General features: G+C 39.0%; 3 protein-coding genes across 4 annotated transcripts in view; all 3 read left to right on the forward strand.

The window, feature by feature from the left end:
* The window catches only part of LOC127626539 (glucagon-like peptide 2 receptor), a 19,205-nt gene extending 180 nt beyond the window's left edge, over nt 1–19,025 (forward strand). The window contains exons 1-13 of one of the 2 annotated variants that reach the window (XM_052102413.1): nt 1–117; nt 6,896–6,992; nt 7,078–7,182; nt 7,522–7,643; nt 7,721–7,827; nt 8,458–8,614; nt 8,803–8,962; nt 9,113–9,173; nt 10,690–10,756; nt 11,891–11,979; nt 12,076–12,214; nt 12,299–12,340; nt 18,009–19,025. The exon at nt 1–117 is cut by the window's left edge and continues 180 nt beyond it. In XM_052102413.1, the coding sequence (XP_051958373.1) occupies nt 25–117; nt 6,896–6,992; nt 7,078–7,182; nt 7,522–7,643; nt 7,721–7,827; nt 8,458–8,614; nt 8,803–8,962; nt 9,113–9,173; nt 10,690–10,756; nt 11,891–11,979; nt 12,076–12,214; nt 12,299–12,340; nt 18,009–18,344 (1,575 nt within the window). In that variant the 5' untranslated portion in view covers nt 1–24 and the 3' untranslated portion in view covers nt 18,345–19,025. The remainder of the gene's footprint in view (nt 118–6,895; nt 6,993–7,077; nt 7,183–7,521; nt 7,644–7,720; nt 7,828–8,457; nt 8,615–8,802; nt 8,963–9,112; nt 9,174–10,689; nt 10,757–11,890; nt 11,980–12,075; nt 12,215–12,298; nt 12,341–18,008) is intronic. The other variant, XM_052102414.1, reaches the window with a different exon arrangement.
* Nucleotides 19,026–29,257: 10,232 nt separating this feature from the next.
* Nucleotides 29,258–34,672, forward strand: pts (6-pyruvoyltetrahydropterin synthase). The gene is made up of 6 exons (XM_052102420.1): nt 29,258–29,451; nt 32,251–32,330; nt 32,437–32,459; nt 32,595–32,651; nt 32,974–33,044; nt 33,170–34,672. The coding sequence occupies exons 1-6, from the start codon at nt 29,369–29,371 to the stop codon at nt 33,291–33,293; spliced, it is 438 nt and encodes a 145-aa protein (XP_051958380.1). The 5' UTR covers nt 29,258–29,368; the 3' UTR covers nt 33,294–34,672.
* A 15,174-nt stretch (nt 34,673–49,846) lies between these two features.
* Nucleotides 49,847–121,624, forward strand: LOC127626658 (myosin-16-like). The gene is made up of 24 exons (XM_052102638.1): nt 49,847–49,975; nt 58,970–59,134; nt 79,337–79,564; nt 80,832–80,936; nt 83,240–83,326; nt 83,783–83,928; nt 86,886–86,976; nt 93,706–93,762; nt 101,914–102,000; nt 104,838–105,083; nt 105,583–105,700; nt 105,930–106,057; nt 108,010–108,206; nt 108,388–108,520; nt 111,138–111,354; nt 111,864–112,000; nt 115,471–115,574; nt 117,410–117,602; nt 118,026–118,229; nt 118,568–118,693; nt 119,631–119,801; nt 119,896–120,096; nt 120,372–120,518; nt 121,461–121,624. Exons 1-24 carry the CDS (start codon nt 49,847–49,849, stop codon nt 121,611–121,613), a joined length of 3,570 nt encoding a protein of 1,189 aa, XP_051958598.1. The 3' UTR covers nt 121,614–121,624.
* The last annotated feature ends 272 nt before the right edge of the window (nt 121,625–121,896 follow it).

Raw genomic sequence — 121,896 nt, forward strand, 5'->3', positions numbered from 1 at the left:
TCACAGGCAGGTGAACACTGAGCCATGTTCACAGTGCTTGCACCCTGGACAGGGAGAAGGCTTGCGGACAGGGGCATTCTGCATTGTGGGATTTTTGTGGTAGTCTACACAACACAGGTAAGAGTGAATGACTTTTGCACATACAGTAGAACTCAAGGCAGTCTGAATTGTACTTACAAAAAATTCAGTTCAAATGTTGATATGTCCAATAGCTATTTTATTTTTTACTTTATACATACAATTTAGCTGTTGAGCAAAACATAGTTAGTTTATGAATTAAGTAACTTAATAAAGATTTAAACAACATAATAAAATAAGATGAGTTTTTAAAGTCTTCATAGAAGAAATACATCGCTAGGAAAACAAAAAAATATGTGATTCTATTTGGAACATCTGTTTTAAAAACAAGCATATGGGTGTTTCTTCAACTTCGGACACTTTCATGTCCCAGGGGTTGATTTTTATTTAAATAAAAAATTCAGTTACATGGTCACTTTAAAACTGACCAGGAAATATTTTACCATGCCTCTATCATTTATATTTTGGTATTTATATTTTACATTTTCAAATGCCTTTTATGTATAGATTTGACTGTTTTAAACAAGTACCAAGCATAGACTTTTAATAGTAATCTTCAATTATTAAATGTTATATTATTATCTCATTACATGTTTAAAACTATGATAATCTAAACAAAGAGTGAAATAAACATAAACCACTTTAAGTTTTATTGTATGAAAATTATTTCTATCAATATTGTCCCAAATATTTTTTTTGAAAAGTTAGTATGCTTGTTAATTAAGTCAACAAAAGTGTCAGTAAAGAGTATGCTTGAGATGAAATATGAGACAAGTTATGTTTGTAGAAAAAGTATTTTTTTATTTTATTTTTTTATTCAGGGTCCACAAAATGTTAGCTATGAAATTAGCCTTAGCAAGACAAAAGAGTCTGTATAAAAGATGTACATTTTTGGTAATGCTTTAGATTACAGCCCGCAATTTACAGTGTAAGTTCACCGAATTTACTGCGTACCTTTATTGTATTATTAGTGTAACTACACAGTACGTACTTGTAGTATAAGAAAACAATATGCAAAGTTTGGGAAATAAAGGGGTAACAACCTGGAAAATTACAAATAATTATATATTAAAGTATTTTATAACTATGGGGTAACTATTCTAATATTATGTGGTATATGACCTTATACTATGCTAAACAACAATCTAACATTGAAAGCAATTAAGCAAGAACATACACAGCATACCTTTTTATAATAATAATGTACCTACACATAAAGGCTACTGTAGGTATTTTTTTTAACTATGGGGTACATACTCTATTATTACAGGATACATGAGTTACCTGTAACTACATGTAACGAGGGGGTAACAAGCACCTCTTCAATTTACAGCCCACACATGTTGCACTTACCCTAAAACTACATGAAAAAAGGGGGCAACAAGTTGGACTTACACTGTAACAAGACATAATCATGGTATATTTACACAGTAACCAAATAATTTATTTTGCAACATCAGAATTTAGTGGACAGTATTCATAATGTAAGTAGCCTACATTGAAAATTCGAAATAAAATCATAGCAGAAACTCATTAACTCATTTCCCTAGATTTTATTTTTCAGTAATCTCCATCATGTATCCTGTAATAATAGAACATGTACCTCATGGTTAAAAAAAAAAATAGATAGATAGATAGATAGATAGATAGATAGATAGATAGATAGATAGATAGATAGATAGATAGATAGATAGATAGATAGATAGATAAAGATATATAATAATATAATACCTATTTATTATTACAAAAAGGTACGAAGTGTATGTTCTTGCTAAATTGCTCGCAAACATAAGATTGTTGTTTAGCATAGTAGGTCATACATACCACGTAATATTAGAATAGTTACTCTTTAGTTATAAAATACTTACACTATACATTTTTTTGTAATTTTCCTTTATTCCCCAAATGATGCATATTGTTCCCTTATACCGACTAAGTAAATTATAGGTACACTATTATTACAAAAAGGTATGCTGTAAATTCTGTGTACTTACGCTGTAAATTGCAGGCTGCAATCTAAAGCATTACCACATTTTTTATATTTATATCATAAGTATTTATTTATGTCATTTCCACCCCATAATTCTTTTAAACATAATACAGAATTTGAGATTTATTTACTGTCAAATATCTCTGTCCATGTTAGGTTGTAAAACCTTGCGAATGTGTTTTGAGAAGAATGCAAAACATGTCTCGTAAGACACACCATTCGTCCATGCCCATGAGGAGGCCATGCCTCTAGCTGAGTGTGCTTTAACACTAATTGGGCAAATCTTACCCTGCAACTCATAAGCCAGGGCAATTGCATCAACGATCCAGTGAGAAAGTTTTTGCTTGGAGATGGACATTCCTTTCATGCATCCTCCACAGCACACAAAGAACTAATCAGACAGTATTAACTGCAGTGTGCGCTCAACATTTGTACGTAGCACCCGCACAGGGCATAACAAATGCTAGGATTGCTCCTCATACCAATTAAATGGAGGAGGGAAGAAGTCTTTAAGGTGAACCACCTGCGCTCTGAAGGGGGTGGATAGAATCTTAGGCACATAGCCTTTTCTGGGTTTGACAGTGGCTTTTAAAAGTCCGGGAACAAAATCTAGACATTAATTAACGATTGATAGTGCATGTAAATCACCGACCCGTTTTACAGAGGACAGAGACTTAATAGAGAGCACGCGAAAGGGAGGGGGGCCCTGCGAGCACTTTTAGGACCAAAGTTAGGTCCCAAGTCCGGACTGTAGCTGGCTGAGGTGTATTTAACTGTCTTTCTCCTTTAAGGAACTTTAGGATTAAATCATGTATGCTTATTGTGGTGCCGGCTTCAGGTGTGTGATATACACATATAGTCGCCCCATAAGCTTTGAGCATTGATGGAGTGAGTCCTGCGTTTAATTGCTCTTGAAGAAATATGAGAATTTCAGGTATGGGGCAGTTCACTGTGTCTTTACCATGTGAAAGACACCAATCACACATTCCATTTTAGCATGTAGAGGCATCTTGTGGACAGTGCTCTGGCCTGAAAATTTAAGTTCATAACTGAATGCATCAGGGCCACACATGCAGGTTCCACAGCTTGGACAAAGGATACTAGATTGTGCCTTGCGCATGAGAGAGGAGATCCCTCCTCAGCAGTATTTCAATTGGAAAACCATCCAAAATCTCTGTCATTTCCAGAAACCATGACTGATTAGGCCATTTTGGCAAAACCAATAGAATCGCTTCCTTATCCTCTTTGAATTTGCATATGACAGACTGAAGGAGGCAGACTGGGGGAAATGCATATTTCCAAAGGCCATTTGTGGGCCATTGTGTCAGCTCTCAGTGGGGTTTGGGACTTCGAGTACCAGAGGGGAAACATCGAGTGATTTCCACTTTGCCGAATATTTCCCAAATCCTTAGGACAGTCTGAGGATGAAGTCTCCATTCACCCAGTATCACATAGGGCTTTTAACCGGGCGCTGGCTCGAAAACGGCTGTGATGTATTAATATGTATTATGTTGGCATAAAGTGTCTCATAGATTGAGTGTTGCTGTGTTCCGATGAAACGTTCCACAAATGTATCCACAGAGCTGCTGAAGAGGCCACACGAGATCAAGCTCTTCAAAGGCCCTTGAAAGGACGCAAAGTATCTCCTTTTTAGTGGTGCAAGCACGCTCCTCGCCCTCACTGGAGGAAGGGGTGGCAGCGTCATTCACTGACCACTCGCCTGATGCAGCGAGAGACATGACCCAGCGTCAGAACCGTCAAATGAGACGAGGCCGTGCACTCCTGCAGAGGGCCGCAGCTCATCACGCTCATGATGTTTTGGCGAAGATACTTTACATGGAGATTGAGGGGCTTGGGGGCATGTGCCGGCACGAGGTCCACCTCGCGGTCCTGCTGTGCCTCCTTGTGTGATCCCTCAGGTGTCACAGAAGGGAGGCTGAATCGTCCCTCAGAACGAGGTCAATTCGCGATCGAAGTGTCTTGAGACTTATGCCCTCGCAGAGAGGGCAGTCTGTCTCCTCGAGAGCTGACTGTGGATGGACAAGGTCTTCAAAGTGATTGCAGCTCTCATGCTGATCTGACGGTGGGATGTGCCTCTCGCACAAGGAACACTTACGGAACGACATCTTTAAAAAGATATGAACATGTAAGTGACTCTTTTATATATATATATATATATATATATATATATATATATATATATATATATATATCGGCCTGTTCACCAGCGAAGTGTCATGCGGCAAGGTGGAGTGATGTTTGCCAGAGCACTGCAGGGGAGCAGAGAGTCTTCTTGTTGCCGTGAAGATCCCATTCGATGACTCGTGTAGTCGGCGGCGTATTAGTAGAGGGCTTCTAGATGAGAGATGAATTGTTGTCTTGAAGGAAGAAAATTCTGAGGAATGGTGTTTAAGCGCCTGCTTTCATAGCGGACAGCTTAGCGCCTAAAAGGGCGGGGCTCAAACACCATAGCCAATATTAGAATATTGCCATTATTGTAGAAGGGTTTCAACTAGATCATTTAGAAGGACACTCCCACATGTAATATCAGAACGCAATGTCAAGTGTATTGAGTTGTAAGAGAACTGGTTTCTATTTGTTTTACAAATAAAAACAAAATATAGCTTTAACACATTTAGAAACACAGTAAATACAGTAAATGCTAATAAAAAAAACTCTTATTATAGATTATTTCGTATAAATATTTCCATCAATTACCATAGTTACTGTAGTGTTTTTATCGTAAAACCATGGTACATATTCTAAGAGTGTTTTTATACTTCATGTTGTATGGAATTTAAATATGCATTTAAATAGCACAGAAGCATCAATATCAAGCACATTATAAAGAGTGTATCTGCTGTTAACTTTGATAAATATTGTATTTGTGATGTTCCTATACACTTAACAATCCTGTACTAAACTGACAGAAACATTGAAAAGCTGCTGTTTTAAAAAGGAGGAATTTAAATATGTATTTGTTCATTGTAGCAGAAATAAAAATGTGTTTATAGCACCCCAGATCCAGAAGTGGATAGTAACAAAATAAATTTACTTGAGTACTGTTCTTAAGTAAAGTACAGATACTCAAAAAGTGTACTTGAGTATAATTTTTTCTGGAAACTTTTGACTTTAACTTCACTACATTTGAAAGACAAATATCGTACTTTTCACTCCACTACATTTCTATCAAGTCCTCGAGTAGAAAGTTGTTACTATGTAGCAGCTTCTCTAAAACGTGATTGTTTTTTTGCAGGTGACAGACAACCTATCAATTATCACTCTTGTAGGGTCACGTGCAATGATTTACCAGCATTTTTGGAACACTGATCAGTTGTCAAAATGGAAGACGGCGTTCCTCGGCGCAGTGCATGCACCCATGGCCATACTTCTCATATATGTTTCAGTTTTCTGAAAATGTTCAAGATTAATTTAGTTTGAAATGTTTTCTTGGCCTAAAACAAACCATATCACAACCTTAAAAAACTCGCCGTCCAACCTGCGGAAGCATATCTGTGCTTTAGAGCTAAAGTTTCAGTATGAAGTATGGTCGGTCAAATTATTTGTTATGGATTTTCCCACCAAGTTGCCATAACCTTGTGGATACACCGCTAGGTAAGGTTCGACAATGATGTTAGTTAGCATGCAAAAGTGTGAATTCAAATGTAAATGAGCTTAAAAGTTAAATAAGTTAATATCTTTTAACTTTTATAGTTTTTTGTTGTTGTTGTTACCTTGCATAATTACTATAGTTATGTATAGATTAAATCATAAAAAGATTGCGATCTCGATTGAAACACCCACACAAGCTCTTTCCTAAATGATAACGATTTGCCGTTTATTAAACCTTTGACAAAAAACATACCGGAACATTTAAATCTGCGTTGGTGCTGCCGCTGAGCCAGAGAAAGCAGTTATCATTTATAGGTATGAAACAGCTTCACAAACAGTCTTTTCTAGTCTTGGACTTACAGCCAATGGGTGTGGTCATGTCTGTATCTACAGCAATTTCACTGTCCGCTTGATTAATGTATACACATAGATGTGTGCACACTGCCAGAGCTGTGTGAGAACTCTACCATGCTGCTTTATTGGGAGTGTTAAATAAAAAAATGAAGATGATTATGATTCTTTTTTTTCAATTCAGGTGTTTTATTTCTATAGGTTTTGTAACATCCTAAAAGCTCTTTATTCCACAGATACTACAACCTAGTCAGTGTATTCAGTAGGTTGCATCAGAGGCATAAGGTATTGTAAGTATTACATAAAACAATGCAACAATAATAAAACAATGCATTGACATGAAAAATGTAATTCATTTTTGACACAAAAGTACTTTTAAAACCAAGTACTTCTGTACTTTTACTAAAGTAAAAATCTGTCTTTACAACTTTCACTTGTAATGAAGTAATATTTGACCAGTAGTATCTGTACTTTCACTCAAGTAATGGAGTTGTGTTCTTTGTCCACCTCTGCCCAGATCATTTGCACACATGGCTCTTAAATATTATAATTATGTAATGATAAAACTATTTAAATTTGAGTCAAACTAAAAACGTAATGTTTTGTATACATTTTGGTATAGCTTGGTAAGTTGTTGCTTAAAAGGTAGGATAATATGTTTAAAAGTACTACATAAAGTAGATTCTGTCCCTTGGCCAACTCTCTCATAAATACTGCCATCTTGTGTTCAAAACATTTTCTTTATAAATGTTCTACAGTTAATAATTTCATAAAGTGAAATTCTGTCAGTTGGTTTCAAGTTTACAGCACATAATCCATACATAATCAGCATGCAAATGCCATGTTTTTATCGTGTTTGTAAAGGTCATGAGCTCCGTGCTAGACGAGTTGATCTACAAACGTGCTGAATATCAAGAGAATTGCACCCAAATTCTGAAATCAGCTATCCCTACTGGAACTGGTGAGTAAAATATAAAGTTTATTCAATAAATAAGCTTAACGTCACTAAGTCACTATATTTATTCCTTGAACAAATCACTCCATAGGAATATTCTGCAATGGATCATTTGATGTTTTTGCCTGTTGGCCACATTCATCTCCTGGAATAGTATCTGTACCTTGTCCATCCTATTTACCATGGATCAGAGAAGGTCAATTATTTTCTTCTGTTTTATCCACATTTTTTCCTCTTAAAGATGTACTGAGTTGTATAATGATATTGAAAGTTTGTATTTTTAAACATTTATTGTGGTGAGTTACCATTGTTACGATGGTCCTGTGAATGCAGAGAATCATAAACGTTCCTTTCATAAGCCAAAATAAGCCATGTGACCTGATAATAATCATTGACATTAATATTGATTCTTGGTCATACAAATAATTACCAGTTCTATGTCAACAAATACATTTCCAGATGAAATTCCAAGACATTTTAAACATTGTTGTTTAATAAGACTCACCAAATTTTTTTAGTGGTCTTGTCATTCCAGGTAATTCTGGACATGTGTACAAGGAATGCACAATGAATGGGACCTGGAAAACTGAGGAGAACTCCAACAGTGAATGGAGAAATCAGTCTGAGTGTGAACACCCTCATTTTTTCAAGTCTGAGGTGAATACTGTTGCCTCACATTAAACTATGGCCACCATCATAGTAATATTTTTTACAGTGGAATTCTGCATACACAGGAAGACGAAGTATTCCGGCAGTCTGTGTTGAGGGTCCTGTCCATAGTAGGATATTCACTGTCTTTTTCTTCCCTTTCCTTGGCTGTCCTGATAATGAGTCTTTTGAGGTGAGTGGAGTCCTGCAGGGTCATGGTTAGTTCACCCAAAAATTGTAATTATGTCTTTCGAACCTGTATGTATTTCTTTCTGGAACATAAGAGGTGATATATGGCAGAATGTTAGCCTCAGTCACAATTCACTTTCATTTTACGGAAAAAAGAGCAGTGACAACATTCTTTAAAATTATCCTTGCATTCCATGGATGAAAGAAAGTCTTATGGGTTTGGGATGGCATGAGGTTGAGTAAATACTGGGTGAACTATCCCTTTAAGAATGTATCTACAAGACTACTTGAAAAACTATGCACTATACTATCAGTCATGTTGATGACAAGCCGTTGAAGGACTTGGAATGTTGTCATTCTCTGAATAATCACTTCTATATGCCATGTTTATTTGACATTTAACCAATGTTCTCTATTACAGTTAATGTACTTACATAATTGAATTCATCTTCATGTGTACATTTCCAAACCGACTCCAGAGCACCTTCTCACTGTTTTCACTGATCAAATACAGTAGATTCATTTCTATAGGGTCATTTATTTTTGTCCCAGCCCAGAGCTGGCTCGAAATACCTAATTTGCTCATTTTACTTCTCAAACCAAACAATGAATTATTTTTTACCTGTTGTTCCAGGAAGCTTCACTGTATGAGGAATTATATCCACATGAACCTCTTTGTATCATTCATATTTAGAGCAACGGCAGTAATAACCAAAGAGATCATATTACAGATTATGTATTCTAACCTGCCCAGTGATGAAAATGGATGGAACAGCTACACAAACTCTGTGGTACAGAATCATTCATTTATCTTTACATTTATTTTTGTGGAATTATATCAAGGAATCACATCTCTGCATGTATAATTACTCTAATTCCATGTTGTCTTATTCAGAAGCTACTTTTATTGTGCATCAAAAAAGAAAAAGAAATGAAAAGAAAAAAATACATGTGTAATATATATTTGATAACCTTCCAGATTTCTGTGATCTGCAAGGCCTCAAAGGTGTCCATGGAATATTTTGTGGGGTGTAATTACTTTTGGCTTTTGGTGGAGGCAGTATTCCTGCACACCCTTCTGTTTACTGCAGTGCTGGCCAGGACTAGACTTCTGAAGAGATACATGATTATTGGATGGGGTGGGGCCCATTCTTATTACATACACTATTTGATTACAATTTCTCCATGTTTTTCTGTTAACTAAATAATCACTATATATATAAAAACACATATATATCTATATATCTATATATTAATTTATTTTCCAACCTTATTCAAAAATCATACAGGCACTCCATTATTGTATTTGATTCCCTGGACAGTAGTCAAAGCTTTGTATGAAAATGAAGGGTAAGTGCTCTTTTGCATGTAATATGCTACATTTATTGTGTGAGGTCTATAAAGTTTTTTATATAATGCATTATAATACATGATACTGTATAATGCAGTAAATTGGGTGTTTATCATGTGTTATAAATAATGTATCATGTTGTTTAAAAGTATGACTATGACTATGAATATGTAATTGTTATAATGTATTATAATAGTGGTTACAATTATTAATAAGAACATACAAAAGATTATAAATTCTATAATAAGGCACTATGAATGCAAATGTAATGCATTAGAGAAATAATTTTAGGTTCAACACAGGTCAAGCTCAATTGACAGCTTTTGAGGAATAATGTTGAATTCCACAAAAAATAATTTAGACTTAATTTATTTAGACTTAATTTATATCATGCTGATCAGGCCATAGAGTGCAGGGAAAATGGATGGAGGACTGCCACCTACCCTGTGGAGGTTGGGTGCTGAGGATTTATGGGAACATCAATGCAGCACCTTTTTAGAGACATTGGCATCATAGGAGCAGCTTCAAAAAAGTGTTTGAAGGAATTGGCAGAGGAAGCTGAGAAAGGGAGTTTCTGGCCATGGTTAAGAAGGAAGGACAAAAAGTGGGGGTTTTAGAAGTAGGAAATTGAGGAATAGGGAACCTTGGTGAGGTAGTAAGCCATACGGAACCGATGGCACTGAGTTACGGAGAGATACGGTGCCAGTGCCATTAGGGCACTGAGTACGCATTTCTGTGCCAGTTGGCCAACGGGCTGGCGCGTATGGTGTCGAAGGTATTATGACACGTAGAACCCCGGTTGCAAGTATTTCGTGAAGGATGTCTGGATGGGAAGGCAAGGATGATAGGAGTTGGAGGGGATCCGGTGTCCAGCTGCGTGGGGTGGCAGGGAGACTTCCCTGACCACTGCCCCACCACCAGGAGATGTTACGGGATTAATGGGGTGAAACACTGAAGATAGATGGCTCCCGGCTGATGACCCAGCAGCTGGGCTGATGGCACTGGTGGAGGTGTGGCAGGCTATAATGCGTGGCAAGTTATTACAGCTACCTATGCATCGGTTTTGTTTGTTTTTTTAAAGAAAAATACACAGTTGCAATAATGCACTTACAATGGAAATAAATGAGGCCAGTCCATAAACATTGATATAAAACAGATAAGTTTAGTCAATAATTTTATTACACGAAAATGAACTATATATGTATATTAGCATTTATGGACTGACCCCATTCACTTACATTGTAATACCCTTACTATAACCGATATCTTGTATTTGTATTTTTCATAAACAAGGAACAAGTGGAATTTATTTATTTATTTTTAGTGATAATTAACATAATGCTACAAATGTTGTTTAATGAGCTTAACTTGTATTGAACCTGGAATATTCCTTTAAGAATACCTTTATATTGCATTATACTGTATGCACATGCTTAAAATAAAGTGTTACAACTTTGTTAGTGTCATTCATTTTTGTTAAATATTAATTTATAACAAGATCTCCTTTTTCTAAAGCTGTTGGTCGATTAACATCAGATGGATCTGGTGGATAATCAGAGGTCCAATAACATTATCAGTGATTGTGAGTATGACGCCTTGTTAATTTTATATTATTTGAAATAACTCTTGTTTTCTCTTGGTGACACATTTCCGGAATAAAAACTGTGGAAGGAAAAAAGCAGGGTTACTTGGTTCACTAGAGCAACCCTCATTAACATATGTTCTGCTGCCACAGTTTAATGACAATTTCACAGCAATTTCCTCTAAAAAATGGAGCCTCTCCTCGTGCTGTCACCATGTCCCATGCTGGTCACAAGCAGTCATGATAGGGATCAGTAAAAGGGATATGGACATTACAATGTATCATATCAGTCATTCTGTATCAGTACTGACTCTGTACAAGCACTTTGCATGTATAGGGTACACTTTGGTGTCCTATTACTTATTTGAAAGCATACAATGGCACACCACTTTTTTGTTATTGTAAAACTATTCGATATGTTTGAATTAGTATAAAATTACATATTTAAGTAAATAGTTTGGCACTTGGCCAGTGCAACCTCACTGGTCTTAACCTTCAAGACTGCTTCCAATAAATACAATTTCATAATATTGACATAATCTGTTAAATTGATATTCAATTATTTTTTGTAAAATTCATAGTATATTTAAAATAAATAACAACTGTTTTAATTATTATCTAACTTTAATAACCAAAAATATAATGTTTAGCTGTGTCCCACTTTATAGCATTCACAAAGCTCAGCCATTCAACCCGTTTAACAACATTTTTGGACAAACATTTATCAAATAAATGTACCCTTATTTTTATTATCAACTGAGTTTCATGGATTTAAACTCTATTGATATGTTCCACATCTTTATAACAGATCATAGTATTTAGTTTGATTTCCTGAAGTTTATGATGAACATTTCGAAACCTGCATGACTTTCTTTCTTCTGTGGAACAGAAAAGGAGATGTTAGACAGAATGTTAGGGACAAATAGCCCCAGTTACCATTCACTGTTACTACCATCTTTTTCCATACAATACAAGTGAATGTGACTGTAATTCTTCCTAGAGAGTTTCAGATGCTATATAGGGTATATTGAACCCTATTCATGGAAAGTGCTGACTACAAATCTCTCAAAAGTAATGTGTTGCTTGGGGTAAACCTGATATGATGATGTACTCAGCTTTTCATTTCGCTTTCAGGTCATTTTTTGCATTTTTCTCAAAATCATCAAACTCTTGCTCTCAAAGTTAAAGGCTGACCAGGTGAAGTTCACCGACTACAGATACAGGTATAAGTTGCTGCTATCCTAAAATAGCTGTTGATATACTTACCGAAGTCTTTTGCACATAAAAACAGTTTTGCATGGTTTGCATCTGTCTCACAGTTTAGCCAGAGCAACAGTTGTGTTGATTCCTCTGCTTGGGGTCCATGAGATTGTCTTTACCATAATTATAGACGAATCGGTCGAGGGAAGCAACCGCTATGCTCGAAACTTCGTCCAACTGACCCTGAGCTCTTTCCATGTGAGAAAAACTGCTTATTTTTCCTTGTCAGCTTGTAATTAACCTCACCTAAAGCCTCTAACCATCAGTTTTATTGTTCAATAGGGTCTTTTAGTTGCAGTGCTGTACTGCTTTGCTAATGGAGAGGTAAGTTTCTTGAGCTCAGATTTTTGTGATATAATGAATTCTTCATGATTTAGAAAAAGAAGTGATGTGAGGAAGTGATTTACTGTTATTAACTGCTAGAACATAGCCTACTTTAAGCCTGTACCTCACCATGGCCCTAAAATGTTATAGAAAGTGTTGGAAACCAAAAAGGGAACTTCTGTCATAATTTATTCACCCTCATGTCATTCCATACTAGCATGACTTTCTTTCTTTTGTGAAACTCAAAAGGTGAATTTTTAAAGAATATACTGGCCGGTCTTTCCATATAGTAGTCCGTAAAGTCTCTTGGGTGTGAATTCACTAAACAGTTGTGCCACTTTAACACATGGTATTTCAGTGCAAAAAGCTGCATCTTATTCATCAGCCACCCGCAATCTAGTTTAAGAAGGTGCAATTAGTGCTGAAAAAGCACAGCATCTTGAGTTTTTAAATTAAGTATCTGTAATTCCTTTATGCACAAACAAAGCTCCTTTATATGCAAATAATGCTCATAGATTGTGCTTCATTTATCGGTCGCTATTCATTCTTAGTAAATTCCTCCCTTGGTCTATATTTTATGTCTCAAGAAGACATATGATAGATATTGTGAGAATCAGACCAAACTGTATGCTGTTATTCATCAAAATTCTTACCCTTCATTGTAGCTCTTAAATCAAATTCAGGACCATTAGACATACAGTATCAGTCTGAAATTGTACAATTTTATGCAATGGAAAAATTGACTACAAAAAACGTATGTGAAATAAATGAACCAATGGATTCAATGTTACACAATTTTAGTTTAACCCCTAAACCAAACCTAAACCTTACCATAAAGTCTAACCCCTTGCCTAAACCCTAAACATACTGATTTGCCATGATTTGCATAGGAAAATCACTGTATACCGTGGAAGAAATTATTACCTTCATTAAATGTTTGACTGCAGTTTCCCAGTGAAATGTCCAGCGGGGGCGCCCAAAGCAAGTGAAATGGTTTCATAATAAGACAATGTTTTTAAGGTTAATGTTAAATGGAGGTTTTAATGAGTAAAATGTACCACCCTAACCTAAATATTTTACCTAAACCTAACCAATAGTGTCCTTAAAGAAAATGAGAGGTAAACAAAACAGACATCCTTACCCTTAACCAACACCTAAACCTAACCGATTCCATTCAAAAAAGCAAATGCACCATGACAAGCCCATTTTCTGAAGCAACCACATAATTTTGTGTCAACACTTTGGTCTCTTGTGTCAGCTTACGGGCTTGGGTGGGCTCAAGTCTCGGTCCAATGCCACGAGTCCAATGCCCAACACTCCATGATGTAAGCTATTGTGCAAGCTAATCACATTGGAATAAGTGTGTAAATGTAGGTGGGTCTGTAATACAAGCATTCAAATGTGTTATTTTAAATGATGTGTTAAGAGTAAAAGTCTTTCGATATCATAACAGAGTGAAAAATAATTGTTTATAAAGTCATAATCAGCGGCTGTACTCATGATTTGTGTGAAAGTGAATTAAACGCACAATAAAAAGCCTCTAATGTTATTTTTACCACGGCAAACTGTAAAACACGGCACGTAAAACATGTAAAAGTTTAGTTGGTAATACAGCTTATTTACATATTTAGTCATTAGTATTGCAAAATAGAAATGTGGAATCAGTACCAAATTTGTTCACTGATGTTTCCTTTCTTGAAATAAATATTTGGATTGGAGGCTAGCTAAAATTTAATCAGTGGCACATCAAGGATTATTTTTATGGGGTGGCCAGAGGGGATCAGTAAAAACTTTAGGGTGGCACACCAAAAATATGTGTGCGCGTGTGTGTGTGTGTGTGTGATTAGGCCTAATTAAACAAGTTCAAATAGGACAGTGGTATTCAATTAATATTGTAAGAGGTCCAGTTTCTATATTTTCTTATCAGTAAAGTCAAAGTCATAACTTATATTCAACTTAACTTAGCAGATAATATGTTTATAGTTAAACAATTGTTTTTTCAATCATTTATTTGTGTAAAATGCCTACTTTTCACAAACAAAGAGCAGCTTTACATAGAATAAATGCATGGTTTCCATTTTGTTCATTTTTGGGAACCAATTCTTTTTAGGTTATATTTTAAAACCATACACTACTTGTAATGGTTATTTTTAGGTTTTATTTTTTTGTTCACATTTTTCAAAAAATTTTATTATCACATTCATTGATATTTGAGGTTGACAGACAACAATGAAAAGAGAAGTAGGCTCGTATTTAATTAAATGCAGAAAATAGATAGGCTAACAGTAAATGCCATTTGAATGCATTATAATGAACAGATGAGAAAAACATTCTAGAATAAACTACCTTCCTACCTTAATATAATTTACTATCTTAATACCTAATTACCATTGTCACTGCTGCTATACTGTATCCACCTTATTTTGCAATGCAGAAGTAAACAGCGGCTGCATTTTCAGGGAAGTTCCACTGGCATTGACCGCAGTGTAATTAATTAGGTTATAATACCAGAATTTAGTGATATGGAGTTATAAACTGTCACACAAGCACTGGTTGTACAGCAGAATTATGTGACATTGTCGGATCATTTTCTAAATTCAGCAATTACAGTAAAATAGTAAGTTAATCATTCACCTGTTGCTGTGTGTTGTTGTATTGAAGAGATGGTAATAAAACCGAGATTGTTTACTGAGATTGTGACGATGCAGTCTTTCTTTTCTCCACGTTAACCTCTGTTCATACCTGCATAACCTTCGATGATGCCTTTATTTATTTATTTCCAAAGGCAATGTTTCATAAACCATGCTGAATACAAGATCTGCGTGTCTGTTTACTATACACCACTAAGGAATTGAGAATGCTCTCTGACAAGAACGGAGAAAAATGCGTTTACTGTTTTGCCAAGATTAAATAGAGATACAGTTTTGGTGCAAAGAAAGTTGAAGCAGCATTTTATTAGCAGCTTTCTGCTCTCTGCTGGTTGTGTAAAGTTTGTGGAGGCAAGTCAGATGGCAAGGAGGACTGTCCTGTCAGCGCCTGATTGAATTAATTCTGCCTGTGCAACAGTGTGATAAAACAATTGAAAAATGAGATAAACGGTAAAACTCTATGTGCTCAAAACCAATTAGTATATGAAAATCCTAATTAATGATAATAATATGACGACGTTTATTGCCAGCCTGTAATATAAAGCAGCATAATATAGTATTTTTGTATCGCTAAAATAACTGTAAGTGGCTTATACCAGAAGTGGTCCACATTCAAGGCGGCGCCCTAGTTTCACTGAAAAATAAGGTGGATTTGAATGCACATTTGATCTGCACGTATTGATTCAGCCACAGAAATTAACGCTCTTGCGCAGTTTAAAATGATCGTTCATTCGGAAACAGACTCACTGACTGACATTCTTTCAATCGCTTTTCTCAATAAGTAATGAGCCTTTTATACAAGAATCGGAAACTATGACACCGCAAGGTAAAACTACTTCAGCTATGGGTTTGTGGCTATTGCCTGTGTTTACATTTGCCTCTAATAATGCTTCTTACCTCTTCTGTATGGCCTATTTTCTACACAGAAATTATTTATCATCTTTTTCCAACTGATTCGGCTATTCAAGCTGCTGTCTTCTTTGAGTTTATGTGCTCAAATGCAGCGCTGCGATGGTTTCTTTGCCAGCTCCCGTCTCATTATCAGGAACATTCATTCAACCGTCTCCCTCCTCTCATCACCGTATCATGGGACGCAAAAATACAAGTAAAATTCAATATGTCTAACTGAAGCTCATACAAGAAATTCCCAAAAATATAAAATGCCACTTTTAAAAGTATAAATAATCAAATGTAGTAATGAAACCAGTCTTGTAATAAAATGTATTTACCTATTTTCATAAATTATACACAATTAACAGTAGTCTCACCATCCCAAAAAAAAAAAGATAAACAGAGAGCAATAAGAACTAGAGGCGTTTCCAGCATTGAAGGACATCCGGGGCTTAGCCCAGACAATTTTATTTTCATACTAGCAACCACTTCTCTGTAGTTCAAAGCTGGTGAGAGGGTATTCTTTGAGTTCTGCTCTGGCTGGGCCTGTTTCTACAGTTCCTAAATCTTCCACTGTAGTACTATCCTCAACATCCTCTCTCCTCCCTGAATCATCTGTGATGCAAAAGAACAGATACAGCACATAACTTATTGCAAATCAGCTTCAAACAACTAATTCATCAAGTGCTACATATTTCAAATTGTGGACCAATACCATTGAATTAAATGTATTGGAAGAGCAGATCAGTGGGATTGCCCTAAGATCTATCATGATTCTTGAATTTTCATGTACATTACCATAAAGTCATCACAAAAGAGTTATATTATAGTGAGTAAAGTGAAGTAAAAAAATTTTTTTTATATAAATAATTTAAATTTATTTACATAAATAGTCAAAATGGTGTATAAGATCCTAAGTTAAAGCAATACATGAATAACTTTAGTCTAAGTTCATTGACACACCATGGCATCGAATTGTATATAATTCTCCATGTTCATCTGTCAAAATCCTTTCATTAGGATCATTGGGATAAGAAATGTTTCACTTTTAACTTTCTCTAAAGTAAAGTGACTGATTAATTGTTACCAGTTTCCATGCCTGATTCTGGCACATCTTTGCTACCCTCAAAGTGTATATTTACTACAAACTAATATCACAAAACAAGTCACACATACATTTTATGCTAATGCTTATTGGTTATCCTTAGAGAAAATAACACCTGATAAACAAGAAGTTATGCTGCAAACTGGACTCGACCCGCGGTCTCCAGCGTGAGAGGCAGATACGCTAACCACGAGGCTAGAGGTTAAGGACAGAAAGAAATGCGAATTCTTACCCACTGACTTCTTGCGGAAATTTTAGAAGCCTCTTTGCTTCATTTTTGCTGTCTTTCCTGCTAACTGCTGTTAACTCGCCACTAAGTAAAGTAAGTTGATGTCAGCTCCTCCCCTACCTGCTGCATATTCAACAGAGAGGAAGAAACGGAGTCGCCCATAGGCTACCGACAGCAAAGGAACTTATTCTATAGGCTAGATTATGCCTATGTCTATTTTTACAGGCTGTATGCAGTATGTGCAAAGCCAAAGCACAATGAAATAAGGCAACTTATGATTTCGGAGGTTTACATAGGCTATTGTCCGGTTTCATATTTGTCAGTCAACTTTTCAAAATACATTCGGGGCTACACTCAAAACATTCGGGGCTGAAGCCCCGGCAAAATCGGCTGCCGCCGCCTCTGATAAGAACTGTGCAATAAACAATGTATTTAATACTAATTATAACAACAATGTGCACATAATGCGGCATAAGCACTACATTGAATATTTCAGTGCAGGTTTACATATTTTAAGATAATGGGGCCCCCCTAGAGACGCCACTGAATGTGATAACAGGTATTGTATCGATTTAATGTATCGATTTGAAATTCTGTTTGTCTTTTAGTTGGTCTAATAAATGTCAAGTCATACCATTCATTTTTATAGCATGGCAATAAGCAGCCAGGATATTTCTTCAAAAGTTCATCTTTGATTTTCCATAGAATTAAGAAAGTCATTTGGGTTTAGAACTACATAATGTGAGTAAATTATGGCAGAATTAAAAAAAAAAAATTGGGTGAACTATCCTCCAGGTCCAGGCTGAGCTGAAGAAGAAGTGGCAGGTGTTTCTTGTTAAAAACCACTTTGAGGTGCACAACTGCTTTGCAGACGTACACCCAAAATATTTGTGGAAGTGCTCACAAAAGAACCCCAGACAAACCACAGAACAGAGCGAATCGAATGAGGAAGGAAACTACGCCCCCACCCAGGAACATGCACTCCAAGTTCCTGTCCAATTGGCGGAAGATGTGACTTGTGGGCGGAGCACAGGCCTGGAATTTTACACAACGAAGAGCCTCTCCAGCAGTGATGGGGAAATGACTTTAGGGGAGACAATGGAGGAGATTATAGAGGAGAGTGAGTTCTAAGAGTGAGCTCACCTGCTTGTGATTGATGTATGTTTTATATATGTAATTTAAAATGTATATACAGTATCTACACTTAAACAACTGTAAAAGCTTCCATAATGTTTTTGATACCTTTTTATTATTATTATATATACACACACTCCATAATGAAGGTTTAGAAAATTATTTGGCGAATTCACCATTTCTTTCTTAAATTAAAAATGTATCTGGTTTAATATAGGACACAAACAAATGAAATCTTTATTTATCACTCAAATATTTGTCCTGAGAATCACACCTGTCAGCCCTACTATTTTTAAACAGCAAAAAAGAGTCAAAGGTGTGGCCCACGCTATTTTAGCCAATCAGAAACCCTCTCTGTCTGGGAATGATTTTGCATGGTTAAGTTTGCTAACATGACTGTTACATACAATGTTTTTATTAAAGAGCAAATGCATGTGAAGTATTAAAAGTTGCATAGTTTGTGTATGGTTACACAACACATGGATGGTGATGACAATAATAATTATAAGTGATTGTGATGTCTTTTGATTTGCCAATTGACTGCTTGTGTCAGTTTATTTCACTGTAATAAAATGTCTAGATATAAAGCTTATCTTATGAAAATTAAATGCATTCCTGATTATGTACAGAAACCATTTTTAACATTGTAACTTTTAATATTTTATACTGTACTGTATGTAAATGGTAATAAATTAAAATGTTACATAAGTATTTCATGGCACATACAATTGAGTTAATATAATTTAGTTTGATAATTAATTAATCTAATTTTCCAAGCTGAAATGTTTGCTTTCTTTGTCAATACACTAAACAACAATAACAAAAAAATATTAAAATAAAATAAAAAATATAACAGTGTACAAAAACTCCACATACAATTATTTAACAGAATCAGATAAAACTAAAAGATCTTAAATATCCATAACTCCTTAAATTAAGTCTCCCTCTGTTATTTTACCTGTCAGGCAAGTATGTGATCAGTTTAACCTTTTTTTACCGGGGGATGTTCACTTGATGATGATGCGCTACACAGACAGATTTAGCTGTTGTGCACCCTCTCTATGTTTAAGCCCAAAATATACTTTGCCTGTCTGCGTTCAGCAATGGTCCGCGCAATGTAATTTTCGTCATCAGGAGTGTCCGTGGATGTCCGTATGATGTAATTTTTATCATCAGGAGTGTTCATTGATGTCCGCGTACAGTGTCCGCTTGCAGCCAGATTTTCTGTCCGCCACGAACTGTGTGCAGACAAACACGAATGCGTGAGGTTGGCTGCTGAGAAAATTCCACTAGGTGGCAATATGCACAGTTGGGCTGTACTGTCAAGGAGTAGTTGAAGAACATATCCTTCTCCATCATTTTGTTGTTGTTGTTGTTGTTCTTGTCACTGTTGTCACTGACTGACACTTCCTCAGTTTTTCTTCTTCTTTATCCTTCAGAGCGGATGTCCTGTAAATAACATAACCCGGTGGTGCCCTCTAACCTTTGGTAGCATATATCAAAGCAATTGTACTGCGCACATGTCAAATGTGTCCATTCACACTCATCCATGTGAGGTATACTTTCAAAGCTGTGCACACACAACTGTGTGCGAAACGGAACGAGCAAAGTGAAGTATAACTGGCCCTTCACATAAGCGTCTCGAATTCTAAGAATATTTTCATGTCAATTACGCACGTTAATACAATTATTGACATCAGACGATCATTATGATATTCTCATTACTGCAATGTAAAAAAATAAGTATTAATCAAATTGTATTTATACATCATAAAATATTCCCTTAACTTTAAATTTTGCTAATTTTAATTAATTAATTCTTCTTATTTATTTTTTTACTGTAATACAGTAATGTAATGCATTGATTTGGGGTTAAATATGACCAGTTCATTTTTTAACACGTTTCATGAGAATCACTCATTTATACATTAACATTAACCAAGATTCATGAATGTTATAAAAATGTAGGCTACTGGGGGGAGATGGTGGATGGTCGTAGGAGTTAAACGTACGTGAGTGTCGCTCCCGCTGCGATGTAATATATTGGTTTGGTTTTGAGGTCTCCCGCCACAGATTGTTAGATATATTTGATCAGCTGAACTTTCAGACCATATTACGCTTGAACCATGACTACTAAACAGTCCAAATAACATAAGAAAGACCCAAAGCCCGAAGCTGTGGCAGACGAATCCACCAAGTTTAGCATGGCGGCTGTTGCTAAGCTGATTGACCAGCACATGCAAGCACTATCCTCAGAGTTTAAAACCGCAATATCGCCACTGGAGACAAAAATCGATCTGATTTGACCATTTCTGATCATTCTCAAAAGATTTCCTCACTGGTAGCTAATGCTAACTAATGCTAACATAAGGATATTTGGCCTACCGGAGTCGATTGAAGGTCCTAGCCTGTCAGCATTTTCTATCAAGTGCTGGTGGTTGTTTTTGATGAGGACATCTTTCTTTCTCCACTGGAGATTGACAGAGCCCACAGAAATCCTGCCCCCAAACCAATGGCAAATGAAAGGCCACGAGCGGTCATCATTTTCCTCCATTGACACCAACAAAAGGAAAAAATTCTATGCGAAGCCAGGGCCAAGAGGGGGACACTGACATATCAGAACAACCCAATTGCCATATTTGAGGATTATACACTCCAGGTAGCTGCGCAGAGGACTAAATTTTATTCTCTCATGGCAGATCTCTGCAAGATGGGACTGAGGCCGGCGTTACTTTTTCCACCAAGGCTCTTTATCAGAACTCAAGACGGGGATCGGAAATCTTTCACTTCGCTGGAGGAGGCAGATAAATTTATTTCATCAATGCACGCTGTTCCGCCATAGCAGGAGGATTTCACCCATCAGAGGATTAAAATGTTGGTTTGTCTTTCTTGACTTTGTTTCATTTTTAGACTTCAATGCATTGGTATTTAGACTATCTGTGTTTAATACTGTGGACTTTTTGTGAATCTAATATCACAAGTTGATTTTCTACAAAACCGTGCCACGCCCAATTGATGCAGACTAAGCCGAGTGTGCGGTAATTAAGCTTAACATTTTCAGCTCACACTTGGATATTAGGTGCATCTTGGATTGTTGTCATGTTACATTTTGGCTCTGTTTTTGGCCCTTGGTCACGGGAGTTGAACTTTCTGGAGGGCAGAAAAACTGTCTGTTTCTCCTTTCCCTTGTCGGTCTTTGATGTTCATGGATGCCTGTTACCCATGCTCTCTGCCTTGGTTTACTTCCCGTTTTACCCGTTGTATGCCCTCCGTGTTTTGTTTTACCTTTTCCCATCGTGGATGTTTTCTTTGTTCGTGTTTTGTTATTCAATAAAAGCCTTCCGCTGCAAGTAGATCCTCGTCCTGTGTCTGCCTTCACCGTTAATCGTGACAGAAAGACCGATCACTAATGGATCTAGCAGCGGTTTTCACCGAACTGGCCCGGGCAAATTTTCCCGTCCGCGAGTACTCACGGCTCTTCTCCACAGTCGCCATCCACACCGGGTTCGACGACGCTTCCCTGAAGACCATCTACCGGGTCGGGTTATCATCAGCCCAGTGGTGGGAAGCGCCGGAATTCGGAGAGCACACGTGGAGGGAGTACGTGAGTCTCACCCTGAGGAAACTCGCGGCCGACGAACCACCCCTCGAGATTCCGGCTCTCGAGCCTGAGCCCATGCCTACCCAGATCAACGAGCCAGCGCTGCCAACTTCGTCTGCCTGGAGGAGGAGAAGAAGACAGGCTTTCACCTCCCGGCTCATGCCTATCACGGTGAGCGAACCAGTACCCACGCATATCACTGTGAGCGAGCCAGAGCCCTCGTCAGCTACGGTCAGCGAGCCAGCGCCCACGCCTTCCACGGTGAGCGAGCCAGTGCCCACGCCTTCCACGGTGAGCGAGCCAGCGCCCACGCCTACCACGGTGAGCGAGCCAGCGCCCACGCCTTCCACGGTGAGCGAGCCAGCGCCTACGCATGTCACTGTGAGCGAGCCTGCGCCAATGCATGTCACTGTGAGCGAGCCTGTCGCCTCAAAAGTCAGTGAGCCAGTGCCTGTCGCTTCAGAGGTCAGTGAGCCAGCGCCTGTAGCCTCGACCGTCCCTGAGCCAGCACCTGTAGCCTCGACCGTCCCTGAGCCAGCGCCTGTAGCCTCGACCATCCCTGAGCCAGCGCCTGTAGCCTCGACCGTCCCTGAGCCAGCGCCTGTAGCCTCGACCGTCCCTGAGCCAGCGCCAGCAGCCATGTTCGTCCAAGAGCCAGCGCCAGCAGCCATGACCGTCCAAGAGCTAGCACCAGCGGCCATGACCGTCCAACAGCCAGCGCCCCTCGAACCTTCTAGGGCTGTGCTTCCCGAGCCTTCCAGGGCTCCGCCTCTCAAGCTTTCCAGAGCTCCGCCTCTCCAGCCTCTCGGGCCATCCAGGGCTCCACCTCTCAGAAGTCCTCTCGAGCTTTCCAGAGCTCCGCCTCTCGAGCTTTCCAGAGCTCCGCCTCTCGAGCTTTCCAGGGCTCCGCCTTTCAAGCTTTCCAGAGCTCCGCCTCCCGAGCTTTCCAGAGCTCCGCCTCCCGAGCTTTCCAGGGCTCCGCCTCTCAAGCCTCTCGAGCCACCCAGGGCTCCGCCCCTCAAGTCACTCGAGCCTCCCAGGGCTCCGCCCCTCAAGTCACTCGAGCCTCCTAGGGCTCCACCCCTCAAGTCTCTCGAGCCACCCACGGCTCCGCCTCCAGAGCCTCCTACGGCTCTGCTCCCAGAGACTCCAGCACCTACTAGAGATCCGCCTCTCGAGCAGCCTTCGGCTCCACCTCTCGAGCCTCCTACAGCTCTGCTCCCAGAGACCCCTGGGCCTCCTACGGCTCCACCTCCTGAGCCTCCTATGGCTCCGCCTCCCGAGCCTCCTACGGCTCTGCCCCTAAGGGCCCCTACGGCGCCACCTTCCTCGGCTCCACCTCCTGAGCCTTCCTCGGCTCCACCTCCTGAGCCTCCCTCGGCTCCACCTCCACAGCCTTCCAGAGCTTCGCCTCTAGAGCCTCCTACGGCGCCACCTCCATTGGCTCCGCCTCCAGAGCCTTCCAGGCCTCCGCCTTCAAAGCCTCCTACGGTGCCACCTCCCTCGGCTCTGCCTCCAGAGCCTTCCAGAGCTTCGCCTCTAGAGCCTCCTACGGCACCACCTTCCTCGGCTCTGCCTCCTGAGCCTCCCTCTGCTCTGCCTCCTGCGCCTCCTTCGGCACCGCCACCCAAGTCTTCGTCTGCTCCGAAGTCCTCCTTGGCTCCGCCAGCTCCCCTAGTGGCCACTCTTCCTCCCAGGCCCCTTGAATCAGCCCTAGCCCTATGGCCACCGCCTAGGTCACCTAAGCCTGTCCCTGTCCTGGAGCCACATCCCAGGTCCCCTGAACTGGCCCCTGTTCTGCGGCCACCTCCCAGGCCTCCTGGACCTGTCCCTGTCCGGTGGCCGTCTCCCAGGCCTCCTCGACCTGTCCCCGTCCTGTGGCCACCTCCCAGGTTCCCTGAACCGGCCCTTGCCAAGTGGCCAGCTCCCGGGCCATCTGAACCGGCCCTTGCCTTTCGGCCAGCTCCCGGACCACCCAAACCTGTCCTTGCCCGGTCGAAACCTCCCTGGCCTCCTAAACCTGTCCCTACCCGGTGGACGCCCCCCAGACCACCTGACCCGGTTCCCTTCGCCCCCAGGCCACCTGACCCGGTTCCCTTCACACACCCCCTGAAACTGCTTACCTGCCCTCTCGGCCTCCCTGGTCTTCCGGTCTGCCCCTTGTGCCCCTGTGGACTGTCTCATTTCCCTTCTTGCCCCCGTGGACTGCCTTTCCCCCTGTGCCCCCATGGACTGCCTAATTGTTCCGTGTACCTCCTTACTCTGTCTTTGTGTGCCTTGTGTCCCCTTTGGTCTGTTTGTTTTTCCTCCCTTCTAGCCCCTCTCGCCCTGTACATCTGTTTATTCCTGTTGGTTTTTCACTCCCAACAGGAACAACGATGAGTTTTTTGGTAAAATTTTTCACTAGTATCCCAAACATGGCTAATTATCACTTAATTCTAGGAGCAGACTGGAGGTCATGCGACACCATGCGAGGAGCAGACGTGTTGACTGCGATCTCTGCGCACTTTGCTATTTTTTTTTTATTATTTTCATGTTATAATCTGGTGAGATTCGATACACCTGGTTACATATTTGCACTTTGAGGTAAACATGACAAAGAAGTCAAAATCCTCGGGCTCTGGAGACATTAAAAGACACTTACGTGCTCAAGATGAAACCTCTGACGGGTCTGCGGACAGGGGACTCGGTTTGGATGGCGTGACCGGGGAAATTCAGCGTCAACTGTCCAACATGTTTGTGATGCTGACGAAAGTTGTTGCTGACTTAAAAGGTCTTGCTGTAACACGTCGATCGATTATGGCGATAGAAAAAAAATCACTGAGTTGGTTACAAGAGTGGCAGATGTTGAGAAATTGATAATCTGGAGTCGTATTCTTCTTATCATTTGCATTGTGTGCCCAGCCACAGAACAGCATCTTGTCCAGCCAGGTGTAGAGCCTCGAGTCCGCCATTGAAATAAGTTAGCGGACACTTGTTGACAATGTTCTGCATGGTTTCTGGTTCCCCACAGAAATTTTTACTTCGGCCATTGATATTAATAATGCTTTTAAAGAATTCTATCTTGACCTTTATAGTTCCACGTATTCGTCTACGGATGAAGATATTAGAAATTTTGTGGAACCATTAGAACTCCCTAAATTGACAACTGAGCAAAAAAATAACTTTTTTGATTCTGAGATAACCTTGGAGGCACTTGGTGAGGTAATTAAGGCCTTAACTACAGGCAAGGCTCCGGGACCAGATGGTTTTGTAGCTGAGTTTTTTAGATCTTATGCTACAGAACTGGCTCCACTTTTGTTAGAAGTTTATACGGAATCATTAAAGAATAGAAAGCTTCCGCCAACCATGACACAAGCCCGGCTCAGTCTGATTCTTGTCCTCTTGTCACTTCAGTCTGAAAGGACAAAGGTCCAAGCGAGTGTAAATGTTACTGTCCAATTTCCCTGATCCAGCTAGATGTAAAAATTTTGTCAAAAATTTTGGCTAACCAATTAAGTAGTTATGACTTCTCTTATACATATAGATCAAGTGGGGTTTATTCGGGGTCATGGCTCTTCTGATAACATTAGGCGTTTCATCAATATCATGTGGTAAGTGGCAAATGATCAGTCTCCGGTCACTGCCATGTCACTTGATGCCAAAAATGCAGTTGATATGGTAGAATGGGATTATCTTTTTAAGATTTTGGAAATGTATGGGTTTGGGGAGTAAGGTAGGAGTCAAGTTTATAGACACCCTGTAGCAGCGGTACAAACAAATGGATTTATATAATGAATAGGGGCACCTGTCAGGGTTGCCCTCTTTCCCCATTATTGTTCTGTCTTGCCCTGGAACCATTAGCAGCTGCAACAATAAAGGAAGATGATTTTCCAGGGGTGATGGCGGGAGGTGTGGCGCATAAGCTTCTGCTTTATGCAGATGATATTTTATTATTCATCACTGACCCCACTAGATCTATGCCTTGCCTCCGCAGAATTATTCATTCCTTTTCCAAATTCTCAGGATACAAAGTAAATTGGTCTAAATCCGAAGCCTTGGCTCTGATAACGTACTGTCCAGTAATGGCCCTCCAGCCAGGTTCCTTCCAGTGGTCCAAACAGGGCATTAAGTAATTCGTTTTTTTTTTTTTTTTTTTTTTAACAAATGTGTCTGATTTAGTTAGAGTTAATTTTGACCCATTAATAAATATGTTTTTGAGCAATGTTGACAGGTGGCCTTCATTATATTTATTGATGATTGGGAAGGTTAATGTTATTAAAATAAACTGTATTCCAAATTTAACTACCTGCTACAGTCTCTCCCGGCAGAAGTCCCACTCGCTTCTTTCAAGCAATTTGAGAGTATAGCAAAGTTATTCATTTGGAATGGTAAGCGCCTCAGATAAAATTTTAGTAAGCTGCATAGGCCGATTGATAAAGGTGGGCTTGGCCTACCAAAGATTTTGCTTTATTATTATTAAGTGTTCGGTCTTAAACATTTGGCTCATTGGTCGCTTCCACCTGAAAGAACCCCTCCCTGCTTTTGTATTGAACACGAAGTTCTTGCTCCTATTTTGCCATTGCAAAGCCTTTCTATCAAACTAACCAGAGAAGTTAAATTACACCCCGTTATTTCACATTTTATGGACAAAGGTGTCCAGAGTGTTTCATTCAGATATTTATATAAATGTTGCTTCGAGCTTATGGCTAAACCCCAAACTATGCATTAATAAGTCCTCTTTTTTTGGTCAGAGTGGATTGTCAGAGTGGACTCTTTATGTAGACACATAAAGAGTTGGGTTTTAACCACTGTCATGATCACCAGGCAGATTATATTAAGGGGCTGGAGGTTAGCTGGAGCGCCCTCTTTTCAGGAGTGGTTCTCAGAGGTGGGAAGGGTGGCAGCCTTTGAGGAAGGTGCATTCAGAAGAACGGGGAGGTACAACATGTTCGTGGTGAAATGGGGCAGTAATTTGTCATTTATAGATATGTGATTATTAATATTAAATATATTTTAATTATTTGTTTATTTATCTATTTATTTATTTTTATGTGTGTGTGTTTGTGTCTATATTATTTGAGACCACTGTGATTTTTTATGGGGTCAGGGTGGGATTGGGAGGGGTAATAGTGGGGATTAAGATTGATTCTATGTATATACGTTTTGTTTTACAGTGTTCATATATGTAAATCAATACAAATTGTTAATCTGAAAATGATAGGAGGAGACTTTAATCTAGTTCAAGACATTTTGCTGGATAGATCCTCTATCAAACAGTGTAACCTGTCCAAATCAGCCACCGTAGTGCTCAATTACTCTTCCCAAATTGGCCTCTTGGATCCTTGGAGACTTAAGATCCCTGAGGGCAAAGTATTTTCATATTTTTCTCATGTTCACCATACCTTCTCCAGAATATATTTTTTTCTACTGGATAATAAATTATTCTGTGAAAATGTGATCTGCACATATCACCCTATTGTTGTTTCCGACCACTCCCTGGTATCTCCTCTGAAATTCTGAAATTTCTGGTAGCTGTATGAATATACTATGGAGATTCCTTACTTGCAACCTATCAAACAGTGCATTTACAGATTTTATACAGACACAAATACATTTATACTTTGATGATAACTCCACCCCAGACATCAATTCGGACACGCTTTGGGAGGCTTTTAAAGCTTTTATTCAGGGACAAATAATATCTTACACTGCATATTTGAGAAAAATTAAAACTAATAGGATTACTAGTTTATCGCATGAACTGTGGGACTTGGATACAGAATACGCTTCTACCCCCTCCATCCCTCTACACTAAGCAGACAGCAGTTTTTTGAGCACAAGGAGAAGGCCGGGAAGCTTTTAGCTCACCAGGCAAGAGCCGAGGGCGCCACTAGATGGATCATGTGTGTAAATACTTGCTTCCTTCTTAACTCATTCCATCAGATTTAATCTGCCTAAAAGTAATTTGTTTTGCTTTTTTCAGGTTAGACATTTTATACAGAAACTGTTCCCCCATTTTCCAAATTGCTCCCCGGAATATGAGTTGGATGATTTACTGTCTCTTAAACTGGATACTAGCCACATCATTTCGGGAATTTATAATTTAATTAACTCTTTGACTCCTGACTTATCTAGCCCCTTAAAAGGAACCTGGACACCCGTATGTCTATATCAGATGATCAATGGCAATATCTAAACCAAGTGGATACATCATCAATTTTCAACAGACATGGCTTGCTACAGTGCAAGGTCCACTACAGAGCTCACCTGACAAATGTCCAATTGTCAAAATTTTACCCTGATTTGACTGACTCCTGAAATCGCTGTGGACAAGCCCCAGCAGAACATACCCAAATGTTCTGGGGGTGTCCCAAGCTATCAGTCTTCTTGTCTTTTAAGACATTAGAGAAGGCATTGAATGTAAATCTTGAGCCCAACCCTTTGACAGCCATATTTGGCATCACACCACACACAGGATACATGAACCCCACGGCGCATGTGGTCACATTTACTACCTTGTTAGCTAGAAGAAATATCCTCCACAAATGGAAATAAGTTTTCCCTCCTATGCAAATAGATGGAACATTTTTGATTTGTGCTTGTAGGTCTCTTAAAACCTTCAGCAAAATCTGAGACCCTTTCTTAAATCACATTAAAGTTTTGCTGTGCCCTCCAGATCCTGAAAATCTAGGCCCCTAAAGTTTTTTTGGTGGGTAATTTACACCTCTGTAAAGTCTGTGTAGGGCATTTCTTTATTTGTATACTTGTTTTATTTATTTATTCTCAGTGTTATATATGCCAACAGATGTGTATGTTACGGGGTATGGGGAGGGTTTAGGCGGTTTAAAAAATGGCTGTTATTTGTTTGATGTTTCTTGCTGATCTGTCTAAGGCTACTGCCCTGTGAAAATAGCAATAAAAATAGTGGAAATAAAATTGTAGGCTACTGTTCATTGTTAGTTCATGATAACGTGTTACCCAGCCTTTATTAATCAGTATTCCTTATTAATATTCCAAATAAACTGGTAACTTATTATTAACTTAATACTATAGTTTTTTTTTAATTACCAAAGTCACAAAATACATATTTAGGTTTTTTATGTTATTGTTAATTAAATCATCCATATATGAAGCCTCTATAAAGATTACAGGCACCAAACAATGGTACCAACAATTTTTCAAAAACGTGAATAATTAACCTCATATGAGCATAAATAATGCTCATATGAAGCATCACGCACGTGGAAACTGCTGATGTCAAACTGTAATCGATTAAACATGTAATGCCCTACAGATGAGAGGCGGCCCCTTTAAGCCACACCTCCACTAAACCGAAAATAATTTGAAATGCGTGTTGTGCTTGGATAGTGCAGTTTATGTTACTTATATAAGGGATTATAGACAAGAACAGTGTCCTAATCAGGTCTGTAAGAAGAAAATGGCAAGTATTGAGAATACAGCTGAGCGTATCGGGTACATCACACGAGTGCAGAGTTTCTCCGCTTGCCATCGATTACACAGGTAATATAATAAATACACAAACGCTAACAAACAGTGTATGGCTTCTAACACATAATTTATGCAGTTTGTAGTTAATGGGTCTGCAGTACTTTCAACCCATACGTCATTATTCCAAAGACCTGTTTAGCATTATTTGTGACCGTTTCATCTGTTGTCGGTGTTATGGATCAACTGGGGATCATGTTAACTGGAAGTGCGCGTGCATGTGAAAAAATTTACTTGCCTTTTCAGCAGATTCGTTCAGTGTGAATTTTCAATGAGTAAAGACTTTTTGCACATTAAAAAAAACGTTGGTATCATTATTAAACAGCTTTGTTTCATCGATGTCTGTTCCGTTATATTTGACAATTTTAAGGGCGATTTTAACGGTTTCACAGGGTAACAAATTTGTCAGACCAGTAAATTCAGGGCCGTGCACAGGGGGGTGGCCCGGTGGCTAGAGCCACTGCCCCTCTGCCCTCATCGACTGAGGTGCCCCTCTCGCACCCCCATCTCAAAGCGCTGTGTTGTCACTCCGTTAGATCCACTGATTCCGGTAATCCGCTCCGTTTTTTCCCGCTCGCTCCGCAGCATCACTCCTGTATGTGTGTCCACGGGGCTCTCTGGTATTTTCGCATAGCTCTCTGGCTCTCTAGCATAGTATACTATATAATATAGATTTATGCTGTATAATATGAAATGAAATGTCTAATACTTTGCCTCATCTTCGATGGAAGTATGAGGCAGGCTCAGAGAGTGAGGGAGAGCCCACTGAACATCAGCCAAATCAGACATTTACAGGTAAAACGGTTAATCTGGCTGACAGGAAAGGAATATGCTTGAGTGGGATAAAAAGAAAGATAGACATTAAATGATTTGAATGGAAGAGTAATTGCATTACAGAAACATAAATTGAAGTAGCAATAAAGCCTAACAATTGTATTTACAATATGATTGTAAAAGGTTTGTTATTCAGCTCAACAGAGTAAAAGTGAAGGTCTTGGAACTGAGCCAGAGACAGAAAATGTTCAGATTGAGAAAGAAAGGCAATACAATGAGACAGGCATTTTGGAACATACCAATCATAAAAGATGAGGTTATCAAGATAACTTTCAGGACATGGTACCAAATAAAAAGATTTAGCTGTAAATGGAACAGGTAAATATCAAAATGTAAAACAGTAAATTGTTTCTGTTATTATCAGCGATGTGTAATTGTGGTGTTAGAGCATGTACACTTTTAATTGTATATTTGTAACAACTGGATAATTTGTATTAACAAGCACCCACCCCCAACCCACCCTCTTAGTGCCACTGCCCTTCAAAATGGCCCTGAGTAAATCGTAAGTGGAATTATTTTAAATGCAACACTAAAGCATTATAGGCTGGTGTGTGCCAATGATATACTGTTCAATACACCTTTTTTCACTTCTTCTTCTTTGTTATGACTAATGGTTTAATTAACCATGACAGTTTGTGTAACTTTCTCCTAACTGGAGCTGGGACACTGGTTCAGTGGTTAAGGTGCGTACACACTGCCAGCGACTTTATCGCTCCAGGTCGCCAGTGGCTGGCGGTGAAGTCGCTAGTGGGCGTTCCCACTACTGGTTGCCTAGTAACGTTTATAAATGACATTCACGGATGCCATTCCATTGCTGTTGACAGCGAATCTCTTTTCTTGCCACTAAAAACAAACATTTTGGAGGGAAAAGACTAAATATAAATGGAATCAGTACATAAAATGCTTTAAATCAAAGATGAATGAGAAACAAGGCGTGCTGTTTGCCATAGCGGCTGTTTATCTGCGGCGAAAATGCAAATGCCGGTCCATAAAATCCCCGCGATCTCAGATACACCTTTCCACGCAGTATTTTTCTGAAAATGTCCTTGTACGTGGGAAGAGACATATAATAGAGCACTGGGAAATTTCTAACAGCAAGAATTAGCCTTTCATCCATCTTTCCGTTACTGCAGGAGCTGAGAGAGAGAGAGAAGGATCACGTGAGCTCTCCCGTCGTCTCTCCTATTGGCTGTCGCTTCCGTTAGTCGCTCCAAAGTTGAACTTTTCTCAACTTTGTCGCGTCGCTGGACACGCCCACATCTAGCGCCAACGGTCACGACAGCTCGTGTCGCCGGAAGTCGCTGTGCTCGCATTAAAAATGAATGGTATTGAGTTGCTGTCGCGCGCGACGTCGCTGGCAGTGTGTACACACCTTTAGTCACGTTAATACATCACTCAGCGATCCGGGTTTAAATCCTGATTTCTAAAAATCAATAATTAATTAATTTATCATTGGTCAGTTTGGCCTTTGTACATGCTCTCCAGTCTCCACACAAAAACAAACTGAAAAAAATAATCTTTTGGCAGTGTCATCATGGGTAATCATAAATATACGACATTGTAATGCACAGAAACATATGTCCCATTAATGTCCCACGTCAATATGGGAAACCAGATTTTACCCTGTGATACCGTTAAATTCGCTCTTAAAATGGTGTCAAATTACTTGGAACAGACATCGTTTAAACGAAGCGGTTTATTAATGATACCAACCTGTATTCTTTCTTTTTTTTTATGAACTAAACATATTTTCTTTACTCATTGACAATACACAACGAATGAATCTGCTGAAAAGGCAAGTGAAATTATTCAAACGCGCACATGCCCAGTTGATCCATAACACCGGAAAGCGGAAACCTGTTGCGTCAAAAAGGAATTATGGGAAGTGTATTTTTAAATGACCCGGCGTCAAACCTATCAATAAATTGTTTGATAATCATTTAGCAAAGAAATCTGACAATTTTGTTTTATTAATTGCAGTAAATCATTAAGTGATGAGGAAAATAAAAAAATCTTTGGAAAATGCAACAACCCTAATGGCCACGGACATAACTATAAAGGTGAGGTGCATGTGCCACTACATTGTGGTTACATTGTTAACTTTAGAAATGTGATATGTCATCCTCACGCAAAAATAAAATTGTAGTATTATTTGTTTTTTTACAGTTGAAGTGACTGTTCGGGGAAAGGTACGGCACAATTATATCTACTTGCACAATTAGCCTTACACACGATTGCAGCATGCCCATTTAGCATGTTACATTGGAGAAACTAGTGGAATGATGTACATTTATTTATAAAGACACACTTATCTATCCTCGTAGATTGACAGAAACACTGGAATGGTAATGAACCTTACCGATCTAAAGGAGTATATCGAGGTAAGGCCATCCTTATACATTCCAATTTGTTAAGAATAAACAAGATTACTTAATTGTGTATAAAATTTAGGCCTACACTGAATATAAACTTGCCTTTTGTAACACTATGGTGTCATTCTTGCATAAAGAAACAATAAGAATAAGGACTTTAGAAACAATACAATAAGGACTTCAACTAAATTAGACTACTTTTTCCTGACATTCTATAATGACCTGGCTAGAACATTGAAAAATGTATTTAATATAATTAATATTAAAAAATATTAACTTGTGCAATTGTACAGGGACTTATACATATGCAAACACTTTTGATTTGTTTTAGGAGGCCATCATGAAACCACTTGACCATAAAAATCTGGACATGGATGTGCCATATTTTGCCAATGTTGTCAGGTATGGCTACGCACCTCGAGCATGTTTCTTTATTTATTTTTTATTTCACATATGTCATGAAACAGTTATTTTAATGTTTATTTAATCCTTTTTATGAAATTTTTTTTTGTTGTTGTTCCATGCAGCACCACCGAAAACCTGGCTGTCTATATTTGGGACAGTATGGCAAAGCTTCTCCAACCCAACTTGCTCTATGAGATAAAAGTGCACGAAACAGACAAAAATATAGTGGTATACAGGGGTGAATAGACTATAATTAAGCTCCAATACCAATTGTCTTCAGGCTGCAGATATTAGAAAGCCTCAATGGATTTTAGAAAGTATAATATGGGATTAATGTAAATCACTAAGAATTCGGCTCTGCTGCCGACCATGCAGCAATGATCCTATTAAACACAGAGAGATTATGCACACACAAAATGTTTTTCCAAATTAATTAGCAGCCTTCACCTCAGAACCCCTGTCTTTTGTATGGACCAATATTCTCTTGCAAAGTTGGAAGCCTATTTCAAATCAAATCACTTTATTGTCACACGACTTGTGTGCAGTTTTTTAATGGAAACAGACCTGTTTGTTATTGCAAAGTAATTTTTTCTTACTAATGAATATGTATAAATGATTTCCAGTTTTAGTTGGAAAATCTGATTGCATTTAATATTGTTTTATTGTTTTTACTAAATGTTTACTGAGAGAGAAAAATATTCTGGTTCATTGTTCTTCCAATAGATGGCGCTTCATGTTTATTGCATTCCATTCCAATTAAAGTTTGCCAACAAAATCTTTTTGAGTCTAAATATGATTGAAATTATATTTACATAGACCCGAAGATATGGAAGATATGCTATATATTTTCATGTTAAGATGTGCACATAATTTTTCACATATACCCCATCTTTATTATTATAGATGTAATGCTAAATTATTTGACTGTGCCTTTGTTGGAAATGATACACACTACCGGCAACACATGATTCTGTGCTGTTTTGGAGTGACGGTTAACTGGTGAGACAGACTTCCTGCTGTACATGCACATTCCAGTGGAATGTCTTCACTTTGAATCATGGCACCATAGCAGGCCCTTCCAGAACACTGGTGCATGGTCTGGTCACGTCTCTCCCTTAGGTGCTAAGATATTATTGTGGGGGATCCACCGATGGTGATCCTGTGCTATGGGTTTCAGCCAGGTGTCTTACCTCAGCCAGTCTGTTCTTGGTCGACAGATCTGTTGGCAATGTGGTCTTGTGATTTTTTTCTCTTTCTCTCACTTGCAAAAGAAAGAAGGGGGGTGAAATACTAAATAAATTAAAATAAAACAAAGGAGTGTAATTAGATTATAAGTAATTGTAACAATAACATATCTAAAATCACTATTTTTACATTATATTTTTCAGTTTTAGAATACTACCTCTACAAACCCTTATATCCATGCTTATTTCACTTATCTGGTGGTAATACCATGGTACTTTGAGATACAATTACCATATTTATGTACCGTTTTGTATTTGCATTTGCATGGTGCTTCAAAGTACATCAAATAATACCATGTTACTACCATGGTAAATTGATATATGATTATATGATCATATACAATTGTATTTACATGGTGCTTCAAGGTAAATAAAAAAATACCACGGTACTTCACTATATGATTCCTTTATTCATAAAGCCTACCACTGTATTAACATTGTATTGCGTCCAGGTAATGGTACATGTCCAAAAAACATAGCAATGCCATGGTACTTTTTTATGTGTTGGGCCAATATGTGTTTTGATACTCATTTGGTTGGAAAATGTATTTACCTGCAGAAGTCATTTACAAGCTGCAAATGTGTTGAACATTATAAAGACCTTCTTCATCACTGGCAAACGATAGGATGCATTTGTAGGTTTGTTTTCCATTGATTGTAGATATTTATTTTCATTTTATAAAATACTATGTGATCTTATTGGCATGTGAGAGCGTGCACAAATGATTCAGCAGGTATATCGCATTGTTTGACCCACCTTACAAAAACGTTGGGTAGGCCAGCTGTCATCTTAGAAAGGCTGTCTTTCAGGGCAAGTGTCTTAGACATCAGGACTTCAATGATCTGTATGAGAGTGCCATAAAAACAGTGATTCTCCCATTATAAGATGTCTAATGCAACAGTAACCGGCTTCATGACAACTCTATAATGCCCTAGGACTTGGTACTCCTTGTCGGTTAAGCCCTTTATTCCCAGTCTGACACACAGGCCATTCAGGTCACTGATGGAAGAATTCCACCTTGTGGACATGGGCACTAGGAGCTTTCTACGACTCACGTCCTTCACAAGCTTTGATGCTATGTGGAGCGGCTTGCCTTGATCCAGAGTGCTGTGCACTTGGCTATACCACTTCTACAGATAGCTTTAGTATAAGGACTAGCTGACACCACTATTCAACATCATTGGTGGAGATAAGTTTGTTAGTATGTGATGCACATCTGTGATGAGGTTGAAGAAAAAACTGATCATCACTTTCATTGGAGAGGGCCTCTGTTATGTCAGTAAATGTGACTTCATCCTCATCCAGGCCTTCCTCTTCAGGTTCAGAAACAGAGTCAACAGGCTGGTGCATTTTAAATGCCTATACACAATTTGATCCATTATCAGTTACTGTGGCCGTCACCTTGTTTGAAGGTCCATAAAATGAATGGATCTGTTTGATCTCTGCACCGACAAACATTATATGTCTCCCCCTGATCTGTTTGCATGCCACGGCAGCTTTCTCGCGCTGAAAACTCGAACTGTTGATCCAACGAACTGTCATCCCGAGAAAGCTTTTATGTTTAGCAGTCCAGATGTTGGCAGTTGTAAAGACATAGTCTATCTCTTTAAATACTTTCTTCAGCTCAGCTTGCATCAATGTGTATTCCATCTCTAGATAGCTTACAAATTATATTTTATCTGGAGGTCTTCTGTTGCCTGTGACCGGTATTTACTGAAAGACAGAGAGTCAATCGTGGAGATGGGCAGCATTTCATTCACCTCATATCCTGCCACAAGCTTTATAAGTTCTTTTCTGCTTGTTATATATAGCCTGCTGTCCACAATAAAAATCCAGTTTTGGCTGTTTAGCCATTGTAGGGCTATAGCCATCCTCCGTGGCCACAGAGGGCTCATCTTTGGTGGGGTGTATTTCCATGAGCTTCATATTGTTGTGCTGTCATGTCTTTCAGGAGGTTTGAGGTTGTGTTTTTCACAGTGGGAAGAGTAGTACCGCTACCTGCACAAAATTTACATTTGACAACAATGTTTTTGTCAGCTTTTCTCCCGACAAAATAAAAATAATGGCAATATTTCCAGCCACTGAATGAAGCGTTTCCATCTTTCACGCTAACTTGCTGCAATGGTGACGTCACATGCACTTGTGATGATTAGGAAAATGAATCTGGGGATGATTGGATTGTTGGATTTCAAATAGGTAGCGGTTGTGACAACAAAAGTAAGATTGTAATGCGATTTTTTATGTATTTATTTGGGATGGTGACTGTAATATTATTACTGAAATGTTATTAGTAATCAGTTACATTACTCATTACTGGTGAAAGTAATGTTTTTACTGTAATGCGATACTAGTAACGCATTACTGCTAAACACTGGTCATGTAATCCATGATTAAACATGTGATAATAAGGAAAGTTTGGTTTTGATAAGATGTTCAGAAAATCTTTACAAAGCTTATTTTAAAACCATGAATATCATATTTGCAAGTAACAGAAACTGTGTTTACCAGCACAATTGAGTTAAATTTACTCACTCACATTATTCAATACAATGTCCTGAAGTTAAAGGTGCACTTTAACTTTTACATTTGTATCTTTTTGTACCTACAGTAACACCTAGTGGCGTGGATGCCGCATTATTCAAAATCAATATTTTTTTAGTTACAGATGCCAATAGTAGAAAATTACTATTCACAGCCAGCCATGCTTAATTGTATCCAAGACTGAAAGTGTCCAATATCAAGATGTTTGCTGAGATTAACCGAGTAGTAATGTGATTCTAACATGGTAGCCCCCATGAGGAGACCATCTCCATGTAGAATAAAACAGCTTTTATAAGGTTAATGATATGACTGGTATGAGTCTTCCTCTTATGTGATTGCTCATGATTTTATACCTATGTTTAAAAATGACTATTAATTTCTTTAGGACTAAAACGTTTAATTAATGAAACATTAGGGAGTTTAATTAGGGAGTGCACCTTTAAATAGATTTGACCTAATTTTATATCAGTGGCAAAGAGTAAAAACTGATTTACAATCAAAATCCAGTTAAGTCACACACAGGTCAAAATTAAGCTTGCTTTTCCAGAGTTGACCAGTTTATGTGGAAATTAGGTTGGTTTGTTGCCTGGATAAGTCAGTAAAGTACCTTTGACCTGCTCCATTGCTGTATTTGAAAAATGAAGCCAGAAACAGGGTACATTAGCATGCCAGTATGTGTGTTTACACTTATAGGCCATCTGGACAAGATCACCATTATGTTGAGTATAATTTGAAACAGAAATGTTTTTAGAGACCTTTATTTCTATTCCATTGATCTATCAGTATAGATCAATGGAATAGACATTTCATTAAGACATTACACTTCACAGAAATAGCTTTCTGCAAGAGTGGAGTGTGTGAGGAGGCCTATGATTATTTTGAACACGAAATAAGTAAAATGGCTGCAATTAAACTTTTAAAGCCTGTTATTCCTGTTATGCTTCACCAAAACAGCGTATGTCTTTACACATTACATAGCCAATCAGTATACATTGCTTTATTGTGAGATCTGCAAACCAGCCATTACATTTCATTTTTGACCAATATTTTGTTAATTTTCAACTGTCCAGCAAGATCACTTCAGTCTATTATGATGGACTTCAGAGGATGAAATGATGCCAACTCCACCTGCATCACCTCGGTCTATTGATGCACTACGATCTTGAAATGGAATGCTTAGACTAACTATTGCCAACAAAAGCCTTCATCAGCCAATTAACAAGGACAATTGCATCTATGTGAACTTCTGCAATTAATCAAGATGGACTTCAAAGACTTTGGTCATTAATCTTACAGTTCAAACACAATCGATGTTTAATCACTGACCCGTAACACTTAGTTTAATAATTTTAAACCATGATTTTACCTATACATAATTAATATTTACATTACATTCATGATGTTAGCCAGAGGGGAACTGGCCCCCACAGTGAGTCTGGTTTCTCCCAAGGTTATTTTTCTCCATTAATCAACATCTTATGGAGTTTTGTGTTCCTAGCCAGAGTCGCCTACAGCTTGCTCACTGGGGTTATTAATACAATTATCATTTAATTATTCTTAAACACTATTAAAAATCGTATTTTATCTAAATTACACAATGATGATTCATCGACATTATAGACATTACAGTCTTATCATCTGTTAATGCTGATATTCTGTAAAGCTGCTTTGAAACAATGTGTGTTGTGAAAGGCGCTATACAAATAAAATTGACTTGACTTGACTGTAAAATATAAATTTTATTAAGCTTTGTTACACACCTGTTAGTACAATGGAAACTTGTCCAGGCAGAGTTTTATAACTCTTTTTAGAGTTCTATAAGAATTTTAAGCCAGAACTATTTTGGGGTTGAACAAAATATAAAGTGAAATCACATTAAAAGCAGAAAATAACAGAGGATAAAAGGTGTATCAAAGATTTTCAAGACTTCAAGATTATATGTATTTACATCTCAAAATTTTATTGCCTGTGGCTATTTACACAGGTGAAAGGGACTCGTGCTTATGTATGTTTGTATGCACAAGAGTTAACAGCACACTGGCATTACTACACAGAAACAAAATATGGGTTATCATTTAATATGGATAGTTCCCCAAACAAAAGCACCATTGTGTGAGAGGTGGCACGGATCCAGAAAGCAGTCTTTGCCTGATGAGCAGTTCTACCTTGTAAGCCATGAACAATCAAATATTCTGTCACTGTCTAATTGTATTTAACGGAATTCTACTTAATGTTGAGGGTATTTTGATTTATGTATCAGTCATTTAATACCATTCATTTAAGTATAAGAAATAAAAGCTTTCAGTTCAACCAGTAGCTCTTGTTTGAACACATGCTGAGGATGTGTTAATAAAAGCGGAAAAAAGTAGAATACTGGACATAAATCTCTTAGGTATACCAAATAAACACAAGAGAGTAAATCCTGACAATATGGTGTAATACATCATGCTAATCTTAACAGGGAGAGTCAGGTTAGGTTTTACAATGAACACTTGACCTATATAAAGTAAAAGTCCAAGTATAAAGACCAGTATAACACCACATTGAAAATCTGGGAATTTTCATTTAAATCTGGAAATAAATTTTTTTGGGAAAAAAATAAGTTATGACATAAAATTAAGGAGAAATATTTACCATTCTGCTCTACTTCTACGTCACTTATCAATTGTAACAGATTTGTGTCATTGACCATGTTAAATCCATGGAACAGAAGGTCAGATTCTTTTACATTTTCAAATCTTGCTGGAATAACACGGATCATCATGTTTTGCACAGCTTGAGTGCATGCTGTCCTTCAAGCAAAGGTTGGGACTTAACACACCTTGCAACAACCACTACCCCCAAACATAACCCTAACCTTACTTTACAAAAATTAACCATGGTTTTACTACCCACAGTAAACTACAAATTTAAACATGGCTTTTATATTAAGACCATATTACAGTATGTTACAACATGTTTAATTGATCAATACTATGGGTAAAGAGCAAGGTTACTACACTATTACTACAGTAAAAGCATTACCTGCATCTAAACTGTCTCTCAACTCACCAACATTTTAAGAGTGGAGATAGGATGGGTAAATCAGGAGAATCGAACCTGGGACGTCTTCTTAATAAAAACTCATCCACATCATCTTTACACACTATGCTATTTCCATGACACTAGGGGAGCAGTTTATTTTATGTGTTTCCACCAGACTGTTGGAGCATAAATAGCCCCACCGTGTGGCGTATATAGCACTATTTACACCTAGTGCAAATAGTCACTCTGTAATATAATTTGGCCATTTATAATTTTTATAAATTAGAAAATAATGCAAAATAAATATTGTTGATTTTTCTCTACAGTGGACTCAACATTACTTTATTTCTTCTACTGAACACCAGTAGAGATTTTAAGAAGAATATTTCAGCTCTGTTGGTCCATACAATGCAAGTGAAGGGGTACCAAAATTTGGAAGCTCCAAAAGGACATAAAGGCAGTGTAACATTCACCTTGTCTCGTTTTGCCCTTACCTCTTCTTTGCCCATTTTGTCCCTTTTGGTCTTCCGTAAGTTTTACTTTCGTCCCTTATTTAACTCCACAGTCCCCTTGTTAGCGTTCATGTTCTCTGTTATTAGTTTCACCTGCACCCGGCCCCTCTGGCTCTCGCGCTCGCTCACAATCATCAGCGTATTAGTTTCACCCGCACTCGTTCTAATCACTAGATTATTAGTTTCACCTGCACTGTTCGTTTTCCCCTATATACACGCTGCCCTTTCGTTTCACACTTGTTGGTTATTGTTTAGTTTACCCCTTCGCTTTGCCAGCTCTAGTGTTCCCCTAGCTTCCCCTGTCTTTTCCTCTCGCTTGTTTTGTTTTATGATATTCTGATTCCTGGCTTCGACCTTACGCTTCCCTTTATTACGTTCCTTTGGATTTGCCCCTTTGTTATATTCTGATCTCCCGGCTTCGACCACACGCTCCCCTTGACTACCCTTCTCTGGATTTGACCCTTTGTACTGTTGCCTGCTTTTGGAATAAAGCCTGTTTTACCCCGACATTGTGACTGTCTCGTCTTGTGTGTGCGTTACAGAATAACCAACCTTATACAGAACAGTCACAATGGATCCCCCGGTGGATTTTCGCAGCTCACTAGAGCGGATTTTCACGGCACGTTCTGCACGAGGATCTACGGTTGAGAGAATTGACCAAGTGCTCACGGCCCAGGGGCAGCAGGTACGTACTATTTCCGGTTAATTTCACCCTGTTCTACCTGTGTCTGTCCCTGAGCCCGTTGATGCTCTCAACGCATCCGCGAGTGCCGTAAGCTTTCCACCCCAGGAGAGGTTTGATGGCTCTTCGGACGCTTGCCAAGGGTTTTTTATGCAGGGCAGCGGTTGTAGAACTATAAACCTTGCCCGTAACATTATGGACCCAGCGGCCCAACTCTTGGTTTTGCGTCAGGGTAGTCAACCCTTGGAGGCTTATGTGGTAGACTTTTGTGCCCTGGCTAACCAGGTGAACTTTGATGAGGTGGCTCTGAAAGACATTTTTCAATGTGGACTGAATGAGCCAACCTCATCGTTCATGCCTGGTGGTCGCTGCTCCCTCGACCTGGCTCAATTTATTGACCTCGCCCTACTGTTCGCTGGTTCCTCATATACTGTGGGGGAGGCAGACACTGAACCAGAGGCCCCAGTCTCGAAGCCTGCCACGGCCCCAGTCTCGAAGCCTGGCACGGCCGCAGTCTCGAAGCCTGGCACGGCCGCAGTCTCGAAACCTGCCACGGCCCCAGTCTCGAAGCCTGCCACGGCCCCAATCTCGAAGCCTGCCACGGCCCTAGTCTCGAAGCAGGCCACGGCCAGCGAGCCGGCGCCCATGCCTACCAAGGCCAGCGAGCCAGCGCCCACGCCTGCCACGGTCAGCGAGCCAGCACCTGTAACCTCGACCGTCCCCATGGCCACGCTCCCTGTTGGCGGAAGGAGACAGAGAAAGAAGTGGGCACCTTCTCCCCAGTCTCGTCTTGTGCTCAAGACCACAGAGGTTCCCTCAGAGTCTTCCACGGCTCTGCCGGCCCCTGTTTCGCCCTCAGAGTCTTCCACGGCTCTGTTGGGCTCTGCTCCGCCCTCAGAGTTTTCCACGGCTCTGCCGGCCCCTGTTTCGCCCTCAGAGTCTTCCATGGCTCTGTTGGGCTCTGCTCCGCCCTCAGAGTCTTCCACGGCTCTGCCAGCCTCTGCTCTGCCCTCAGAGTCTTCCATGGCTTTGCCTGCCTCTGCTCCCCCCTCAGAGTCCTCCAGGGCTCCGCCTCTCGGGCCTCCCTGGGCGCCGCCTCTCGAGCCTCCCATGGCCCCTCCTCTCGAGCCTCCCAGGGCTCTGCCTCTCAAGTCTCTCGAGCCTCCCAGGGCTCTACCCCTCGAGACTCCCAGGGCCCTGCCTCTCGAGCCTCCCAGGGCTCCTCCTCTCGAGCCTCCCAGGGCTCTGCCTCTCAAGTCTCTCGAGCCTCCCAGGGCTCCGTTTCTCGAGCCTCCCAGGGCTCCGCCTCTCAAGCCTCTCGAGCCTCTCAGGGCTTCGTCTCTCCAGTCTTTCAGGGCTCCTCCTCCTCTCAAGCCTCTCAGGGCTTCGTCTCTCGAGTCTTCCAGGGCTCCTCCTCCTCTCGAGCCTCTCAGGGCTCCGTCTCTCGAGCCTCCTAGGGCTCCTCCTCCTCTCAAGCCTCCCAGGGCTCCGCCTCTCAAGCCTCTCGAGCCTCTCAGGGCTCCATCTCTTGAGTCTTTCAGGACTCCTCCCCCTCTCAAGCCTCTCAGGGCTTCGTCCCTCGAGTCTTTCAGGGCTCCTCCTCCTCTCAAGCCTCTCGGGGCTTCATCTCTCGAGTCTTTCAGGGCTCCTCCTCCTCTCAAGCCTCTCAGGGCTTCGTCTCTCGAGTCTTCCAGGGCTCCTCCTCCTCTCGAGCCTCTCAGGGCTCCGTCTCTCGAGTCTTCCAGGGCTCCTCCTCCTCCCGAGCCTCTCGGGGCTCCGTCTCTCGAGTCTCTCATGGCTCCCCCCCTCAAGCCTCTCGAGCCTTCCAGGGCTCCGCCTCTAGAGCCTCTCGAGTCTTCCACAGCCTTTTTCCCCAAGCTTCCTACGGCTCCGCCTCCAGAGCCTCCTACGGCTCCCCCTCCGGAGCCTCCTACGGCTCCACCTCTCGAGCCTCCCACGGCTCTGCTCCCAGAGACTCCAGAGCTTTCTAGGGCTCCGCCTCTCGAGCCTCCTACGGCCCCGCCTCTCGGGCCTCCTACGGCTCTGCCTCCAGAGCCTCCTACGGCTCTGCTCCCAGTGACTCCAGAGCCTTCTAGAGCTCCGGCTCCCGAGCCTCCTACGGCTCTACCCCCAGAGACCACAGAGCCTGCCTGGTCTTCGCCTCAGAAACCTCCCACGGCACCACCTCCCTTGGCTCCGCCTCCAGAGCCTTCCAGGTCTTCGCCCCTAAAGCCTCCTTCGGCTCCACCTCCAGAGCCTTCCAGGCCTCCGCCTCTAGAGCCTCCCACGGCGCCACCGCCATTGGCTCCACCTCCTGAGCCTTCCGGGCCCCCACCTCTAGAGCCTCCTACGGTGCCGCCTCCATCGGCTCCGCCGCCAGAGCCTTCCAGGTCTCCGCCTCTAGAGCCTCCTGCGGCACCACCTCCCTCTGCCCTGTCTCTTGGGCCCCCTATGGCACCGGCTCCTGAGCCCCCCGAGCCTTCCTCGGCGCCACCTCCTCAGTCTCTCGGTGCCCCGCCTGCCGAGTCTCCCACGGCTCTGCCTTCCAGGACTCCGTCTCCCAAGTCCTCCACGGCCCCGCCTTTCACGGCTCCGCCCCCGGAAACCCTTCCTCACTTGGTTCTGCCAGCTCCCCCAGTAACCTTTCCTCTTCCCGGACTTCCTGACCCTCTTCCTGTCCTGTGGCCTTTTTCCTGGCCTCCTGACCCCCTTCCTGTCCTGTGGCCTCTTCCCTGGCCTCCTGACCCTGTCCCGGCCCTGTTGCCTCATCCCTGGCCTCCTGACCCTATTCCTGTCCCGTGGCCACCTCCCAGGTCTCCTAGTCTAGTCCCTGTCCTGTGGTCACCTTCCAGGCCCCCGGACCCAGTCCCTGTCCTACAGTCGCCTTCCAGGCTCCCTGACACATTCTCTGCCCTATGGCTGCCCCCCAGATCTCCCGGCCACCCGCCTTTCCGCTATGTTCCCCCAGACCTCGCCTTCATTTCCCTTTGTGCCCTTGGACCTTCTTATTCCCCCTCGTTGCCCCCTTGGACTGCCTGTCTGCCCCTCGTTGCCCTCTTGGACTTCCTGCCTACCCTCTGTGCCCCTTGGACTGCCCTCATTTTGTTTTTGGATTTTTGTGGGTTTTCTGTTCTGGGGTTGTGTTCGTTGGGATCGTCTGGTATCCGATCCCTTGAGGGGGGGATATGTAACATTCACCTTGTCTCGTTTTGCCCTTACCTCTTCTTTGCCCATTTTGTCCCTTTTGGTCTTCTGTAAGATTTACTTTCGTCCCTTATTTAACTCCACAGTCCCCTTGTTAGCTTTCATGTTCTCTGTTATTAGTTTCACCTGCACCCGCCCCCTCTGGCTCTCGCGCTCGCTCACAATCATCAGAGTATTAGTTTCACCCGCACTCGTTCTAGTCACTAGATTATTAGTTTCACCTGCACTGTTCGTTTTCCGCTATATACACGCTGACCTTTCGTTTAACACTTGTTGGTTATTGTTTAGTTTACCCCTTCGCTTTGCCAGCTCTAGTGTTCCCCTAGCTTCCCCTGTCTTTTCCTCTCTCTTGTTTCGTTTTATGATATTCTGATTCCCCGGCTTCGACCTTACACTTCCCTTTATTACGCTCCTTTGGATTTGCCCCTTTGTTATATTCTGATCTCCCGGCTTCGACCACACGCTCCCCTTGACTACCCTTCTCTGGATTTGCCCCTTTGTACTGTTGCCTGCTTTTGGAATAAAGCCTGTTTTACCCCGACATTGTGACTGTCTCGTCTTGTGTGTGCGTTACAGGCAGCAGAAAAGTAATCCATACGACTCCCGTGGTTAAATCTATATCTTCATAAGCGATATGATATGTGTGGGTGAGAAACAGATAAATATTTAAGTCCTTTATTACAATCAAGCTGCTCTTTCATTTTCACTTCAACATTCTTCTTCTTTTGTTTTTGCTGATTCACATTCATCGTGCATATCGTCACCTCTTGGGCAGGGAGGAGAGTTCATAGTAAGAAAAGACTTAAATATTGATCTGTTTCTCACCCACAATTTCAGTATATCACTTCTGAGGATATGGATTTAACCACTGGAGTCTTATAGATTACTTTTATGCTAACTGTATGTGCATTTTGGAGCTTTAAAATTGTGGTACCATTCACTTGTATTGTGAAAACCTATAGAGCTGAGATATTCTTCCAAAAACCTTTAGAACATTTGTGTTCTGCAGAAGAAAGTCATACACATCTGTGATGGCATGAGGGTGAGTAAATGATGACAAAATGTCCCTAATAGTGTTTGGGATCAATCAAAAACACATGGGTTAATGTATTTTAATTTAAAATGCCAACAGAGGTACATGACCACAAGGATTAGATCACTTCCACATGAAAAAGAAGGATATCTTCCTGCCTGAGATAATGGGACATCACCCACGACCCACTGGACGTTATCAAACATCAGTTATTATTTCGAGCTGATGCTTCTGGTTTGGATGAAAATTCACAGTGTCACTCATTTCTGTGTGACCACAAGGATGTTATATTTTCCACTTCAGGGATAATTACCAGGCCACGTCTTTCTGACATTTTTCCATGTCTAAGGTAAATATAATTTCATGCCTGATGAGCTGTTCACTGTTGCCTCTTTTTTGAGCTTGCATAAGCCCAGTGGGATTTTTAAATCATAGGGATGAGCTTTGGATAGCAGTGTCAGCACTTGAGGCTTATCAAACATTACGCGTGCTGTACACCCACTAAACATTTCTTACCACCAAAGAAATTTACATTTTGTCCAGTTGGGAAAGAAACGAATGCCACATCATTCCTAGGCTGGAGATTGCCTTTATAAATGACTGATATCATACTCAGTTGAAAAATAAATAATCCATTACAGCAAGGGTAGAGACATATTAACGCATGGGTATTCGACATTTATGCATTTGGCAGATGCTTTAATCCAATTTGCAGAGCAACCAAGGGTTACAGGAAGGTACTTATAGTGGAAGTGAATGGGGCCAGTCCATAAACATTAAATTACGCACTGTTTCAAAAGTAAAGCCACAAAATGTAATTGTATGTGTTAACATGATTTTAGTGAGATAAAACAGCTTTTATAAGGTTACTGATTTGATTGGAGTCTTCATTTTAATGCGAGTGCTCATGATTTCCTAAATATATTGCAAAAGTAATATATTTTAGGAGTTAAACTTTTTTAATGAAGAAAAAATTACTGTGATCCTTTAAGTAACATAGAAATAACTCTATTTACTTCAATAAATCTAACTGAGATTGATTAATCCAATGCTATTTAGTTGAATCAAGTTAAATCAAGATTCTCACTTTCAACCAAAGTACTCTTGTACAGAACTCTTGTTCAATCAGGACAATGACTCTACAGGTTTGTAATGCTGTTCCTCCATGTAGTTTTAACCTTCTTTGCTGTGATTAGCACTCTAATTACTCATTTGACAAAATAACACTTAATTTTAACATTTAGTCTGTTTCTCAATGCGAAAAACACAGAGAATGCACTTGGATTTTATGAAGACCAGTCTTGCCAAGCCACCTTGGAAGAATGAACTCGGAAGGACAGGAGAATGTAGAACGCATCTATTTGACAGGAGGATGTAGAACGAGACTATTGGACAGGAGGATGTAGAATGCATCTATTTGACAGAAGGATGTAGAACGAGACTATTGGACAGGGGGATGTAGAACGAGACTATTGGACAGGAGGATGTAGAATGCATCTATTTGAAAGGAGGATTTAGAACGCGTCTGTTGGACAGGAAGATGTAGAACGAGACTATTGGACAGGAGGATGTAGAATGAGACTATTGGACAGGAGGATGTAGAACGAGACTATTGGACAGGAGGATATAGAATGCATCTATTTGACAGGAGGATGTAGAACGAGACTATTGGACAGGAGGATGTAGAACGAGACTATTGGACAGGAGGATGTAGAATGCATCTATTTGAAAGGAGGATTTAGAACGCGTCTATTGGACAGGAAGATGTAGAACGAGACTATTGGACAGGAGGATGTAGAATGCATCGATTTGACAGGAGGATGTAGAACGAGACTATTGGACAGGAGGATGTAGAACGAGACTATTGGACAGGAGGATGTAGAACGAGACTATTGGACAGGAGGATATAGAACGCGTATATTGGACAGGAGGATGTAGAAGGAGATTATTGGACTGGAGGATGCAGAACCCATCTATTGGACAGGAGGATGTAGAACGCGTCTATTTGAAAGGAGGATGTAGAATGTGACTCTTGGACAGCAGAATGTAGAACCTGTCTATATGAAAGGAGGATGTAAAACGTGACTCTTGGACAGGAGGATGTAGAACCTCTCTATTGGACAGGAGGATGTAGAACGAGACTATTGGACAGGAGGATGTAGAATGAGACCGTTGGACAGGAGGATGTATAATGAGATTATTGGACAGAAGGATTTAGAATGAGACTATTGGACAGGAGGATATAGAATGAGACTATTGGACAGGAGGATGTAGAATGAGACCATTGGACAGGAGGATGTATAATGAGACTATTGGACAGGAGGATGTAGAACGTGTCTATTGGACAGGAGGATGTAGAACGAGTCTATTGGACAGGAGGATGTAGAACGAGACTATTGGACAGGAGGATGTAGAACGAGACTATTGGACAGGAGGATGTAAAATGAGACTATTGGACAGGAGGATATAGATAAACAATGAATGTCCTTCATCTTCCACCATAGTACTGGGTTCTTGCCCACAACCCACCATCCGATGCATCCTCGATATTCAGCCTGATCGAGAACAAATCCTGGTAATTTTATGCATTCTCTGTGCTTGCATTCTTGAGGATTGGAATTGAACTTCGGCAGTGGATGACATCGAACGAGTCCACGGGAACATACGAACGTATAAGAATGCACACTGAGAAACATTGCAAAGCATGCTGGGATCTTGAAATCTCCTGTTTCAGTTAACCAAAGAAAAAAATATGTATGTTGTCCCATCACAAAGGGATTAAGTAAAGCTGACAATACTTACACTTTTTAGTAATATGAACAAGGGAGGATTCAGTAAATAGACGATAGTGAAATGTACTTTGTTTTGAGTGTAGAAGAGAATGGAACATGCCTTGCATGTGTAAATTTAGCACCACCTGTCAACCAGTGTGCAGTATTACAGAAACAACACAGTTTCATTCACCCAACTTGAGATATCTGTGTAATTTAACTTTAAATTTAACACAACCATTTCACTTTTAACGTACATACATGACTGCATTGTTTAGTTCAATCTTAATTTACTCTCTTTGGCCAACAGCAGCCACGTTTTTTTTTTTTTTTTTTTAATCTTAACTTTGTAAAGATAAATACAATATCACAACTTTGTTGTCATGTAGACGCAATGCCGGTAAACTACACGGAATTACGGTAACTACCGTAATGCCAGTTGATCCCTGATTTTATCACACTTAAATCATGTCAAAGCTAAAGTATGTAACTTTTTGCATTGTTTTCTATGACACTCTTTAAAAAGCAGATTTTTTTCCCTCGCTCTTTTCTAAGCAAAACCCATAACAAGTCCAAATGGTGGACTTCTGCCAGCTGCGCTCGGAGATCGTGGTCCTTCTGTAGAAGGACGCAATAAAGCTTGTCCCACCAGCTGAGATGAAGAAAGGGTTCTACGGCCCTTTATCATGTCAAAGAAAGGTGGTGGGTTACAGCCAATCTTGGAACCGCAAGTTCTGAACCGGGCCTTGCAAAGACTCCTGTTCAAGATGCTGATGCGGAAATGCGTGCGTCCAGCATAAAGATTGGTTAGCGCCGGTAGACCTGAAGGACATGTACTTCCACGTTTCGGTTCTACCTCAGGCGACTCAGATCGCTGCAGACCTCTCACATCCCAGGCGACCACCCCCAGGTGGTTCAGCTGATTTGGAGTCGAGTCGGTGAAGCACAGGTAGACCTGTTTGCTTCGGACGTCTTGTCCTGGATGTCATGTCATGCCTTGATTCGATCCATCCAACTCTTCTTTGGTTGCCCGCGTGGCCGTCAAGCTCAAGCTCCACTTTTGTTTTATATTTAAGTCCAGCCAAGTCTAGTTCTAGTCAAGTTCATGTTTAGTTCACGTTTATTGTTAGAGTTTTTGGATTTCAAGTTTTGTTTAAATAAACTGCACTTGGGTTCATCTTCATGTCTTTGTCATTACTAGCAACGTTACACATTGATTCAGTGATAAACTAATTTCACACAAGACACTCATTTGTCACCATCTTCTGGCATCAACATAAATAGTGACTGAATCATTCATGATCTGAACAAATTTTGGTGAACGCAGTCGATACACTCCAGCCACTTGGATACATTTAAATCCCACAATGAATCTTTAAATTACTACAAATATTAAAAGTATAATACGTATATGTTAATATATCATATATATCATACTTATATCATACTTATATATTAATATATGCTGTAATATATTAATATTGCAACCCCCCCACACTAGCTACAGGAATAGTAAGTTGTAGAAGCTTGAGTCAAATGGTCTGTGTTTCAAGAAATTAAGGAACTCCCAAAAAGCCAGTACAGGGTAGCTGGAAAGTATAAGGAGCGAGTTAACCTGTGTGAATCAGGGTGGCCCTATGTCTTCATCTGACAGTGGGTGGTGGTGGAAGGGTGGGGAATGTCAGAGGGAGTCTAGATGTTTTCTTTCTAGAAAGCTAGTTCCCACCCCCTGCGAGTGCATTGTGAGTGTTCAGAGTCAGGTAACCGAGGACTCACTTCCTCTGCGTATGTGGAGGAGAGAGCAGGATGTGGAGAGTGTGCTCATGCTGAGGATGGAGAAGAAAGTGTGTGTGATCCAGACTGATTTCCACCAGTACCGTCCTATCATCGCCATCCACAGCAAGCCACTGGCGCATGTAAGACATTGCCTTTTCTCCTTTTTGGGTGTAACACATGGCGTTGTGTTTGACACACTTGTTTGGGCCACAAGTTTACACACAAACATAAAAAAAATATTTTCTGTTCCTTAAATTGTCATTTTAATTACTATAGCCTAAGCCTTACTAAAACCTTAACCCTCATAGAAAATGTTTAGCATTTTTAGAATTGAAATGTTTTATACCTTTTTTATAGTGAATTGATTTTCCAAATGAAGACATCTCTCACTGTCCCCAAAGGTACTGTAGTCAGATTTAGCTGACTTTTGAGGACAATTTTGTCTTCAAACTTTAGCTAAGTACATACAAAAGCACAATCAGTGTTGGGTAGAAAATTATTACATGTAATCTGGATAATGTAATCAGATTACAATAATCAAGTTATTTTATTAAGACTACATTGCATTTTAAAATGTGTGTAATCAAATAACATTTACTTTAGGTATTACATGTGTATATGTTATATTAAATGACTAATCAGCCCATGGCATTAACTTGTGTGTCATTTACTTATGCTCCTCAATTCAATTGAGTCAGAGGCTAATACAGGTGAAATACAAACAGCTTGACATTTATTTGTGCATTAATTTAGAAACCTAATTTAAAACAGAAACTAAATGACACAGAAATCTGTGTGTATTTGTGGGTTGTATTGCAATATTTTAATGCACACTAAAGTAATCAGATTAGATAAAAAGTGTAATTTAAAAGATTATGTTACTGATTAGATTTTTGTAATCCACATCCTCCACAATTTTAGCAATAAATGTGTTTATTTTTGGTATTAATACAAATTGACATACCAATTCTTATTTGCTGAAATGATAACTTTCCTGACCCCTGACGTATAAAAAAAAAAAAAAAAATGTATATGTGAAAAATATTTGTATTTTTATCTTTTTGATTATTTGTCTCCTTTATCTTATTTCTGTATACATATTGGTTGGTATGTGTATTTATTTTCTTCCTTCACCTGTACTTGTCTTGATGTATTCTTACATTTATTGATCTTATTTAACGTTTAGAAAAAAATCCGCAGTTTTAGCACCATTTGTGGACATTTCGGACAGTCCTTTACCCACCATAGGCACATTTTCCAATTTATATCAATTTTAAATTAGCAGTCTGGAACGATTTCACCATGACACCATCTGACCAGCTTTAATACGGGACAAATAGCGTCCCGTATTGATTTGATACGGGATGCATAATTTTTTATCTTTACATACGGGACGATCCCATATTTTACGTGATGGGTGGCAACCCTACCCTAACCCTAACCCTACTCCTAAACCTAACCCTCACAGAAACCTTTTTGCACTTTTACATAAAAAAAAAAAAAAACATTGTTTAGTATGTTTAATAAGCCATTTCCTTCATGGGTACTGCTGGCTGGGCCCCACAAGGTAGGTGATCTCAGGATTTACTGTCCTTGTGGGCATATAAACATGTACTTTCGCTCTCTCTCTCTCTCTGTGTGTGTGTGAGTAAGACTTGCCTAACCAGCATTTCTGCTCTGCTTATTGGGTTCTATCTTTTTCTCACAGGTAACAGGAAGACTGACTATATTTGCAGTTTTAAAAGAGTGAAAGAGCATTTTGTTTAGAGCTGTAGGGATTGACAGGTAATAATGTGCAGGGTGAGAGCAGTCTTATGCATGCTTCTCAGGAATGCAAACATCTCTGAACAAAAAACAGTCACAAAACACATCAGGGTCTTCTCCTGGGCTGCCTTATGCTACATTCCATTCAACTCGGAAAGTCGCATTTTCCAACTTCCTGCTGGGAAAAGTGCAATGGAACACCACTGGAAGTCGTAATTTCAACTTGGAATGTTCAACTCTGATTTCGCTGAGATGTAGGTGCGTGACATCACACAAACATGTCAGCACCCTGGAAGATATAAAATAAGTTATAAACATTCACTTTTATTAAATTATAGTGATAAATGAGTCAAAGTTCCTAAATTATATTATAAAAAGGCTTGTTTAACAAATGTTAGCAGAGTTGCAGGTGTTCAAAACATGGTAAATTATGCTCTCTTTTGATAATCATACACTTGTAGCACAAATGCTAGCGTTGCAGATTGTTTATGAATGGGGTTGCTAGGACAACTCTGGTTACAGTCAAACACCTGCTAAGCTAACAGTAGCGTTACAGTTTTGTTTCCTTAAACATCATCTTCTGAGCATTTGGCAATGGAATGCATTTATGGTTGGAGATTGAAGATATCAAGTAGGAATATGCCACATCCAACTTGAATGGAACGCAGCATTAGCCCCGGCAGGACATGAAAAAGAGCATAAAATATGAAGTGATGCAGGGTCAGAAATTAAAGGGACAGATCACCCAATAATTATTCACTCACCCTCATGCCATCATCTCTAAGATGTGTATGACTTTCTTTATCCTGCTGAATACAAAAAAAAAAAAGATTTTTAGAAGAATATTTCAGCTCTGTAGTTCCATATAATGCAAGTGAACGATAATCAGCACTTTAAAGACCCAAAAAGGAGATAAAGTCAGCATAACAGTAATCCATAAGACTTCAGTGGTTTAATTAATGTCTTCTAAAGCAATCCAGTTGTTTTTGGGTGAGAAGAGATTTCAAGCTCGATTATAATTCCTAACGCTTGACGCACAAGATGGCGCTATACAAATTTTTAATTGAGCTTAAAATCACGATCGCCAAAGAGTCTGAAGTCGCTATAGGAAGTGTAATTGATCTTAAAATCATGATCGCCAAGGAGATATTATTGTGTCATAGTTAATTGAGTCACAAGTGTCACAATATTCAGTGGATGACCACGAAATTTGTGTTCACGAGATACTGATTCACAACACAGGGAGCTGATTGAGATGCGCCACCTGTTAATTCAGTGACAGGAGGTCAAAAGTTCTTCTGCTGAAAATTACAGAAATTCTAACCACTCATCAACGGCCGAAGCTGAAAGTGTATTTGAGGTGAAATATCCACATGCTGGAACCAAAATTTAGTTGTATTTTTAGCTGTAAATTATTTTAGAGAGTTTATTGGAATGCATATTTTATATACCCTAATTCCTAACCCAAACCCCAGCCTTTTTACAGAGTCAAACTGTAATTTTACAGAGAAAATGCAACTTCAAAATCAAAATCAAAATGTCCTATTGGAAATGCCGCTGTTCAGTAATTTGGCAGAATTTGGTCGATTTCAGGGTATATATTAACATCAGGAAGCAGAATGTCAATTTCCCTTATAATCATATTGAACGAAGTTTATATTACGCAGGCTATGTGTTTTTATTTATTTTTAAGGAGCAGATTTTAGGTTAAAATTTATGAATGTATAAAAACGTTTGTAGACTATCTTCCTTTAGCAGGTCACAATTTCATGTAATTAAGTTTTTTCTTTTTTTGCCTTTGTTTTATTTTATTTTATTAATTTTAAATGGTAATGTGGTATGACAATTGCACTTTTTTGTCAGATGTACTGAAAAGTGCTAATGCTACGTAGTCTCTGACATAATGTGTATTATGCTGCATGCATAATAATTATAAAAGAATTGGCTAATTCCAGTTTACTGTAAAATATTAGATGGAGTATCAAGTCACACCACAGGACACTTCCCACAAGTATTTCAACTTCTGTCCTGCACAAATGTAAGTGGAGTAAAAATACTAAGCATCTGCAAGACAAATGCATTAGGAATAGCTTTGATGTGCTTGCAGTTTATAATATGTGAATATTTGTATGTCTATTAAATCATGCATGAAACATCTGTTTTTTTAGTGTAACAAAATTATGTCAGAGATTGTAATCTGCAGTATATAATTGATCTGCTTTTAGTAACAAGCACATGACAAACATATGGATGTTTTCTGAACTAGCTAAAAAAATGACTCTTGCTCTTAGAGCATATCTGTTTCTGATTCATTGTGACAGAGAGAGATAGAGAGAGAAAGAGAGAGAGCATACTGGGAGGATAAAGGGTAATTTAGAGTTGAACTTGCAAAGGAGTGAGAATTACAAAGATTTGTCACAAGATGAGAATTTAAATGAGATTAAATTAGAACTAATTAGATGTTTGCATAAACATGAATTCATATAAATGGCAGAGTTTATATTGAATTAATTAATTATCAATTTCCATTGAATGCTTTAGCTAAATTGTGAAAGGAGAGGGGGAAGTGCCAGACAGCTGTTCAAATGCTTGTAATCAGGGTGTGTGTGTATTTGTGTGTGTGTGTGTGTGTGTGTGTGTGTGTGTGTGTGTGTGTGTGTGTGTGTGTGTGTGTGTGTGTGTGTGTCACCTCTGTAGAGTTGGAATGCAATGTAGGGGAACAAATTTATTTGGAAAACTGCTGCTCATGATCTGGGCCTTAAACAATTGACTGTGAAGGCAAGAATGTGCAAAGCCTGTTTACCAGAGTTTAACAATTCCTTCATGCAAACGGAAATCAATTTAAGGTTCTATATCATTCATAGTAACTTCGTATATCACAAATAATGCTATTTGGCAATTTTTGTGTTTTGACACTGGTGTTAAGATGTGGTCTGACATATATCCTCCCCTCTCAAGTTGAAACATGAAAACTTTGCTACAAGAACAGTCTGATTCATGGCCTTTAGGGGAATACACTGTAACTATTTGAAGAGCATTCCCACAAACAATTTTGCTGTCAATAAAGACATACTTGGAGGTTGTTTTTTTAGGACACAATTTATATTTCATAAAGTATTTTTGTTATATCTTAAAGCTCATGGAGCCATTAAACACATTTCGATAATCTAAATTGGCAATTGTTTTAATATTCCTCGTTAGTCTACAAAACATATACATAAGCATTTTTGTATATACAATATAGGAATGTTTATCCTTTGCTCAAGCTTCAACAAGCTTTCTCATTCTTTTTTTTCTGCTGTTTTATTAAACTGTTTTACGAACGTTTCTGAGAAAATTTGTTGACATCCGTTTTCCCATGTAAGAAAACTATAATTGCGTGCTTTGATTGCAAAGGCAGAATTACTTGTTAAATCTTTTAAAATTAAGATGAGAAAAATGATTGGCGGTATGGTAAAATTTCTGTTGAAGATACATTTAGGATATTAAACAGATGGCAGAAAAGATAATTTTGACATAATATGAATGTGTTCCTAAATAACTGCTTGTGCAACTGAGCAGTCAGACTGATGTTGAAATCATTGTGATGAAAAATTCTGTACCATCCACAAAACAATGAGTATTGTCATACTGATCATGTAATGAAATCATTACACAAAAGAAATTAGAGAATCTCACTGTAAATTTGGCGAGGTCAAATGTGTCGTTGAAATCGGTCTGTGCTAACCAAAATTTTAGGGACAGCCCCTACTGGCTGAAGCTGGAAGTGTTGTTGAACATATGGGCACATGTGAGTTCCAGTGTCTTGTTCAATTGTCCTTTAGGTGGCGCCTAAACCGAGTTGCATTTTTAGATGTAAATTATATAGCATAGTGAAGTTATGTAATACATCAACCCTACTGCCTAACCCAAACTTAAACCTAACTTTCAGTGGACTAAATATTTTACTTAATGGGAAAATGCCATCTCTGAATCACACTTATCCCTGTGTATGTGGACGCAATTACTTTCTGGTTTCAGCAGCGCCACAGGAAAAATCTAACATGTTTGAATTGATGCAAAAACGTCTTGGCAGTAATTCAGCAGAATGGGGTTTATTTCAGTATACTGGAACATTTGGTAGCAACATATCGATTTCCAGTGGGATCATGTTGTGAAAAGTAAAGGCAAAAGACATGATAATGTATAGTGAGATGGATGTCAAGGTAAAATTTTTGTTTTTACGTACAGTAAATTGAATATTTGTTATTCTGCCTACAAGATTTCTAACTCTGATGTGGGAGTCAAGTACAGCTGTCCTTTGCTTATAATATCTGTCAGAACTGTTATTAATGCAAACACCGTTCAACTTTAACCATCAATTAACCTGTCATTGACTGAGAAAGTGACAAAGAAAAGAGCAACGGATATCTTCTCCATGAAGCTTGTCTGCACAAATAGACTATTCCCCATCACCTGGGTGCTTTATAGTGCTAGGCACTGTGTTAAACTTACTTTATGACATTACATCACAGCCATTGCTGAGAATTTTGTGAGTGATTTCCAACCAAGGGTATGCGTACCCCAGAAGGCAGTTAAACATGCTGCTTTGTTAAACATGTTGCTTTGTTAAACCTATAAAAACGTAATAAAAAAAAGATTTAGATTTGTGTCTAAATGTGATAAGTTCCATTCATCACAATCAAAATGTGTGTGAAATGTGTGCAAGCATTACACATTTGAAATAATGGCATCTGTATTAGTATACAGTATGTGTTATTTGGTGCGTCTGTTTGTCTGTATGTCACTTTAAGTAACTTTAATTATATTAGTTATAATGCCAAATGATATCCAGTATAATATGAGTTTACAGCAACTCATTTCTTGTTTAGTGTCAAAGATGGGCTACTAAGGCCTTATTAGCCATGTTTTCACTATCGGGTGAAATGTGGGTATGCTAGTGCATGTAAGGGCCAGTTGCTTTCCCACTGTCACTTTGTCATCATGCCTTCATGGGGCTTCCATGGGAACAAAGGCCAATGGCTAAAGACATTAGGCCTGTCAATAACTCTTCTGCCAAACAAGGGATTGAGGCTTGGTCAATGTCAAAGGCTAAGTTTTGCTGAGCCAGGTCAGAAGTTTCAGCACCAAGATACTCATTTCCCAATCTTTCATTTCTAGATATCATCTTACCTTTACAGACCAATGGAGAATGGAGAATCATCAGTACTGGTCAGTAGATGAAACCAGGGCTCTTCTAGGGATGCTGAAAATGTGCAACATCAGATCGACAGCTCACAAAGGGGCAAGTTGGGGAAGAATTACAAATAAATTGCAGGCACAGTACAAATCAGTGATCGTTTCAAGGGCTAGCTAGTCTCTAGAGTCTAATACCTCAGGCTGAGTTTCCCTTCTGCTTGTAAAATGGGTGGGGTGTGTGAGGTTGGCACCATGGTCATGTATTAAAGGTGGGTTTTAGGGCAAAGCTGCAGGGCTATAATTGGCCCGATGGTGGGAATTCAGATCATTGTATTGGCCCTGGCTGACCAGTTGATAGCCCTGGCTCGCATTGGCCTGATGTTGAAAAAGTGGCTATTGAGAGGGCTGTGAGGGTATGTACTGTAAGGCAAGAAAGGTTGAGAAGCCAACATGATCATACGGAAAATCAAAATGTTGCTTCTAAAAGTTCATGTACCCTGTAATCGACCCCACTCTGCTGAACTACTGACAAGCATCATCCCTCATCAAACGTCTTTGCATCAATTCAGTTGTGTTCAAACTTTCTCTCTGGCATTACTGATAGTGTGTTGTGTGAGTAACTTCTAAGATACTAGTTCTAGTCTCATCAGAACCAGGAAGTAATCATGTTCACATAAACAATAGTAAGCATGATTCAGAGGTTTAATTTTTGCTCTAAAGTGTTTACTGACGGGTATGTTTATGGTTAGGGTTAGGGGGTAAAGTTAGTAAAATATGCATTCCTGCTGACTGAATTAAAATTTTTTTCAACTAAAAAACTAGTCGCTTTTGGCACCCCTCTGTGGATATTTCACCTGGAAACTGGAGCTCACACATGCCCGTACATTTCGATATCAGCTGAAGAACTTTTGACCTTCTGTCACCGAATTCACTGGGTGAACAATCTAGGGAAACACGGGTGCAAGTTACCTGTAATGTATAATCAGGGTTGGGAGGGTTACTTTTGACATGTATTCCACTACAGATTACAGAATACATGCTGAAAAATGTAATTTGTAACATATTCGATCAGATTACTCAAGGTCAGTAACTTATTCTAAATACTTTGGATTACTTCTTCAGCACTGGAAGATTTTTTCTCTTCTTTTGACCATAAAAACTCTCCAGTACAGTAAGACAAATTACATTCTCTGAAAAACATAAATATCTTATGCAGTGTTGTTTCTAAAACAAGATAAATCAAATGTATCTTATTTTAAGGATGTTGGGATATTTTTACGGGAAAACAATACAAAAATGATCATGAATATGATTTTTGCCCTAATATCAAAGGTCTTACTAGAAAAAAGAAATTATGATCCAACGTGAATTTTCTTGATAAAAATATATGATCGTAACTGGTAACGTGTGTGTAAAATGGCTAGAAATAGCATTTTAGCTTAGCGTAAAGCTGACAATTTACACAAGGTTTATTTCTATTTCTTCTGCTCCAAACTTACTTCAAACTTACTTCTCTCTGTCTGCTCGTATGAATGTAACACATCATAAGAAAGTGTTTCACTACTGTTCAAATGTAATTTGGATCACATCATTTATATGTATAAATGTTTTTATCTGAAAGGACTAAATATTAAATAAAACAAATGACAATAAAATGCAAAGTAATCTCTTCAGTAATCAAAATACTTTTTGAATGTAACTGTAGTGGAATACAGTTACTTATATTTTGTATTATAATACGTAATCCTGTCACATGTATTCCGTTACTCACTAACCCTGAGTATAATGATTGTCACACGTTTGTCAGTAAATTGTCACCTCTTAATATGTGTTTGGAAAAGAGGCAGAGTGGGAGACTAAATTATCTTCTTGCAATCATGTATATGACTGTCTGTTACAATGAATAACACATGATTACTTCAACAGATGGCCTCTTGTTCCCCATATACTGTAACTACTTAATGCAGAAGTATTATAGCTTTTTCTCATGAGTTTTTATTTGAAACCTAGTACACTGAAGCATAAACTGGGTTTTTAATCCAGGAGTGTTAGTGGAACAGAATCAGTGGAAGATATTTGGGATTGTTTTAAATTGGGCCAAAAGGCCCTAGAAGTAGGAGGCAGGGCAGGAGGGGGAGTGTTACTCCAGACAGAAGTCAGACTGAAGGGAACTGAATTTCTCCACTGCTCAGGTTAATCCACTGCAACCCGGTTCACAGGCAGGGATGAGGGAGAGAGAGGAGCTGAAGAAAGCCATCGAGCAGACGGACCGGCTACTGACCCGTGTTCAACAGCTGGAGGGGGAGAACTTAGAGCTGTGCAAGGAAAAAAATGATGTTTTCATCAGGATGCGTGCTGTAAGTCAATTGATGGTCTTTCTACTATGTGGTATTGACTGAATGTACAGAAAATAGCTAAATTTGTTTTCCTTTTAGATAGAAGTCAAGCCTTTAGGTTCATTATTAGCACTGAATAAAAGATATTACATATATAGTTTAGTTCCTGCTGTTTCATATGAAGGTAGTAATTATTTACTCTGCTGGTAGACAGTTTACAGTGCATAATAATATGCTTTCATTGACAAGAGCTATTCAGCAAATGTGCACGATCCGCCTCCTTTTGTGAAACGATACTCTCTTTGACTTTTGAATTACAGTGTTGACTATTTTCTGGCCTAACATTTTACTGTGAAATTCAGTTCTGTTTTATTGTGATGGAGATACAGGATCTAAAACTTTAGCATCAGGCCTTGTTTAGATTAAGTGTGTGTCTTAACAGGGATATAGGGACTCCATTGGTCACCCACCCCACTTAGATGAGCTATGGTTGCCAGTGTGTTCACAGCAAAAAAGGGTCTGGATATGTTAAAGAGACAAGCATGTTATATTGCCAGTGCTTGCAGAAATGCCACAGTGCAGCTAGGCCAAGATATTTGATTATTTAAGTTGCTGATTGCATTAGCAGATGCTTCAGTCTAAGGTTAAGCTCTGTCATAAGTATCTATCTACTGAATCTGTGGTGCTCTTTATTTCAAAAAGTTATTTTACTGAAACTTGGACTGAGTAAACAAGTTCATTTAAAAGTGTTTTTATGCAGATGCCTGTTTAGCTTAATAATACATTTTCAAGGATGCAGTTTGTAGTTTACCATGACTTTGTCCCATAAGCAGCTTTTCGAAAGAATTGTTTAATGGTTATTGTCATCTTAATTAAGATTAATCTGTAGCATAATAATACATTTATTAACATAATAAAACATAATTATTGCATTAGGTATCAAGGGCAAAATATGAAGAAAAAAATTCTAAAGCATTTTTTAATTTTAGCTAATGTTAATGGTAACACTTCAGAATCTAAGGTCCTATTCATTTACATTAGTTAATGTATTATATATCATTAACTAATGAACTAACTGACCAAGTATCTTTTACACAATTCATTAATCTTAGTTAATGTTCATTTATCAAGATACTTTAATTCTTTTTTTGTTCATGTTAGCTCATATTTCATTAACTAATTGTAACATGTATAACTTTTAATATAAAAATGTAATAATATATGTAGAAAATAACCAATATTGTTTCTTTAAAAGTATTCTTCACTGTTAAGTCATGTTAGCTATTACAAACATATTGTGGAGTTGCCATTTATAAATAATGTATTGTTCATTGTTAGGTCATGTTACGTATGTTAATGTTAAAATGTATATATATATACAATTTTATTATGAGTGTATTAGTTTAGTAAGTTTTTTTAAAGATTAATAAATTCTGTTTAATTATTGTTCATTGTTAGTTCATGTTAACTAATGTTTACTTTTGCAACCTTACTTTAAAGTGTTACATAATACATTAAAACATCTTAGTTAAGATTAAATACATACATGAAATAAGAAATACATATTTCTTATTATATTTATCTGGTTTGAACCATGTGGGAAGCAATGAGGGCCTACATACTTTGCCAAGCAATTTTTTTTGTATATTTTATTGGAAAAATTACATTTTACTGAATTTGAAATGTGAGGTGTGTATTGACTTTTCCTGCAGCTTGCTTAGCTATTAAAATATTTTTGAGTAAAATGTCTTTATTAATAATGCCAGGTCCAAATGCACAGCACCAATGTTGGCACAAGTTTTCTGATTAACATAATTCTTCACGTTTAGCCAGTCATTATTGGATAGTGGTCAGATGGCATTTTGCCCTTTTCCATGTGCAGGAATAACAATTTGACACAAACTGGACACCAGTGGAAAGAAATGGCAGTAAAATAGATGTATCTTATGTCAGGTGTGTATGAATCATGCAAAGCATTTGACCCAGTGTCAGGTTATTCTGGCTGATCTTGTATATTTCCAGTGTGGTTGGAAAATTAATTCCTTTCTATGGTCCTCTTTTATTTCATCCTCTGTCAAGTTCTTCAGGAAATCTCTTTCTATACTGTAATTATATCAGATCTTGATTTTACACTCCTATATTTCATCTGTCCTTGCTGTCAGGCCAGAACCACTGATTGCTAGGTAAGATATATTAATGACTGAGTCTTATCATATCAGACAGTACATTATTTCAAGCCACACTTCACATTTTGTAAATCTAATATTTTTAATATCAAATTTATGGCACTTTTTGGAGCATGGAACATTTTGAGTCACTCAAATCCAAACAATGAGCGCGTTTTATTCCATTGAAATTTCCACTGTGACATTATTCTTCATGCTATTGAATGTTTGTTCTAATCACCAGAGAACTGGAATTTATAATGCCACCAATTACTTACAATTGACCATCGAGTGCAGATCAAATGCAAGTACATCAAATGAGGTATATACTTTTCTCTCCCCTTTTCTCCCCAATTGGGAATGCCCAATTCCCAATGCACTCTTAGTCCTCATGGTGGTTGAGGAGAAATCTCAGTTGCCTCCACGCTTGAGACCGTCAATCCGAGCATCTTATCACGTGGCTTGTTGAGTGTGTTACAGCGGAGATGTAGCTTGCATGGAGGCATCAAACTATTCTCCATGGCATCCACAACTCACCACGTGCCCCACTGAGAGCGAGAACCACATTATAGCAACCATGAGGAGGTTACCACATGTGACTCTACCCTCCCTAGCAACAGGGCCAATTTGTTTGCTTAGGAGACCTGGCTTGAGTCACTCAGCACAAATACTCCACTTTTTACAGGTTTATTTAAATTCAGAGTTGTTAAAACATTGATAATCTGTAATCCTCGTTAATAAATGATACCCTGATGAAAAATACCTGTGGATTAACTGTAGTAATGTTGTATTAACCATGACTAGTAACCATTACTGTAGTAACCATGTTTTTTTTTTACTATTTTTTTTTTTTTGGCAGTAACCAAGGTTTTGATACAATTAACATTGGTTCTCTTACGAGAGGTCCTCTCTTATTGCGTAAGCTAGCTTACGCTACGGGAAAGATTCATCTTTTCTGAGATACTGAAGCCAAAAAATTATCCTTAATTTTTGTATCCACTGTCAACGCAGTGCGGCAGCTGCAGACCTTGAGCGGGCTAGCTAGTGAGCTCATAGGTTGCTCTGCGGCAACTGCTGCAGCCTATAGACGAGCTTGGGCGAACTCGCATCCAATGAGAGGCGTCCATGCGCTCACTGCAACAAAGCCCACCAAAATGGGCGTGACTAGAGTGCATATAAGCGTAGTTCGTAGGCTGGAACCCTGATTTTCATCTCTTCAGCGAAGCTCTTCGCATCTCTGAACTGGAAGCCGCGTCGCCGTTCGAGGGGCATCAAGCAAGCGTGGACAGCGCTCGAAGAAGCCGGCCGTCTTCGCCACCTTCAGCCGTCCTGCGAGCTACGCCATCCGGCGACGTATCCTTTGTAAAGCAAGCTAGTTCTTATGAACTTCACAAAAGAGTACGAGCGTCTTTTTAAAGATGCCTCGCTCCACTTGCGCCTCATGCTGTGCCCCTCTCAGCACCGGAGACCGCCACGTCATCTGCGCTCTCTGCCTGGGACTGGGGCATGCAGAGCTCGAAGAGCTCGAGACTCGAAGCGCTCAGGACCGAAGCCGCCGCGCCGCCTTCCATTCAGCCGCGCAGTAAAAAGCGCCGCTCTCAAAGGCTGCCGGAACCAGTGGTAGACGCGATTGCCTCGCCGGAGCCCCTCCCTCGAGCATCGCCTTCACCCTCCCGCCCACCCGGACGCGCAGTTGCCGCCGGCGGCTGCTCTGCTGCCATCTCGGACGAAGAAGCGGAGGATAAGGGCTGTTCCATCATGGCTTCGGACAGCAGGAGTGGTCAGGCTCACACGCCTCCTCCTCGGCCCAGGAATCCAGCAGGACCAGCGCCGAGTCGAAGGGGAACTAACGCCTCCTCACACAGGCCGTCGACTGCCTCGGGCTCGAGTGGTCACCGCCCCTGAGCAGGCTCCCAACAGACTCCACGCCGCACCTTTGCCCGCCCTCCGCGAGATGGCGGTCTAAGCTGGTGCTCCCGTCTAAGGCCTGCAGAACTACTTCCGCCTGTGTTGGCCGCGCCTATACCGCCGCCGGCCAAGCCGCATCTGCTCTGCATTCCATGGCCGTCTTACAGACAGAGGCTGTTTCAGATCTGACTAGCCGACTTGGGAGAAGCTGAACGCACTCACGCCGCTCTCTCTGTCCGGTCTCTTCGGTTCCGCGGTGAGTGGCATTGTTGACCGTTCCGAAGCCCAAGCCATGAATCTCTTTCTGCCTCGTCACGCTAGCTCCTCTGCAGGCCGCCCACGTGACCAGCCTCCTGCACGAGCCTCTTCACAGCGCCCAGCTCAACAAGCCAGACTTCTCAGCGTCGACAGGGCGGCCGCCCTCGATCAGGCTCAGACAGCCGCCGCAGACCGCCGCCCCCCTGCGGGCCTTGGCCTAAGATTGTACTGAAACCTGAGCAACCGAAGTCCTCCTAGCGTTGTTGAGAAAACGACGGCTCAGTCCCGCCACGGCCGGACCACCGTCAAAGCTTCGCCCCCTGTCAGTCCCTTCTCTCAGGCTACTGCAGTGGTGGATTCAGCAGCCAACAAGCCGGTGATACTACCCGTTTGCCTGCACTCAAACGGCGTTTTCACGGCGACCCAAAGAAATCTTGTAAAGAGTAAACATGCCTTATGTGTAGAAAATGCTCACCCCTACACACAAGCATTACACATCCCGTGTCCCTATCAGAGCACACTCACATAAGCGGTTACGACCCGCTCGAATGTTGGAGTTAAACGCGCCCACGAGCCCGTGCGCGCGCCCCTCCTCTGCCCGCTCTGTCACACGGCCAGCTGTATGTAAGTCCCGTACGCCCCCTGTCAGTCCCCTTCTCTCAGGCTACTGCAGTGGTGGATTCAGCAGCCAACAAGCCGGTGATATTACCCGCTTGCCTGCACTCAAACGCCGTTTCCACGGCGACTCAAAATAAAGCCTTATGTGTAGAAAATGTGCCCACAATTCAGTGTTCACCCCTACACACAAGCATTACACGTCCCGTGTCCCTATCAGAGCACACTCACATAAAGCGGTTACGACCCGCTCGAGTGTTAGGGTTAATAAACGCACCCACGAATCCGTGCGCGCGCCCATTCTCTGGCCGCTCTGTCACACGACCAGCCTTATGTGTAGAAAATGTGCCCACAATCTAGTGTTCACCTTTACACACAAGCATTACACGTTCCGTGTCCCCATCAGAGCACACTCAAAAGCGGTTACTGAACCACTCGAGTGTTAGAGTCAATAAATGCGCTCACGAATACGTCGCGCGCCCATTCTCTGCCCGCTCTGTCACACGGCCAGCAAACACTTCTCTGTATGTAAGTCCCGTGCCCGTGGCTATGCTTGCGCATCACTTAACAGACGTGACTCTTTCCCCATTCACCTCAATCGGGAAGTCACTCACAGAACAGCCTGTCTATGCTGTCTGCGAGCAGTCCAGCATAAGCACAGTAAGCGCGCTCACACATTCTGTTCAGCGCGCTGTGTGCGGCAATCAGAGCGATTTGGCCATTCACCCTCTAATTACGCTTCAAAGCGTAGGAAGATATTCCAGGGATATCCGAATGGGTGTTAAGCACAATAAAACACGGCTATTTGCTACAGTTTGATCGCCGTCCTCCTTGCTTCAGAGCGCGGCTCGAAACTACTTTGAACACGGAAGCAGCGTGCATGCTTCGTTCAGAAATAGCAAACCTTCTGTGCAAAAGGGCCATAGAGAGAGTGCCGCCTCCCCTGAGCGAGTCGGGGTTTTACAGCCATTATTTTCTTGTCCCCAAGAAAGACGGCGGCCTCAGACCAATATTAGATCTCAGGGTTTTGAACAAAGCGCTTGCAAAAGACCGTTCAAAATGCTTACAACCAGCAAACTCCTCAAGCATGTGCGCCAGGGGACTGGTTTATTTCTCTCGATCTGAAAAATGCATACTTTCAGATTCAGATAAATCCCGTCACAGGCCATTCTTGAGATTCGCCTCGACGGCCAGGTTTATCAATACACCGTCCTTCCGTTCGGCCTGTCCTTAGCACCCCGTACTTTCACGAAGTGCATGGACGCGGCGCTCGCACCCCTGTGGAGTCAGGGTTTGCGAATTCTGAACTATTTGGACGATTGGCTGATTTTGGCACAATCACATACGGAGCTTCTGTCTCACAGGACAGTTCTCCTCAGTCATCTGAACAGTTTGGGCCTTGCAGTCAATTGGACCAAGAGCTCACTACAGCCCAGTCAGGCAATTTCCTTCCTTGGAATAGAACTAGACTCAGTGGCAATGACGGCTCGCTTATCTACACAGCGCACGCGCCGTGTGCAGCGACTAGCCGTGTCATTTCAGATGAACAGCCTCACACCTCTGAAGAAATTTCAGAGAGTGCTAGGCTACATGGCCTCAGCCGCAGCAGTACTTCAGCTGGGTTTACTGCACATGCGCCCGCTTCAGCATTGGCTAAACACCAGCGCGTCTCGCTGGGCTTGGGCCACAGGCCGCCAGCCCATCAAGGTGACTCAGACCTGTATTTCAGCTCCGCAGCCCTGGACAGTGGCCGAATGGTATCAGCGGGGAGTGACAATGGGAGCTGTATCTCGCCGAAAAGTCATCTCGACAGACGGCGTCCAACACGGGTTGGAGCGCGGTCTGCGAGGGCTCTCCGATTTTCGGCCTATGGTCAGTTCAGGAAAAGCTCCTTCACATAAATTGTCTGGAAATGATAGCGGTCGAGTATGCGCTCGTGCGCTTTCTCCCGGTCATTCAGGGTCACCACGTCCTGGTCCGTTCGGACAACAGATCTGTGGTATCCTACCTAAACCGTCAGGGCGGTGTCAGATCCAGGAACCTCTTCCATCTGACGAAACGCATACTGAGTTGGTCCCAGTGCCACCTGCACTCGCTGAGGGCGACGCACGTGCCAGGCCACCTGAACGATGGCCCGGACAGACTGTCCAGAGACAATATTCCCCCAGGGGAATGGTCCCTGCACGCTCAAACAGTCCAGATGTTAAGGCACCTATTCGGCAGAGCAGAGATAGACCTCTTTGCGTCCAAAGAGAACTCTCACTGCCCAATATTTTTCTCGAGCGAGGACGCAGCTGGCCCAGGACTGGCCCAGACGCCCGCTTTACGCCTTCCCTCCCGTCTCGCTATTGCCACAGGTAATGCAGAGGATCAGGGAAACGCGTCACTCGGTGCTCCTCATAGCCCCGCGTTGGGAGAATCAGACATGGTTCCCGGAGCTTACGCAGCTGTCACTGACAGCGCCGTGGCCCATCCCAGTGAGAGCAGATTTCCTCTCTCAAGCTCGCGGCACAATCTGGCATCCCCACCCAGAGCGCTTCCCTTCCCACTATGTGCTTATGTATTACACAATCAATGACTCGCATTCTTGCCGGCCAAATATTATTTCCCCACTCATAAGGGCTCCCCCGGGTCCCCCGGGTCCCCCCTTAATTCCCTGGGGCTCATACAGTGGATGCTTGGCGCGCACGGCGTTGACAATGGGTTCCCGTAGCGTAAGCTAGCTTACGCATATACTGAGAGAACCTCTCGTAAGAGAACGTATCGGTTACCTAACGTAACCTCCGTTCTCTCTAGATGAGGGAACGAGTATTGCGTAGCCGGCCGTGCTTCGCGCCACGGCGTCTTTTCGCTTCAGTCAATGAAAACCAGGGTTCCAGCCTACTGAACTACGCTTATATGCACTCTAGTCACGCCCATTTTGGCGGGCTTTGTTGCAGTGAGCGTGCGGACGCCTCTCATTGGATGCGAGTTCGCCCAAGCTCGTCTATAGGCTGCAGCAGTTGCCGCAGAGCAACCTATGAGCTCGCTAGCTAGCCCGCTCAAGGTCTGCAGCTGCCGCACTGCGTTGACAATGGATACAATAATTAAGGATAATTTTTTGGCTTCAATATCTCAGAAAAGATGAATCTTTCCCGTAGCGTAAGCTAGCTTACGCAATACTCGTTCCCTCATCTAGAGAGAACCGAGGTTACGTTAGGTAACCAATACGTTTTACTACAGCATTACTGTAGTATCCATATGGTAACTTGGTTTTATTAATAGTAACCATATAATAATATCTATGGTTAATTTTGTGGTTTTATGTGTGGCTTATACTTACTAATTTTTAAAAGCTAAACAAAGCAGCCTAATAATTTTATGCTTAGGCCTATAAGTATATAAAAAGTTAGTTTAAAAAAAACAAAAACAATGATCGACAAAAGCCCGGAACCTGAATAAAGAGCAGCCCTGGACCATGGATAAAGCCAAAATTAATGAAAGTGTATGAGGGCACGCTGGCTTGTTGTCACTGACATTATGTGTTGTTTGTAGACGTTTGCTGAACCATAAAGAGATGTTCCATTATCAACAAGTCCAGATGTTTATGCAAGTAGTTATAACTTTCATGATATGACTTATATGACAATCGTAGAATGACCATCTACTGTTTGCACAGTGTTAAAACTGATTGCACAATGGTATCAAGCTTATAAATTAAAATAACTGTGTTTTAAAGCCTATGTGGGTTTCGTGTTATTCTTCTTTCAAGAGGGATATTTGTCTTCATTCACTGTAAGGCAAGATTTATATCGAAGATCAGTATTGAAGTCAAGTATTGCTTTGTATCCTATTATAGGGGATGAGGAAATAAATGTAACCCTTACCTCTTCAAGTCACACATTGTTTAATGTAATATGCTGCTTTAAAATCAGTATAAAACACAGGGCATATTGTGTTTGTGTAACGTTGCTGAATGCAGACACAAACAATAAAAGACTATAACATTTTATTGACACTTTAAAAATAGGGACCCATATAAGTAAACGCAATTGAGCCAATACAGTGTTCCAGTACTATTCGAAACCGAAGTAGCTGCCTCATCAAATGTGATCTGTGAATTTAATGGTGTATAGCCAGTCTCTACACATACTGGTGGAGGTATTTGTGAACTGTGAATATAATGGCGAATAGCCATCTCTCTATGCCAGTGGCGTGGAAGCAGATTTGAAGAAATGTTAGATTACATCAACATTTGAACCATGGATATAGATAAATAACTAATCTGTCACCGTGATTTTAACAATCTTGGAAGCTCCTCTAGTATAAATTGACCATATTAACTGCTAAATGTTGTTGTGATGACACCCCCCACAATGAGTGTATAACCCTGAAAATAAAGAGTAATATACAAATGTGCTCGAGAAATTGGTGAACCTGAAGTCACGAGCCAGAGCATTCTTTTATGAAGAACCTCGCAATCTGACATATTTAGCTTATTATACTGTGTACAGCTTAGAGCATATACAGCCTGCTATCTTTACTAATGTAAAAACACCAGATGAAGCAATAATAGGCTATAAATCTGTCAATTGAAAACAATGTGCGTTGAACTATGGAAAGCCGAAAGGGACAACAATAGTGGGGGGTTTTATCACGTTTTAAGGGACACAGTGTTAAAAGCATGCAACTTCTGATCTTTGACCGTACTGTATATGAAGCTGAGACAAATGTTAGTGGGACCTTTTAGTTTTAGTTTCAGTAATATTAAAGATTTACTATACAAATAACACCTGGTAGATATCACATTTAAACTTTTTATCCAGAGGTCTAGGCTAAGTCCTGAATATCCACTGACCCTAGAACCACCCCTCGGTTATCATATATAGGCCAATAATACAACAGAATCATTGCCAGTGTGATTTTGCTTAAAACATCTCTATGAAGAAGATAAATCTTTAGATTTATAGAAATAAATAAATATTGAGTAACTTAGATTTTAGACAGTTTTCATTAGCTAATGAAAGCAGTTCTAAACAAAAGAAAGCAGAGTGATACAAACAGTGAATCATCCCAGTGCTATTATACTAAATATCAGCACTCTTTGTACCAATCTCATTAGAGGATCAGAACTAGCTATTGATAGAGTCCTATCTAAAAGCAAAATGCAGAGCGTACTAATTCTGCAGCCAAATGTCAAAGAAAATTGCTGAGAGCACATTGTTTGCCCTCTAATAATTGATAATGTGAAATAAATGTGGAACACTTTTCCAAAAATATTCAGATGCCCTACTTAAGCATGTGGAAAAACTTTAAGGTCTGGATTGCTTTTAGAGTTCCTGAGGCCCAAGGCTAAATTTTTGAATGAGGCTTATGTCTACTTTCAAAGTCAGCAGGAGGGAGATAGACGAAAATATGGTACACAAAGCATGACAACACTTTAATAACATTTTAAAAAGCTCATTATCAGTCATTAACTAATCACTTTTAGGTCAAGAATCCATTTTCTCTAATAAAGTAATTGAAAACAGATTAACAGGCGGTAAAATCTTAATAGGCACACTTTAATACAAGACATAAAAATCTATTTACTGATGTTTTATACAACTTTTCTGTAGTTAAATGCATACAGGCAAATATTTTGAAAATGTTCAAATACACATCACAGATTACATGCGAAGTATAGAGATAAATATGTTTCATATGCTAGAAATATGTATTTATTAGTTTATTTAATAATGCAGGTTAATGAACATCAGTATAAAAGTACAAGAAGTAAACATGCCGGATTTTAGCAACATTGCTAATTTACATCCGTAATCCCTAGTCAGGCAACAAAAACAGAGATATTACAAGTGATAATATACAGATACAAATATACAATCCTTAAGTGACAACATAGTTACAGATAAACCATACTCAAGTAGAAAAGGGCAAAATACATTCTACAACATACAATATTTAAAGTGATCACAGATCTGATTCACCTTAAACCCTTGTTTGTAATGGGTCATGGGAGATGAATTAAGTGTAAATGTAAAGTACACAAATAGAGAGAGACAATATACATTGTGCAGCATGCCAAGTTATAAGTGATCACACATCGGGTTTGCCTTATGCCATTGTTTGAGTTTAATCTTAAAAGTGGTACAGTATTTGTAGAGCACTCCCTTATTGCAAGTGGTAAGCTTTTACTTCGCTTTACTGACAGCACTGTTTGTCCAAATGTGGTACACCTATATCGCACCTCACAGTCTCCTCTAGTGATGGCCCTTGTGCCAATGCCATTGTTAGCCCTCTGTTTAATTAATTAATTTAAAGGGGGTGGGGCAAGCCCATGCAAAACCTAATATATATAAAACAAGCATATTTTAAACTTTTATAATTCTCAAAGCTCAAAGATTATATTTCTAAATATATCTTTTTTTATTTTTATTTCTATTTTATTTATTTTTTAAATCAAAAACATTTATGGCTTTCTTAAAAAGTGATTCCAATGAATTAAGTGTCGTACAGCCTGTAAACGACCAGCTAGTGAAGCAATACTCAATGTGTGAAAAAATCATTCAGTGTACAGTTAACAACTATAAGCAAAAAACAAAGCATTATGTCAACAGTCTCAAAAGCGCATCGGACAGCAGTTTCATATCAACAAATGCCTGTGCTGTAATCCGTGGCTAAAGTGTAATCACATCTGTACTGCCTCTACGCTATTTCCTATCATACTTAAACTGAGAAATTAGGAAATTATGGTTTAGTCTAACTCTTTGTTTTAATGGACCACATTTTATCCACTCTTTTTAAATATTTACAGCATTTGAGGAGTTTGTCAATGTTTTCCAATTCTGAACTGGTATTATGTAGTGCCACAAAATCATGAACCAAAAACATGGCAAATATTACTTTAAGGGTCAAAAGTACTGTTTATTCTACCACTAATTCTCGGGAAAAACTAGCTTTATTATTACAAAATCTACACTTTTTAAAAAATAGTGCTATTCATTTAACAAGTTAATTTAGTGTGATTAGTTATATAAAAAATAACGTGTTCAAAAATTAAAAAGTATTCAGAAAGCTGTTTTGAAAAGTTTGATTTATTTTTGCCATTTCATTTGGTGGCGCCAGTGGCACAGCAATTACACACTTCAGCTTTAAAGTGCATGTCTGTATGTGAAAGCTTGAAGTACAAACGGTGTCACCAGGGGGCAGTCGGTGCGCCTCAACAAACTTCACAATCAGCACAGCAACAGAATGAGAGCCAGTAACACAGAATGCGTTCTTGACAACTGTACGAAGCAGAATGCAGGGATCTTGAGGCACGATTTTCAAAGTTTCAACTACTTTTAACTTGACACAATGTCCTAAAAGTGTGGCTTTATGATACTGAAACCAAAGAGATGCTCCAAATTCATCCGACAGACTCATATACAGACAGACAATTAAAAATTGCAGAGGTGGAGCACAAGAACACGTCCTGTGAGAACTCGATTGCAAAATGGATTACTGTTGACTGTAAGCTTATGTTTAATGAGTAAAGCAGAAAAAAAAAATTATTAGTAGCATTGCTACTTTTAAATAATTACTCCCCAATACTGCTTTATGGATTTTAAAACTCAGGGCATGGACTCTTTTGTTCTTAGGATACATCCACATTAATCCAGATACAAAGAAATCAGCATTATCATTTTTTAAATGCTCTCCGTTCACACTGCCATTTTCAAGCATTTTCCAAAAGTTTCTCGTCAACACTGAAATGGGTGAAAACTCTTAAATCCCCTTACTACACATGCAAAAAATAAATAAATACATTTAAAAAAAATCGCTGTCCCATGTATGGTCAGAACCACAACAGTCCTTGTGTCTGTTGCCGGAGAGCAATTCTGAGTAAACTTTGAAGGATTCACCTTTGAAGGAATGTGATGTGAAGGTTTTATAAAGAAACATTTATCTTTAAAAATGCAATCAAATTGAATAACTGGCACAACAACTTGGCTACGACATGGGCTGCCATCTTGAATGTTTTGGGTGGAATGGATCACATGACTGCATCACATGACAACAAATACATCATCCGTTTTCCCTGTCCACACTACAACGCGAAGACAGCATTTTCAAATGTATCCACTTGGGTGAGTTTTTTCGAAAAGCTCAGTTTTCAACATACTGTATCATACTAACAGGTAACATAAAAACAGCATCAAATCTGGGAATGTGTGACAAGAAGAAGTTTGTTTTCAGAAGTTCAAAAGGTTGAGTCAGAGGTTTGTTTTTCTACAAGGACTAATTCACTTCTAAACATGTCCTCTTTGATTCGGAGAAACATCTTAAGGCCCCCAGTGAACCTATAACCTCTCTAAGAGCCCCTGATGCCTCTAAAAGCCTGAGGAGACTACATCAAATTTCAGCTTACACTATTCTTTGAAACTGAATGGGTAGTTGAATGAGGACTATTACAAAGAAATATTTCAAGAAGTGAACATTATCTTGTATCTGCTGACAAACATGATTAAAAAGAAGTTGCCAAATTGCTTTTATGTTTATCATCTCTTTGAAACATATCTAAGGCCACATCCAAGCTAATATGTTTCCGTTTGATCTTTTTCTATTCAAAAAAGGCTCTGAGGCTGACAGCGAAAATTGTGCTTTTCGAAAACACTCTCCCAAGTGTATAAATTTGAAAACGCTGTGTTCGTGTTGTAGTGTGGACAGGGAAAACGGAAATGTCTGAAAACGTTGACATATTTGTTGTCATGTGACGTAGTCATGTGCTCCATTCAACCCAAAACAATCAAGATGGCAGCCCATGTTGTAGCCACTTTGTTGTGCCAGCTATTAACTTTGATTTCATTGTTAAAGATAAATGTTACTTTGTACAACCTTCACATCACATTCCTTCAGAGGTGATGGGAAGTTATTGCTGTCCAGCAAAAGACATGAGGACAGTTGCGTTTCTGACAGTACATGGAACAGCGATTTCTTTGCATGTGCAGTAAGGAGAATTAAGAGTTTTCACACATTTCAGTGTTTACGAGAAACTTTTGGAAAATGCTTGAAAATGGCAGTGTGGATGTAGAGCGTTTCAAAAATGAAAATGCTGTTTTCTTTGTATCCAGGTTAATGTGGACATAGCTCAAGAACAAAAAACTCCATGCCCTGAGTGTTAAAATCCATTAAGCAGTTTTGGAGAGTAATTATTTAAAAGTAGCAGCACTTTAAAGTTGAAGTGTGTAATTGCTGCGCCACTGGCGCCACCAAATGAAATGGCAAAAATAAATCAAACTTTTCAAAACAGCTTTCTGAATACTTTAATATATATATATATATATATATATATATATATATATATATATATATATATATATATATATATATATATATAATTAATCACACTACATTAACTTGTTAAATCAATAGCAATTTTTTTTTAAAGTGTAGATTTTGCAATAACAAAGCTAGTTTTTCCCAAGAAGTAGTGGTAGAGCATCGCAGAACACTACATTTGTCACATTGTATTGTGCTCTCAATAATACAGCCAAGGGGAATAATCAGATTCTCTCTCCTTTATTGCCCTTTCTCTATTTTATCGTTGAGAAATCCTTTAAGTAAATCAAATTGTTCTTACATTTCATGGATGTGAACTGGTTGAAACAAACGATTCACCGATTCATATTGTCCTGGGAAGTTCAATTCATTTTAGTGAATTAGTTCATTCGAACGATTTATATAAATAACTATAGTTCAAGGAAATTAAAGTAAATAAAAAAAGTCCTGCACAGAATTAACTTCACTTCTTTTTTTAAAGCAACATATTAAGTTAATTACTGTTGTTTATCACCATGTTTTCAACTCAAAATAGTGTTTTCTAGTTTTATTTATTTTTAATAAGAACAGCATTTAAATATTTAACTATTTTCAAGATGATTGTATAAATAGAATCTAACTATATTTATAGTCCATATATCAATATTTAAATGGAATAAATATATTACAAGATCAGAACCTGATTCTGATATCAAATAATATCATTAAATAATCAAATTAAATAATATCATCTGATAGTTGTATACTGTATTTAAAAAGATTTTCTTCCTTAAATAGCTTTAAAGTTAGCTATATTTTGTTAGAAGCTACAGTTTCAAAGTAACTTCCCCAATACTGACATTAAGTTAAAAGTGATGCATGTAATTTCTACAGCCACAAAAATAACCAAATGTAATTGCAAAAATAAAGTTTTTTAATAAAAGATTTCCCAAATACTCCCTCATCACACATTGACAAACAGATAGTCCCGCCACAATCTCACAGCATAGGTTGAGCCAATGTTGCTTTGTCAGGCTGGTTGGGATACTCACAGAAACAGCACAGAACTGGAATGCTAACACACTTTTCAGAGAAATCAACCGATGAATGGCGTACTTATAGTTGTCTCTGTATATTATGCTGGTGTAGGAAAAAACTATTTAACATAAAATAAAAGGTCATCAGCCATAATCAGAGGACTTTTCTGTCTCTGTTGTCCACAAGAGTTAGGTGGTCACTGTCTGTGCCTCTGTCTCATCTGTGTGGTATGATTACCATTCATTTTTATGAAGAGTCCACTCTACTATTGAAGGCAAGGGTTAAATGGCCACCATTATTTTGCCCAAAACTCTTAAGTAGTTGAATCTCAGCCAATGCATAGAGTGGGTGTTAAGGCATAAATTGCTTGTATGATATGAATATACCATGTAAGCCCCCATAGATTGCATGTGCTGATACAGCAACACCTGTTCAGATATAATCATTATCTGCCAGTAATTCTTGGTTCACATTTTGTTGATTCTAAATTGCTGATGTCTAACCGCAAAATGTTTTGTCTGTTGATTCATGTAGAAAATGAATGGCAAACAGATTTTTTACATTGATTACAATAATAGCTTTGTTCTTCTGACACACACAGACATTTTCCAGAATGTGGGCATGAATCCTTTTTAAATAAATGCACAAGAGTGAGACCATAAGTCATTGGCTGTGTGGTTTCTTGTACAGTACAGATATTTCTCTTGAATCCGTTGAAAAATACAAGATCTCTTGTTAGTGATAGGTAGACCAAAAGCATTTGCACTATTGTTTTATGTAACACCTTGGACGGGAGTGAACCATCAATGCACGTGGTCCATACAAAAGCACCTATATCTGTCAGCAGGTACCAGGCTGGGGTAGGAGTTAACTGCTCTGAACAAAACTGCTGGTGGATTAAATATTTCCCCAATCGCGTCCATTTAACAACTGGAGGATTAAAAACAGGAGGTGGCCAGCTGTTTGCTGAACAGACTGAAGAGAGAGACACAGAGGTAGAGAGTGAGAGATGAGACAAGGAGGAAGGCACTGCAAGTTTTATATATTGTAGTTTTAATAGTCATTATTTCTCTGCTATTGCTCAGAGATGGAGAGTATTTGTCAAGGGCAGATACAGGTTATTTCTCTCAGGCACGCCCTGTCTGTTGACATGCAGGGGGCCTGTGAACGACAGTCAGAACCTGATCAGGAAGACTTGGATTGGGATAGCTTTACCACATCCCTCCCATTAAATCAGGTAGAGTTTGTGTTTGTGTAATCTTTAGAAATTTTGTTTTTATCTAAAGATTTGTGCATTACTGTTTTGCATTTCCCTTGGGGTGCTCCTTGCTAATAGTATGATTTAATTGCAATTGCATAGCTACATTGACACTTTTGTCATTAATGGTGTCATTTGTACATAACTAGGGTTTGTGGTTGGTTGCCAGGACATTGATATGAGGTTGCTAATGTGTTTAGAATATACTGACAATGGTTTAGAATATATTGCTGCAGTATGTGGTTGCTAGGGAATTGCTTGGTGGTTTCTAGGTTGTTACTTACTCGGCAAAAGAGCCTATTCCCAAGTCTCTATGACATTCTGATTCCTAGATATGGTTCGGGTCCCACCTTTAAAAGGTTAGTTCACCCAAAAATGAAAATTCTCTCATCATTTACTCACCCTCATGCCATCCCAGATGTGTATGACTTTCTTTCTTCTGCTGAACACAAACAAAGATTTTTAAAAGAATATTTCAGTTCTGTAGGTTCTCACAATGCAAATGAATAGGTACCACAATTTTGAAGCTCCAAAAAGTAAATAAAGGCAGCATAAAAGTAATCCAATCTCCAGTGATTAACACATATCTTCAGAAGCAATGTGATAGGGTTGGTGAGAAACAGATCAATATTTAAGTCCATTTTTACTATAAATTCCCCTCCCTGCCCAGTTGGTGGCGTTATGCACAACGAATGTGATTCACCAAAAACAAAAGAAGAATATGAGTGAAAGTGGAGACTTATAGTAAACAAGGACTTAACATTGATCTGTTTCTCACCCACACCTATCATATCACTTCTGAATACATAGATTTAACCACTGGAGTCTTATGGATTACTTTTATGCTGACTTTGTGTTTATGGAGCTTCAAAATATTGGTATCCATTAGTTTGCATTGTATGGACGAACAGAGCTGAAATATTCTTCTAAACATCTTGTTTGTGTTCAGCAGAGAAAAAATTCATACACATCTGTGATGGCGTGAGGGTGAATAAATGATGAGAGAATTTTCATTTTTGGGTGAACTGTCCCTTTAATGAGAGTCTATGGGATTTCTTCACCCAATCTATCAGCTGCCAGACGAAAGTCTATCATCAACCAGCCACACAATTTAAGCTATACATCTTTAATGCAGCACAAATGAAGTGTAATACCCAAAAGTAAAATTCTGTCATCATTTTCTAACCCTCATTTCATTCCAAATCCATATGACTTTATTTTTTGCCTAATTTTAAAGCCTTAAAATTATAATTATTATTATTATTATTCTTTATTGGTCTCCATAGATAAAATTGCCATGGGCATCAAGTTTGCTATTACAAAAACACAGTAAAAATACTCAACACATATTCACATAATGTCTTCCTGTTACATATGGACAAAAACAAACCATCAAACAAACATATACCGACAGTACCTTTATATCACAGCATACCAAACCATAATCAACATATACCATCAGTATCTTATACCTTCAGTATCTACTTCTACCTTTCTTTGTTCAACAGCTTTGTTGATAATGGCATCATAGAGAACTTGTATCTGTTTGTTATACAATGTGGTAGCTGATGCCTTCTATCTAGAGGCATTAGGTCATACTCTTTATGCAAGACACAATTTTCTTACCCTGTCGAATAACCTCTTCCTCAAACATGTCCTGCAATGTAGGGAGTGAGGTGCCTATAACCTTCCCTACTCTTTTAATTAATCATACAATCTGGGACTTTAATTTTACTGATAAATTACCATACCATATCGACATCCCATATCGCAATATGGATTCAGTGTTTGCTCTATAGAATATCAACATGATACTAGTATGTATTTCTAAAAGCCTTAATCTGCACTGGTAATACAGGCACTGATTAATCTGTGAAGAAATGCAGTATGTTCAACCAGTCCATTTCATGCTAGAGTCTAAATGAATTACTAAATATGTATACAGTGTTACCTGTTCTATGTCTCTTCCATCAATTACAACTGGTCTATGATCACCAATGGATTTTGTGTCCCATATAATTTCTTTAATATTATCTATATTCAAGAGCAGATTATTCCCCCTACATCATTCCACAAAATCTATAATTTCCTCTTTGTATATTTTAGTATCAGCATCCTGATGCATCAGTCCAATTATAACCATAATCCGCATATTTAATAATATAATTATTCTCATACCGCTGTTTACAATCATCGGCATAAAGCGTAAAAAGTATTGGGGAGCTGACATGTCCTTGAGGGTCTCCTACAGAGATTATATGTTTTTCTGAAAGAGTCTGATTAACCTTGACTTGCTGCACTCTAAGAATCAAAAATGAGTAATACCATATAGTCAAATTAGGGTTAACATACATTTTTTGCAGATTCCTTAGAAGAGTTCGAGGTAACATTGTATTAAATTCTGAAGAGAAATCTATCAAACTTAGGCTGTGCGCTGCTCAAGGTGTTCAAGAACTAAGTGTTCAACACATCATTATTACCCCTACAATCTCTATATGCAAATGTATATGGATCCAAAGTATTTCCCACTTCCCTGCGTAAGCAATTAACCATTATGAGTTATAAATTTTTCATAACAATTGAGGTCATTGCTACAGGTTTGAAGTCATTATTTTCCTTAGGATATATATTTTTCGGAATAGGAATAACAACAGCAGCCTCAACCTTGGTATATAATGTTTATCAATGAACAGTTGAAAAAGAGGTCTCCAGGCCTGACCCATCTCGTCCGCAATAGTTTTTAAAATAAAACCCGAAATGCCATCGATTACATGTAAAGAGTTTTTTTCTGCCTTAAGTCTTCTGAAAATATACACATTTTGTAAGAAACAACCTAGAATTTTAGTAATTTTAGGTAAGGAGTCATAAGGTTAGGGTTTGTCAAACCCCTATGAGCATGTACTGTCTTAGCAAAGTTTAAAAGTTGTGCCTAAATTACTGATTTCAATCAAGTTTCAATCACTCCCCGTCTTCCATTGCTTGGACAGACAGGTAGTCCCACCCAAAGTTGTTATGTCAGGCCCGGTCAGGCTGCTCAAACAATGAGATTGTGTTTGGTGCCTCTTGAAATTACATACTTCATCTTCTTCAAGGCTGCTTATCACTGCTAATAATGTCTTAGTTGATAAGTTCATGTTAAAAAAAGTTTTCTTTAATAAGTCTAACACGTGTGAGCGTGGGCACTTGTCAGTGTGACAAAATTCAGAGCAGAACAAGCACGTTAATGGAAAAAAAAATAGCCCGTCGCCAACTTTGTAAGGACCTACATATTTGTGTGTTTTGGTACAGACACTTTACTGATGATGGCATATATCTAAGTAGAAGCAGAAACATTTCAGAAATTAGAAAGCAGTGAGTGACGACTATAAATAGGGCTCGTTTTTTGTCCTGTTGGGACTAGTTTGATAGATAATCCATTTAATTGTTAAACAGGCTCATCAAGGAAAGTTTATTCTGTCCTTCTCAGGTTTTTAGAAGCCACTGTCTTCTGAGCACAGGACAGTTGTGAAGAGCTTTGCTGCGGGATAATTTTTTGTAAACAGGGCTTTAGATTTTAAGCCTCTGTTGTTTGCCTTTGTGCTTTCTTATTTAATCCTCTGAAGTTCTTACTCTGAAGCTGCCATGCAGTGTGAAAGGAAGGGGTAGGCCATTCACCATTCTGTCTCCCTGTCCTCCTCTCCTGGTTCTTCTTCTATGGAGCAGGAGCAGGAGAGCCTCCAGCAGGCTGAGCAGCGCTGCATGCAGCTTGCCCAGGCAAGGCGGGAGCTCGAAGCCCAGGTAGTAGGGCTGGAGGAGCGTCTGGAAGAGGAGGAGGAGGCCGCCGCTCAGCTGGCCTCCCAGCGTCAAAGGCTAGAAGTTGAGTGCTTTAGTCTGCGCCGAGATCTGGAGGAGCTGGAGAACACATTGACATCAGTGGAGAAGGACAAGCAGGTGGGAGTGACGTTCACACACAATTGTGCTTGACACATATTTGACTCATGCTTTTAGTCTGAGTTGTTACAGGAGTGCATAATTGTCTGTTTTTTTGTTAGGTATTAAATTATGATAAAGAGGGGTGTTTCTTTCTTTCTTTCAAATTTGTTAGCATGCACTTGGGTAATTGATGTTTTTGGAAGTTGACATCCGGTTGTCTGCTATAGGTCATATAAGAGCTATTAAAAAACATTTTGGTAATTCTCCATGCAGTTTATATGACCTCATATTAATAATGAGACTTTTTGTCATTTTTCGTGCTGCAAGACCATTTGAAATGAATTAGTGAAATAAATAAGTGATTTAAAGTGGTAAAACTTTAAAGGAAAGATATACTCTTTGCCTTATACATTCATTGTCACTTGTTGTCTTTTCCCTTGCATATATTTTTTTTTTTTATAACTTTTTGAATATGGTAAGGGTCATTCTTACAGCTGTTACTGTAATAACAGCTGGCAAGTGTTTTTCAAAGACATTGTATCCATGCTAAGTCTGAAAGATCCTGGTGGTAAGTTTAAAGCAAGACCAGACCTGTACCACTTGTTTGCTTTTTTATACTTCAAGTGGAAACGGTTTGTTGTCCATTTGTTGCCATAGCAAAATTGTGAGTGACCTCAGTTTGTGACCTCATTTCAAATGCAAACGGCAGGTTTTTAGAATAAGACATTCTGTTTTCATTGTTTCTAGATTCAAGACAAAAGCCTTAACAGCCTTCACAGACTCTGGCATGATCAAACCTTTTGTTGCCATAACTGCACTTCATAAAGCAGTGCTGACTTAAAAGTCATGTTTAATTCAAGCTAGGTGTGCTGCCTTTAAATTACAGCTCGCAGGCCATAATTTTTCCAATTAGATTTTTGTCTCATCTCTGAAAAATGTACAGTAAATGCAGATGTGTAAGATATTTGTCTACTCACACTGTCTATGTCTATCAGAATATGCTTTTGAGTTCAGAGGGGATTAAAATTACAGCTGCGGTATCAGGATGAAAGTATTTGAGAAGCTTCTCCACCCCTTCATAAGCACTTCTGCTTTATATCTGCTTCTTAAAGCTCCGACAGGCCCAAACACACGCACAGAGACATATTTTCCCCTTTAGTCCCTCATGTCATAGTTTAACCAAATTACATTCACCACATACAGAATCAATATAAGCCAAGGCTGTTCTTTTTTATGCTTTATTCTTGATGTAAGTGCACTGACACTGCACCTGAACTCTTTCTAGTCATCCGACTCTGCTGTGAGGAAGCTCTCCGAGGAACTCACCCAGAAAAAAGAACTGGTACAGAAGCTACAGAAGGAAAAGGAGCACCTGGTGGAGCTGAGCCAGGTGAGTATCTGCCAGATCATATGGGTCATTTCTGTGATGTAGTACCTTTTAACCTTCTAAACACTTGAAATATTGGTTAATATATTTCCTGTAGTTTATGTTAGACGTTAGTATCAAAAGTGGCAACAATCACTTAAATTAAAAGTTGTGAGTATATTTAAATTTGCCATTGTGTTCTGTTAAATGTGATAATGTATATACGATTTCCATTTTGAGATTCATATTTTATACAATACAGCCTACCGTAGTAATACCTATATGATGGGAGCATTAAAATGTAGCTACAAAATAGTAGGAATGACCCACATGGTCTTGCACACTCCGCATGCATTTGTTTATGTGAAGCTATCACATAGAACACTAGCAATGTTGTCTTATTATTCATGCTCAGACAGATGTTGGGCTTTTTGTTTCCAGGGATCCTGCAGTGTAAAGGTCAGTCATAAGTCAAGGTAAATAATGCAGTCAGTACAGGTTGTTCTCTTCTGCTTCTGGAAGACGCATTGGGGGTTATTAACAGATTAGAGTTCTCATCCAATTTGCAAAAACTCAGTTTCCTTCTTTAATCTGGAAAGCAATTTAAAGGACTCGGGTCATGTAATTTAGCCTATGAAATATGTTTCCACCAAAATGGTTTTATAATTAATTACAGCAGTGTACTTCTCAGAAATCTTAATTACCGATCAAAGTGCTGCGCAAAATAATACATAGTGTAATATTTTGCAAATGTTTGCAAAACTGTATATCTTCAAAGTGATTAATTATTCATATATTTTGACCCGGATTAAAGTACAGTAATTTAAGACAATTTGAAACAAATGGTTCTAGTACTTTGTTAGTAATCTGTCTTCATGTACACTGTATAAAAGGAATTGTTGCGAAATCAAGGAAACATGAGATTTTTGAGTTCTCTCTACAACCTTTTTAATAAATTTCACCAGAAATACAACTGTGAACCCCTTCTGTCACTCACTTAACGTTGTGTCAGTGTATTGACACCAGGGGTCTCTCTTGAGATCCTCGTTTGAAAAAACTGAATTTGCATGTCCCTCCCCCGGACATACAGGTACAAAGGAGGGTGCAAAATGGCTGTTCATTCAGATTTTTTCTTTGGAGCCGAGCAGTTGTGTGTTCAGCAAGCTGATGTTTCCACTACTGTTCAACTCACCTCTGCAGAGCTTTGCTGTTGGATCTTACGCCGCATTACCAGCGGCTTTTCACTTCTTTGCACACCAGTGCAGTATACGCGACTAAGCGCTTCGACAGCACTTCTAAAGAGCAAACAACCTCTAAAAGAGTATTTTCTCTAAAAGAGTACACATTGGCATTGAACATCTTTTTAAAGATGCCTTTCCGCCTTTGTGTAGTTCCTGGATACGGCAGAAATCTCTCCGATTCAGACGGTCATGCCTCACGTGTCTGGGCCTTCTACGACGTCGCCTCCAGAGCCTCCCTCAGCTCCGCCTCCTGAGCCTCCCTCGGCTCCACCTCCTCAGCCTCCCACGGCTCCGCCTTTCACGGCTCCGCCTACCACTGCTCCGTCTCCTGAGCCTCCCTCGGCTCTGCCTCCAGGCTATTTGGGACAACATTCAGGGGAATAAAGTTGATGTAACCATGTGTACAGTACATTCAAAGTACATTTTCCTCTGTGACTCAAATGCCCCATATGCTGGATAAAATGTACTTTATTTATTACAGTGTAGATGCTGAGAACCTTGCAGCTCTCATGCCACTTTTTTCATGCACATTAGAAGTCAAGAAGTTTCTTTTTTCGTCTCAAGATCTCTTTTGTGTTCTATAAAACTCTACGAGCAGTGTCCAATAATGTAAGACAGATGTTCAACAGTAGCAGCTCTCTTTGTGAGGTAATCTCTGCCTGTGAGATATGACCTGTGGCATTGCCCTCCTGCTTGCCCTTTCTACATAGCACAGAAGTCATCGCCAGAGTTTATGGACAATTGAGCTCTTCACTGAAGGAGTGAAAACTCCCGCAGAGCACCTAAGAATGATGTACTAGCTCTTGGAGAATGGAGCATTTGTTTGGCATGATGGTGTTGCTCAGTATGGTTTATTTGATTTTTTTACTTTCATTTACTTTAGACAAGTGAATGTGTTTTTCAGGGTCAGATTTGATTAAGTCATCATGCTGTAGACTTCCTCTGACATCCCCGGTGATGGGGCAAATGAAGGCATCCCAGCATGGGATCAAAGATGGCAGTGAGGCAGATGCGAGCAAACCTAGGACGAAGATTTAATGTCACATCTGCTCAACAGACCAAGACATCTCTGTTTCATTTTTGCAGCAAGCCATTGAGGACCTGCAGTGCGAGGAAGAGAAGGTGAACCTCCTGACCAAAGAGAAAGCCAAGCTAAAGCTGCAGGCAGAGGATGTGAGTACTGTAGATTACTGTGGTCCAGGCCACTGTTAGAAATACTAACCCTGGAGGGACAGTTCAGTCAAAATTAAAAAAAAATTATTGTTGTTCCAAACCCATATGACATTGTTTCTTCTGTGAAACACAGAAGGGCAGAATGACAGCCTTAGTCACTATTTTTTTTTTATTGTATTAAAAAGATACAATACAAATAAATGATGACTTAAACAAACCTTCTGCCTAACATCTCATTCTGTGTTCCAAGAAGTCACATGGGTTTGGATAAAAAACGTGAGGGTGAGTAACTAATATGTTTTTGGTTGAACTATACCATTACCAATCACTGTCAATTGGCTAATCATAACCAGACTGGGAGTCAGTGTCTTGGAAGAATGCATGTGAATAGCTCTAGGAATGGAAAAAAAAGTATAAAAATATTTCTGCTTGATGTGTGACCTTGCATCGTCCTAGCTGGAGTATCTGCTGGAGCAGGAGAGGAAACAAAGGACGGATTTGGAGAAGAGCAGGAGGAAGTTGGAGGGAGACAGTAAGAACACCATGGACAACCTGACTGAGATGGGCAAGATGAGGGCCAGTCTGGAGGAGATGATCAAGAAGTGAGTTTTTCTCTTACTTAAAGAGATAGTTCACCCAAAAAAGACAATTCTGTCATCATTGCATCTTCTTTTGTGTTCAGAAGAAAGAAAGTCATGCATGTTTGGAAAAACATCAGGATGAGTTAATGATCACAGTACTTTCATTTTGGGTGAATTCAACCATGTGCAGATAGTGCAGAAGGGGTTGCAAAATGAGGATAATTGACTAAATTTAAAAGATTGTGGCCTGGTTCTGGGACAATAGAAGCATTTTGGTTCAACATTGGTTACTAGGGTTGCCAACCGTCCTGTATTTGAAGGAACAAAATTGCATTCCATATGAAATCCATACAGGATGCCATTTGTCCCGTATTTTAATTCTCACACTTAAAATGTACCGATTGATTCAGAAACAGATTGAAATGGACTTGAAATATACATCTTTCACGTGAGTTGTGTGAGATATCGGCTGTTAAACGTTACATGGACGCCACACTTGATAGAAGACGGGAGAATTTTGACAAACAGAGCATTCAAGTGCATGATAATTGTTTCTCACCATTGTGATTCCAAAACTCCAGTAAACGCAACTATTCATGACATGGCATTGTATTACATATGTCATTGCTTGTTCTGAAAGTCTCAGCTAAATGACAGTGAGAAAAACTGCAACACTTTTAGTATAGAGTACAGGTTTAGTTAAAACGATTATTATAATTTTCTTAAATTTTCCCTTGATAAACTTTATTTACTGCCAAAAAAGCGACACTGTGATCCAAGGAGAAATTTTTATGTTAAGTGTTTTCTCTTGCATAGAAATCCATTATAATGTATGGTTGCTAAAAACAGCACTTAGGCTTATGGCCAGTGGCCCTGGAAGGCCAAATAATTTTTTTGTGTTATATATATACTAGTTATGGTGCATTCAAGCGCTCCTGGGAAGTTCGTACAGACATGGTCGGAAATTTTAAATACGATGTCATGTGCGTTCAAGTAGCCTATTTTAGTTGGAAAGTATGGACCCTTTTGGCAATTTCATATTTCTTTCTCGGTTTTCCACTTACAAGCAAAGGAAGCAAAGACATGCATTAGGTGTGTAATTAATGCTTAAACTATCTATTTTATCATAATTGTCAATCACATGTAATGTTAGGAAATGTAGTTTGTTGAAAACGCTTGTCACTGTATAAGCCAGCTAAATGAATCTTATTTTCTGGCAAGTGTTATTGTTATTCTTCATTAACAGCTCAACAAATGCATACACAATAAATTACACATTTAAAATCCTCAAATAAAACATAATTATTACCATCAACCATTTGCTTTTGCCATGATTCTTCAATTGACATGTCCCCAACTCAGAAAGTACCCTGAGTTTCCCACTCATAATTACGACTTTGTGTTGGCGTTCATGTACCCTCAAACTCGTAATTATGATCATTCCAACATGACTTGAAAGCATCATTTTACTGTGTACAAACGAATGACCCCAATTTAAAAAGGAAAGCCAGTTCATTGAGCTTTAAAAAAGGCTTAGTTTTATTATGGGGAAGAAATGCTTGACAGAATAATATTGTCTTTCTTTATTGAATGCAGCTTAAATTTGGTCAAAAAGTAGTGTTTAATAAATGTGAAGATTGATAGAAATTTGGTTCTCCTTGTATTTGTATTGAAGTGCTTTCATTGTGAGATTATTAGGGGCCGTTCACACCAAACACATTTTTGCATCCGTCCAGGGATTTTTTCAGTAAACAAGCTCTAGGTGAACCTTTTTAATGGTTGCGCAGTGTCTCAAGCAGAAGCCCAACTGAAAAAAAAAATCCTGTATTTAGAGCTGGAATGTCCTGTATTTGGCTGGTAGAAAGTTGGCAACCCTATTGGTCACGTTTGTTCTCTTTGAAAACTTTTTTTGGTTTGTCCAGAATTAAATTAATAATCTAGATTTAATAAACAAGCCCACAACAGGTTAAAAAGACCAGCATTACTATTCACCAGCATATGTTGTATTTTGGATACTGGTCCCCATTATGCTGGTGTTCCTATCTAGCTTTAACCGCAAAGCCTCAACATGATCACACAGGAAATCTATTAATTGCCTCACAATGTTCATGTACCTGAAATTGGCCCCCGTACTGCTAAAATACTGTCAAGCGCCATCCCATTAGACATTTTTGCATCAATTCAAGCGTGTTTACCAATCCCTCTGGCACAATTAAAAGCACGCTGTGCGAGGAGCCTCAAGGGGGTCGCACACCGGACGCTTCTGGCGGACGGTATTGCGCGTTCCGAAATTCGAAACAACTGTTTTCTATGAATGTACTCACACTGCAGACACCACTCTGCGTCTGGCGGCTGCAACCCAGCCACTATTCCGGATGCTGCTCAAATTTCTGTCATGCCACGAAGCGCAACTCCGATATTTTATTTTACAAGCATTTGCAGTCAAGCATTGAAAGTTTAGAAAATATGTTAATATAGATATGGAGATGCGTAGTCTAGCAGCTAAACAGATGTATGGATGCTTGTTGGAGGCCATAACATGATATCTGCTTGGAGCACCGTTATCTTAGTTTTACTCCAGACTAACAACATAGTTACTCCAGACTTTTAGAACTGTACAGGCTTGTCAGTATGCAGCGTATTGTGGATCTTTCTCTGTAGAAACGAGAAAGCAAAACCAGCTGTTTCATGGAGGCTGCAATAAGAAATGAAAACAAAAACAGGAATTTGTCAAAAATACATTCCTTCCTTCATATTTTTACACTGTAGTAATGATGGAAAGAAACAAAAACATAAAATTCACTGATGCAATCAATGATTAGAATGATGTTCTGTGATTGACTGGCACTTTTAATAAGCTAAGACCTGGGTGACGCTTATCAGGCATGGCTTGCAAACCAGGCAGAATACGCCTGCTAAATTAGCCCTGTCATTCTAATTCTCATGCTCTTGCTCTCTTTCTGTCTGTCTTCTGTCAGGAAAGATGTGGAGATAAGCACCACCAGCAGTCGATTGGAGGCTGAGGAAACTCTGAACGCAGGACTGCAGAGGAAGAATAAGGAGTTCCAGGTGAGGCCTCATGGGAGAGCAGGGGAGCGCCAACATTCCTGTCTTTCAGTGCTGTGGGGGTCCACGGCTTTGATTTGTGAGCCTGCACCTCTTGCTGCACAGAGATGACAAAAACATACCTCAGGAGTACAAGAAACCAATAATAATCTCTCTAGAAAGAGAGAAAGAGAGAGAGAGAGCAGAGAGAGAGAGAGAGAGAGAGAGAGAGAGAGAGAGAGAGAGAGCCATGCTGAAAAACAAACAAACAGCATAATCCAGCCAAAGCAGTTTTGCTGGTCCTAGTTGGCTTAAGCTTGTCTCCCAGCCTGGCCAAGCAAGTATACAGCTGGACAAGCTGGTTTCCAAGCCTGACCATGCTAGTCTTCAATTGGTTTAGCTGATAACCCAGCCTGGTCAAGCTAGTGCTCAGCTGGTTTAAACTGATATCCTAGCCTGGCCAGGCTAGTCTTCAGGTTGTCACAAAGTCTGGCCAAGATGGTCTTCAGCTGGTTCTAGCAGGTCTCCCAGCCTGGCCATGCTATTCTTCAGGTTGTCTCCAAGTCTGGCCAATATGGTCTTCAGCTGGTTCTAGCAGGTCTCCCAGCCTGGCCATGCTATTCTTCAGGTTGTCTCCAAGTCTGGCCAATATGGTCTTCAGCTGGTCCTAGCAGGTCTGCCAGCCTGGCCAAGCTGATTCTCAACTGGTTCAAGCTGATTTCCCAGCCTAGCAAGACTAGTCTTCAGCTGGTTTCCAAGTCTGGCCAAGCTGTTCTTTCAGCCTTGACTAGCTGACAATTGCCTAAAACTTCTTCAAAAACATCAAACAACCCAGCCTGACCAGGCTAGACCAGCTAGGACTAGCAAATGAGCTTAGGCTGGTTTCAGAAGTTGTATTAATTGTATTTATTTATTTTAGCAAGGCAGGAAGGCTCTTGTTGTACATCCCAGACTCCTTTTTATAGGTAGGGTCAGTTTGGCCCTTGTTCTGAGTACTTTTTTGTGTGTATGGGACTCTTTTGCAGAGCAGAAAGTGACAGCTGAATGATATATTTGAAAAGACAGAGAGTTGTAGATCATGTCAGAGGTATGTAAAAGCTGTTGAAAAGCAATGTTAGTATAACCTCTGCCACTCCAGTTACATGACAGGTAGGTGTGACACCTTCTCCAGAGAGTTGCCCTGGAGGGGCTCCACTGGTCATGTGTTTTTCCTTTCATTCCAGTGTCATGTCATGGAAGGAACAATACCATATTTTCCCTTTTTAATTAAGCTGTACTTTGGCAAAGCAATAGTATAACAAAATGATAAGTTCAGCATTGTAGTTGAGGGATATCATGCCACAGATAGTATTAGGAGAAGGAGACCACTCTTAGAAAAATGGCACACTATATGGCAACTGTAAGAATGGAAGTCCTGTTTTTCAGTTAAAAGAGCCAATCACCCTTTTAATATATACTGTATATATATATATATATATATATATATATATATATATATATATATATATATATATATATAGTTAGTTCTGGTCCTCAAATATGATTGGACGAGAGATGTTCCATGAATACTTTTGGTCTCACACCATCAGCACTCAAACACTTCACTTTGTGTGTCACTCTGCTTGTGTTCGTGCTATTTTAAACTAAAGTGTAAGAGCAGTGCATATGCATTAAGAGCTATATGTGTCTCTTTACATTGAATTTTTTGACATTACATATGTTATACAGCAGGTGGCGGAAAAATATTTTTTTTTGTGTGTAATATAAGCCAGGTGATGTGAAGTCAGTCAGCCTCAGTCAGGGTTTTTATTCATCAGCAGCACTACATGATTGCTCGTATTACTACTGCAATACTAAAGCTAGGAAATAGCTTTAAACGGCTTTAAGCTAACAACTTCAGCATTAAGGCTCATCACAGCTGAGAGACACAACAGACTGATAAATTACACAAACTCAAGGTGCTTACCTCTTACCGGAGTTTCCACATTGGAGAGGACATACTGTTCAAGCAGAGGAGATTAAGGTTTCTATAGTGAATGACTCTATTGCACAAGCTACCACGAAATAGGGAGGACGGCTATTTTTTCACTGAGAAAATAGGATGAATTTGACCAAAATTACATTATCTTCAGAAAGCTGGCTAACAAACTAAAGCATCTTTGCTTGGGAGTGGGAGTTTCTCTAGAATGCACATTTGTTAGTGCAAAATGTAAAATTAGTACAAAAAAGCAAAAGAAGCAAAATAATAATAATATAATAATAATATTAATATATATATATATATATATATATATATATATATATATATATATATATATATATATATATATATATCATTGTTCTCAGATTTCATTGCTGACTTGAAATATGGTATTGAAATGTAATCTTGACAAACAGATTTCATTCATTCAAAATGTTTTTTAGATTTCATTCTTGTCTCATTCATGTTGGTAGGAGCTGTACTTGCAGCCTATTGTATAGAAAGAAGCAAAAACTGCCTGGGGCATTGCCAAGATGACCACTGAGTAAACTGACTTGCCTTTAAGGTGCACTCAGTAAAATATGTGCCAATGTTTCACTGACATCTAGCAGCATAGTTGCAACATCGTGTAAAAACAGAAGTTCTCAATTACTGAAAATGTGCTATATTCGCAGTCAGCCATGATTCATTTATTCCGCAACTGAAAGTGTTTCATTACAAGGGATTATTGAGATAAAGTGAGTCCGCTGGTCATGTGATCTTATAATGGCAGTGTTCATGAATATGTACAATCATTTTAAAATCATTTTTCAAAAAATACTATTCTACTCTTATTAAGATAATAATATTGTACTCCACTGCAGTACAACATGAATGTTCTCCAGAATAGTTAATATATAGGCTACAATTGTTTTTTTTTTTTTTTATATAATTTTATCTGAAAATTACTGAGTGCCCCTTATAAGGGACTTTTGAGTCAAAATTACAAGAGCTGTAATCTGTTATTAATGCCATGCTGATTTGCAAATGAAGTAGGCTATCACTTGTTCGATTTTAGACATTTTATTTATTCTCAGAACCATGGAGATTAATTCAATATAAATTAATGTGAACCATGTTGAACTGACTCATGCTGATATATGTTCCTTTCCCTTATCTTTTGCTGTGCCTTCCATAACAATAAAAGACTACATGAGACAGACAAGACAAGAGACAGAGAGAGAGTTTCTGGGCTGACCGTATATAGTACCCCTCTGACACAAGGGTTCTCAGAGGACTCCACTGCATAATCTTAAAGCTTGTTTAGAGAACACAGGCAATCTTTGTCTCCTGGGCTTGCCTGCAATAACGATGTTGAAAGACGATCCGTGTGTTGGTGAGGGTGGACATGTTTTCACTTTTAGCCAGGGCATTCACTGTATCACACAAAGCTTGCTTTATGGCTCTATCTGGCCATTAATTACAATGCAGGTGGAGACAAAGACAAATTTGACATGCCTGCTGAAGAGCCCTAAATAGAGGGTTATTTTAATGGGTCAACTCAGGTGAATTTTCTTTCTAATGATTTATTGTTTAAAGAATAATTCACCCTAAAATAAAATTTCTGTCATTATTTTCTCACCCACATGTAGTTTAAAACCCATATGACTTTCTTTCTTATGCAGAACACAAAAGGATATTTTTTAATTAATATTGTAGTCTTTTGAATACAATGGAAGTGGATAGTGACTAAATTTCATACCCAAAAGTATCATAAAAGTAGTTTGACTTCGTCATATTCCAAGTCTTCTTATGGCATACGATAGGCGTCCGTTCAGCATTCATGAGGAAAGTTGGGCCACGTTGGCTTGTGTGTTCAAGTGAGAATAGATCATATCACTTCGGAAAATATGGACTTAACCACTGGAGTCATATGGAACATTTTTAAGCTGCATTTTTGTGCTTTTTGCTGTTTCAATGATCTGGGCACTGTCCACTTGAATTGTGAGGACCTACAGACCTGAGATATTCTAAAAATAATTTTTGTTTAGAATAAGACAGTCAAACACATCTGGGATGGCATGAGTGAGTAATGAGGGTCAGTAAATGATTAAAGGATTTTCATTTTTGGCTGAACTATCCCTTTAAGGACACATACGTTCCTTTGAGGACATCACAAGTGACCTAAATATACAGTAAATACCTATTAATTCTTCAAATAAAAGAACATTTAGGATGCAAAATTAGGAAACTGTGCTTTTCTAGGTCACTAATCAAATAAACTAATTTGTGACATTGACCATATTAACTTCATACAAAGGTCTGCTTTCATTGTTTCCATTGAAGCCCACAAGATTCTTTTTGGAACATTCTCAAATCATGCTGTGATAACATGAATCGATTACCTGCTGCCATTACATAATTAAAAAGTAGTACACATGATTGCTCTAACGGTAAAGAAAGATACAGTATAATGAGGGTAAACCTTTCAGGTTATGAAAGTTTAGTTTCTGTACACCATATGCCTGAATTCAAAGGCAGTGAGGAATGAGTTTCAGGGGTCAGTAGGTACAATGAGTTAATGAGGTCATAGTGAGTTAAGATTGATGGTACTGAGTGAATGAACAGTGTTTGATGCTGACTCGGGACTAAGCTGTTCCTCTGCCAGATGTGTTTGTAATCTGATGGTTTGGGCGTTGCTCCATGAGCAGTGTGGGGTTTGTAGCCTGCTGTGTAGTATCTCTTGGACACAGCTGGCCATCTTGAACGTTCTGTTAATTTATAGTAATCCATGTTGGTTAAGGCATCAGAAAAATTGCTAAAGATTAAAGGTATAAGAATGTGTAATTATACAAATTTGAGAGTTGGAATGAACTTAACAGCTAATAACTATGCCATGGCAGGATAATATATTTGAATGTAATGATATTTGAGAGCATAATTGCGTACAATCAATCTTCCAAGCACCTGCTGATAAATTATGATAACTATGTTGTTAGTTAAGAATGCTTTAACTTCGTTTTATATGTTAGTTTTTAAATGTGCTAAGCAGCTTTCTTGTGTGTGTGTGTGTGTGTGTGTGTGTGTGTGTGTGTGGGTATGTGTTTATGCGGTTTACGAGGACAATTTTTTAGGTTACACACTGGTAATTACAAGGGTATTATGTTATAAATGTGGTTTATGAGGACATTTCTAGTGTCTCCATAATTTAAATAGCTTAAAAAAACATATTAAACGATGTTTTATTGTAAATGTAAAAATGCAGATTTTGTGAGGGTTAGGTTTAGGGGATAGAATTTAGAGTTTGTACGGTATAAAAATCATTATGTCTATGGAAATTCCTCATAATGATAGGTAGACCAACGTGTGTGTGTGTTTGCACTGCATGTACAGTAGAGTTGGAGGGAGAATTGTCCCCAAAAGTGAGCTATATCCCCCATTTGAAGACATATGAGGATGTCTTAATTTGAAAAATAATGTAATAAACCAAGCAAATACTGATTTTTTTTTTCTTTTAGTGATAGTGTTAGGGTGTTGGGTTAGGCTTAATCTGCAGCAATTATAGCTCTATATGAAAACAATAGAAGTTTTTGGATTATGTTTGCGTGTGTGTGGAGAGCTAGGAGATTTGTTCGGTTAGTGTAAATGGGGTGTGGATTTTCTTGCAGCCTGCCGAGGTGAGCTTGTGTTTGCATGTGTGTGTCTCAGTCTGTCTCTGTGTGACTGCTGCTTGGTCATGGCTGTGCTCTCTGCTGAAGTCCTTCGCTGGCATGTGAGTACTCTTCTTCCTTGGCTTTCTTTCATTTGTCATAGTTTGGGGTTTTGCATATTCATGTTGGATATGTTATGCTTTGCATCCCTCAAATTTATGCTTGTCCTTGCTTGCACAAAATATAATTTTATCATTGTCATTAATTGTTACTTAGTTTTACAATTCAGCAATTTTGAAATGGGAATGAGTCATTCAGGCCTTTGGGTGTGTGTGTGTGTGTGTGTGTGTGTGTGTGTGTGTGTGTGTGTGGTGCTGAATTACAGTAGTTGATCTAAGCATGTCAGCATGTATGTTATGGGATGGCCTTCAGCTATACTGTTCAGACAAACTTCCTGCCGCAGACATGAAGATATCTCAAAAAGATGCAGTATGGTGTGCCACAAGACATACATCATGGTTTTCGCACTAACATTCATACATTTCTGTCAATATAGGAGCATCATTACTGCTATTTACAGATATAGAGAGTATAGAGAGTATTCAAGTTCTTTGTGATTTTATCATGTTAAAAACTAGACAGTGACAAATGATTAAATTGGAACACTTGGTGCTTGTTGTTTGTACATGGAAAAGTGAAGTTTAAAGACTTGACCCAGAATATTTGCTTTGTGATATTTTCACAAAATTCCTGCATGTCCCATCTAGTTGGCTGTTCAGTCTTCCTCTGTGGTTACACACTGTGTGATTATACAGCCACCCTGATTGGAGACCTTTTCTTAGATTTGGACATTTTATATACTGTGGAAAGAAAGTCAAAAGGAGTTTTTTTTTTTGTTGCAAACACACATCCACATGTGTGCCCTTCTAAAGGACTGGGATGGTCCTGAACACTTAATATTTCTGTATTTTGTAGTCTAATCCATTCATCTCCAACAGCCGATCACTTTAGACCTGGAACACCACAGGTGTGAAAAACTTCTCAAAGTGAAATAAAATCATTACAATTTTATGAATAAAAAAATGATAAAAAAAACGTTTTGTGAATGACCAGTGTAACGCTGATCTGTGTCTCATTCCACAGGTCCGTATTGAGGAACTGGAGGAAGAATTGGAGGCCGAGAGAGGCTTACGGGCTAAGGTACAACACAGAATGCCAGCTCAACTTAAAGGGATAGTTCAATCAAAAATGAAAATTCCTTCATCATTTAATCAACCTAGTTCCATGTTCACTATTCATTTTGACTACATCTTTTTTCTTCTTTCCATACAATAAGAGTGAATGGTAAATGAGGCTAAAGTTCTACTAACATCTCTTTTGTGTTCCACTGAGGAAATAAATGATGACAGTATTTTCATTTTTGGGTTAACTATCTTTTTAATCACAATCCTGTGATTTTGAATGGCCCTTAAAGGAATAATTCACCCAAATGTGTATGACGTTCTTTCTTCAGCAGAACACATTTTTAAAATAATTTCTCAGCTCTTTTGGTCCATACAATGACAATGGGTGCCAAAATGTTTATGCTCCAAAAATCACATAGGTCAGCATTAAAAGTAATCCATGTGACACCAGTGGTTAAATCTATATCTTCAGAAGCGATTTGATAGGTGTGGGGGAGAAGCAGATGTATATTTTAATCAATCTTTACCATAAATTGTCCTCCTGCTCAGTCAATCTCCACTTTAACTTTCACTTTCACATTATTTTTATGTTTTTGGTGATTTACATTCTTCATGTATGCACCCATACTAATTAGGGAGAAGAATTTCTACAAAAATTTACGTATATATTGTGTGTTTCATATCACTTCTGAAGACATGGATTTAACCACTGGAGTCATATGGATTACTTTTATGCTGCCTTTATGTACTTTTTGGAATATCAAGATGTTGGCACCCGTTCACTTGCATTGTATGAACCAACAGAGCTGAGACATTCTTCTAAAAATCTTCATTTGTGTTCTGGAGAAGAAAGAAAGTCAAACACATCTGGGATTGCATGAGGGTGAGTAAATGATGAGAGAATTTTAATTTTTGGTTGAACTACTCCTTTAATTTGACTTTTTTGTTTGTTTGTTTTTAGCCCAGCATCTCCTAAATGCACAAGCTCAGATCTTTTTCCAAAGATAATTTCCAAACAGAATGTCACCCATTATCTTATCTAGGACTTTTTGATGGATGAGGTATTTGTGGCATTTTTAAAAGTACCTGAATGTACCTGCAAACAATTAGAGGCTAATTTCAACCTTCAGCATCTCTCATCTACGCATATTCTGTGAGTTAGTAACTAACTACCAAAAATTAGTGGTGCTTTTAATGCAATTCAATTCATCAATTACATGACAGTGGTCAAGCTGTCTTCAAAGTAGAGTAGCTTTTCAAGGAACAAGTTATTTCCAACATGTAGCAGTGTGGTAAAATGCTACATCTCTGTCTTAACTTTGTTGCGCCTGCAGCGAGTCAAGCAAATGATTATAAGATTCATTCTATTAAATTTATTAGATTGCATGGTTCTTGTAAAGGAACTGATAAAAAACAAAGATTAATACATTTGATTCCATGCATTGCATTTTAGGGCTTATTTTTATAGCAAAAATGCATTGAATTTCTTTAATGAAGTTAACTACTTTTTTTGCATGTGTCTTGTAGTGTAGCTTACTACTATTTCAAAAGGGTAGTTTGACTGTATTTAGCTACTTTACATGGCAAGAGACAGTTTCTAAATATCCTCCCATATACTGCCATTCATGCACAATAATTTGAGTGGGATATGACATGTATCATAGTATTAAATTCTTGACCTCACAATGAAAATGAATTAATTGTGACTGATGACAGCCATCTGGTCTGATATGGTAATATGGCTGTGTAGCAAACACTCCTAATCCTGAACAGACCTGAAGGGTATCAGGTATCAGGTGGAAGGCAGATCATGTGAGGGGCTGTGTGGAATGAGTCTGGCAGTGGTTTGGGTTGTGTTAGCTCTAAGGGGCAGAAAGCGCAGAAGCAGACACCCTGTGGGGGTATAGGAAGAGGGAGCAGCGACTACTCCTCCGGTTAAGCCCAAATCATCTGCACCTGAAATAATACAGCCAGGGTGTTTCAAATCAGCAGAGGGGGCAACGCTTATCAGAGCCTCCTCATGTCAGTCAAACTGTCCCTCAGAGACACCAAATTCCTATAAAAAACTGCAGTTAAGCAGGATGTCACAATATGACAGCAGTCTTATGGATACAGGGGATTGGGGAAATCTCTAATAATAAATTATTCTTGCTGATAGCATTGTTTATTTTCACATGCTGTCTCAATGATGTGATTATGCAATAATCAGGTGAAGGCCATCTGGTATGATATGGCCGTGACATCATCTTAAACGCAACACAAAACAATAAACAATAACACGACTGCTAGCTGTTAGCAGGGCCGGCCCAAGCCTTTATGGGGCCCTAAGCCGTTTTTGATTTGGGGGCCCCTCGGTGCCGCCAGTATGATTGAATATTGTCAATGCTTGATTAATCGCACACTATAAATCTAACACACCCCTTATCAATTGTATTAGTTGTAGCTGTGTTGCTTACAACATTCCAATTTTACCCTTCTATGGTTTTAATTGTAACAGTAGCACACCTATATTTACCCAATCTTGTTATCCCTCTGTTACCAGTTTTGTGGACTTCCTAGAGAACAATTTGCAGCAGAAGCTGTAGACTGCATCATTTATTTTTGAATATGTGAGCAGCTCCACTTACATTATTTCCCCATTAATTTATTTTCTGTAGGTGTAGTGGAAGCTTCGGCCATCAGGTTTTTCAGGGAATGTGAAGTTTTCCTATATAGGCAGTGGCACTCTGCTTACCAGATCAGTCCTTTCTGAGTCAGACAGGATAGATGACCACTCAGCTGGGTCAACTGAAGGAGCTGCTGATCCATGGTGTAGGCTGGAATTTGCTAAGGGGGCAGATGTGACATCGATCCCAATGACCACAGAAGTAGAAGGACCTATAAGGAAATTACATTAATAATTATAATTAGAAAAATGTATCTCAGGATATTCTACAGTAACTGAGCAAATACAAAAGCTGCTGTGCTATTAACTTGCCACATCCGCTGAGGTTGATACAGACATGGAAGTAACAGCAGGATCAGTGGATGTACGTGTTGGGAAGTGCTCCTCGCCTGCAGAGGATGGACCTGATGAAAGATGAAAATAATAATAATAAAAGCTAGGCATGTTTGATGTCATATTAGAAGGTAATGCAACTGTATGTTAAAAACAAAGGCATGGTTTTAATATGGTTTATTAATGATCTGGAATTGTTGAAAAATCATCATCAGCTGTAGCACTGGCACTTGAGGCAGGTGGGGCACAACCAACGTTGGTTGTGCCCCACCTCCAAAATATTTCAACAGTGCTCCTAGGGAAGTTTCATAAAAGTACATATTTGACAGAATATTTGACAAAATATGTTATTTTCTCAACACAAATTATTATACACAGCAGCAGCAAGACATCTGTACACCTAAAACAACAACTCTTAATCTATAACTAGCTAATTGAGGCATAATGATATTGGAATATAATAGCAAAGACCCCAAAATGGTAGACTAATGTAAATAATGTTAAGTTGTTATCAGTACAAAGTTTATGGAACAGAAGCTTATTTTATTAAAAAAAATATATACACAGGAAAGTTATTTTTATACAGAAGACAAAAACTTTCATCTAAAACTAGCGAAGTAATATGTTGTACTATAATATATTAAGATGTCAAGGCTATTTACGGATGATTAATCAAACTTTCCTAAAAAAGAAGATATGCTACATAGGCTATGTTAACTAACTAGCCAGCTAATGTTAGCTCTTAACAGCCTAGCTACTTAACATACCTTTATCATGCTGTTTATCTCTTCCTCTGTTTTCTTCTTTTTCCTTTTCTTTGCACCAGAGGATATGTCCTTTTTTGCTGTCTGAATGTGCTTGCATCCTGCAGCCCGTTAACATAATATTGCGTTTAATATTGCGTTTTTGTATAATTACCATTGTCCATTGACTGTATTAATCACACACACAAAAAAATATCAAGCTGTCATTTCATGTGCTCTTGGGGGCCCCCTGGTGGCCACCGGGGCCCTAAGCAGCCGCTTAGTTCGCTTATGCCTTGGGCCGGCTCTGGCTGTTAGCTACTAGCTCATTGTGCTGCATAAAGCAGTTGTTGCATGGTGATTTTAAACAAGTATAACAGATGAATTGGCCTGGTTGTTTTAGAAGCAAGCTTTCCAGTAGCTGGTAAACTAAATAAACTGAAGCTTTAAAACAGTGTTTAGAGTTAACATAAAAAAATGTACCATCCTCCATCGTGGACTCCAGCTGTGGCTGAGTCCAGGGCACTCACCATCCCATTACTCACAGTCTAGATAGCGTCCACTTGGTCAAACCACTTCCACTTTAACTTTTTTAACTTTTCACTACACTGTTGGTAGGTCCGGTGGTAGCCGTGTCTCAGCTGTGACCTGACTGTCTTCCTGAAAGACTTTTTCGATTTGTTCGTCGCTAACGAGAGGAACGTCTGCACCTCGTTTATTGACCGTGGTTTTGTACACAGTCATATCTTTTAACAATTTGAAAGTTGCGTGCACAAATGATATTTCTATCGCTGTAGCTAAATTTCAAACTAGCGGGTTGATGTCCCGTGTCGAAAATCCAGTGTCGCTGGTAGTGACGATTCTCTCTAACCAATCAGGGATCTGCAGGGTTTGGATGTCACATTTAGTATTGGCTTGGCTCACTTGGAACCTCGACCGAGGTGGTACTAAAAAAAGTACCAGGTACCAGGTTCTATCCACAGTGGAAAACCCCAAAAAGCCAGCAGAGTCGATTCGTACCCTGCATAGGAAAAGCTTCAAATATCTCTGATGCTGAGCTAGAGGGAAATTAATTCACATTTAATTTAATGTAAACATGTCTGATGGGGGGATGGCACTTGTTAGCAACTTTGCCGAATGTGGTTGATTTCAGAGGACAGTAACTTTCAGACGCAACATTTCAATTTCCTAGGCTATTATGTTTTTTTTTTTTATTAGGACTCATTTACATAAAAACTACAGTATGCCTGTTATTAATTTTTATTCATTCAATTAATAAATTTTTATTTGCCTAGGAAGGTGGTGCCTGTGCATGACCTAAAATAAAAGCATTGTACCTGATAAAGAGGCTTAAAGTCTTTGCGAAGCACATCCTTTGATGTCATGATGGCTTAAGTCCAGCACTTATAGGTACTTGTGTTGCAAGCTACCGGAGATATCTTTTAAAAGGTGACATTATTGAGCACTGTGATCTTTCTGTTGCTGTAAGCTATAAAATGCCTAACAAAACCAGTGCAGGAACATTGGCTTACAGAGTGACATGCCCCTTGGCTACATACATGAAGATCCTGATGGAGCTGTGTCTTTCCTAATCCACTGCAGAGTGTGAGTCAAGCACCGACATGCATACCTTTATCTCTCTGTCCCTGCGCCTGCCCCCCTCCAGAGGATCTTATACATCCTAGCTCCAGATAGATATTGCATTGTTCTTTCTCATCTCTTTCACAGATAGCATCAGACATCTAGAGAAACTGACTGCATTATATTCCAGAGGTCTTCACAAAGGAATTTGAGCCCCACTCACGCAAACATGCAAGCCAAAATTACACATGCTCCCTGACACATATATTGCCATTAGGCCAAACAGATTTACTAAGTAGTACTTAGTATCTACTTAGTGTTTCCCTTTAGTTGAAATTGAAAATGTTGGTCAATTTCCTTTAACCAATTAAACCAATTTAACCAATTTTTAGCTTAGCAAAGTGGTTCTCAAACTTTTTTTCAGCCAGATCTAATGAAAATGACATGACTGTGACCCATCTCCCAAGAAGATGACGTTTTTAAGGTTACATTTACATTTATGCATTTGGCAGATGCTTTTATTCAAAGCGACTTACAGTGCACTTATTACAGGGACAATTCCCCCAGAGCAACCTGGAGTTAATTGCCTTGGTCAAGGACACAATGGTGGTGGCCATGGGGATCGAACCAGTGACCTTCTGATTAACAGTTATGTGCTGTAGCCCACTACACCACCACCACTCCAGTTTAATAGAAACCTAACCAATAGTGTCATAAAAAAACAAATGTGACATGAAAGAGCATTAACCTTAAAAACCTCATCTTCTCACAGGGTCCTCACAGTCTTATTATTGGTATACTACCTTCATTTTTTAAGAAATATAATACAGCAATAGACTTCCAGCCTTAAAGCAAATTACAAGGACAAATCAGAGTGCACACAAATGCAAGGATGTAGTGGAGAGAAATAATATCAAGGAAAAATAGGAGGATGGCTTGGAAGGAAATATAATAGATGGGGATATCAATAAGATATAAGATTAAGAACCTGATGATGATTATTTCTCTTGGGCTTTTTTGATTAATTGGATAAATAGATAAATAAAAATAAATCTGTTCTGTGACAGATGAGTTTGGCTCATATACAACAAAATCCACATCAAAATAGTTTGATGACAGATGGATGGATGGATGCCATGAAAGTAATGCCATGTCAGCACCAACGGTCATTTTCATGGCAAAAAAAGAGTAGTTTAAAGTGTAATTACAAAAAACAACAAAGTATCACAGCACTGTAAAAGATGTAAATAAAAGAGATGTAAGACGAGAGGTGAAGACAGCATCTCTCAGCGACACTGAATTTTCAACATGGGAAACAGCAGCACGCGTCCTGCAAAACACAGTATCCAACCAGTGCCGCAAACAGTACCATCAGCTAATATTGGCTGTGATGGTGCTTTACAATTCAGGTCCAGTATTTCACAAACCAAAACTCATATTTTATTGGTCAGGGCATTGCATCGCTGAACGAGGGAAAACCTTGAACGTTGCAATGTCGCTGTGCGAATGTTCGATCCGGGTGTAAATAGCTACATAGGAATCCATTGTTCCTATTCTAAACCATCATCATGGTGAAAATTTGCATTGGTTGTGAACAGACCTTTAATCTTCTGCTTTAATTGTAATTTGAGCAAATGTGCATACATTTCGTTGTTGTTGTTTTTAATCAGCCTATTATCTTGTGGATCACTTTAAAAACTTTTTAATATCAGTGGATTGTGCTAGTGAATGCTAGCAGTGTCCATCACTTGTAGGATATGAACAACATTTAGGCTCCAAGTTGGCTAGCTGAAACCAGCATAATCGTTTTTATTTCACTTTAGTGCACTCAATAACCCAAAGAGCATCCGGGTCATGGCACCAGCTACTGTTCTAGCCTATAACTTCTCTCACTATTTTACCTTAACAAATAGTGTCCCTTTTAGCTAATGAACCATTTTTATGTAATATGTTTATTTTAATTCCAGTCATTTGACATGGCACAGTATGCAAATATATCGCAACCAGCTGTAAAATTAGGGGAAAAAAAAAAAACTTTTTTCGTTCAAGATATGCTTTCGTGTGTAGCAGTACAAACATTTTTCTTGTTTATTTTACTAACCATCTGTTTGACAGCAGTGAAGTCGGTGAGGAAATGTATTGCTCTTTTTTTAACAACTGGGTTGGCAAACACTGTCCTCATGTGTATAGTTAAAATTGTATTGTTGGTTTATGTTGAATGAGTCAGTTGCTGGCATTGTGGGTCTTGGTGCTCATCATGTCTTACAATGTTAACTTCCATAATATAACGTCAGGTTTTAACATGTGCAAATAGCATAATTTGCTTACTTACAATTTTAAGTGAGTTATACACTTGTAGTACACTTGTAATGTAAAATGTATTTTTTTTAACTGCAACCATGAAATAAAATCTAATTATACTAAGCTGATCATAATATTTGTAAACACTATAGAGGGGCTATTTGTACATAGGTCTATGATAACAAGCTATCCATCCACATAATTTCCTCTGTACTTAAAAGAGGAAAAGCTAATGCTCCTAATGTAACTAATTTAACCCATCAACCTAGACTGTTATGGTTGGTTGTAATCACATCTGTCACCAACTCCACTTTAACTGTACACACATACTCAAGCCCTGACCTGCAAATGGATAATCTCTTTTTCAACTCAATTTATAATGGAACAGTTTTCCTCCAACAGTTTTGTATTTAGATTTAGAATCAAACTATCTATAGTTAAATAAGTATTGACTTGACAGCTAGTGTTACATGGCAACAAAAAATATTTTGTGGCATGTTTGGAAGTAAATGTACCACAAAGTCAAGTTTATTGCCTTTTATAGGTGGAGAAGCAGCGAGCTGAAATGACCCGTGAACTGGATGACCTGACTGACAGACTGGAGGAAGCAGGGGGAGCCACAGCCTCTCAGGTACACAAATGCACTCTCTATCATTCATAATCAGAAAAAAATGGCAAAAATGTTATATTTAGGAGAACAACAGCTTGCCAATGGGTTAGTACCCTCAAAGGTACACTCACTGTATCCTCTACATGTCAATCAGAAATGTATTTGGATCTTATCTGACCCTTAATGGTACATAAAATACCTTAACCTCCTGAGACTCGAGCATGACTGTTGTGTGCAATTTCATTTTGGATTTATAACTAGTACCACCTAAGTAACATGCAAAAAATGTTTTATAAAGATAGAAAAAGCAAATAGTTTTCCTAAAAATGTATTCCAACATATGTGGACAGCGGTACTAAGTTTAAATAATACCAAGCTATAGAAAGTTTTTTTTTCTATCTTTAGAATTTTTTTTCATCAAATTGTTTATTATGTTTCCAGGAGTGTTGGTTATTCATATTTTTGAGATGTTTCAGACATTATATCATAAATGAGCATAATTAATTCAGATTCAAAGTAATAGCCACCATCATCCAATCACTGCCAACCATGTTAAAATAATTATTAATTATGTTGAGTGGTCCAAACGTCATCTGCAGCCTAAAACTGAACTTTTTAGTGGAAGTTTGGATTGAATGCACTTAGCTGCCTAGTAGAGCTGTAGGATGATCCTTTGCTCATATTTAGTAAATGACACAATCCCCAGTGTGCTGTCTGTCTGCACTGGTCTCAGAACAGTTCAAAATGCACATTATTTTCATCCTAACTCCGTATAAAGCCTCTGAAAGCAATTTTTCAGCTTTTGGATAACCCCATTGATTCTCAATGTGAGTTAATATAGAACAAAAAAAAACAAAAAATTTGCTAAAGTACACATTAGTGTACATTGTGTTTAGCAGCATATCGGATGAAACTAAAGACTCTAATCTTTAGAATCAAACATGTTTCAAAACATAATTTGGTTTCTTATCAGATGTGGTTTTGTTTGCCGTTCTCAGTTGTGGTCGGTACCACATTGTTTTGTCATATGACTCACTACGTCAAAAGTTTAACCCTTTACTGACAGCCCAGAGTCTTCTGAACTGATATCAGTCAGTTTAAATGAATTTAAAGTATGCATTGCATATATCTACACTGTAAAACACTGGCAATGGTGGTTGCCAGAAATTCACCGTAATAAATGCGCTAACAACGTTTCAGGCTTTATGGGATGTAATTTTGATGCCTGTATATTTTATGGTGCATTACCGTCATTTATATTATTAAATAATAAACTTGATATATTCACCCATCTGAAACTGTAAAATCTGCTTTTCACTGTATAATGTATTATTACTCAGCGTAGTGTTACAGAAGAAGTTCATCAATAATGGCTCTTCCTGGATCAATGGCCTGTAAACATGTAGAGACAGCGCTCAGTGTCACTCACACAAACACTAAACACCATCCGGGTAACACATGTGAAACAAACATAACTATTCCATATCACTGCCTTTTTAACAATAGAGCGGCTCTTTGGCTCAGTGGTTAGCACTGTCACCTCACAGCAAGAAGGTCCCGGGTTCCAGTCCTGGCTCAACTGGGCCTTTCTGTGAGGAGTTTACACGTTCTACCCATGTTTGTGTGTGTTTCCTCCTGGTGCACTGGTTTCTCCAACAAGTCCAAAAACATGCAGGTTAAGGGAATTGGAGACTCTAAATTGCCCTGCAAAAGTGAGTCCCCCAGCCACTGGGTATAAAACCTTTTGCCAAGTCAAATATGCAGATCACGGATGGTCAGCTGTGATAACCCCAGCTGAAAGAAGAATAGTGTATCTTTAACAATAATTTACCATAAAAAGTAAGTGTACTATCTTGTTAAACATAATATAATTTTTTACCATTAATTACATAGGAAAATCATATTTTTACATCTAAAAAAATATATTAATTTTAACAACAATCTTTAAATATATGATATATATATTTATATATTTATAAGGCATTTTTACAGCCTTTTACCATTAAAATTACAGACATTTTTTACAGTGTAAGCCAAACTACATGTGGACGTGGGGAAAAAGAAAGTCATACACATCTGGGATGGCATGAGGGTGAGTAAATGATGAGAGAACTGAAAGGTGAAAGTTGAACTATTCCTTTTTAAGGGGTAAATAGGGATCAGTGTGTGTACCTTGAAGGGTACTGCCCTATTAACAAGCTGTTGTAATAGTTTTTCTCATTTTTTCTGACAGTGTTGTTTCTTTTGCAAAGTACATTGGCGGTACTATGGCACAGTAATTGTGTCAGATGGTAATACATGATATTATATACCAGTGTGTATATACTCTACTGTATTTTGGAGCATACTAATCATCACTGACACCAGATGCCAACACAGACATGTTGTGAGTCTGTGCTTCGTCCTTTATAACCATTAACAAAACTACACAAGAAAAAAAAAAAGACTGTTAAAAGGTTTATTTTCAGCGAGGATGCACATGGTCTGTGCAGTTTGTTTTATGTAGTGAATTATTGGCTGCTGGGAGCATGAAACCATCAATATTGAAGTGAAATTTAGGAACCAAAATGGTCCATTTTCCTATTCAGTCAAGTTAAGGATTTTGCATATTTCAAGCATATAAAGTTTATAGTAATATTAATACATTTCAGTGTTGGATTTTAAGGACATTTTTGTTTACTCACAGTCTTTAGTTTACTGTACAACAATCTCAAACATCAAACAGATGAAGGTACCTTGTACTGGTACATAGCACAAAACATGGCAATGCAATTATACTTTTTGTTACTTTTTTGTTAGTGTGTTCACAGTGAGAGAGAGACTTATTTAGTTTGTCATCTCTGTCTTTCTCTGTGTAGATGGAGATGAATAAGAAGCGTGAGGCAGAGCTGCAGAGGCTCAGGAGAGAGCTGGAGGAGTCATCAGTCCAAGCAGAAGCGGTGACAGCGGCGCTGAGGAAACGTCACAGTGATGCACTGACGGAACTGGGAGAGCAGTGTGAGGGCCTGCAGAGAACTCGAGCAAAACTGGAGAAAGAGAAGCAGAGCCTCAGGCTAGAGGTGGATGACCTGGCAGCTTCGCTCGACACCCTGCAGAAAGCCAAGGTCTGTTATGCCGAACTTATTAAATCCCTTAGGAGAGTTATTGTATTGTGGACAGTAAGATGGCACTCCTGATGCTGAATTCCTGTAAAAACCTGCTTTGAGGATGGAAATAAAAATGTAAAGTACTTTTATTGGGACTTCCCTTGAAATATTCTTATAACAAATGAACATTTTGTTCTTTGTCACATCTACTTGCAGAAAAAACAGCTTAAACCAGCCTAAATTGCTGGTATGGTTGGGAGGTTGGGAGTTAATACAGAACTATTTTTAATCCAGTTTGCTTATTTGCTCTATGCCAAGGAAATAAATTACTACCATGGAGACCTCATACCTGGAACCTCCATGAATCATGGAAGTAGGATGTTCTGCTTGTTCTGTTTATTGTAATCTCAGCACTATCATTAGGGTTGTGTGACATATGCAGGCAGCACAGATGAACTGCAGGGCCACTGATCAAAGCTAATGTCACATTGTATGATCATGTCATGTGTAACATCAGGCATCTACTGACACGCAGTTGAAGAAACTAGAGGACTTACTCTCTGAGGCCAACTTCAGGAATGAAGACCTGCAGAAAATTCTAAATGAGGTCACTGTAGCAAAGAACAGACTCACAGGTGAGACAAATGAAGCGGACACCTCTCACACTAATACTTGTTACTCTTACTTACAAAAGGTATTATTCATATAGATGCCCCCAAAGCAAACAGACATGGACTAGAAATTCCAATTATTATTTTATGGGCAATTATGGGTCTTTATGCTGGTTTGCTTGAGATATTGTAGTTGGATTTATCCAGCCTAGAGTAAAATGTATTTAAAAATGGTTTGAATTTGGTTCTGCAGCTGAAAATAATGAGCTCACGAGGCAGATGGAAGAGTCGGACAGCAAGGGCAGTCACCTGAGCCGATCAAAAACTCTACTGATGGCCCAACATGAGGAACTCAAGAAACAGTTTGATGAAGAGGTCAAGGTGTGTGGCTAAATAGTCTGATTTATATCAACAGTATATTCATTTTGAACCAGATCTGAGCTGAACAGAGATCACTAAAAGAGGTTGTGGATGTAATAGTTGGGTAACGCTTTACAATAATGTTGTATTTGTTAACATTAGTAAATGAATGAAGTATCATGTACTAACCATGAAAAATATGTTTTCACAGCATTTATTAATCTTTGTTACTGTTCATTTAAAAAAATAAAATAAATATATGTATTAGTATATAGGGGGTTGGTGGTGTATTACTGTGTGTGTTCTTGCACGTGTACTTGCGCGGGTGTTGTGGGTGTGTCTTCTGTTGACACATATCATCCACTCATACGCATTGTGATAGGGTTATCGTGATACAGTTTGATCGTTTGCTTCACTTGCGCTTGGGGGGGCAAAGGAATAATTTATATGGGGCAAAGTTTAATTGTAGGTCATGTTGACTAATGTAGATGACTAATGCTAATGAATACAACCTTATTGTACAGTGTTACCAATAGTTAGTATTAGTATTTGTTGGTGTTTATTCAGCTATGTGCACTTCAAACTTCCAGAGGTTGATTTTTATTAAAACAGATTAAGTTACTAATGTTAAAGTATACAGTAGCCTTTATAAAATAATGTATTTAAAATAAATGTATTCTTAATATTAAAGGTGCACTCAGTAACTTTTGTCTTTGTGTCATCTTAGACTTACACTTACATCTAGTGGCTTGGATGCAGCATCATTTAAAATCAATAGATTTTAGTAACTGATGCCATTGTAGAAATATAATATTCACAATCAACCACCATGACTTTAATCAATGAGTGAAAGTGACAAAAAACAGGGCCTGTTTCCCAATAACGATCGAGCTTAGCTGTTAAGAGCGTTTTCTACAAACAATTTTATGAACGTTATTTTTTAGGCGCGTTTCCCAAAACTGCACTTAACATCAACGTGTGAGGCTGCACTTGAAGTGCTACTTAAGAGAGTTGCTGTCCATGTGACAGTGCTGAAATCTGATCGTATTAATTAACTACATATTTACATATTGTTTTTACAATAATTTTGTGCAGAACAATCTATTTCTTTTACACAATCTGTTTCCATAATCAAGTGTGTGTATTTATAAAATTTAATTTTCACAGATTCCTCTCTGTTAAAAAGCTTACAGGAAAAGTGAAGACAGTGGATACCCTATGTATGATCCTGCTAATTACAAGCATTCATTGAATATTAGGATGTTCAATGTGTTATTGCGGAATGCAAAATAAGGAGACGTTTGGAATATGCACTTTAGGGACATTCACCAATAAAGCAGAGGTGTGCCCTTTACTCCCAAAAATGATAACGGTGACAGAAATGCTGCATGTGTGGTGCTACACAAGCCATTGGGTGTCAGAGTGGAAGAAGAGATGAGGATAAAAGCATCTGCCAAATGAATAAATGTAAATGTAGGATGATGAGCCAATATATATATGGATGATTTTCATGCTCGGTAACAAGTTAATTACTTTTTCTTCTTTCTCTAATATTCATTTGTACAGTTGTCTGCATCAATAAAGCCACTACTTTGTTGTTACCAACTAGTCAAACAAGTTCACACAAATAACTTGATTTGTTTACTATTTAATCTATTCATCCATTTAGACAATCTAATTTATGCATTTCATTATTATGAAACTTGGAAAATGTACTGTAAAATAACATTCAGGAACAAATTTGATTTACAGGTTACCAACATATAAAAATAACAATATAACAACAATTTTCGTTTTCGTTCCTTGGAATGCTTTCAGTCCCTGCTTGTGAGCTGCAATTTTGTCTAATTATGCAAAAAGTGTAAAGTTATTATTTAATCTATTGTTTACATTTAGGATACATAAAATGCTATGAATTGAATGAGAACTATAGCAGAAAAGTGACATGCTATGTTTGTGTGGGATATTGTCAGGCTAAAGGGACCTTGAGTGGCAGTTTGACAGCATTGCGACAGGAGTGTGAAATGTTGAAGGAGCAACTGGAAGAGGAGCAGGAGAGTAAACAAGAACTGCAGCGTCTCGTCTCCAAACTCAACAGTGACGTCACACACTGGAGAAGCCGCCATGAGGCTGATGCCATCCAACACAGTGATGAACTGGAAGAAGCAAAGTATGCATCACTGGCATCATGGGCATCACTTTGTTTAAAAAGTGGTGGGGACAGTTTTGGGAGGGATGGAAACTCCTGCTAAAGAAGGAGTTTTTTAGGAGTTCTATTACTGACACACATTAGACATTACACAGTCACTACCTTAAGATAGGAGAATGTATTTATTGAAAATCTGTTTCAGGAAGAAGCTGACTGCTCGGCTGCAGGAGGCTGAGGAGGCAGTGGAGGCCACCCAGGCCAAATGCTCCAGTCTAGAGAAAACCAAGCAGAGACTTCAGGGAGAGGTGGAGGAACTTTGTGTGGATCTGGAGAAGGTATGAACATGAAACAGATGTATGCAAAACAGTCATTAATTCACATCTAAAAGACAAACTCCTAAAAGGTTAATACAATTTGAACAAAAACTGTATATATTCTGGCATGAAATTATTTTTGAATGTTTCAGGTCCAGGTTTGAAGAAAAATACAGTGCATCTGGAAAGTATTCACTTCACTTTTTCCACATTTTGTTATGTTACAGCCTTATTCCAAAATTTATTATATTCATTATTTTCCTCAAAATTCTACAAACAATACCCCATAATGACGACATGAAAGAAGTTTGTTTGAAATCTTTGCAAATTTATGAAAAATAAAAAAATGAAACAAATCACATGTACATAAGTATTCACAGCCTTTGCCATGACACTCAAAATTGAGCTCAGGTGCACCTGTTTCCACTGATCATCCTTGAGATTTTTCTACAACTTGAATGGAGTTCACTTGTGGACATTATTTGGAAAGGCACACACCTGCCAATTTAAGGTCCCACAGTTAACAGTGCATGTCGGAGCACAAACCAAGCCATGAAGTCCAAGGAATTGTCTGTAGTCCTCCGAGACAGGATTGTATCGAGGCACAGATCTGGAGAAGGGTACAGAAAAACTTCTGCAGCATTGAAGGTCCCAATGAGCACAGTGGCCTCCATAATCCGTAAATGGAAGAAGTTTGGAACCACCAGGACTCTTCCTGGGGCTGGCTGCCCGGCCAAACTGAGCAATCAGGGGATAAAGTCCTTAGTCAGGAGAGGTGACCAAGAACCCGATGGTCACTCTGACAGAGCTCCAGCATTTCTTTGTGGAGAGAGGAAAAACTTCCAGAAGAACAACCATCTCTGCAGCACTCCACCAATCAGACCTGTATGGTAGAGTGGCCAGATGGAAGTCTCAGTAAAAGGCACATGACAGCCCGTCTGGAGTTTGACAAAAGGCACCTGAAGGACTCACAGACCATGAGAAACAAAATTCTCTGGTCTGATGAAACAAAGATTGATCTCTTTGGCCTGAATGGCAAGCATCATGTCTGGAGGAAACCAGGCACCGCTCATCACCTGGCCAATACCATCCCTACAGTGAAGCATGGTGGTGGCAGCATGTGGGGATGTTTTTCAGCGGCAGGGACTGGGAGACTAGTCAGGATTGAGGGAAAGATGAATGCAGCAATGTATCGAGACTTCCTTGATGAAAACCTGCTGCAGAGTGCTCTGGACCTCAGACTGGGGTGAAGGTTTATCTTCCAACAGGACAATGACCCTAAGTACACAGACAAGATAACAAAGGAGTGGCTACAGGACAACTCTGTGAATGTCCTTGAGTGGCCCAGACAGAGCCCAGACTTGAACCCAATTGAACATCTCTGGAGAGATCTGAAAATGGCTGTGCAACGACACTCCCCATCCAAACTGATGGAGCTTGAGAAGTCCTGCAAAGAAGAATGGGAGAAACTGCCAAAATATGTGTGCCAAGCTGGTAGCATCATACACAAAAAGACTTGAGTCTATAATTGGTGCCAAAGGTGCTTCAACAAAGTATTGAGCAAAGGCTGTGAATACGTAGAAGTTTGTTTGAAAAAAAATAATCACTGTCACGTTGTCATTATGGGGTATTGTTTGTAGAATTTTGAGGAAAATAATGAATATAATCCATTTTGGAATAAGGCTGTAACATAACACAATGTGGAAAAAGTGAAGCGCTGTGAATACTTTCCGGATGTACTGTATATATATATATCTTGCTTGCTTACAAAGCACCTGCTGTAAGCGAATTCAGACGTTTTGCTATCTTTCGCAAGACTTGGCCATTGATTTAGCCCACACATACCTCTTCAACAACATCCTCTCTCCAAATCCCACCCTCCAAAGATATGTCCTTAAACCCAATGTCAGCAAAACTCACATTGATTGAGTTTGTTCATTATTGTAACATAGATGAAGATCAAAGCAGATTTTAAGACATATTTAAACATAAATGCAGGTAATTCCAAAGAGTTCAAATACATTTTCTTACCACTATATATATACAAATTCCAAATAAATAAATATTGGCATTTAGAGCATTTATTTGCAGAAAATGACAACTTTTGAATATGCAGTGTTTTCAGTCCTCGAATAATGAAAAGAAAACAAGTTCATGTTCATTTTTGAACAACATGATACTTATGTTTTAACTCAGAAAGAGTTCAGAAATCAATATTTGTTGGAACAACCATGAATTTCACATTGCTGTCGGGTGACTTTATGCCATTCCTGGCGCAAAAATTCAAGCAGCTTGGATTTGACTGATGGTTTGTGGCCATCTATTTTCCTCTTGATCACATTCCAGAGGTTTTCAATGGGTTTCATGTCTGGAGATTGGGTTGGCCATGACAAGGTCTTGATCTGATGCTCCTACATCCACACCTTGATTGACCTGGCTGTGTGGTATGGAGCATTGTCCTGCTGGAAAAAACAATCCTCAGTGTTGGGGAACATTGTCAGAGCAGAAGGAAGCACGTTTTCTTCCAGGATTTAAGAAAAAAAATGGAGTGGTCTCTTAATTTTTTCCAGAGCTGTATGTATATCTTTTGTAAATATGCGGTGGGTAAAGCTCTAGATTTCTCTATGGCCCTCTCTAGGCGAATAATGTTGCAGCAGTGCTGGATAAGAAGCAAAGGATGCTAGACAAGCAGTTAAGTGATTGGAGGCAGAAGTGCGAGGAGCTTGTTGCAGAAGTGGAGAGCTGTCAGAAAGAAAGCAGACTGCATGCCACCGAGCTCTTCAAGCTCAAAACGACCTACGAGGAGGCGATGGAGCAGGGCGAGGCTTTGCGCAGGGAGAACAAGGCCTTCCAGGGTAACACTGACACTTAGAGTGCCATTTATACATTAAGAATGCCACCACTCGCCATGTGTGATTGAAATGTGCTCTCACTGTGTCTTAATTATAGATTATTTGTTCATTTCAAATCTTTTGTGAAGGTGCAAGTGTGACAGCCCATAAAAGCATGTTAAAAAGTCATAAAAACACAAATTACAGTACAGCTGAGCCAACGTAATGTGGGCCTGTGACCGCAAAATGTTTTAATCCTTCATTATGGGCTTTATTTGCATGGCTGCGGTTTTAATTAGTTGAGGTAGGTAGTCCAAAAGGAACAAGCTGACTCAATTATGGACCACAGAGAATGAAGGTACCTTAGAGGCACAGCTACCAGATCACAATGGCTACTCTGAAAAGCTAAAAGTGTTACAAAACTGGTTACATTGAGAGTTCTCTTAAAATGAATATATACAAAGTCCTACAGTATATACAGTAGTTCCACCTCGTAATGTAATGTTTGATCGTCTTGTGCTATTGTATTTCAGAGGAGATTGCTGATCTTACAGACCAGCTTTCAGATGGGGGGAAGAGTGTCCATGAGTTACAGAAAATGAAGAAGAAAATTGAGATGGAGAGAGAAGAACTGCAGGCATCACTGGAAGAGTCTGAGGCTGCGTTAGAGGTGTGGAGAAATAAATGACACTCGGTAAAGCGTTTATTCTTGCGAAAGTAAAAAACAAATATCCAGATCAGAATTCACTAGAATATCAAAAGAAATAAGAGGAAGATGAAGATGAAGAAGAAGAAAGAATATTTATAAGTTTTTAAAAACTTTTTTACATTGTGGCATCATTTTTTATGGAAATGAAGCACATTCTCACCTAAATCACAGTAGCTTACTGTAATGTGAATGAAAAAACTCATTCTCATTATTGTTTGGCCCAGAAATTTAAATTATTCAATCATTTACTCACCCTGATGCCATATCATATGTGTATGACTTTCTTTTTTCTACAGAACACAAACAAAGATTCTCATATTCAAAGATTTCTCAGATTTTTCTTCAGCTCTGTAGGTCCATACAATGCAAGTGAATAGTGACTAGAATTTTCAAGCTCCAAAAGTCACATAAAGGCAGCATAAAAGTAATCTAAATGAATTTAGTGGTTCAATCTATATCTTCAGATATATATACATATCATAGGTGTGGGTGAGAAACAGATTTAAAAAATAATGTTTTACTATAATGCTCCACTTTCACTTTTACGTTCTCATTATGAAAACATATATTAAACCACTGGAGTCATATAGATTACTTTTATGCTGCATTTTTCAGCTATTTGGAGCTTCAAAGATTTGGCCACCATTCACTTGCATTGTATGGACCTACAGAGCTGAGATATTCTTCCAAAAATCTTAATTTGTGATCTGCAGAAGAAAGATATTCAAACACATCAGGGATGGCATAAGCTGGAGTAAACGATGAGAGAATTGACATTTTTTTAGAACTATCCCTTTAAAGGTGCAATTTTTATATGTACGTTGTCTTGGACTTAAACTGACACATATGAATGTGAATGCAGCATCAATACAATATTTGTGTAATATTTTCATGGTGAATTGCAATTTGTTTTTCTTTGGTACATCTATGTGCATACTGAATTGTGATTTTGTTTGTTTGACAAAGACAGCATACTGTTATTCTACAGACCTGGTTTATGGTTTTTCCAAAATACCTATACAAAGTCCAACATTATCAATAGTAACTCCTCTTAGAGATTTCAATCTTCATCCACCAAATTTGGCACAGTCCTTTAGTCTGTTCTGGTTTAGTGTGCCATGTCTTTTCTAACTGATCGAAACTATAGTTCCCCCGTAGCGGCCTTCAAAAATGGGAAAAATCCCATAGACTGTCATTGACGAAAGGTTCAACAAGCCAAAGGAATGTTTGTGAATTCAGACTCCAACTGCCATATAATTGTTTTTAAATGTAAACAAACCCACAATAGGCCTATTAATCTTTAAAGGTGCTGTAAATGATTTTAGCCGTTCTGGAACTTCCACAAGACAGAGCCATTAAATTAGACACACCCCCTCTTCTTGAAAAATTACCTAACCTAACTAATTAGTTTTGTCTTCCTTGCAGATATTTCACATTTTATTTAAAGGTGCACTCAGAAATGTTTTATGTATTTCGTCTTGGACTTAAACTGACACATAGGTATGTGAATGCAGTATCATTCAAACACAATAGTTTTCAGGTAACAATGCCATTGTAGAAATTCACTATTCACAGTCAGCCATGATTAATTTAATTCATGAGTAAAAGTGTCCAAAAACAGAGCAGTTACTGAAATTAAACAAGTAGTATTTGGCTAGTCATGTGATACTAACGTGTAGCCCCCACGTGCGAACTCTCTCCATGTAGAATAAAACCGCTATTTATACCCTTTTGAAGTAAAGCTTAATGAGGAACAAATTACTGAGTGCACCTTTAATGGTCCTAAAAACTGACGTTGACATTTTCTTTATGCAAAATAATTGTTCTTGTTTTTTGAATTTGGGCTGAAATGTGACAAGGACATACAGTATCTTCATGAGATTTACCCATAGAGTCTTAATTCTAATCAGAATGACTATTTACTTTTTTACTCTTTTGGTTTAGACAGGGTGATCTTTTAACTGACCATGTGTTTAGAAAGCATAATACAATTACCATCTGTGATAAAGTGGAGTCAATACACTGATCAAGACGATACACTGAATTAGCAGTGCTTAACACTATTAAAACTACTGCAGAGCCCTGACATTAAGAGAATTAGTGCCTCAGGGCTGACCAGTGAACACAGAAAATGTAAATCTGCTTATTGTTACACATTTCCTGACAACCAAAGGGGTCAGCGTTTATCACCTAGAAGTGCACTGGCAAGTCTCTAGAAGTAAAAATGACAGAATCTTGTCCAGCTTGTCTTGTTTTCAATGAAAAAGTGTTCACCTTCTGGGTCAAGTTTGGGACCCAAGTTGATGAAAAATAAACCTTTAGGGCACTTTGTTTAAAAAAGAAAATGTTTGAGAGTTGACCTGCGTGACCTTGCTGTGGCGTTGTGTGGGCTGATGAATGGATTTGGATGCATGTTAAGCTGACAGGGCTGACTAGAGTAGCTGATGGTGTTGATGATGGATGATGTTTGGTCTACTTCAACCAGACTGTGGAATCTCCCTGCCACTTTTTTTATTTTATTTTTTTGCAAGAAGGAACCCATTTTGAGACTTATGACATGTTAGATATCCATTTGAAGCTGTAGAAAAGAAGTACTGTATGGATTGATTAATTCGTGGTACTTCAGTATCTGGTTTATTATTGGTTATTTTCTTCTTCTAAAACTATAGCAAGTTAAATTTAAATGTGAAAATCTCCCATTGATTGGAACTGACTGAAAGTTTAGCATTCAAAAAGCAACCATCAGTGATATTTGTGTAATATTTTCATGGTGAATTGCAATTTGTTTTTCTTTGGTACATCTATGTGCATACTGAATTGTGATTTTGTTTGTTTGACAAAGACAGCATACTGTTATTCTACAGACCTGGTTTATGGTTTTTCCAAAATACCTATACAATGTCCAACATTATCAATTGTAACTCCTCTTAGAGATTTCAAGCTTCATCCACCAAATTTGGCACAGTCCTTTAGTCTGTTCTGGTTTAGCGTGCCATGTCTTTTCTAACTGATCGAAACTATAGTTTCCCCGTAGCGGCCTTCAAAAATGGGAAAAATCCCATAGACTGTCATTGACGAAAGGTTCAACAAGCCAAAGGAATGTTTGTGAATTCAGACTCCAACTGCCATATAATTGTTTTTAAATGTAAACAAACCCACAATAGGCCTATTAATCTTTAAAGGTGCTGTAAATGATTTTAGCCGTTCTGGAACTTCCACAAGACAGAGCCATTAAATTAGACACACCCCCTCTTCTTGAAAAATTTTACCTATCTAATTAGTTTTGTCTTCCTTGTATATATTTCAGATTTTATTGCCAACATTAAATTTCACCATTCTCCATGTTTCCTATCTGTTAACAATTTGTTCAATGAAAGCTGCCCTTTTAAGTAAAGAATATATTTCAGAGTTTCTTTTTTTGTCTACTGTAGGCTGAGGAGATGAAGGTTTTGCGTCTTCAGCTAGAGCTGTCTCAGGCAAAAGCAGATATAGAGCGCAGACTACAGGAGAAAGAAGAGGAATTTGAGGCTGCCAGGTACTCTTGAATTAAAAAAATCTGTTCCTAGTTGTGTTCCTAATGCTTAAAGATGCTGTAAGCAACTTTAAGAAGAAGAAAAAAAAACCTTAATGTCTCTTCTGAACAGTTCTTTTTACCTTTCAGTACTTTAACTGTAATATTTTGCTTTTTAACTAACATGGGAAAACCCTTTTGGTAAGTAACTTTATCTTGCATTTTCTTTATTTTGCAACATTGCACATTTTCATAATGCATCTTAAATTTGTCAGTTTACATATTTGAACCATTAAATACGGTGGCCCAGAGGTGCACAACACAACCACATGAGCAAAGCAAATACAAGCTGAAAACACAAGAATATAACCCACAACACAACAAAATGAACTGAAAATAAATATAACGTTTTTTAAACACAGTATTTTAAGTTATGTGGCAGTCTGACTTAATGCATTTGAGATCATAGTGCTGCTCAGAAGAAGCAGAGAACTGCTCGTACCACTGCAAGTTGCTCAAAAGAGAAGATCTCCAGTCAGCATGTAAGGGGTTTCCATCTTGGAAATCTAAAGAGAGGACTCTCCAAATGTATGCTGGTAATGTCCCTTTGAATATAAGTTGATTTGATACTTTTGGAAATTTTATATGCAATGAGAGATCTGGTAGAAACCCAACCAGGTAGTGTATGTTATGTCCAGAGTTGTTTTTCTGATCATTTTGTAGTGTTATGGCTTATTTTCGTGATGTTTTTGACAAAATTTTGGTTGTATTGTAGCTTATTTCTGTTGTGCTATGGCTTTTCCATTATGTTATGGCTTAATTGATTTGTGTTGTGGCTTATTTCTATTGTGTTTTTAGCTTTCAATTTGCTATGCTAATTTGGTTGTGTTGTGCACCCAGAGCAGGAACAGACTTGGCACTTTGCATAGGTAGGCAGCTGCCAAGGGCCCCCAGAAGTTAATGGCTCCCTAAAAACACAAATGCTATATATTTTTATTACTATTAATGCTAAATAACGCATGATAACATTTTTAATATTGCTGTTATTTTCAGCACAGTCCATGCAAGCAACCCCCTTCCCATTAGATAAGGCTGTAACGGAGTTCAGAAACAGGTGAAAGCCAGCCACATCACTCAGACAGTGCTCATACAGTTTTGTGTGATTTCACCATACACTTATACTAGTGCAGTTTGGTTGGAAAAACATTTAATGGAATTATACTTGTGGGGCAGAGAAAAACTTTTACTTCTTACTTTTCACAGAAGTGTGAAAAAGGTCTAGTGATCGTGATGTTGAAGCTAATGTTGACCAAACCCTGTTGGAAACACCCAGAGTCAACTTGTAGTCTGATACCTTTTAAACAGTTAATTCAAGTTCAAGTTGACGGAGGAAAATTAGATTAAAGAAAGAGGAAGAGTGGTAGTTTATGGTTGCCAGATTGTGTTTTTCATATAATGTGTTGTTAAAAATTATTATTCACTCCTTTTTAGAAAGTTTACACAGCATTGGGCAAGACACAACTGCAGACACAAATCTGTTAGATGTTTACCCGGTCTAGTGCTGTCACAGAGACCGTGAGGTGTCTCTGGAAACTTATTTCAGTGATATCGGTCAGGAAGTAGGAATATTTTCTCTTACCATTCCATATAAAATCATTTACAGACCCTTCATGGGAAAATCAAGTTAATATGTGCCATTGAAGAGGACCCATTCCTATATTTTGCACAGGGCCCCCAAATCACTAAATCCGTGCCTGCCCCAGGGCCACTATAAACTTATCCAAAATGTCCAACTCAGGCAATGCACTGCAATGAAACTAAGCATGTGATACAGTATGTATATATTTTGTTTCTTTTAGAAAGAGCCACCAGAGGGCACTTGAGTCCCTGCAGGCCAGTCTGGATGTGGAGGTGAAGGCTCGTACTGAAGCCGCCCGTCTGAAGAAGAAGATGGAGAGTGATCTGAACGAGCTGGAAGTGCAGGTGGACCAACTGAACAAGAGCAATGGCGAGCTAATGAAGTCTGTGAAGAAGATGCAGCAACAAATCAAGGTCCAAATATTGCCCATTTTTTGTTTAGATGGCGACATTCAGATTCCATACATTATTGAAGGGAGCGGAGGTGCCAGAAAATCTCACGTTATTGCTGAAGTGGTCTGTACCACTAACGTCACCAACCGGACCTGCAAAAATAATAATAACTTTTCAAACAGGTTTCATTGGGCAGACAAACAGATCCCACCCCCAACTCAAGCCATTGGTTTAGCCAAAGTTGCTATGTAATGTTGGGTCTGGATGCTCAAAAAAGCAGGGCAATGTTTTAATAGCGCCACGAATCCACAGTGATTAACGTTTTTAGAAAATCAATCTATGAGTGTTAAGCTGGAATAGGAGAAAGTATGTTTTTGTCTTTGTAACATTGAAAAAATAACATGCTTCATCTTAAGTAACCTTCTTTTGCTCTTTCTCCTGCAGGACCTGCAGGTACAGCTGGAGGAGGAGGCGCATGTGCAGGAGGAGCTGAGAGAGGAGCAAACACTTCTTGAGCGCCGCTGCACCCTGCTGGTTACTGAGGGGGAGGAGAGTCGTGCTTCACTGGAGGCAGCAGAGAGAAGTCACAAGGCCCTGGAGACAGAGCTGCAAGAGACCTCAGAGAAATACAACGAGCTTGATAACCAGGTACAGAAACTATTGACCTTCTTCCACTCTATGCGGGCTCAGTGCAAAAATGCCACTTAGACAAAAGAATGCCCTTGACAATAAATTCCAGAGGGCAAATAATGTTTATAAAATATATCAAATACAATTCTGACACTGTGGAGAACCAACATGGACCCTACTGTCATTTTATTCCCCAACTTAATATCTTAGACTTTATTAACTTAATTATGTCAATTCTGATAAAAATAATGTTTTAGACATTCTTAAATGGATTTTAATTTTGTAAGCAATGGAAACTTCTCTTTGGAAGCTTATTTAACTGAAGAGTGATATTTTTCTGTATCTCTTCTTTGCAGTTACAGTCTGTATCTAGTGGAAAAAGGAAACTAGAAGTAGATCTCCAGCAGCTCACACAGGAGCACGAGGAACTGCAAAGTGAATTGAGAGCAGCCAATGACAAGGCCAAGAAAGCTGCCTGTGAGGTACGGGACACTATGGATCTGAGGCATTTTTTTTAGTATGGGAAAGTGTCAGAAATTCAAAGCAATAGTTCACCCCAAAATGAAAATTCTCTCATTTACTCCCTTTCATGCCATCCCACATGTGAATGACTTTTTCTTCTGCAGAACACAAATTAAGAATTTTAAAAGAATATTTAAGCTCTTTAGGTCCATACAATTAAGTGAATAGTGACCTTCAAAACTTTGAAGCTCCAAAAAGCATGTAAAGGCAGCATAAAAGTAATCCACAAGACTCCAGTTGTGTAATCCATGTCTTCTGAAGCGATCCAATCGATTTTTGATGAGAACAGTCCAACTTCTTTTTCACTATAAATCTTGAAATCAGCAGACTCCTTGGCAATCATGATTTCAAGCACTATTACACTTCCTAGTGCCATCTAGTGCTCTGCGCATTCGTCAAGCACTAGGAAGTGTAATCGAGCTTGAAATCACGATCATGACTAGAGTTTGCAATAACAAGATGTAAAAAGAAAATGGAGTTTTTTTATTTTGATCTGTTCTCACCCAAAACTGATCGGATCGCTTCAGAAGACATGGATTAAACAACTAGAGTCATATGGATTATTTTATGTTGACTTTATCTGCTTTTTGGAGCTTCAAAGTTTTGGTCACCTTTTACTTGCATTGTATGGAACTACAGAGCTGAGATATTCTTCTAAAAATCTTCGTTTGTGATCAGCAGAAGGTAGAATAGGTACTGCAATGTGTTGATTCTGTATAAGATTGTTTAAAACCACTGATAAACCAGATAAAAGTTAAAAGGTAATAAAAAGTAATAGTAATTTAAAGTTATCAAGTAATAAAGTTGGTAAAAGATGAAAGTTAAGAGATTTGACCTGCTAGAGGTGATGAGAACATAGATGGTTCACTGGTCATTGAAATATGTGTTTCTCTGCAGATAGCACGTGTGGGAGAGGAGCTGCGAGTGGAGCAGGAGCACACCATGCACCAAGAGCGAGTCAAGAAAGGACTGGAGGCTCAGATAAAGGACATGACAACCAGACTGGATGAAGCTGAGCAGCTGGGCATGAAAGGAGGCAAGAAGATCATTCAGAAGCTGGAGGGCAGGGTAAACAACATCACCATGGATCCATGATGCCAGATCTTTTGTGTTGAATGATCTGACATCTTTTGCCCTGTCTGGATTTATGTGGTGTATGCAGGTGAAAGAGCTTGAGCTGGACTTGGACACAGAGCAGAAAAGACACGCTGAGACGGTTAAGACCCTGCGGAAGAATGAGCGGCGTCTGAAGGAGCTTCTCTTCCAGTCAGAGGAGGACCAGAAGAACCAGCAGAGGATGCAGGATCTAGTGGAGAGACTCCAGATTAAGATGAAAGCTTACAAGAGACAAGTGGAGGAAGCGGTAAGACACTGCTTCTAACTCTAAAAAACAAACAAAACTGTGAGCACATATTCAAAAATGGAGGAGCAAATATAGGGGAAGGGGCTGTGTCAAGATGTCCTTGTAAACCAGCTTCCCTAGAACATTTATGCTCGTTGACCAGCATTTTTGCCATTCATGCTGGTCTAAACTGTTGTTTTCAGCATGATATTTGTCTCTTTTTATACAGTATATACTGTGTGTGTATATATATATATAACGCATCCTTTTTGTTTTCCTTTCTTCATCATACACAGGAGGAGCAGGCTAATGTGAACCTGGCCAAGTACAGGAAGACTGTTCATGAGCTGGATGACGCAGAGGAGCGTGCTGACATAGCAGAGTCTGCTCTAACCAAAATCAGGACAAAGAACAGGGGCAGCTTTGGCAAAGGCTACTCTTCAGTGAGTCTGTGTGTAACCCATGATGGGTTAACTATGTTCATTTTCCACTTGGACAACCAAATTCCAAATCTCCATTTAAAACAGTACATAATGTTGTATTCATAGCCTTGCAAACCTATACAAATTAGTTGTGAAATGTTTTGCTTGAAAAGTGCTTTCTTTCAAGTACATGCTACTTGGTTTGATATCTAATGTTCTCTAATACAGTACTATGACATTTATACATTTTAAGTTTTGTTTAAAGGGATAGTTCATTATTATACTCACCCTCATGCTATCCCAGATGTGTATGAGTTTCTTTCTTCTGCTAAACACAAACAAATATTTAAGAAGAATATCTCAGTTCTGTAGGTCCATAATATGCAAGTGAATGGTGACCAGAGATTTTAAGCTCCAAAAATCCACGTAAAGGCAGCATAAAAGTAATCCAGTCAGACGTGATTTAATAGATGATTTACTATAAATCTCCACTTTCACTTTCACAATGTAAAAGTGGAGATTTATAGTAAAAAAAGATTTCAATATTGAACTGTTTCTCACCCACATCTATTAAATCACATCTGAAGACATATTAAACCACTGGAGTCATATGGATTAATTGTATGCTGCATTTATGTGATTTTTGGAGCATAAAATGTCTGGTCAACATTCACTTGGATTTTATGGACCTAAAGAGCTGAGATATTCTTATAAAAATCTTTGTTTGTGTTCTGCAGAAGAAAGAAATTCAAACACATCTGGGATGGCATGAGGGTGAGTAAATGATGAGAGAATTTTCATTTTTGGTGTTCAAATACTTTTTGGGGCCACTGCATCTAATCTATTATGATATACTCTGTAATACATACAGAGTGTTTCTAGACTATTTTGATAGAGTGGTGGTCTCTTTTTAAAATCTGTGTGATTGGTGGAGCTGATATCCATTGTGTTTTTTCTTTGCAGGGATACAGCACTCCCTACCCAGGGCTTATAAGATCACCCAGTTCTGTAGGGTCAGAGGGCAGAGGTGAGAAGATCATTACAGACGATGAAGAGTCTGTCAGCTCTCTCATTCCAACATATTTGAATTCAATCAAGAAACTGATGATAGATTAGTATCATAAGAGGTTTGTCAATCTTCTGGAATCCAAAATGGAGACTATTTTAGACCCAGTTTTCTTGTGGAAAAAACAACAACAAAAAAATCATAAACATATAAATCCTTCTATCTTTATTAGTATCTATGTTCAGTATTATTTTTTATATTGCCAGTGTGACATTAATATTTGTATTCTTCATCAAGAAATGCGTATAACTGTAATGTTGCCATAATATTCTTTATTATATTCTAATGCTAGTTTTATACTGTAAGGATTGAATGTTTCATTGATTTTGTAAG

This window comes from Xyrauchen texanus, chromosome 33, assembly GCF_025860055.1.
Source record: "Xyrauchen texanus isolate HMW12.3.18 chromosome 33, RBS_HiC_50CHRs, whole genome shotgun sequence".
In the NCBI taxonomy this organism is placed as follows: domain Eukaryota; kingdom Metazoa; phylum Chordata; class Actinopteri; order Cypriniformes; family Catostomidae; genus Xyrauchen; species Xyrauchen texanus.

Excerpts from the sequence above, each read along its gene's own strand:
- pts (XM_052102420.1), top strand. The coding sequence starts at position 29,369 with ATGGCAAGTATTGAGAATACAGCTGAGCGTATCGGGTACATCACACGA. Across the intron at positions 32,652-32,973 it reads ATCTAAAGGAGTATATCGAG|GAGGCCATCATGAAACCACT; the intron begins GTAAGGCCATCC and ends GATTTGTTTTAG. Across the intron at positions 33,045-33,169 it reads TATTTTGCCAATGTTGTCAG|CACCACCGAAAACCTGGCTG; the intron begins GTATGGCTACGC and ends TGTTCCATGCAG.
- LOC127626658 (XM_052102638.1), top strand. The coding sequence starts at position 49,847 with ATGTGGAGGAGAGAGCAGGATGTGGAGAGTGTGCTCATGCTGAGGATG. Across the intron at positions 111,355-111,863 it reads GGAGAACAAGGCCTTCCAGG|AGGAGATTGCTGATCTTACA; the intron begins GTAACACTGACA and ends ATTGTATTTCAG. Across the intron at positions 117,603-118,025 it reads AGATGCAGCAACAAATCAAG|GACCTGCAGGTACAGCTGGA; the intron begins GTCCAAATATTG and ends TTTCTCCTGCAG.